Source organism: Chiloscyllium punctatum, chromosome 2, assembly GCF_047496795.1.
Source record: "Chiloscyllium punctatum isolate Juve2018m chromosome 2, sChiPun1.3, whole genome shotgun sequence".
NCBI lineage: Eukaryota > Metazoa > Chordata > Chondrichthyes > Orectolobiformes > Hemiscylliidae > Chiloscyllium > Chiloscyllium punctatum.
The window spans coordinates 129,116,784-129,256,939 of NC_092740.1; the positions used below are offsets into that span (position 1 = coordinate 129,116,784).

At 40.6% G+C, this 140,156-nt stretch overlaps 2 protein-coding genes and 1 long non-coding RNA gene across 6 annotated transcripts; 2 read left to right on the forward strand and 1 right to left on the reverse strand.

Moving 5' to 3' along the window:
• The first annotated feature begins 49,010 nt into the window (after positions 1 to 49,010).
• On the forward strand, positions 49,011 to 74,511 carry fktn (fukutin). 3 transcript variants are annotated; one of them, XM_072588797.1, is made up of 11 exons: positions 49,011 to 49,459; positions 51,120 to 51,253; positions 54,267 to 54,326; positions 56,513 to 56,707; positions 60,863 to 61,140; positions 63,098 to 63,230; positions 65,851 to 65,980; positions 67,426 to 67,559; positions 68,401 to 68,525; positions 69,217 to 69,371; positions 71,714 to 71,898. In XM_072588797.1, the coding sequence occupies exons 2-11, from the start codon at positions 51,149 to 51,151 to the stop codon at positions 71,761 to 71,763; spliced, it is 1,365 nt and encodes a 454-aa protein (XP_072444898.1). In that variant the 5' UTR covers positions 49,011 to 49,459; positions 51,120 to 51,148; the 3' UTR covers positions 71,764 to 71,898. The 3 variants fall into 3 exon arrangements, with proteins under 3 accessions (XP_072444898.1, XP_072444888.1, XP_072444907.1); XM_072588787.1 differs by lacking the exon at positions 69,217 to 69,371 and having other exon boundaries at positions 49,027 to 49,459; positions 71,714 to 74,511; XM_072588806.1 differs by lacking the exons at positions 51,120 to 51,253; positions 69,217 to 69,371 and having other exon boundaries at positions 49,031 to 49,459; positions 71,714 to 74,511.
• Positions 74,512 to 75,026: 515 nt separating this feature from the next.
• Positions 75,027 to 112,066, reverse strand: LOC140489357 (uncharacterized). The gene is made up of 3 exons (XR_011963124.1): positions 111,982 to 112,066; positions 79,864 to 79,901; positions 75,027 to 75,404 (listed from the first exon to the last, which is right to left on the reverse strand). It is a non-coding gene; the product is annotated as an uncharacterized lncRNA (long non-coding RNA).
• Positions 112,067 to 112,167: 101 nt separating this feature from the next.
• tal2 (T-cell acute lymphocytic leukemia 2) lies at positions 112,168 to 117,425 on the forward strand. 2 transcript variants are annotated; one of them, XM_072588819.1, is made up of 2 exons: positions 112,168 to 112,358; positions 115,612 to 117,425. In XM_072588819.1, exon 2 carries the CDS (start codon positions 115,626 to 115,628, stop codon positions 116,067 to 116,069), a length of 444 nt encoding a protein of 147 aa, XP_072444920.1. In that variant the 5' UTR covers positions 112,168 to 112,358; positions 115,612 to 115,625; the 3' UTR covers positions 116,070 to 117,425. The 2 variants fall into 2 exon arrangements, with proteins under 2 accessions (XP_072444920.1, XP_072444930.1); XM_072588829.1 differs by lacking the exon at positions 112,168 to 112,358 and adding an exon at positions 115,215 to 115,281.
• Positions 117,426 to 140,156: the final 22,731 nt, after the last annotated feature.

Sequence of the window (140,156 nt, forward strand, 5' to 3'; positions counted from 1 at the left end):
CAGCTGCAGCCAAATACCTGTCCTTTAATTACATGTTTAATTAACTTAGAATGATTCCCATGTACTGTGCAATTTATTGTGCTTATTAAATGATGAAACCACCTACAACTAAAGTAATACTATTATTGATGAGAAAGATAGGTAAAGATAGAGTCATCATAGTCATACTGCCTCATTACAGGGTAGTCACTGGTGGGAGTTTAGCCTGGGGTTCCCTACACTTCAGGCTAGGGGCAAAATCAAGACACTTATGGTGACTTTAGCTGGTAAGATAATTAAGCTTACAATGTTGGCATCACTCAGCATTATAAACCAGCCACCTAAGTAACTGAGCTAACTGGCCCTAATTACATAGCTTTGTTTTTTAACATATGCTCTCTCACAATGACCATGAGGTTGCTGTCTCCATATAACCTCTCATGACTTTTATGAATGTATTGGTTCATCTCTGTTACTTGCAATGTTAATGAAGCTGTTGACCCCATTTTCCCTCCCTATTGCTAGGTTTATGAAGCTGCTGTCCACACTCTCTGTTGTAATACTTAGGAAGCTACTGTAGTCATTCTTTGCCGATATTTGTAAAGCAGCTATCCCTGCTTTCTCAGGTGCTATTTATGATAGAGAACCCAAATGGTAGATGGTTGAAGCAATACCATCTGAATGATGTGGTAAATGTAGTCTGTTGTCTTGAATTTAAGATTAAGGGTACTTGCTAGAACCTACTGTTGGCATCCAGTTTTGTGAACAATTTAATTGCTGCCAATTTTGCCAAATGACCATTGACAGACGAAATAGAATGGACTTTCCTTCTTTGTCCCTTATTTAAATGGTGAGGACGCACACACAATCGTGGTTCTTCATTTGCTTTGGAACAGTTAGTAGCCCTCACAATTGATGCCGTTTTTCTGATCTTGGTGATAAGACCTCAATTTTGAACCGTGCCCTCTAACCAAGATTTTACTCTACCCATTGGAAAGTGAGGAATTTTCTTGTGAGTACACAAGCAGATTGGTTTTGTATTACTTGCACCATAAACATTGGCATCCTTGCTTCAATTTTTCTAAAACTTTGAACAACATTTTGGAATATTCCTTCAAATTCTCTCCCAACTCTGACTGGCTGACTAAATGCATTTGTCTTCAGCAAAAAGGCATTCTGATTCCTTTGCATATAAAGTGTTTCACCAACATTTAGCTCTTTGGAACTAAGTTTCATAATAATATGCTCATGTACTTGACAATCCATGCCTCCTGGACCTGGGAGTCCTTTTTTTAATTAGCTGGTGAGACTTTCACAGACTTCAACCATGGAAATCTGACTGACTATATAGAACCAGCTATTCCTGTGTGGACCTTAACGTCTGTTTTAAAATTGATCTAACTTCAGATCAATTATCGAGAATCTGTTCTGACTCTCTGACCTCCCCCAGGAAAGCTACCTTCAATTTGTATAATATATCTTTAATTTCTTGAACCTTTTCCTCTTTGCATGATTTCCATTTGTCTTGAAATGTTCCTTTTGGGGGACTTCCTCTTTGTTTTTGAGGTGATAAAGGTGCTGATAACTTACAGTATTTTTTAAAGTGCCCAGCTTATGGTGCTCAGCTCCCCGGCTAGACATTCATTGCATTTGTGATTCTCTTTGGAGTCACATCTTGTACAATCTAATACTGTCAATGATGTTGATTTTCACTCTTTTGAGAATTTGCTGGACTTTCTGGAGGGTGATGATGCCATCTTAGGATCTACACATCCTATGTTTCAATGCAATCCTGCATGATAGTACAAGATTCTTGGTGTGATGCCTTCATACAAACTCCAGGCAGATTGTGTTTGGAGTATAGGGCTGCCATCAATCCTCATACATATACTTGTCTAAGAGGCTGGTCTGTTGTCTGAGAATGAGCCGTGAATAAATCTCAATAAAAGAAGCTGTTGACTTAGATAACAGGTTACTCCATAACCGTAGTTATATACAGATTACTTTTATCTCTGAGGCTAACTAGCAATTATTAACAAGAGGTAGGGAAGACACAGATATACCTCCTATGCCTCCATCAGGAGGATCTGCCAGACTCCAAAAGATTCTCTAACTAGAGACTGTGTGACATCATCAGACTGGGTAGATCTTGGACTAGCTCAAATGTTAACCCTTTCAGAACCATTACCTTGGACAACAACACCCCAAGCTTCTTTTTTTTCATTAGTTAACCTATTATGAAAGTGTGTATGCAACCATGTTGTATTTATCCCTTCTCTCCCCCACAACTCCCCCATCCCCAGGTCTCTGGATTCACTTTGCAAGCTTTCTGGAGGATTAACAATTCTTTTCCAGAGTATTTTCATTTTGAATTTGGAAGATTGGTAAGTATTTGACTTTAGGATTGTTAACCTTGATGCTGATCTTTGCCATTTCTTTCCTGGAGGATCCTTTATCTCATGGATGAATTTTGCAGGGGACATCATTCTTTGTAAACATTAATGTTGTTACATTAAGTTATCTAGAGAACATAGCTAGGCACTGCTGTTGACTGTGATACTTTTTTGTTCTACAATGCTGACACTGTCTCTTAGTAAGTGATGTTTTGCCTCCACTTTGTGACTTGACGTGTGTCTTTTTTGAGTTTTTGCACCTTATGAAGTTGATAGATTCTGTTATTCTTCCATAATAAGGGCATTCCTCTTCTGTTGTTCTTATTCTAATCTGTGATTTTCCTGGCTTCTGCTTCCAACACAATTGGAATAGCTTTCTCTGAAGTTAAATCTTCTTTGGAGTGTAATAGATCTGACAAAGACTGACCAAACATTTGTACAGCAATTCTGTTAGCAAGAGTTTATATTCCCAGGTTTCAAGTAATATGTCATTAATTAAAGTGTCAGCACATTCTGCCAGACGTTCAACTCTTCTATTAAATCTTGCCCGTTCAAAAATTATCTTTAATCATAAGTTGCAGTAAATATCAAAGGCTTTTATAAATTCAAAGGTGTCTGCATTTTTAAAAAAATTAATTATGATTTATAGGATCACTAGCTTTTGGACCTATTCAATATGGCAGTGTCTTAACTTGTTCCACTTCTGACTTGATATTTATCTTTGAAGACATTTTGTATATTAGACACAGTTGTCTTTGCAAAGTCTCAACTTGTGGTCTGTTAGGACCATCACAGAGCTTGAATCTGTTAGGAAAGATATGTCTTTTTCCATTTTTTCTTAATGTGATGAAAAATCATAAGACTTTACAAGATATTTTAAATCTGTATCATTTAATTGTTTTGACGCTGATGTTCTATGAAATTGTCTTCTTGTATTTAGCAATTCAGCTTTAATTTTAATTTACTGTAAAGTTTGTTGATATCTTTGCAGCCTTTTCTTTATTTAATGGTCAGTGCTAATCAGATTCTGAGAGGTTTAAATTGTATTTCCTGGTTGTTCTGTGGTGATTTACTGCATTTTGCTTTTAAACTTTTGTGTCTGTAAAAGCTGTTGTTTTTAAAGTTGGTTAGAGTCTTGATACTCTGCATTGTGCCCATTTCTCTGACAAAATGACATATTCATGCTCTCGCCATCTTTTGAGTTTTTACTAATGTTTTGTCTTGCCTCTGAAATTCTCCACTGGTCTTAATCTTCTTCTGTAGTGGATTTAAATTCATTCCAATATTCCAAACTTCGACATAAATTAGCATTTGGTCCCATGTTTGTAGCTGTAACTAATGGTACCTCATTTGTGACTGCAACAATGTTGTTCTAATGATAAGTATTCTTTTTTCAGCATCCCCAGTCTCTGTGTTACACGAGTTGATCAGTTTCAAGCTCTTCATTTTGGGGGTCCAACTTCTAATTGAGCTCTGTCCACAAAATGTTTTCTTCTTCTTCAAGTTTTTCTGGATTTATACTCTTCATGGTGTGTATGGCTGCAAGCAGATGATGTATACGACAATGTACATCGTGAAGTACTGTATATCATGAAGTACTCCGGGCATTATGTTTGGATACCAACATATGGTGGCTTGTGGTTGGGGTACAGTTCTGTAACCAATCCTCTTTCCTATGGCAGTCTGATTGACTGTTCTATAACCTGCAGTTGAGAGTGGACAATGAGAAAGTCTCAGATGAGGCTCTTGTCTTATTAAACAAGGTGTAGTTTATTACATCTCAGATGAGATGAACACTTAGTCATTTTAACAATTAATATGAAGAGGTAGGGAAGACACGTATTTTCTTCAGGAGGCTATGGTACAGTCCAACTGATTTTCCTGCAAAAAGCTTTGTAACTTCATCAGACTAGGTTGGGCTTGTTACCACTGTGCCTCATTCCATTCCCTGTTCATCTCCAAGCTCGCCAAGAGAGAGACAGTAGAAAATTCTGCCTCCAAATATTAACCATAAAGGTTTTTGAACTTTTCACAGTGGACAGATGTGATTTTCTAAAGAGCAATGTTGCACTTACGTTCATAATTTTCAAAAGATTGATTATCCAGTAACACAGTAAACGATACTAGCTGGAAAAGAAGCTCTGCAATGAAGGAGCTATTTTGCCTGACTCTCCTCCTGACAGCTAGCCTCACTAGATGACAGAACATTTCACTGTATTGACTTTTTGTTTCAGACCTAGCTGTGAATCACGTTCTCATGGAGCGGTGCCTTGCAAAAGTAGCTCCTCTCCAGTAGCATTTGCAACTTTAGAGGTTTGAATACACTCCAGTGAAAAACAATGAATATAACATTGTAATGCTTTAAGTGGTCTTACAAATTGAATGAAGGTTTTTTAATGATAAAACAATGCACTTTATGTGTTTAAGTGGCTTTATATCAGACTGCTTTTTGTGGTCAGCATCATTGGTCATTCTAACAAGTATCCATCCTCCTTATAAATTTGAGAGTATGGTGCTGGAAAAGCACAGCACGTCAGGCAGCATCCGAGGAGGAGGAATGAGGCTGTGAGCTGAGGGGGTGGAGAGATAAATGGGAGGGGCTTGGGGCTGGGGGAAGGTAGCTGGGAGTGCGATTGGTAGATAGGGTTGAGGGTAATGGTGATACATTGGAGGGGAGGGTGGAGTGGATGGGTGGGAAGGAAGATGGACAGGTAGGACAGGTCATGAGGGTGCTGCTGAGTTTGAACTGGGATGGGGAAGGTGGGGGAAGGGGAAATGAGGAAACTGGTGAAATCCACATTGATGCCATGGGGTTGGAGGGTCCCAAGGCAGGGAAGATGAGGCATTCTTCTTCCAGGCGTCGGGTGGTTAGGGAATGGTGATGGAGGAGGCCTAGGACCTGTATGTCCTCGGCAGAGTGGGAGGGGGAGTCAAAGTGTTCGGCCAGGGGGTGGTGGGTTGATTGGTGTGGGTGTCCCAAAGATGTTCTCTGAAGCGCTCTGTGAGTAGGCATCCTGTCTCCCCAATGTAGAGGAGATCGCATCATAACGGATACATTAAATGACGTGTAGAAGTGCAGGTGAAACTTTGGTGGATGTGGAAGCCTCCTTTAGGGCATTGTAAAGGGTGAAGTGTGGGCACAGGTTTTGCAACTCCTATGGTGGCAGGGCAAATTGTCGGAAGTGGAGGGTGGGTTGGTGGGTAGCATGGTCCTGATGAGGGAGTCGCGGAAGTAATGGTCTTTATAGAAAGTGCATAGGGGTGGGGAGGGAAATATATCTGGTGGTGGGGTCTGTTTGTAGGTGGTGGAAATGGCGGAGGATGATTCATTGTTTTGGAGGTTGGTGGGGTGGAAGATGAGGACCAGGAAGTTCTGTCTTTGTTGCAGTTGGAGGGGTGGGGTTTGAGGGTGGAGGTGCGGGACGTGGATGAGATACATTGGAGGGCATCATCAACCACGTGAGAGGAAATTGCAGTCTTTAAAAAAGGAGACCATCTGGTGTGTTCTGTGGAGGAACTGATCCTCTTGAGAGCAGATGGAATTTATACACACCCTTCCCTCCCAGCACCTTCCCATGCCACCACAGGAATTGCAAAACTAGAGCCCACGCACAACCCCTCCCCGCCTCCCCCCACCTCACCTTCGTCCAAGGCCCCAAAGGAGCCTTCCACATCCATCAAAGTTTTACCTGCACTTTCACACATGTCATTTACTGTATCCGTTGCTGCTGCTGTGGTCTCCTCTACACTGGGGAGACAGGACACCTACTCGCAGAGAGCTTCAGAGAACATCTCTGGGACACCCGCACCAACCAATCTCACTGCCTCATGGCCGAACACTTCGACTCCCCCTCTCTCTCTGCCTAGGACATGCTAGTCCTGGGCTTCGTCCATCGCCACTCCCTTACCACCAACACCTGGAAGAGGAACACTGCATCTTCCACCTCGGGACCCTCCAACCCCACAGCATCAATGTGGATTTCACCAGTTTCCTCATTTCCCCTTCCCCCACCTTATGCCAGTCCCAACTTTTCAACTCGGCACCACCCTCATGACCATTTCCTACCTGTCCATCTTCCTTCCCACCTATCCACTCCATCCTCCTCTCCGACCTATCACCATTATCCCCACCTCCTTCTACCTATCGCACTCTCAGCTAACAATCCCACCCCCAGCCCCAAGCCCCTCCCATTTATTTCTCCATCCCTTGGCTCACAGCCTCATTCCTGATGAAGGGCTTTTACCCGAAATGTCAATTTTCCTGCTCCTCAGATGCTGCCTGACCTGCTGTGCTTTTCCAGCACCACATACTCGACTCTGATCTGAGCATCTGCAGTCCTCACTTTCGCCTGTCCTTATTATAAACTAGAGTGGGCTTCGTATTCAGGATCTGGATGAATGTAACATGTCAAAAGGTCTGAACCAGTACAATCCAGCTTGCAAAACTACACATGCCCTGTTTAGTAGACAGACGATTGTCCACCTTTATTTGATATTATTAAACAGAAAATGAAAAGTATTTTCAGGAGCAGAATATTTTCAATAGTCCCCCTCTCTAATCTCCTGCCCAACAATGCAAAGGTATCTGCACTCCTCTCATTTTAGCCTTGAGTGCATCACTAATGTTATTTGCTTCATGAATGCTAGCAATACTTTCGGTACCTTCAGCCCTAAGCTCTAGCGTATCCTTTCACCTATCCAACTCTCCATTCTGCCTTTTAAGACACTCTATTGGGCATTTCTCTTTGACTAAGCATTTGGTCATCTCTCCATAATATTTCCTCATGTTGCCCTGTGTCATATGTTTTATTATATATACAACTATGCAAATATAAACTTTGTTACTCTCCTCAATTTTAGAGCACCAGAAGCTTCTGTTCTAATGCTCAACAGAGAATTACATCTTAAAACATAACAGTTGTTTCTTTTTCTTAAAGGAAAATGTACAGTGGCAAATTCACCCATCAGTGCTGTACCTTCAAATTCTCTCTTCCAAATGATATTTTCAAATTACCTTTTAAAACTAAATGAAATCAAAAATTAGGATTTCCTACAAGTATGTTTGGGTTGCCACTTGAAGATTTCAAAACAGCCTATACTTGACTGCTGTCAAGTAAACATGTTATAAATGGCCTTGCAGAGTGTTTGTAATTGAATAAAATAGATTAACACTCCTCTGAGAAACTTATTCTTCTGCTCCACTTTGATCAACTTATGATTTCATTAAGGTCATATTTATCCAGTCAGTCATGAAGGATACTGTTCTGGACATCATATGGAGTAACAGGAAATGGAATGTATACTTTAATCCTTGGGCCTGCTCATGAATATCAGTCAACTGTCCACAGCTGGGCTGGGAAGTTCTTGCAATGTGCAAAAATAGGCAAGGCCATGGGACGATTTGAAAAGAAGGATGAGAATTTTAAAGCTAAAGACTGAGAACCAATGTAGGTAAATGGGTAAATGGAACCTGAAGTAAGTCTTATGTTGAGTGAGACACATGGCCAGATGTCCATGGCTCAGGACACCTTTTCTCATGGGAAGCTTCTGCTCCTCACCTCATTAATTATTTGTGCTAAGAATGACTCACCTTCCGGAGATTTTTCCCCTAATTTCTGTAAACTTTAGTTTTGCTTGGCATCCTTGATGTCACATGCTGTCAAATGTGGCCTGGATTACACTCTCACATCACCTCTGGAAGTCAGCTTTATCGATATTTGAACCAAGGTTATAATAAGGTCAGGAGCTGAGTGGCCTTGGTGGAACCCATATTGGGCATCAGTGAGCTGGTAACTACTGAGCAGGGCGCTGTTTGATATCACCATTGATGACACCTTCCATCACTTTACTGATGATTGAGAATGGACAGATGGGGCAGTAATTGGCCAAGCTCAATTTGGCCTGTTATTTGAATACAGACTATAGCCAGGCCTCAAAGAAGGTGCAGTACCTGAAATATCAGATATGTCAGTCCTGTATCAAATTTTAAAATATTTTCCTTGTCTTTAACTATAATATCAAATAGAGTGTGGCAAAAGTCAGGTGAGCCAAAAGCCTTGGCCTGTTATATCCTACAAGAGGAATTCACTTCACTATTCGGGGTGCTCTGATGGCTGGACAGTTGCAAATTGTTCTTAAGTGATTTGTTTTTAATTTTCTTTGTTGTTGATGCAGCTCTGAAATTTGCTCCTGAGGCACTCATGACCTTCTGTGATACTGACTGGGCCTTACTCCCACAAAGAGAGGTGATCCTTTTTGGTGCCAACTGTGTCATTTCTCTTTATGCTCTTAAACATTCTGAATGACCTCTAATTACCCATTCTTGCAGTCTTCTGGTGCACTGTAATGTTTCACTCACTGTGGTTGGTTGATTTGCTTCTTGTTTGCCAAGTTATCTGCTGTGGACTTTTCCTTTGCTTTGTCAGCTTCGCTTGAGCTTTCTCTCTCTCTAGCCCAGTGCCTACGGGATCCCTGAAGTTCATGACCCCCTGCTTCCTGTTGCTGCTCGGCTTCTTTTCAAGCTTCTCCACAACATCTGGAGATTGAATGCTGGGTTGGCCTTAAACTTCACCCACAGCATTTTACTTTGGCTGGGCTTCACTTCATGTGCTCGTTGCTGCTTGCCTCCAGTTGTGTGGGCCTGATCACTGCTGCCACCATGTAGTAAAATCAGCCTGTACTCAGCTGACTGAACAGTAATAGCCTTTATTAAACATCAATATATAAAAGGATTGTAAGAGAGCACATCGTCTGGAATCCCACTGCTCTAGTTCGATTTAACTTGTTATCATCATGACTTACCTCCTTGTACACATGTTCGGTAGTTATTCTCAGAGTAAAAACTACAATTAACCCTATATTTCATGCTTCCCTACCCAAGATCACTGTCCACAAGACATTGGCCTACAAACTGCCTTCAAATACCTGATTGATGTCTGCAGCTCATCATATGCTGGTGACTCCTGAGAATTAAATTTCAGGTGAGCTTCCATCTCGTGAGATTCCACAGAACAGGAATTCAGGGTACAAGGAAGGATCAAAAAGAATTTTCATGCCTAACCACTTCCTTGCCATTGTATCGTTTTATGTGGTTAGTACTGAGTATTTTTGTGATGCTTTGAATACATTAGACACACATGTTTGAGCAGGATTATCCATTACTCATACTTGAGGAAATTGAACAGTATTCATGAAGGGTACTTTACTTGTTTCAGTCATTCAAATTTACTCAAACGTTGACAAAAAATACTGGAGAGAACAAAAATTTGGGGGTGACTGGTTGGTGAATAGCAGAATGTTCTTTATGTCGAAAGAAAAACAGTCATAGGCAACACAGGACAAGTGGGGTGCAACAGCAGGAGTGCAAACTGTGCAAAGGATCTTGAAACTTATTGCACCTTCTTTCTGACTGCCTAACATTTGATGAACATCATCCCTTCTGTATAAGAAATTCATAGTTTGGATTCAAATTAGCAAAGTGTCATCTTGTACGTGCATGATATACCACAATGGCTTGGTTTCATTTTCAAAAAAGCTGTGACAAGCTCTCCATGTGCAGTTTATTTTGTAAATTTCTTAATGGTTAATTACTAGGAATAAATGAAAAGCATTCCAAATATAACACTGTAAACATGTTCAAAAATATAAATGTCAATGTACTGTTTAAGTTCATGAAAACAAAATTGCTCAGAATTTATTTAATTGATTAGAGATGTTATGCAGTTGCCTGAATACATGGATGAATAAGATAAAATTAAAAGAGCAACAAAGAAGAGCACAGCACAGAAACAGACCCTTCGGCCCATCATGTCTGTGTTGAACATGGCGCCATTCTAAACTAATCTCATCTTTCTGTGAAATAATTCCATGGAGGCTGACGTCCTGTCACCAAGACAAACTTTATATACATGTGGAAAGTCTTTGATACTGATCCAGTTCACTCAGAGCCAGCTGTCAGTGTGACATGATGTCTGACACTCCTGTTTATTTTTTCTTTCTTTAACCAGAAAAAAATCACAATAAACAAAAACAAAAAAATCAAAGCAAAGTCTATCTGAAACAAGGGGGAGAGAAAAAAAGGAAAATCTCCTCCTCAGTGGGAAACACCAACAGCAGTAATAGGACACACTGTGGTTCAGGCAGTTCAGCGGTCAGTCTCCATCTCCTTAACATAAAATGGAGAGTTCTTCACATACTGATACAGCTCCCTCAGAGCCAGCTCATCTGTTTTTTTTTCTTTTATCTTCTTTTTTTCTCTTTCCCCACACTACCGCCTAACAGTGGTAGTGTTTACTTCTCCCCAGCACCCATGTTGTGTGTGTGCAGGTGTTAGACACATTGAAGAACAAGAAGTGTGGAAATCTTTATTTATATTCCAGCATCACGAGGAAAGGAAAAACGCGAGTGGCCAGTGACAAGCAGTGCCCTTCATATCAAAGGGCGATGCTGTGTGATCAAACAGTGAAGAGGAGGGCAGGGATTAAATCAAAATAGAGTTGGAGGGGGAAATAATGCACTCCACTCCCTGCAGCGCCCACTTCTCCCTGGACAAGTCCAGGGTGTCAATGGACACCGCGTGCTCCTTTTCCAGAGACACCCGGGCTCTAACGTTTATTTTTTTTTAACAGAACGTCTGACACTCCTGTTTATTTTGGTAGTGCTTATTTTTACTCCAACACCCATGTTACACTCCTGTTTATATCTGTCAGCCAGGGCTCCCTGATTGGACCATATTAACAGCCCCAATCAGGGAACTCATACTCAAAGAGGTCCACCTGGCTGATCTTGTTACAATCACTTCAGCCTGCACATGGCCTGTATCTCTGTATTTCCTGCCTGTTCACATGTCTGTCTAAATGCTTCTTATATGTTGTTATCATATTTGCTTCTGCCACCTCTCCTGGCAATGCGATCCAGGAATTTTGCCTAAAAAACCTGATACAGGGGAACCTTGATTATCTAAATGCCTCAGTGGGGGGTATTTTGTTCAGATAGTCGACTGTTCAGATAATCGATATTCAGATAATCGAACGCCAGATAACACAGTTTAGCTAAGCACCAGAATCTTGGGATCTTGTCTGGATAATCTGAAATTCGGAAAATTGAATGCTGAATAACCGAGGTTCCTTTAAATATTTCCCCTCTCACCTTAAACCGATATCCCTCTTGTATTTTACATTTCCACTCTGGGAAAAAAAGACTCATCCATCCTTCCATTCCATGCTTCCCAATTTTGTATATTTCGTTCATGTCACCCCTCAGTCTATGACATTCTAGCGAAAACAATCCATATTTGTCTGCCCTCTCCTTATAGCTAATATATTCCAATCCAGGTAACATCCTGGCCAACCTCTTTTGCATCCTTTCCAAAACCTCCACATCCTTCTTATAGTGTGGTGACCCAAAAACCCCACACAATATTCCAAATGTGGCCAAACTAAATTTTTATGCAGTTGCAACATGACTTACCAATATACTCAATTTATACTCAATGCCCTGAACCGACATTTTCTTTACCATCTTATCCAATTGTGTTGTCACTTTCAGGGAGATATGGACTCAAACCCCTCTCTGTATATCAATGCTCCCAAGGATCCTGCTGTTTATCATTTAATTTCCTCTTGCATTTGACCATTCCAAATGCATTTGATTTATATCCTGCTGCATCTCTGACATCCTTCCTCAATATCCACAACTTAATCACTTTTTGTATCATCCACAAACTTACTAATCAGACCACCTATATTTTCATCCACATTATCTATATATATTACAAACAACAGAGGTCCCACCACTGCACCTTGCTGATCACCACTGGTCACAGAACTACAGTCAGAAAAGCAACGCTCCCCAACTACCCTCTGTCTTCTACGAACAAGCCTAATTTATATCAAACTTACTAACTCACTTATGGATCCCAGAGGACTTAATCTTCTGGGCCAGCCTACCATGACAGACCTTGTCAAATGCTTTAGTAAAGTTCATGTAGACAACATTCACTGCCCTGCTCTCAATCATCTTCATCGCTTCCTCAAAAAAAACTCAATCAAATTTGTTAGACAAGACTTCCCCTATGCAAAGCCATGTTGACTATCCCTAATAAGTCCATTATTTTGCAAATGTGACTAAATTCTCTTCCTATGAGTCTTCTCCAATAACTTCCCATTGATGTAAGGCTCAACAACTTGTAATTTCCCATATTATTCCTGTTGCCCTTTTTAAACAAGGCTATTCTTCAGTCCTCCAGGACCTTAACTGTGGCTAAAATGGATACAAAGATCTCTGTCAAGGACCCAGCAATTTGCTCTCTTGCTTCCCTCAGTATCTTGGGTACATCCTATCAGACCCTGGGGAGTTATCTACCTCAATGTGCCTCTGCCTCCATACATAAGTTACCTTCTTAGTCTTTGAGTGGACCAACCCTTTCCCTAGCTACCCTCTTGTTCCTAATATATTTTATTCAATGCCTTGAAATGGGATGGAATTATCACAAAAAACTTGATCACATCAGCATCTGTTTTGGTTAAACATCTAGCTATATAAAGAAATGAGTGGTAGGGCTCTTGTGATACAGTGGTAGTGTCCCTACCCCTGGACTGAGAGATCTGAGTGCTCCAGAGCTATATAATTATATGTCTGAACATGTTAATTAGAAACAGGTGAATAATAAATAAATGGGTTATAGGGCTGTTACGGTGTAGTAATCGTACTGAAAAGTGTGGTGCTGGAAAAGCACAGCAGGTCAGGCAGCATCCGAGGAACAGGAGCGTTGACGTTCCGGGCATAAGCCTTTCATCAGGAATGTGGAGGGATGAAGGGCTTGAAAGATAAATAGGGGGTGAGGGTGTGGCTGGGGGGAAGGTAGCTGGGAAGGCAATAGGCGGATACAGGTGGGGGTAATAATCATAGGTCAGTGGGAAAGGTGGAGCAGATAGGTGGGAAGGAAGATGCGAGGTAAGACAAGTCAAAAGGGCAGTCCTGAGTTGGAGGGTTGGATCTGGGATGAGGTGGGGGGAGGGGAGATTTGGAAACTGGTGAAGTCGATGTTGATGCCATGTGGTTGAAGGGTTCCAAGGTGGAAGATGAGCTGTTCTTCTTCCAGTTGGCAGGTGGTTTTGATTTCACGATGAAGGAGGCCTAGGACTGTACTGATGACTGTATCAGTGCCACCTCATGCTCCCACGAGGTGGTTGAACAGCTCACCAACTTCAGAAACACTTCCACTCTGATCTTAAGTTCACATGTACCATCTCTGACACCTCCCTCCCCTTCCTGGACCTCTCTGTCTCCATCTCCGGCAACTGATTCAACATGGACATCTATTTCAAACCCACCAACTCCCACAGGTACCTTGACTACAAGAACCCCCCTCATCCCTGTAAACACGTAATTCCTTACTGCCAAATCCTCCATCTCCCATGTATCTACTCCCAGGAGTAGCAATTCCACTCTTCGACCTTCCAGACAGCCTCCTATTTCAAGAACAGCAATTTCCCCTCCCACGTGATTAACCATGCCCTCCAGCGCACCTCCTCAACTTCCCGCACCTCTGTCCTTGAACCCCACCCTTCCAACTGCAACAAGGATAGAACGCCCACCCACCAACCCACCTCCGGTCCTCACCTTCCACCCCACTAATCTCCAGGTACAGTGCATTATCCTCTGCCATTTCTGCCACCTACAAACAGATCGCACCACCAAAAATACATTTCCCTCCCCATCTCTATCTGCGTTCCAATAAGACATTTCTTCCGTGACTCCCTTGATAGGTCCACGCGCCCCCCCCCCCCCCCAACCCCACCAACCCACTCTCCACTCACGACACTTTCCCTTGTCGCAGCAAGGGGTGTAAAACCTATGCCTACACCTTCCCCCTCACATCCATCCAAGGCCCCAGAGGATCTTTTCACATCTGGCAGATTTTCCTGTACATCTATCCACCTCATCTACTGTGTGCATTGCTCTTGATGTGGTCTTCAACATTGTCTCCACATCAGGGAGAGACAGTGTCAACTCGAAGAGCATTTTAGGAAACATCTCTGAGACCCATGCAATAAACAACTCCACTACCTTGGACATGCAAGTCCTGGCCCACATCCATGCCAAATCCAAGCCACCCGATGACTGGAGGAAGAATGCTTCATCTTCTGCCTTGGGACCCTTTAACCACACGGCATCAACATTGACTTCACTAGTTTCCCTATCACCCCGCATCCCCCACCTCCATCCCTCCAATTTTCCACAACCTCCTTGACCTGTCCTACCTGTCCATCTTCCTTCCCACCTACCTGCTCCACCTTCACCATCACTATTACCCCTACCTGCATCCATCTATCGCCTTCCCAGCTACTTTCCACCCAGCCCCACCCCCTACATATCTCTCAGCCCCCTCCCCTCCAGATTTCTGATGAAGGGCTTATACCCAAGATGTCGACTCTCCTGCTCTTCGCATGCTGCCTGACATACTGTGCTTTTCCAGCACCACACATTTCAACTCTGACACTCCTGCATCTGCAGTCCTCACTTTCTCCCTGTAGTGGTAGGGTCCCTACCTTTGAGGCAGAAGGATGGGTTTGAACCTCACCTGTTCCAGACGGGTGTAATAATACCTCTAAACAGGTTGATTGAAAAAGAGGATAAATAAATGGGTTAAATAAATAAACAGATGAACCAAAGTTGGTCTTATGTTGATGTTGCTGAACATTGAAGCAGGTTTAGTGTTTATTAGTCTTAGCACAAATATAAGTACATCTGGATACTCTTTGCTCAGAAATTACTATTACATTATGATACAGCTAAGACTCTGAAGCACAGTATTGGGGTGAGAGTTTGTGTTGGTCTATTGCACTAATCATGAAGATTTTTATAGAGAAGAATAAAATGAGCTAAAATCGCTTTCCTTCTCTATATGTATTTTTATTTTGTGCTCATTGTGGCATATACTATAATTTGTCTTTCAACTGGGATTTATGTCTCCCACTAAGGTACTTGTCTGATTTGGTCTCTCCACAAGGGTGGCCTCGTCCCCAGTAGTGGGTGATTGAGTTTCTAGTGTCTGACCTGTTGTCTCATTGGTGGCTTTGTTACTTTCAGGAGCCAAAGTTAATTGCCTCAATCTTATCTGTAGTGCATGGACTGCTCCTACTTACGTTTGAATCATTAAGTGAATTGGCAGCTTCAAGTATCTTTTGATCCCCGCGACTGGTTTACACAGAGAATGTCCTAATGTCTTTTCTCAGTGGCTTAAATACAAAGCTGTCTGCTGATGTTACTTTTTCTATTTTTCTGATGATTTCTTGCAAGGTAGCTACCATTACTTTGGTCTTTGATCAGCAGTCTGATGAGCTAATCTGGAGCTAATAGTTTGTGCGACAATGTGTGATCTTCTTAGTGATAGATATTTATTTTCTAAATTGCTGGCTAAATGGATATGACTATCAAAGAAAGCTCATCCTTTCGTGTTCAGTTAAATTTTGAACAATTTAGAAGAACTTGTATCAATCTATAGAACATTTGATAATGACTTTTGAGATCTTAGTAATCAAAAAACAAGCTATATGTTAATCACAAACAAAAATGCTTGAAATGAATCTGAGCTGGACCACTTATTTTCAATTATTCCCCCTTTTTCTGATATTTTCTGCTGAGTGACCAGAGTTTTGATCACTGCCAAAAGAAATAGAGAATGGGATGAGAAATTTTTTTACACAAATTATCTGATAGCTGTCACATTGTTACATTCAGGATTTTGCTATATGTAAACAAATTGCTGTGTTTCCAGCACATAAGAACTTTAAAAATCATGGGTAGTATAAAGCACTCTGTGGTATCCAAATAGAAATTACCAAAGATGAAAAATTAAATGCTTTCCTACTCAGAGCATCAAAATGCAATCATTTCTATGTTGTTATGATATAATTAGTGCATCCAAACCTTTTGCACTTCCACCTTTCTATCTCCATGACTGAATTGAGACGACAGTGTTCAATCAGTTCATAGATTTTCTTTTACACGAGGGGAGAGATTTTCAGACAAGCCTTCAACTAAGTGCCGTAAACAAGAGCAAGGGAAATAATCCCTAACTTTTGATTTCTCACAATCTAAATACTGGAGGATTTGTTTGGATGTTGCAGTAAGCAGATTAATTAACACTCATGGATGTAATTTGTAGTTTTTTAAAAGTATTACATAAAAGATAATATGCACAAATGAATTCAAACTGGATACTGAAAACTCCTGTAACATTAACACCATGTCACCCAGGCTTAGTTATTATAGTGTATTCTGCAAGGTTATTTCAAACAGATATTTTCTCCCGATTTAATGGTTCATAGTAGAGTCAGGGATAATGAGACCTCAATATTAATGCTCTGCTTATGTTATGAAGATGTGGGTGAACTATACCTATTAAGAGAATTAAAAGCTAGCCTTGACAGCACCAAGTGTTCTCAATAAGACACAATGTAACATATGCTCCAGCTACTGGAGTAGCTGGTTGCCTGGAAATGACAAAAAACGGATTCAAATTATATCCCGAAAATGCCAATTTCCAATCAAGTCTGATTTGAGTATATTGACAATCATAAAAGCCAATGACACAATACCATGCTCTGGAGTATGAGACCATCATATATTTCATATGGAATGAGCTGCCAGAGGAAGTGGTGGAGGTTAGTACAATTGCAACATTTAAAAGGCATGTGGATGGGTATATGAATAGGAAGGTTTTGCAGGGATATGGGCTGGGTGCTGGCAGGTTGGACTAGATTGGGCTGGGATATCTGGTCGGCATGGATAAGTTGGACCGAAGGGTCTGTTTCCATGCTCTATGACTCTATGAGACCAGGAAAATTCAACAGTTGGAGGAGAACTGACTAGCCCCAGCATGTAAACAGACTGCCTGAAAAATAGCTGTTTGAAAAGGTATCTTTTTTGATCAGTAATCTGTGAAGCAGAAATCCCGAAGAAGAAAAGACACAGGAAAATCCAAATAGAAGAACTGAAAACTGCCTGGTTTTGACATAAGAAGTGTTGTTTTGTAAATCTTAATTAGAGTTTTATCGGACTAGTATTATGGAAGGGAAGGTAAAAGATAAATTAGAGTAAGGACTTGTGAATAATTGTTAGTTAATTATTCTCTGTTATACTTTAAGAAATAAAGTTGTTAATTTTTACTTTTTTACAGATTACTGCACAGGATAAATCTTTTTTTGTGTTGCTGGTTTTAAGTTAAACAGGAAGGTTTACCCCGTGTCGTAGGGGCTCGTGTCCGTGATTTGAACTGGTTTAGACAGATTTGAATAGATTTGGGGGTACAAAAAATCCCAGCAGATTTAACCACTCGCAGGTTAGTGTCCTAGATCTTTAAATAAAATGTAGGTGAGACAATTTGTTTAATTTCGGTGACTTGGGGTTGGTTAAATTAAAAGTGAGAGAAATGGCTCTTAAAGTGGCTAAAGAGGTTCTGGGATTTGAAGATGATTCTCAAATTTGCCAAGAAAGTTTAGAAGGAAAGAAAAAGGCCATACTTTTAGAATTAGCAAATAAGTTTGATTTGGGTTTAACCAAGGACAAAGATAAAGCTGAAATTGTAAGGGAATTACTCAAACACTTAGGTGTATCCGAGAAACAGACAAGTGCAGTAGAGGTAGAAAAACTTAAATTACAATTAAGGAAAATGGAGTTAGAAGATAAACAAAGAGAGAGACAGGAAAAAGGGAGAAAATGGAGTTAGAAGATAAACAAAGACAGAGACAGGAAAAAGGGAGAGAGAGAGGGAGACAGAAGGCTGAGCGAAGAGAAAAAGAGAGAGAAAGAGAGAGAGAACTTGAACTTGAGAAGTTGCAACTTAGTCAGCAAAGTCAAGTTAATAGGATGAAAATTAAAAGAGAAGGCAATGATATATATAAATATGTCAAAACTTGGCCACACTTTGATGAGAAAGATGGTGAAGCCTTCTTTATTTCATTTGAAAAATTGGCGAGGCAGATGGAGTAGTCTGAGGATTTATGGATAAATCTAATTCAGACTAAACTAATAGGCAGAGCTAGTGAGGTATTTGATGCACTATCAAATGAGGGGTCAAAAGATTATGAAGAGGTTAAACAGGCTATTCTGAGTGCTTATGAATTTGTACCAGAAGCAAACAGGCAGCAATTCAGAAGCACAAAGAAGGAACCAGGTCAGACTTATGTTGAGTTCAAAAGAATTAAACATAGTCATTTTGATCAATGGGTGCATGCTTTGAAAATAGATAGGACATTTGAGGCTCTAAGAGAGATTATTCTGCTGGAGGAGTTTAAAAACTCACTTCCGGAGATGGTAAGAATTCACGTGGAGAAACAGAAAGTTCAGGAACTGAGAAGGGCAGCAGAATTAGCAGATGAATACATGATGGTGCATAAAACAAGCTTCTAGCCAGACTTTTGGCCTGTGAGGGATAGAAGTTGGGAGAAGGGGAGATCCTACACTACTAAACCAAGAGTAGACAGCCCTGGTAGAATTTACCACAGATTAAAAAAGCCCAAGAAAGTGGACAGGACGTGAAAGGCCTCAGGTGTTTCCACTGTGGTAAAATGGGACACATTAAGTCACAGTGCTGGTCGTTAAAGAAAGGCACTGTGGGAAAAGATGTGATAAAAGAAGCTAAGCCAGTGGCATTAGTGAAGGTAGTAAAGGAGACTCCAAGAAGAGCTGAGGAGCTGCAGGAGTGCACAGCCCAGGCAGGGGCTGGGTATGGAGTTAGTACCTGATCTTTACAAAGAATTTGCCTCTGTGGGTAAAGTTTATTCAGAAAGAACAGGGTAAGAAGGACAAGAAGTTATAATTTTGACAGATACAGAATCTAACCAGTTGCTGATAGTAAGGGATGAGCGAATATGCACAATTTTTGATCTGTTACCCGAGAGTGGTAATTTGTAGGATAGATGGACACAAATTTAGCGTTCCTCTATGTCAGGTCAGGGTGGAATGCCAACTCAAGACTGGGGAAGTTACAGTGGGAGTGATTGACAGAGTGTCAGTTCCAGGAATTCAGTTTGTTCTTGGGAATGATTTGGCAGGATCCAAAGTGGAAGTGACACCCCTTGTTCTGGAGAAGCTCAAGGAAGACTAAGAAACTGAGGAGTTAAAACAGAAATATCCTGGTATTTTCCTACTCTGTGTGGGAACCAGGTCCCACTATCATAAGTCACAGCACGAAACAAAAACCAAAGAGAAAGGTGAAGGAGTTGAGGTTTAGTTAGTGGATACCCTATTTGACGTAATGGTGCAGGACAAACCTGAACAGACCTGAGCGTCATACTTAAGTGTTTAGTCCTAAAAAGCTAAGAGACTTGCAACGGCAATATATGTGGATGCGTACTCTGAAAAGGAGGGTTATTATGATTAGATTATATTAGATTCCCTACAGTGTAGAAACAAGCCCTTCAGCCCAACCAGTCCACACTGACCCTCTGAAGAGTAGCCCACCCAGATCCATTTCCCTCTGACTAATGCACCTAACACTATGGACAATTTAGCATGGCCAATTCACCTGACCTGCACATCTTTGTGACTTGTGGGAGGAAACCGGATCACCTGGAGAGAACCCATGCAGACACGGAGAGAATGTGCAAACTTCACACAGACAGTCGCCCGAGGCTGGAATTGAACCTGGGACCCTGGTGCTGTGAGGCAGCAGTGCTAACCACTGAGCCACTGTGCCACCCCTATCTTTCTATCTGTAAGATAGAATCCTCAGGCAGAAATGGAGACCATGGCAGGTTGATGCAGTGGAGAAATGGGCCAAAGTGCACCAGATTGTGTTGCTAGTTGCATACAGACAGGAAATGTTACAGGTAGCACATGTACAGGAGGTCAGCTAGGGATACGAAAGACTCAGGCTAAGGTACAAAAACATTTTTCTTGGCCTGGAATGCACAAGGATGTGGTTAACATTTGCCATACATGTCATACATGCCAAGTGGTAGGTAAGCCACAGGCGGTAATAAAACCAGCACCTTTGTCGCCAATTCGCACATTTGAAGAACTTTTCACGCGGGTTATAATTGATTGTGTAGGTCCACTCCCGAGAACTAAAAGTGAGAACCAGTACTTGTTAACCATGATGGATGTGTCTACCAGATTTCCGGAGGCAATTCCATTACAGAGTATCAAGGCAAAAATGGTAGTAGAGGATTTAGTATCTTTCTTCACACGGTATGAGCTACGCAGAGAGATTCAGTCGGACCAAGGGTCAAATTTTACTGCTAGGCTGTTTAAGGACATTATGGATAGCTTAGGTATACAGCACTTTAAATCCAGTGTGTATCATCCTGAATCTCAGGGAGCTTTGGAAAGGTGGCATCAGACCTTGAAGACCATGTTGAGAGCAAACTGTCAGGATTACTCGAATGATTGGGATAAAGGTATCCCATTTGTATTGTTTGCCATTAGAGAGGCCCCAAATGAATCTACTCAGTTTACTCTCTTTGAATTAATATTCGATCATGAAGTGAGGGGCCCTTTGAAATTAATTAACGAAAAATTGACAGGACCAAAGTCAGAGATCTCACACTTAGATTATGTATCGGAGGTGAGGGAGAGATTAAACTGAGTAGGTGAGTTAGCTAAACAGCATCTAAAGAGGGCACAGTATAGAATGAAGCAAGTGGCAGATAAAAGCTCTGAGACTCGGACATTTTCCCGAGGGATAACATGTTAGTACTGTTACCAGTGATAGGAGATCCCTTCAAAGCCAGGTTTAGTGCTCTCTATCAAATTGAGAAAAAGTTGAGGCAGGTGAACTATTTAGTAAAGACGCCAGATAGAAAGAAATGTTATAGAGTATGTCACGTGAACATTTTGAAACCGTATTACACTAGACAGAAAGAACTGGAGAAACAGGTGTTAGTTACTGCCCTGCAGAGTGAGGAATCAAATCCAGACAATATGGATTTTGAGGAGCCTCAAAATAGATCAAAGAATGAAGAAGTCCTTGAGGAGTGGGATAGATTAGTAAGCTATCTGTCTCAGGAGCATAGAATGCAGTTTAAAGATTTGTTACTGCAGTACAAGGACAGATGTAAGAATCAGATGGGAGGACTAATGCTATTGTACATGAAGTAGACGTAGGGAATACTGCTCCGATAAAACAACACCCCTATCGGCTTAATCGCTTCAAAGTCAGACAAGTCCAGAAGGAGGTGGAAGCCATGCTCGACGAGGACATCATCGAAACAAGCCAGAGCGAGTGGAGCTCGCCGATTGTCTTAGTTCCCAAACTGTATGGGATTCAATGATTCTGCGTGGATTACTGGAAGGTCAATGCCATTACAAAATTGGACTCATACCCAATTCCTAGATTGGAGGACTGTATCGAGAAAGTCGGATAAGCCAGATACATCACCAACAGAGATAGAGAACAAAATTTCTGTGTTTGTAACCCCAAATATCAGTTTAAAATGATGCCCTTTGAAATGAAGAACGCACCCACCACATTCCAAAGACTCATGAACAGAGTTGTGGCTGGGTTAACAAACTGTGAAGTCTATTTGGTCAATATAGTGACCTTTAGGTAAGTCCTGGAAAGATCACATGGTATAGTTTGCAGAGTTCTTTGAAAGACTACGAGAAGCAAAACTGGTGATAAACTTAAATAAGATGGAATTTGCAAAAGCAGAAGTGATGTTCTTGGGACATAACATCGGTCATGGAAGGGTGACCCCACGGAACGTAAAGATGAAGGCCATTGAGGAATTTCCATAACCAACCTTGAAGAAAGAGGTGCTGTGATTCTTAGGACTCACTCGATTCTTATTAACCACCAAACCAGTTTTAGCTACACCAAACTTTTTAAAACGTTTTAAAGTCGCCATCAATGCTAGTGACATTGGAGTTGGAGCTATACTCCTACAGGAAGATGAGGATGGGATTGAACAGCCAGTTGGTTACTTTTCAAAGAAGATCAACATCCACCAGAGGAAATACTCCACAATCGAAAAGGAACTACTGTGTTTGGTACTGGCCTTACAACATTTTAATATGTATGTCTCGAACAATGTGTCAGAGATGGTTGTGTACACTGACCACAATCCACTCACATTCTTAGAAAGTTTTAAAGATAAGAATATGAGACTATTTAATTGGAGCCTTAGGTTACAGACTTTTAATTTAAAAATCATACATGTTGTGAGTCAGAAGAATGTAATTGCAGATGCATTATTGAAGATTTAACTGACAGGGTTTAGATGAGATTTATCTTTATTTAGTGTTATATACACAGGTATATGGGAAGAAGTTAAGGTGAACTTATATTAAAGTTATCTGTATGTTAGGGTAATGTATTTAAAAAGTATAGAAAAACTGGAGTAGCTGGTTGCCTGGAAATGACAAAAAACAGATTCGAATTAGGCAATCAGTTTAAATTATACCCCAAAAATGCTAAATTCCAATCAAGTCTGAATTGAATATATTGACAATCATAAAAGCCAATGACACAATCCGATGCTCTGGAGTATGAGGCCAGGGAAAAATGCAACACTTGGAGGAGAACTGCCTAGCCCCAGCATGTAAACAGACGACCTGAAAAATAGCTCTCTTAAAAGTACCTTTTCGGATCAGTAACCTGTGAAGCAGAAATCCCTAAGAAGAAGAAAAGAAGACACAAGAAGATCCAAATAGAAGAACTGAAAGCTGCCTGGTTTTGAGATAAAGGTTTTGTTTGTAAATCTTAATTGGGAGTTTTATCGGACTAGTATTATAGAAGGGAAGGTAAAAGATAGGTTAGAGTAAGGACTTGTGAATAGTTGTTAGTTAATTATTCTCTGTTATACTTTAAGAAATAAAGTTGTTAATTTTTATTTTAAAAAGTTCTTGGCCACTTGAATTTTTTACAGATTACTGCATGGGATAAATCTTTTCTGTGTTGCTGGTTTTAAATTAAGCAGGAAGGTTTACCCTGTGTCATAACACTTCTGAACCAAACACGAATCAAATGGATCCATTTGATTCAACATGCCATTTCATGTGTGGGTGACGCACTGTAGAATAGACATGCTTCATGGACAGGAAGCCAGGGACAATATCTTGCAAGAACACCTGTTGAGTGTAATTTGGACTTTTGCTCAAAATGGGTGTACAATTCAATTCATTTGTATTGTGTGGTTTGGAACACTGATCAAACTTACTTCATATTGAAAAGTAGACCACCCACTGTGAGAATGAAAAATGTACAGTACTGACATTGCCATTTCATTGAAAATTGTCTTTTCTTCCAATTCACCATTATCTCTAGATCCACCAAGAATATTATTCTCAATATTATAGGTACCTTTATGAATCATTATAGTTAGAGTCAGAGAAAATGTAAGAAATAACGTGCACTTTGATTCTGAGGAATTGCATCCACAAGTCAGTGGGAAGAAATTTCCAAGCTACTATTACTCAGGTGAAAAGTCATTGTGCAATATTGTTCTGAGGTAACATTCTATATTATATGTGTGAACCATAATGACAAAAGCAAAGAAAACAAAACAAGAGATTTATATTTCTTTAGTGCCTTTCAGAGCCTCAGGGCATCTAAAAAATTTATTGGCAGCCAATAAATAGTTTGGAGTGTAAGTGCTGTTGTATTGTGGGAAACATGGAAGCCAAGTTGCAGACAGGTGAAGGAAATTCAGGTTAGAACATAAATGCTGGTCTGGTCAGCCCTGCTTAGATTCCAAAACAAAAATAACAATAAAAATGCTGGAAGGAGAGGATGAGATGGTAGTTGAAAACTAGATCACTGAATACAAAATTTGTATGGCAAAGAAAGGGACCATCTGGCCCTTCATGCCTACATTAGCTCTTCGGATGAGCATCATTACTGAGTGTAAATCTGCTGCTGCTTCGCTCATAGCTTTGCACACCAATTCTATCCAAATAATCAATACCTTCTTAAATACCTCAATTGTGCCTGTCTCCACCACTTTCTAGCAATGCACTCTCTACCCCATTACTTGCTGGAGTGAAAAACTTTTTTCTCACATCACCCTTGCTTGTTTGGTACATCACTTTAAATCCATGCCCTCTTGTTCAGTTTACAATCAGGAATAGTTTCTCCTCATTCATTCTGACCAATCAACTCTCAATTTTACAAACCTCCTTTAAATCTCCTCTTAAGCACCTTCTCTCCAACGAGAACAGTCCCAACTTTTTCAATCTATCCTCATCATTGACTGAACTTTCTCATTCCTGGAATGATTCTTGTAAATAGTTTTTGCATTCTTTCCAATATGTTCATATCTTTTCTACAATGTGACACCCACAACTGTGCACAATACTGCAACTGAGGTCTAATAAGTACCTTGTACAATTTCAACATCGTTTGTTTATACTTGTATTCTACACCTCTATTAATAAAGCCAAAAACACTGTGTGCTTTATTAACTCCTCTTTCCACAGGTCCTGCCATTTTTGATTTTTTTTTATAATTGGCTGAGAGAACACGGATGTCACTCGCTGGCCAGCATTTATTGCGTGTTCCTGGTGACCCTTAGAAAGGTGGTGGTGAACTACCTTCTTGAACCACTGTAGCCCATGTGCTGTTCATAGACCCACAGTAACACAAGAGAGGAAATTCCAGAATTTTGATCAGCAATAGTGAAGGAATGGTAATAAATTCCCAATCCACTTGAAATAAGAACCAACATTTCATCAGCCTTAATGATTATCTGCTGCGCTGGTGTGCTAGCTTTTTGTGTTTCATGCACAAGTATTCCCAAGTCCTTTTGTGCTGCAATTTGTCCCCATTTAATAATACTGTTCTTTTGTTCTCCTTTCCAAAATTAACTTCACATTTTCCCACATAATACCCTCCTTGCCTTTCCACCTACTTTTGTGTCATCTCCAAATTTGGCTACAGTACATTCACTTCCTTCTTCCAAGTTATTAACATTTACTGGAAACAATTACGGTCCCAGCACTGATCCGTATGGAACCCCAATAGTTACAGTCACCAATCTGAGAAAAAACTCCTTATCCACATTCATTGTTTAGCTGCTTATTAGCCAGTTTCTACCCAAGCCAGTATACTACCTCCAACGCCATGGATTCTGATGACTTAACCTTTTATGAGATACATTTTTGAACACTTTCTGGAAACCTAAACACAACACACCTACTGGTTCTCTTCTATCCATTCTGTTTGAAACTTGCTTGATTTTCCTTTCATGAAGGCATGATGACTCTGCTTAATTAGATTATGATTTTCTAGATTCCTTAATAACTGATTCCAACATTCTGCCAACAATAGACATTAGGCTAATCAGCCTTTAGTTACCCACATTTTGCCTTCCTCCCTTTTTTAATGGGATTGTCGCATTAGCAATTTTCCAACCTTCCAGTACTTTTCCAGTATCCAAGGACTTTTAGCAACCAATACATCCATTATCTCTATAGCTACTTCTTTCTGGAATCTAAGCTTCAAGCTATCAGGGCCAGGTATCTTATCTGCTAATAGCCCAGTTTTTAATACTACTTCTCTAATGATGGTGATGGTCCTTAATTCCTCCCCTATATTCTTTAGTATTAATGGCATGGTTCAGAGTATCTTCCATTGTAAAGACTGATGCAAAATGTCTGTTTAACTCCTCTGCCATTTCCTTGTTCCCCAAAACTGTTGCCCCATATTTATTTTCTAAGGGGCTTATGTTCACCTTGTCACTTTTCTTTCTTATATATTGAGACTCATTGATAGACTCATGCAGCAAATAAACACACCTTTCAGCCCAACACATCCATGCCAACCAGGTTTCCTAAACTGAACTCGGCCCAATTGCCTGCATTTGGCCCATATCCCTCAAAACCTTTCCTATCCACTTACCTGCCTGAATACTTCAAGAAGCAACACTTGTATCCTCACTAGTTTGTACTTGTAGTTTATTTTCTCTCTCTTTATTATTCTTCTAGTCCTCATTTGTGGGATTCTGAATCTCTCCCTGTCTTCGGGGTATCACTGACATTTACATACTCATATACTTTCTTTTTCAACTTAACACTCTCTTAACTTCCTTGATGAGCCATGATTGATTTATGCCTCACTTAAAATTTTTCCTTCTCACAGACATATTTTTGTTGAGAGTCATGAATGACTCTTTAACTGTCTGCCTTTGCTCATTTACTGTCTTTCCTGCTAATCTCTCCACATTAGAAAACTTTAACCTTCATTTCATTGTAATTCCCTTTATTTAAGTTTTCAGATTTAAATTAAACACAGTTTCTGATAAGTTTCTCGCTGTCAAATTGAATTTAAAATTCTACCATGTTATGATCATTACTTCTTGGGAGATCTTTTACCCTGAAGTCACTTACTAAAACAGTCTGATTATCAAATCCAAGAAATCCTGATTGGCTCCATGACATACTGCTCTAGGATATCTTCCCTCATCTACTCAATTTATTTTGCCTAGTTACCCTTTCCAAATTGATTAACCCAATCAATATTAAGATTAAATTCACCCATTATAATTACTTTATTCTTTCTCACATTCCTATTATTTGTTGATTTATGTCATTTTCTACAATGGCTACGGGTTAAGGTCCAATACACTACTCTTACCAAGGTCTTTTTCTCTTGCTATTTTTAACCTCAACCCAAATGGACACTACATTATCTCAGTCTAAATTATCTGTCACAACTGTCCTAGATCTTCTATTAACAGTTCTACGCACCATCCTTTCCTTCCCTCCTGTCTTTCCAAAAGGTCAAATATCCCTGAATATTAAGTTCTCAGTTTTATTTTTGTTGTAACCATTTCTCCATAATGGCAATGGGCTCATATAATTCACCTCAATCTTTGGTTCCTATCACTCAGCCAATTTTGTATCCACATTGCTACTGTTCCTTTTTTAACTTTATAACTTTCCTTAAATCTGATGTATGTGTCAAATGCCTTCTGGAAATCCATAAATACCACATTATTTGTGTCACCCTCATACAGCCTATTACCTCTTAAAAATCCAATTAGCTAGTCAATCACAATTTCCTCTTTAGAAATCACGTGGACTTCTCCTAATCAACTTTATCCATGTGGCTACTATTCTATCCAGAATAATTGTTTCCAGACAATTTCTCACCATCAATGGTAAACTGACTGGTCTGTAATTCCTGGGATTATCCATACAACCTTTCTTGAACAAGGCTGTAATATCTGCAATTCTCCAGTCTTCTGGTACCTCCCTGAGTGCAGGCAAGATTGAAAGATTATGTCCACTGCCCCCACAATTTTTATATTTCCTTCCTTCAAAATCCTTGGAGGCATCTTATCTAATCCTGGTACCTTGTCAACTTTGAGTATCACTTGTCTATGCAAGACATCTTCCTAATTAATTTTGAACCCTTCCAATGACGGAGTTTTCTCTTCAGTTACCATGGCCTGGGCAGCATCCTCCTCTTTTGCAAAAACAGATGCGAAGTAGTCATCTAAAACCTCAACCATGCTGCTGCCTCAAGTGTAATTCTCCTTTTTGGTCTTGCTTGAGCCCTAATTTTCCTTCAATCCCTTTTTTTTTACTGTTTTTAGAAAGACGACAGCCTTTGGGATTTTCCTTCAACTGCTGCCCTTTTCTCATGGTTCCCCTTTGCTTCACTAAATTGTTTTTCACCTCACCTTTGAACCTTCGGTATTCCTCTTGGTTCTCAACTGAATTTTCTGCCTCAAGCCTGTCAGAGCACACTTTTTCTTTCTAAGGCTAACTTCTATATCCTTTATCATTCGGGGAACTCTAGTTTGTCCTACCATTACCCTTTGAGGGATTATACCTTGAGTGTGCCAAAAACATCTGCTCTTTGAAGGTAGTTCAGTTACTGTTTTTCCTGCCAACCTCTTGTTCCTTTTATTCCTACCCAGGCCTGTGCTTGCCCCATTGAAGTTAGCTCTCTGCCAATTGATTTTTCTTATCCAGGATTGCTGTGTGTCATTCTCCACCCTCATACTGTGCTTTATGATAAAATGGTCACTGTCTCCTAATCGTTCCCCCACTGACACTGGATGCACTTGGCCTGCCTCATTTCCAAGGACCTGGTGCAGCAATGCGTCCCTTCTTGCTGGTTTGGATACCCTCCTGAACACCATGCAGAAACACTTGCCCCTTGCTGCCCTTTGCTACCCCTTACTCTATAAGTATCCCAGTTTATACTTGGGTAAGTCAAATCCCTCATTATAATTACATTATCCTGTTGGCATTTTTAAAATAATTTCTCTGCAAATTTGCTCCTTTACATTCTTTCCACTAGTTGCTTATCGATAAATTACACTGAGCAATGTTGTTGTATCTTTGTTAATTCCTTAGTTCTGGCCAAATTGATTCTGTCCTTGAACCATCTGAGGCATTCTTTTTCTCCAGCACTGCAATGCCCTCCTTGAACAATAGTGTCATCACGACTCCTTTCCTATCTTTCCTAAACAACTTATATTCACATTTAACATTAATTTAATATTTAATCCCCAGTCCTGTCCCTTTTGAGCCAGGTTTTATTATCTCTACAACATTATATTTCCACTTAGCAAAGTGTATACGTAACTCCCCAAAACGCATTTACCATACTTGGTGCAATTACATACATGCATGTTAACTCTGTTTCAGACATGATTTCTTTATCCCCCACTCAGACTCTACCTATTAACCTGCTACTCTCTATGCTAGTGCCAACTGTACCCCCAAGTATTTTGCAAACTCTGCTATTCTCTCTTGATTCCCACAAAGCTGCCAAGTTAGTTTAAACCCCCCCCCCCCCCAAGAACACTACCAAGTTATCCTGCCAAAAGCTCTCCATAAGAAGATATTTGGCAGAAGTTCTGACTCGGTTGGTGTGGCTGTAGGACATTGGAGTTCATAATAAGAGGATTATGGTTTTAACAGGAAGAATTATGTGCTGATGGCTCATGATTCATTACCTGCAGCTAGAGACTATTTCTTTGTGAAAAAAAACAATTTTTGTTAAACACAGAAACCCAAGCTGTAGGTCCAGATTCCTCATCTACCACTGTAGGACATGCCCCAGAGCCATGACAGACCCTTGATGTGGTAAGAAGTTAGTGCCAATAGAGGGGGATAATATCACTAGGCTATCAACTCCCCCCAAAGTTAGTGGATTAAGTTCAAATATGGGAACCAGAATAACTAGAATTTAGGTAAACAATTATGAACCATTGGCATATAATTCCACCAGTTAACACCCACACAGGCAGGAAAAATACATGGGTATTACAAATGAAAGGAAAACTGAAAAGAAGTTTAGTCGTCTCTGTTCATGGTTGGGGTGGGGGCAGGGGGAAGCAGAATCTGCTGAGATAAGTCTTGAGATGATCACAATGCAGCTTGATGGTGCTTCTTCTCTGGTTGTTTTCATTGATTTGCAGGAAGTATACACCGAGGTTCATACTTTCTATAGAATCCCCACATTTTGGCAATAGGCCATTTAGCCCAACAAGTCCACACTGACTCATCCGAAGGACATCCCAACCAGTCTCACCCCCTAACCTATCCCTGTAACCCTGCATTTCCCATGGCTAATCAGTTAGCCTACAAATCCCTGGACATGATGGGCAATTTAGCATGGCCAATCCACTTAATCTGCACATTTTCGGATTGTGGGAGGAAACCAAAGCACCCGGAAGAAACGCACGCAGGCATGGGGAGAATGTACAAACTCTGCACGGACAGTCACCTGAGGCTGGAATTGAACCTGGGTCTCTAGCACTATGAGGCCTTTCATAATTATTATTAATCAGAAGTCAACAACGGCTGAAATCATGTAAACTGGTTTTCTTCAGGTTTTTACTGTAGAGAACAGACTCAAAACAAGACTGAAAATGTTAACTCCAGAAGTGACACAGATCTACTGGGTTTTGTGGTATTCTCAGTATTTCTTTATGTTAGGGAGATCTCCTGGTGTGGAAGAGATCTGAAAGATTCTGCCAATCCAGTTCACAGTCCCATGTTGTTCAGCTATCTGAAAATTAATCACATACTTACTAGAAGACAAAAAGCCTTTGTAATCAATAGTCAACAAACCAATAGCTCCATTTATACATAGCCCTTTGGGTTCAGCTCATCTGCAATTTACACTTCAACGATGGCTGTAATGAGCAGCTGTGTAAACTTTGCTTACAATGAGTGCCAAGTTACTTGCTTTCAAAATAAGAAGCAATTTTCCACTAATCCTTAATTTTAAAACTCTTATTTCAGTCCAAATTTAAAATACAGAAAAATAAAAAGATATAGTCTTTATAATTGTTTATCTTTTGAGGGAGGCCAAAGAAATTTTGTGTGGGCTGATAAAGGCACATTATAAATCAGAATTATCAAGAATATGTCTGTGGGGATAGTTGAGGCAATGAACTTGACAGAAGTGTCATGTATGATATAGATACATATAATAAAAAGAAACACCACAACATGCCATTCAGCCAACTAATTAATGCTGGCATTTATATTATATGCAAGCCTTCTCCCACCCATCCTCCTATAACCTGATCACCATAACATTAAATTCACTTCACCTTCATATGCTCGTCTAGACTCACCTTAAGTGCATTTAATTATTTGTCTCTCTTCTGCTTCCACTTTAGTAGTGAGTTCCACATTCTTGCTCCTCACTGGAAAACAAAGTCTTCAGAATTCCCTATTAGATCTCTTGATACCTATCTCATTGATGCTCTGTACTTTTGCTCTTCTTCACAACAGAAAACATGGTGCGGCAGTGGTTAGCACTGCTGCCTCACAGCAGCAGGGATCCAGGTTTGATTCCAACCAAGGGCGACCACCTGTGTGGAGTTTGCACATTCTCTCTGTGCCGGTGTGTGGTTTCTCTGTGTGCTCTGGTTTCCTCCCACTGTCCAAAGAAAAAGATTTCATAGGGCTGCCTAGATTCATGGAGAAATTGAAGAAAACAGCATCATTTGAGATCAGCTTTGTGGAAGATGAAGCTTGTTGCATGCCATCAGACATCAAGCCATATTAAGGATTTAACAAAATACAACAGGATCAGAAGACGGACCAAGAACGTCTTATCATTCATAGTTATTCTGTTGAAGTTTGGCCAGACCAAAGGCCCAGAGAGTTGTGTATGGCATCAAATTTTGAGCAAGGACAGCAGTACACAATTGGGTGGGTGGATGACAGTGTGTTGGTGAGGAGGAGGGGGAGATAATGTCGTACCGACTAAATGGGAGAGCAGTTTAGGGCCAATGAGAAGTGACACTGATTATCCAGGTCCTCCTTATAATGTCTGTAACAATACCTGTCAGATCAGTGTAACTTGTACTGATCAGTAATATGCAATAAATTACTTTCTGTTTCAAACAATAATGCCTTCTTGTTAGACTAACAAGTGGTTTTCCTCAATCACACCAGACCAGTGGACCTTGTCAATCACTATCCTAAAGAATTTGTGTTACAAACATTTCATCCCCTGTCTAGGTGACATCCTCAGTGCTTGGGAGCCTCCTGTGAAGCGCTTCTGTGATCTTTCCTCCGGCATTTGTAGTGGTTTGAATCTGCCGCTTCCGGTTGTCAGTTCCAGCTGTCCGCTGCAGTGGTCGGTATATTGGGTCCAGGTCGATGTACTTGTTGATTGAATCAGTGGATGAGTGCCATGCCTCTAGGAATTCCCTGGCTGTTCTGTGTTTGGCTTGTCCTATAGTAATAGTGTTGTCCCAGTCAAACTCATGTTGTTTGTCATGTGCGTGTGTGGCTACGAAGGATAGCTGGTCATGTCGTTTCGTGGCTAGTTGGTGTTCAAGTAGCTGTCTTCCTGTTTGTCCTATGTAGTGTTTTGTGCAGACCTTGCATTGGATTTTGTATACTACGTTGGTTTTGCTCATGCTGGGTATCGGGTCCTTTGCCCAGGTGAGTTGTTGTCTGAGAGTGGCTGTTGGTTTGTGTGCTGTTATGAGTCCTAGTGGTCGTAGTAGTCTGGCTGTCAGTTCAGAAATGTTCTTGATGTATGGGAAAGTGGCTAGTCTTTCGGGTTGTGGCATGTCCTCATTCCATTGTCTTTCCCTTAGGTATCTGTTGATGAAATCTGTTTTTGGCGAATACATTGTAGAAATGTTCTTCTTCCTCTGTTTGCAGTTCTGTGCTGCAGTGTGTTGTGGCCCTTTTGAACAGTGTCTTGATGCAACTTCCAAGCACTGAGGATGTCACCTAGACAGGGGACAAAACATCTGCAACACAAATTCCCAGCTCGGCGAACAGAACCACAACAACGAGCACCCGAGTTACAAATCTTCACACAAACTTTGAACTATCCAAAAGAGGATGGTGACGGAAAATCTACCCCATGGTGAGCAAAAGTGCAGAAAGCCTCACACAATATATAGATCAGTAATAAAAACTTCGTACAAGAATAGTCTGGCAGGATCCACCTTGTAATTGATGCCTGAAACTGTTTCATTGAAGTGTGTGTAGGGTATCCACTGACAAGCAAAGTAGATGGTACACTACCTATGTCAAAGTTTCTAAATAAGGAATTAATTTAAAAGAGGAAGTCACATGTATATGAACAAAAAAAGAATCAGTGGATATATCTTAGTTAGATTTCTAGAAGGCATTTGAGACTGGCCACATCAAATTATTTGCAGAAAAGATAATCTCATGCTATACGAAGTAGCATATTGGCATAAGTAGAAGATTGCATCTTATTAACTAGCCAGTTGTTTGCCAAGGGATCATGAGTAATATGTCATAGGGATCAGCGCTGCACCTTAACTTTTTATCATTCATATAATGGCTTGGATGATTGGACCAAAGATATGATTGCTAAATTTGATAATGACACAAGTATAGGTAGGAAACTAAGTTTTGAAAAGAACATAGGAGACTATAAAATACATGGGTCAGGTGAGTGAGCAATGATCTGACAGATGGGGTATAATGTGGGAAAATGTGAAAATGTCCAACTTGACAGGAGGCATAAAAAGAAGCATATTATCTAAATTTAACTTACTTGCATCATTGCAGGTGTATCTAAAGCACATGCACTGCAGCGGTTCAAGATACCTCACCAACATCTTCTCAAGGGCAACTACAGATTAGCATTAAATGTGGGCCCAACCAGCAACACCCACATCACATGAATTAATAAAATAGTCCAATTGGTGAAGGGTTGCAGAACCCTGAGATGCAGACATCTGGGTTCCCGAGTGTAATATTCACTGAAGATCAGTGTGCAGATACAGCAAGTATTTAGAAAAGCTAATAGAATCCTATTGTTTCTTGTAAGCAGAATTGAATATGAAAGCAATGTGATTATGCATCATTAGATTTTGGTATTGGTTAGATCGGATGTGTCCCTTAATTCAAGAAAGGATGTATATTGATTGGAAGCCATTCAGAGAAGTATATGAAACTAATACAGATACACAATCCTTTTTCTGAAATCTGAAAAGCTCCGAAATCCGAAGTGAAGTTTTCTCGTGAAGTTTTTTTCTGCATAACAGGGTTATTTGGCATGTGAACAGGTGACCCAACTCCACACCCACTCGACCCACATCACTCAGATGTGACTTGGCAGGCGTCAATGTTTCTTATTTCACTGTGAAATGTCATTTATTCTGAAATCTGAAAAATTCCGAAATCCAAAAAACACCCAGCCCCAAGGATTTTGGATAAAGGATTGTGTACCTCTATCTGCAATGGGTGGATTGTCTTATGAGAAAAGGTTGTACTGATCAGCTTTGTATCCACTGGAGCTTAGGAGAATAAAAAGTGACTTAATAGAAGACTCTGAGGGGTCTTGACAAAATGCCTGTGAGAGAATCTAGAATGAGGGGGTCACAATCTGAAAATAAGGGCTTGTCCAGAGATCAGGAAAAAGATTTTTTTTCCTCATAGAGGTTTGTGAATCTTTGGAACTCTCTTCCTCAAAAGACAATATGAGAAGATTCCATGAATGCTTTTATGTCAGAGGTAGATAAATTCTTTATTAGCAAGGAGGTTTTCTCAAGAATAAGCAGGAATGTGGTGTAATCAGATATGCCAAGATCTTATTGTACAGCGAGGCAGGCTTGACAAGCTGAGTGGCCAACTGTTCAAATCTGAATGTTTATTTTTCACCCTCAGGCCAGAATTGATGTTTTAAAGCATGTGCTGGAATATTCTATCTATTTACAAGTGAGTACTTGTATTTACTTTTGTTTAAATTTAGTAGAATACTTAGCCATCTTTTACTGAGAAAATGTATGTTGTAATGATAAAATTCACTAGTACAGGATTCCAACAAATGGTGATTGGGTGATGCCAAGGTTGGAAATTGAAAGTGAGACAAAGAATACAAGTCCAACATTTTTCATACCTGTAACTGTTAGAATCATAATTTCAACAATCAGAATATAAAGAGGAGAATCAGTATATAGAATGGCATATTTGTAGTTTGAGAGGAAATAGAATAGGAAGTTCAGAAAAATTCTGAACATGGTAACAACCTAACATAGTAAATTAATTGCAATAGTGAGAAGTGAACATGTGATGGGGATAAACTATCAGGCATAAAATTCTTGCTTTCTTTTTAGGTAACTACAAGATCTTGCTTTGAAGTTCAGAATTTTTTCTCTACCTTTTTCCCCTAGTAGTCTAATTAAGTATGGAAAGGAGCAACAGTTCTATCTGAAATGAGCAGATTGGGCCTAAACTCTGAGTTTTGAGGAGCAAGAGGTGATAGTATTGAAACATATAAAACTATTAAGAGGTTTGACATGGTAGATGCTGAGATGTGTCCCTTTGTGGAGAAGTGAGAACACATGGTCAGACTGCTAGAATAAAGGGTTGGGCATTTAGAACTGAGATGAAGAGAAATTTCTTGACTCAAGTAGTTAAAGTCTTTGTAAACCTCTACTCCAGAGATCTCTGTGAATGCTCAAGTATCAAATGTACTTAAGACAATAGTTATAGATTTTTGGGTACCAAGAAAATGAAGGGATTTGAGATAATGCAGGAAAGTGAAGTTAAGATTGGAGATCAGCCACAGTCTTGTTGAATGAAGATGCAGGACTCAATCTCCTTCCAGAGTTTTTTTTTTGTTGTTCTTTGTTTGAACTTCTAAACTCACCAATGCAGCAGTGTAAATGGCAGGGATCAACCCATCATAAACTCTGGCCCAGAAAATTAAATATAGCTGGTGGAAGAAGGGCTATATCCCACTAGTGAGAAGCTACACACATCAAATGAGTCTGGAAGTAGTGGTGGGGTAAGGTTGGATTTCAGAAGGGAGTGGATTAAGAGTGCAACTCCCATATTTGCATCAAATGTGCAATGCTGTGCACACCACTTCCCAAACTTTTGTTTTGAGAATTTAAAATGGAGATGGACCACAAACTATGTTTCCATTATGCTTAACCTGGGGAAATTTAATACTGGCAGAGATCAAACCTTAAGAGGAGTTCTATTGCTGAGGAGAAACTGGACACCTTCTTACCAGAAGGACAAAAATGGTCTACAATGCCAACATGTCTCATCCATAAAGGGTTCAGTAGACAACTATCTGAATTCTATGGTTTTTAACAACATTAAATTATTTTGCTTCTGGCATGTTTTTTCAATAAGACTAATATATGAAAAACGATGTATTATACAGGTGTACATTAACCATTTCAAAGCAATGTTTACCTTGAGGAAAATTACAAATTTTCATTAAGCTTTAGTTAAAAACTTTAAATTCTTCAATTCTTAAATACATTTTCTTGAATACTTTGCATGCATGTGCATATACATATAATACATGCCTTCTCCTTCCCAGTAGTTAATTGCATCCTTGAGTAGTAGAATCTCTCCTGTCATTTTGCTGTTTAAAAAAAATTTAAAAGTTAGTCAACTTCGCTGCCAACATTTCACAGTGGTGATGACAAATGTCAGTTGTAAATTGATTATACACCCACTGTCATTGACACAGCTTGTAATAACAAGAGGTCCATGGGCAGTGAGTAAAAGTCAACAAAATAAACAAAAATACAAAGAATATTTTGCTGTCACAGTGTAAAACTATATAATTGGAAAAGAATGGCTTGCTTGTTAAAAGGCATGCAAAACACAAACACTGGGGTGTTGAATCACATGAAAGATTCAAAACAAGCATTTCATGATTTTATCTTCCCTCAATGGTCTACAGAAAGGAGAGTCTGCCAGTCACACAGTCGCATAGACTGGAAGGTTCCATTTGATTCTCTATCTGTATCTATAGAACTAAATAACTAAAATTAAGGCTGTGACCACTGGCCACTTTGTTTTGAAAGTAGAAGGAATTAAATCTTGAATAAAGCAAAATATTGCAGATGCTGGAAGTCTGAAACAAACATGGGGAACGCTGAAGTAACTCAGAAGGTCCGGCAGCATCTGTGGAGATAGAAACAGAGTTAACATTTTTAAGTAAGTTATGACTCTTCTTCAGCAGAGAATAGAATCTTACAAGGAGTTTTGCTACCTATTGCATGTAGACTTATGCAGAGAAATGTGCACACACTTTGAATATTAACTGGATTGGGGTTTGCTGAAATACTCTTCCTGGGCAAATGGTCTTTTTCTATTCACCCTTTAAGCTCAGAGCCTATTGCTAAATGGACAAAGTACCAGGCAAATACTAACAGGAGTCTACACATGCAGAATTGGCAAATAACTTTTTTAAAATCAAATCTTGAGACATCAACAGTCCCTGACTTAAATCACGTGCTTTGAAAGGCGATTATGAAGATGTTCCAAATAAATTATCATCTATCTGACTAAAATCCAGAAAACGAAAATGAGAAGCCCCATATAGTTCAGTTCCATTGTATGAGCAACAAAGCCCTGGGTGAAATATATATACACACATATAATTCTAACATTCCTTGCCTTTTCAAAATCAAGTTGGAGCTTTCAGCACTCTTCATGTGCTCTAAATTATCCATCTTTCAGTCTGTATTACAAATGATAATTGAGGATGATAAATGAAGCAGGTCAGAAATGTTCACATTTACAGATGGCAATTGAAGGAAAAATCTAATGGACATGCAGCAAATGCATTTTAATTCACCGTTCTATTATTCAGAGCTGAATGACTCACAACATACCTCACATCAGATCTAAAGTTTAAGCAGCTATGACAAATAGACTACAAATTAGCAAATGTGTTTTTACTTGTCTTCACCACACAACTATTGGGTGCACTCGCCATGCTGAAAAATCAGATTTGATTTATTTTCATTTTAAAAGATTTGCAACCAAAAATATTGTGCACTGTAGGTGCATTTTCAGTGGGCAATCTGGTGTAATACACACAATCTGAGAAGTACTCAGCACTTGAAGTATTATATGCAAACCTGATTACAGGTACATAGAAATGATCAGAACACAACACTATATAGTTTGATCAAGGTATAGTCTAACTGACAGTCAAGTGTTTTCATGAGTATTTATTCTTCAACCAATATCACAAGAAGTTTGTCTGGTCATTACTGATTGTTGTTTGAGGGAGCTTGCTGTGTGGAAATTAGCTACCTCATTCCCTACAACAATGACTACAAAATTGCTAGTAAACCACATTGCACATCCTATGGTTATGAATAACACTATATAGATGAAGGTCTAATTCAACATTCGATAGGTTTATTGATTGTTTGGACACATCTACTAAATCTTGCAGCAAAAAGAGAAAATGCTGTAAACACTCTGCATGGGAGCAGCATCTGTGGACAATTTTTCTTCACATTTTAGGTGAATGACCTTTCATCTGAACTAGCAAAAGTTAGGAATGTTGCCAGAGTTGGAGGGAGAGGCTAAATAGGCAGGGGCTATTTTACCTGGAGCATCAGAGGCTAAGGGGTGACCTCAGAGAGATTTATAAAATCATGAGGGGCATGGATAGGGTGAATAGCCAAGGTCTTTTTCCCAGGGTAGGGGAGTCCACAACTGGCATAGGTTTAAGGTGAGAGGGGAGAGATTTAAAAGAGACCTAAGGGGCAAATTTTTGCAAGCAGAGGGTGATGCGAGTATGGAATGAGCTGCCAGAGGAAGTGGTGGAGGCTGGTACAATTACAACATTTAAAAGGCATCTGGATGTGTACATGAATAGGAAGAATTTAGAAGGATATGGATCAATATTGGCAAATGGGACTAGATTAATTTAGGATATCTGGTCTGAACACAAACCTCAATCCAGACGATGGGTTTATGCCTGAAACGTCGATTCTCCTGCTCCTCGGATGCTGTCTGACCTGCTGTGCTTTTTCAGCACCACAATTTTGAATTGGACTGAATTTTCTGCTTCCATGCTGTACACCTCCATGATTCTATGTCTTCGAAAAGACACAATAGATTTTAAGTAAGTGCAGAGACAGGAAGAGATAGGTAGATGGACAAGAGGAAATGTTTATAATAGGATGGAAGCAGGGACCAACTCTTGGATATATAGATGGAGAATTATTACCAGTACAAAGACCAGGATTTAATCTTGGGCACTGGAAAGATTTGCCCACTGGTTGGCGAACTGTTGGAATCCCCACCTTACATGTGTGGAGCAGGCTCAACCAAGTTAAACACCTATCAGGCATTTACTGGGCTTCGCTGGGAGATTGGCTGTTGTTAATATTGCTCAAAGGAGGGATCATTGTGGGATCCCTGGACACAGGTAAGTGGGGTGGGACCAGGCACAGAAAGAGGGTCAGAGTATTGAAGGTGAGAGCAAGAGTGGCCATTTCCCTTTGCGATGCCAGTTCTCTCGATTGGGCAAAAGCGCCAGTGAATGAGGGAACACTCTCCTCCTTCCTCCACAAGGCCACAGGAAAACCACAGCAACCCTTGTGCTGGAGCTGAATTGACATCTTTCTACACGATAGAGAATTGCATGCATTGGCCTCTTAATGCCTTTGGCTTAATTGTTGGAGGTTACTCTGCCACTGGTACAATGACACATGGCCTCCCACATAATTTAGTGTGTCTGGCCAATCTCCATGTTCCTGCCAAGACAGGCTGTGCTAATTTTGGATGAAATCTAAAACTAAAAGGTTTAATCTCCCTGGTAAGGTCGATGGAAATGATCTGACAGCACCATGTTAAAGAAGAGTAAGGGAATTAAATCTAGCAATTTACCTAATTGATTTCTCTATTAATATCACTAAACAGATTACCCATCCATTATCACACTATTGTTTGTGGGAGTTTATTGTGTGTAAATTGGTTGCCATATTATATACATTGTAGCAATGACTACACTTCAAAAAGTACTTAATTGGCTGTAAAGTGCTTTGAGATGCTCGGTGGTCATGAAAAGCACTACACAAAAACAAATCTGTATTTGTTTCTTTCTTGAACAAAAGGTTCATGCATTGGAATGTGCGAGCGCCTGAGTTTCTGATGAACATTTCTAGCACGTGAAGCTCTTTGCATGGAGCACTGTTGTGTAAAATCTATCCTGTGTGCGCACAATAATTAATTAGGCAGTCTCTAATGTGATCCAATGTGCCCCCTTGTGGTGAATTTTAGCTTGTATAGGTAAGTCTGAAGTATGATTAGCCAGTTTTTATTTTTGCTATGCCACATTAACAAGATATGTGTGATCTCTGCTGATTTTGTACAATATCCATTTACATTTGGGAACAATGGTTATGTCTAAGGGATACTGTTTTTATTTGTGTTACTTGCAGTAGGGAAAGGGCAATGAAGAACTTAAAACTCATCAGACTGCATCATAGGAGTACTGACTCTAAAAAAAGTGCTGAACCTCTGTTTAACGAGCCATTTCACTAAATCCCTCTAAGTGCAAATATTGATAGTGCAAAATTTTCCTGAACTTTTCAGAGAAGCAACGTGTAGAGATACAAGCTGAAAATGTTGGAAATGTTCAGAAAGTTACATAACACCAGTAGACAGAAAATGAGAGGGGTGAATTTTACAGGAGCTAAAATTTTACATAAGCTAAAAGTCAGTTGGCACCTTGTTGATGGGAGTTCTGGCTGACCAGTAATGCTGTGAAGACAAGCTTAATTGGATCATCGAGGAACTTCTGACCCTCAGGATCAAGAGATCCAGCCCTAAGACAGTTGCCAGAGTCGAAGAGTGTGGTGCTGGAAACGCATAGCAGGTCAGGCAGCATCCGAGGAGCAGAAGAATCAACGTTTCGGACATAAGCCCTTCATCAGGAATGACTTCATTCCTGAAGGTCTTATGCTTGAAACGTCGATTCTCCTGCTCCTTGGATGCTGCCTGAACTGCTGTGCTTTTCCAGCACTACATTCTCGACTCTGATCTCTAGCATCTGCAGTCCTCACTTTCTCCTAAGACAGTTGCCACCTGATTGATCAGTAATTCTATAGTCTTAACACAGCTAGGAGAGAGTTGTGATCACTTCTGAGACTACAAGCAGTCTCAAGGAAGGAGTGAAGATGTCTCCTGAACTTCAGATAAATCCAAAGAGTTTGGACTCAGAGATCCCAGGCAGGGCTGAGGTATTCAATCTAAGAAGCAACTTATACGTTCACTCTCTCCACCACTAACGTACAGTGGCACAGTGTGTACCATGTACAAGATGCTATGTAGCAATCCATCAAGGCTCCGACAAGAACACCTTGCAAAACTGCAAAGTCTACCACCCAGAAGGACAACAGACAGCTGATGCATGGGAGTACCTTCAGCATTACCAGATTCTCCTCTGATTCATACACCAACCTGACTTGTAACTATATTTCCATATGTTCACTGTCACTTGGTCAAAATTGTGGACCTCCCTTTCAGACATTGTTGTGTCTGTCCCTAGAATGTTAAGGACTGAAGCAGTTTACAAGAATGGCACTCTTTGGAATTGAATTAGGAATGGGCAATAATCACATGCTCAGCCAGCTAACCCACATTAGAGTCACAAAGTAATCGAGATGTACAGCATGGAAACAGATCATTCAGTCCAACTCGTCCATTCAAACCAGACATCCTAAATTAATCTAGTCCTATTTGCCAGCATTTGGGCCTTATCCCTCTAAATGCTTCCTATTCATATACCCATCCAGATGCCTTTTAGATGTTGTAATTGTATTGGCCTCTATCACTTCCTCTGGCAGCTCATTCCATACACGCACCACCCTCTGCTGGAAAAGGTTGCCCCTTTGGTCTCTTTTATATCTTTTCCTTCTCACCCTAAACCTATAACCTCTAGTTTTGGACTCCCCTACCCTGGGGAAAAGACCTTGACTATTCACCCTATCTATGCCCCTCATGATTTTAAAAGCTTCTATAATGTCACCCCTTAGCCTCCAACGCTCCAGGGATAATAGCTTCAGCCTATACAGCTTCTCCATATAATCCAAAGCCCCAACCCTGGCAACATCCTTGTAAGTCTTTTCTGAACCCTTTCAAGTTTAACAACATCTTTCCTATAACAGGGAGACTAGAACTCAAAACAGCATTCAAAAAGTGGCCTAACCAATGTCCTGTATAGCACCAACATGGCCTCTCAGCTCCTTTGCTTAATGTTCTGATCAATAAAGGCAAATGTATCAAACGCCTTCTTCATTTCGATGAAGGGGAGGACTGCAGATACTAGAGAGTAGAGTCAAGATTAGTGTGGTGCTGGAAATGCACAGCAGGTCAGGCAGCATCCGAGGAGCAGGAAAGTCGATGTTTCAGGCAGGAGCCCTTCATCAGGAATGAAATTCACCACAGCCTAATCCACTTGTTCATAATGCTCTGCAGTAGCTATGTACATCTGTCAAACACTGCTACAATAAGAATTATGCAAAGAACATTCTTAAAGGAAACCATTAAAAAGATTCAACATTTATCCTAGCTAAGGTATTGTGTATGACCATTGGTTGTTATGTGTTCCATAATTTCTCCATGCAATAAATGATGGTTAAGCACATTTAACTGGAAACCTCTTGGAATTAAAATCAGCATTCTAAATCAGTGAATACTTAAATAATTGAGAAAAAATATAAATAATTGGTAACTCAAGTAAGCAACAAATCTGAAGTGGAACAGTGTACATTTAAACATAGGCAGAATTCCAAATTTAACGTAAACATCAAAAACAAAAACAAGAAAATAAACATAATCTAAATCAGTGCAGAGATCAATATGAAAATAAAGAAGAAATAAAACACAAACAAATTAAACAACAGAAAAATTCCTCACGATAAAAAGCAGTGTGGACTGAGGACAGGGAAATAGTATTCCTTCTGCACCTCACCCATCCCCATGATGGGATCACTTGTATGCCTGAGACATGTTCTGTAGCAGATGTCTCTGAACTGGACTGCTGTTGGCCAGAACACGCAGGTGCGACAATTTGAGCCAGAATCTGACAAAGAACCTAATTGTTTATTTACAGGCTCAGACTATGGACCTCATTCTACTGTCAAAGAAAGAACCTGCTGATACTGGTTATGAATTCATTATGTTAGCTTAGGATCTCAATGTTTCTTTGCACATTTTGGCTAACATCTATCACTAATTCAATCAAAGTTTGCCAAAGCAAGTTACAAGTGATCTGGTAATTCTTAAGACTTTATACCAGCTCCTGATATACGCACTCAAGGAGCATTGCATCATCTTCATTAACATTAGCATGAGTCTCATGTTGCCCATGTACTCGTGAAGAATGTAGGGTATCTACTCCAAAGGCAAAGGCAGAGGATCCTCATCTCCCAAAGGTTCTGAACACCGTATCTCCACAGTAGCAGCCATGGCGTCATAGGTCTCATCCTTCCCAATAATTGTAACCACTGAATGGTCACCAACATTACACTCAAACTCAGAAATTTCACCCTCCTGGCACTCTTCTCCTTCCTTTGCAGTGGCTGCTATGTCACATTGTGGTGATGTACTCACTCCATTCCTTCCAGATCACTCCTTCAGGAATCAGGCACGTTTGAGCCAATTCAACTCCAATGTAAATGGTCACGTCCATGACTTGCAACATTTCACGCTTACTTTTCCACATACACTAACCCTCCTCCTGGGGAATAAAGCACTCAGCTGTTGATATGTTCTTTATCCCCATCTCTGATACATCATTAGTTACTACAGGTGTAGGGTCGCAAAAGCTAAGTAGCTGCCACATTCCACCAGATCTTTAACGTGTGGCACCCTCCCCCACCCCATTCTTGCAAAGTTTACAAACATCTAATTCGATTTCTGTCTTGTTCTCCTAAATTTTAATTGATGTCATAGAGTCAAAGAATTACAGATGGAAAGGGGCCCTTTGGCTCAATGTGTCCACTCTGTTCATCGACCAGTTATCTCCTCTAATCCCATTTCACAGCAGTTGGTCTATAGACATGCATCCAATGGCATTTCAAGTATTAATCTAAATACTTCTCAAATGTTATAATGGCTCCAACTTCTACCTCACTTTCAAACAGTGATTTCCAGATATTCACAATCATCTGGGTGAAAATATTTCTCCTGAAATGCTCTCTAAGCCTCCTCCCCTTTACCTTAAACCTGTGCTTGCCCCCCCCCCACCCCCCGCCGCCCCCACCCCCACCAAGGATCCTACCTATGCCCACTTAAACTTGAAGACCTCAATTAGGTTTCAATCAGCCTTCTCTGTTCTGAGGAAAATAACCCCAATTTATGTAGCTTCCCTTCATCACTTAAAAATACTCCACGTCCTGGTGAATCTCCTCTCTAAATTGCTCCACACTTTTCAGATTAAATCTATTCTGCTCATCTGACAGTATATTTATATGTTCCTGTTGCTTAAAGTTTCAGCGACAAGTTAATAAGCAATGAATATTGCCCCGATGACAACTTCATACTCTGCAGTTTGTTCTTCTAACAACTGGCACACACACATTCGTAGAGTCATAGTCATAGAGATGTACAGCACGGAAACAGACCCTTCGGTCCAACCCGTCCATGCTGACCAGATATCTCAACCCAATCTAGTCCCACCTGCCAGCACGTGGCCCATATCCCGCCAAACCCTTCCTATTCATATACCTATCCAAATGCCTCTTAAATGTTGCAATTGTACCAGCCTCCACCACATCCTCTAGAAGCTCACTCCATATTTGTACCACCCTCTGCGTGAAAACGTTGGCCCTTAGGTCTCTTTTATAACTTTCTCCTCTCACCCTAAACCTATGCCCTCTAGTTCTGGACTCCCCGACCCCAGGGAAAAAGACTTCGCCTATTTATCCTATCCATGCCCCTCATAATTTTGTAAACCTCTATAAGGTCACCCCTCAGTCTCTGACGCTCCAGGAAAAACAGACCCAGCCTGTTCAGCCTCCCCCTGTAGCTTAGATCCTCCAACTCTGACAACATCCTTGTAAATCTTTTCTGAACCCTTTCAAGTTTTACAACATCTTCATAGTTATACCAATCAAAACACACTGTAATATTAAGGTCCAAACATCTTTTGGCCACAAGCTGACCAACTACCTTCTCAAATTAGATTCCCTACAGTGTGGAAACAGGCCACTCGGCCCAAAAGTCCACACCAACCCTCTGAAGAGTAACCCACTCAGACTCATTTCCCTACATTTATTCCTGACAAATGCACCTAATACTATGGGCAACTTAGCATGGCCAATTCACCTGATCTGCATATCTTTTGGAATGTGGGAGGAAACCAGACCACCCAGAGGAAACCCACACAGACACAGGGAGAATGTGCAAACTCCACACAGTCATCTGAGGCAGGAATCAAACCCAGGTCGCTGGCAATGTGAGGTAGCAGTGCTAACCAATGAGCCACCATGCCACCCTGCAGCATAGTGATTGCAGATAAAATATATAGGTTTCAACCATAATCTTAGTCAATTTAGGCACGAAGCACAGATTCTTAGTTAAATCAAATTGCTCATATGAATCAGAATCATCCTCGGAGGCATTTCTTTCTGCTTTATTATGAGGTTTGCTTCAGCCAGTTCATATTTTCCACATTCCATAACTCTTTGAAGTTCAAGTTTTTATTAATTCCATTTCCCTTTGCTTTTCTTTTTCCTCTTTTCCATTTAAGTTTTCTTAACTCTATGTGTCTTTTCATTATTACATTTATTTTTTCTCCATCATCTGCTTTCCTTTAACCTCAATTTCTATTATTCCGTTTTCCTTCTAATTCAATTTTTTTCATTACTAGGTGTAACCTTCAATTTAGCTGCGAGCTCACTCAATTCAGGTTTCACCAAAGATTTGAGATAATCCAAATATTATTTCTTCCTCTTCCAGAAAACTTTTAGCTTCCTTCAAATTCAATGCAATAAATCTCACTACAATTTTAATATCCAGAACCACCACATACTCATTATGTCAAACATAAAGACACAGATCCTTTTAAGATTCAGTTCTAACATTCACACTGACACCACCCCATCATTAACAGTCACACTGACACTGCTTTTCGAATTTCGAATTTCAAAAATATACTTTATTCATAAAATATTTTGATGATCTGTACAATTGGTCATGCCATACATACGTATACATTCTATTTCTTTACATACAGAGAATGGAATTAATCATTCGTATATATAGATCTGTACATTTACCATCCATATATTTAGCTGAGGCTTCAGCGAAGCCCACTTACTGAATGGGCCCCCTGTTCTTCTTTGGCAAGCAGACGTTACACGGTGGTCTTTCCCCACCGCGCCTTGGCGGCAGTTGCCCCAAGCTTCAGCGCATCCCTCAACACGTAGTCCTGGACCTTGGAATGTGCCAGTCCTCAACACTCAGTCGGGGATAGCTCCTTCAGCTGGAAGATCAACAGGTTTCAGACAGACCAAAGCGCATCTTTGACCGAGTTGATGATCCTCCAGGCACAGTTGATGTCCGTCTTGGTGTGTGTCCCGGGGAACAGACCGTAGAGCATGGAATCCTGCATCATGGAGCTGCTTGGGATGAACCTCGACAAACACCACCGCATTCTTCTCCAGACTTCCTTAGCGTAGGCACATTCCAGAAGGAGGTGTGTGACAGTCCTGTCCCCTCAACAGCCGCTTCGAGGGCAGCGTGGCTTCGAGGGCAGCGTGCGGTGCGGCAGAGAGTCCAGGCGTGCATAAAGGATCTCACAGGCAGAGCCCTTCTCACCACCAGCCAAGCCATGTCTTGGTTCTTGTTGCAAAGTTCTGGCGATGAGGCATTCTACCAAATGACTTTGACAGTAGGCCCAGGGAACTGCTCGACAGGATCTGCCCTCCCCTTTTCCCGAAGGATCTCAAGGACACTACGTGCTGACCACTTTCTGATGGACTTCTGGTCAAAGGTGTTTTTCTTCATAAATTTCTCCATGAAGGACAGGTGATACAGAATGGTCCAACTACTTGGAGCGTTCCGCTGCAGCGAGACCAGGCCCATCCTTCACAACATCGGGTGAAGGTGTTTACGTACTGGGGATCCACGCACAGATTGATGCAGCCACACACAAAGGTGGCCATCGGGTGAGGGTGGCATTGGGTGTGTTTTTCCCCCAATTGCCCAGATCTTTATACCCTTCGGACCCTGGCCATCTTTGATCTCCATATAAAATGGAAGAAGGCCCGGGTAACTGCGACAGCACAGGTTCTAGGAATAGGCCAGACCTGTGCCACATATAACAACAGACAGTGCTTCACACCTGATGACCAGGTTTTTTTCCCACGATGGAGAGGGACCGTAGCTTCCATCTACCCAGTTTCTGCCTCACTTGATATGCTCCTCCCAACACTTGCCGCATGGCCCAGCCCCTCCGAACCAAATACCCAGCATGTTCAGGTGGTCAGTCCTGATAGTGAAGGGGATGGAGGATTGGTCGGCCCAGTTCCTGAAGAGCATGGCCTCGCTCTTGCCTCATTTGACCTTGGCCCCCGAGGCCTGTTCGAACTGGTCACATATGCACATGAGTCTGTGCACAGACAGTGCATCCGAGCAGAAAACAGCGATGTCATCCATGTACAGGGAGGCCTTAACTTGTAGGCCCCCGCTGCCAGGAATAGTTATCCCTCTCAGGCTCGCATCCTTCCTGATGGACTCGGCAAATGGCTCTATGCAGCACACAAACAAGGAAGGAGAGAGCGGGCAGCTCTGCCTGACTCCAGATCTAACTGGGAAGCTATCTGATTCCCACCCATTGATTGAGACTGCACTGACAATGTTGGTGTAGAGCAGTCTGATCTAATTGCAGATTCCCTTCCCAAAGCCCATTTTGGAGAGAACATCTCTCATATACGTATGTGATATCCTGTCAAAGGCTTTCTCCTGGTCCAGGCCGATGAGGCAGGTGTCCAACCCCCTGTCCTGCATGTAGGGGATCATATCTCTGAGGAGTGGGAGACTCTCAGCAATCTTCCTGCCCGGTACAACACAGGTTTGGTCAGGATGGATCACCGATCCCAGAGCAGACCTGACCCAGTTGGCGATGACCTTTGACAAGATTTTATAATCTGCATTCAATAGTGAGATTGGTCTCCAATTTTTGATTTCCTCCCTCTCCCCCTTTTGTTTGTAGTTGAGGATGATGATGCCTTTCGTCATGGATTCACTCATGGTACCTGCCAGAAGCATACTGACATACACCTCCAGCAGGTCTTGGCCAATCAAGTTCCACAGAGCAGAATAGGGCTCGATCGGTAAGCCGTTGCTTCCGGGATTTTTATTCTTTTCGAAGGACTAGAGGGCCTTGGTCAGCTCATCCAAAGATAGCAGCTGATCTAGCCTCTCCCATGTTCTAAGACCTCCATGATAGAAGACAGGAACGAACTGGGAGGCCGCGCTGTTAGTTGGCTTCGAGTCATACAGACTGGCATAGAAGGATTTGCTGATCATCACGACGTCAGCCTGAGATGACGTTACCGAGCCATCTTCTTCCTTCAGGCTGCTGAGCATAGAGATCTCTTTGTGCACCTTTTGGAAGAAGAAACGGGAGCACGTCTCGTCCTGCTCCACGGAGCGGACCCTGGACCGGAAAATTATCTTGGAGGCAAAGAGCGAGGCTGGCTGGCCCTTCACCTCCTGGAGGTCCTCCGTGACATGGACCCCCCCCATCATCTGCAGCAGGAGCAGGTTCTGCATACTTTCCTGGAGTTGGACAGTTTTCTCCGCCTCCATCTCACCTCCTGAACACCTTTGAGGATGAAAAATCTCTTGACATTGTTTCCCACCAGTCCGCTGGAGACTTCTCACACTGACACCACTCCATCATTGACAGTCAGACTGAACACAGCCCTCACTGAAAGTCCATGTCCCTCTCACTGGAGTCACCTTGATACTACTCCCAATCTGGGTCATACCGACCTGGTACTCTCCCTCCCTGACAGTTACATTGACCCTTGACCCCAGATGCTGGAAACAACAACGGGCCAGGCAAGCCTCCATAGAGACATATCATGCTAATATTTCAAGTCCAGATCACTCTGTCCCCGCCCAGTTCCCTCCGTCACAAAGCCTTCAGCTTCCTCCTTATCGACCCACCCACTCCATGTCAGTCTTGCCCCGCCCAACCCGTTATTCCACTCAGACACGCGCACGCTCCCAAATACACCTTTGTCCCCGCCCAATTAAAGTCAGCCACTCTGACACCGCCCCCTTCCCGTCAGCCACTCTGACTGCGCCGTACCCGAACGGACACTCCGATCCCACCCAGTCGCCTGAACGCCACTCTGACCCGCCCCCTTCCCGTCAGCCACTCTTACTCCGCCGTAACCTAACGGACACTCCGATCCCACCCAATCGCCTGAACCCCGTCCCGACCCGCCCCCTTCCCGTCAGCCACTCTTACTCCGCCGTAACCTAACGGACTCTCCGATCCCACCAACTCGCTAGCATGCCATTATGACCCCGCCCCCTTCCCTGGCCCCTCCCAAAAGACGCTCTGATTCCGCCCGCTCCAAGACTGCCCACTTCTGACCCCGCTCTCAGTCACTCTGACTCCACCCACACGCAGTCGGTGTCCCCCGGGCCCACCCGTCCCTGCCAGTTATACTGACCACGCCCCTCCTTGCCCCGCCCTCTGACTCCACCCCTCCCAGTCAGTCACATGGATCACGCCCCCTCCCTGTCCGTCCCTCTGTCTCCTCCCCCTCCCTGTCAATCATATTGACCCCACCCCGCCGCCACGATATTTGCGATGTGGGCGGGTTTTGGTCGCCATGAGTTGGATATGAATCTTGGAGAAGGAAGTGAGTAATGTTGGTAATGTCTGTTTTGTTTGCCTGGGGGGGGTTATGGATTTGTAACTCCAGCAATAGGATCTGAGGCCTAGCAGCGCCCGCCCGCCCTCGCCCTTACCCATCGCACACTCCCCTTGCTGATCCTCCACTGTGCAGTCTCTGTTTGTTGCCCCGCCTCCAACACAATTCTTAATATTGGACAAATGACCCCAGTTACCTGACTAGTGATTTATAAAAATGTAGTAACGTTTTGCGTGTGTACTGTAGTACCCCAATGCATAAAGTCAAGGGTCTCATGTTTTTTTCATGTAATTATTAACTTCTGCTTTCAGATTTGTGTACAAATGCCACTGCCCCTTTCCATTCAGTCTTTTTTAAAATTAGTACGGTTTAGGTTGCCTTTCTATCCATCCTTCCCTGCACAATGCCACATTTGCGTTTCTTTGCAATTAATTTCGTCCGTCATTAAACTGCTGTATGTTACCCTGAAGCACACTTGTCTTCCTCACTCATTTACAACATTGATTTAGGTTATATTTTAGTTTGTCCCGTGTGGTAATTGAAAACATGGATGTTGGCAGTTTGATGTCACGTGTACTGAGATGAATTTCTGATCACACATCAACTATTTCCACTTGCAAATATTGCCTGGTTCCATCTGGTATCAACTGATTTGATGCTCGTCCATCCCTTTGTTTACCCCTAGACTCAAACTATTTCAATGCACATCCAGCTAGCTTCTCACATTTTACCTTGGAGATAGTGAGGAATACAGATACTGGAAAGTCAGAGTCAATAAAATTTGAAGCTGGATAAAAAGCAGCAATCCTTTATCAGGACTCCTGAGTTGTGGCGAAGGGTCCTGCCTGAAACATCGACTGTCCTGCACCTCTGATACTGCTTGACCTGCTGTGCTTTTTCTGGTTTCACGTTTTATCAACTCCCACATTCTATCCTCAAACAATGGAAATCATACAAAAAGCTCTGCTGCCTGTAGCCTAAATCACATCTGATTCACCCACATCACAGTAGTCACTGACCAATATTTGGGTGGCATTTGAGCAGTAGCTTAATTCTCATGCTTTATTTTGAAACTTCTTGATACTTTTGCCAATTTTTATCTCATCAACCTCCTCTAGCCCCACAACCCCTCAAGTATCTGTGCTCCTCTAATTATGGCCTCTTGAGCATCCCATATTTTAATTGTTTAACCGTTAGTGGTTGTCCCTTTGCTGTCTAGGTCCTAAACGTGGGAATTCCCTCCTTAGATGTCTGTCTGTCTCTCCTTTGATGTCAGATTTGTTTTATTATGTCCTTGTGAAGCATATTTCATTATGTTAGGTAAAGGCAAAGTTGCCATAGTCCTACTGGACCATGAGAGAGAGAACTGTTGGTAGTTTAATTTGAGATTACGACACCTCAGGCGAAGGGAGGTCCTTTATGGTAACCTCAGCCAGTACGGGAATTGAACTTGTGCTGTTAATGTTACTCTGCATCGCAAACCAGTTGTCCAACCAACTGAGCTACCCAGCCCACATTTTATCATGTTAAAGGTGATGTATTTTAGTTGGTGTAAAAGGCTGTTATATGTCTAGTATAGCAGTGGTGGACTGGTCTGATTCAATTCAAGTGGCTTGTATCACTTCTGAAGAGTTTCATTCTTTTCCAGTTATTGGAAGACAGGACAATTGATGACCAATGCCTCGAATCAATAAGACCATCATTTTGACCCTGCTAACTGTGATAAGTTTCATATTTCTGTTGTTTCAGCTGTATTATTATAAAGAGTACTTTTCATCAAAGGTAAGTATTGCATTGAGCATTTTAGTTATTATGGTGACAATGATTAAAATAATAGGAAAATTGCAAACACCAGATTTTTTTACACAGGAATTTTGTGAAATTTATTACTTCTAGCATAACTTACCCTGCCAAGGTTTAAAATGATTGCCTTTCTCCTGTTGCTCTTCAAAAGGCAATGGTGAGTTGCCTCCTTGAAACATTGATTGTAATGTGGTGTTAGGGAGGTAGTTCCAGAATTTTGACCGAATAGCAATATATTTTCAAGTCAATCTAGTGTGAGACTTGGAGGGGAATCTGGAGGTAGTAACATTCTAATGTGTATGTTGCCCTAGTTCTTCTAGGTGTTAGAAGTTTGTATGACAATATTGAAGTAAATAGGCAGGAATCTCAGAGCAAGTGCAGCATTCATTTCCCAGAATGTTTGTTTTAAATTTAGATTTTTTTTAAACTTTGTAATGCTATTTTTAATCTGAAGTTTTGATTCACTAAACCTTCATTCGATAGTGTACTGTGGTCTCAGCCAGCATCTACAGATTTAAACAGGTATCCTTAAGATACTGGACCAATCATAGCAACCCCCTGCTGCTCAACTGAGTTTAACTGATTAGACATGGATTAGGGATTGACCTGGAATATTTCTGGTATGAAGTGGTCAAACTATACCACAGTTTTAACAATTTAAGCTAGGTTTTAAAAATAACATTTATATTTCTAAATTTAAATTCAATGTCTTCCCAAGGATAAAAATTAATATTTTTAATCCTTCAATGCAATGGCAGATGGAGTCGAATAGTTTGCTGCCAACCCCAACGTAAAATAAATATTTTGTACCTGTTTACCAAGAAGTTAAAAATCTCTCAACACCAAGTTATAGTCCAACAAGTTAATTTGGAATCATTAGCTTTCGAAGTGCTGCTTCTTCATCAGGTGGTTTTAACTTTGTCACCCCCGTCCCAACAGTGGCACCTCCAAATCATGTCTATCAAGAAAGTAGTTGCTACTCAGACCATTATGTCAGAGGAGGAAGCTCTGTAACACAAAGGGTTCAAAATTGATGAAGAAATGTTGGATAGGCTACTATGAATGCTTAAAATTTACAATTTATCAGGACTAGATGAGATTTAAAGAAGATGGAGTGGAAATTACAGGTGCACTGGTCATAATCTTCCCATCTTGCCCAGACTCGAGAGCAGGAGAATTGCAAACATTGTGCCCACGTTCAATGCATATTGTGCCAATATGAGAAGCAGCATGCAGAAGTCTAAAAAGATACAGACGTTGGTGGACTGGATGGAAAATGAAGTTCAATGTGGAGAAGTGATATGTATTTTGATAAGAACATTGACCACCCATATCAAATAGAAGGTACAATAGTTAAATGAATTCAGGAGTAGAAGAACGTAGGTGTATATCTGCATAAATCATCAAAGGTGGTAGGATAGTTAGAGCAGTTAATAAAGCGCATTGTATCCTGGGCTTTATTAACAGAGGCATAAATAAAAAGAGCAAAGAAGTTATGCTGAACTTATATGAGATATGTGTTATACCTCAGCTGGAGTATAGTGTGTCATTCTGGCCATCACTCTACAGGAAGGATGTAAATACAACAGAGACATTTGTGTAAATCTCTTCTGCACTGTCTCCAGTGATGAGAAGTTTCAGTTAAGAGAACAGATTGGAGAGGTTGGGACTGGCTTCCATGGAGAGAAGAAGGCTAAATAGAAATTTGACAGAAGTTTTCAAAATCATAAGCAGTGAGGAAAGAGTAGACAGGAAGAAACTGTTCTTGCTCATAAAACAATTGAAAGCAAGAGGGCACAGATTTAAAGTGATTTGCAAGAGTAGCAAATATGATGTGGAAAAATATTCTCTCATGCAAGGAGTCATTCAAGTCAGGATTGCACTGATTGGATGTATAGTGGAGACAGGCTCAGTTGATGCATTCAAGAGGACATTAGATTATTATACAAATTGAAAATGTGCAAGGGTTTGTGGAAAAAGGCAGTAGAATGGCACAAAGTCTTAATTCTGATTGGATAGCTCATGCAGATACAATATGCTGAATGACCTCTGTGCTGTAACATTTCTGTGGTTCTGTCAAAGTTCATTGTTTGACAATTGGGCATGAAATACAGATGGGCTGACTACAAGTTGGCACACAGGATATGGTAATTGGGCAGTCCTGTTTTACATCTTTTCTTAAAATAAATATTGCATTTCTTAATTTGAATAATGGAATAATTCACTAATGCATACAGTGTTTCTTTAAATGCTTACTTTATGAATTAAAAAAAATCTTGTGCATTTGATGGCATATTGATTTCAGCGTATTTCTTTCTAACTGCTTGGTAATGCTAGGTTCTTTTGCACAATTATCATCTTGCCTTGGCATGAAGGGCAATCACCAAGAAGGTTACCCATGCTGGTCTGTCACCGTTGCTTTCAGATACCTGCCTTTTTGAATTGCAAGAGTACTTCAAGAATGGCTGATTTAAGCAATATGCATTTTGTGATTTATGTTCTGTCCAATATATAGGTGTCTAAAATGATAAACTTTAATTTTTGTTGTTAGTTTGTGTGCAACATACATGATCTTTTAAGTTCTGATTATTTATCAGATTCTGCTGACCATGTTAAGCAGTATGCCTGCTATGGTAGTCCTAAACCGTTCCGAGAGAAATTAAAATTTTTGCCTGACCCGCAGTGCTGGAAGCGAAATCAGTGCTCTTCTGCAAAGTCTGATAAATAGGTAAAATAAGTTGCTGCAGCTCTTTCTCTCACTAGGGGCTGCTTTTACATTAATGTGATTTCACAAGGAAAGTCAAATATTATACAATCCTTAAAAGTCCCTTTTTACATTTCAGAACCTGTGTACACAGAGCTCCAGATAAGTAAAAGTGTCAAAGGTTTTCTCAGTCCTATGTTTTTATAGGTTGTATTTCAGTGTGCTGTGCATAGATTAGCATTTACAAGGATTCTTTAAAACAAATTTTGTTGTCTTGGTTTGTTTTAGAATGGGTCATATGTTTCTGATTCCAAAGAAAGTTATTCCATGGAAGATAGTGTGCATTGGGTATGTATATTATTCACACTTCGTTACTCTTCTGTTTTGACGAGAAATTTGAGAAGAACTTGCAACTGTATCTGTGTCCATCGCATCTCTGATGTTTCATGTCCAATGAATGGTGTTAAGGTGTAGCTACTGTTATGTATAAAGAATTAGCATTTTGCATATAGCATGATCTAATAAACAGTAACTAAATTAATGACCAGTTTGTTTGATGAGGTAAGAATATTGGCTGGGACATGGAGAGCAACAATCTGATTATCTTCAGACAATGTCAAACTCTTTTCAAATTCACCTGATTTAACAACTTGTCTTCGCAGTAATGCCTCTGTATAGCACTGATGCATCAGTGCTGTGTTTTATATAGGCTGTTTGACGAAGAGGAAATGCAATGTAAATTGGTGAGAAGGATGTTGGAGAATGTGGTTCATGGTGATCGAGGAAAAGGAACATGCTGGTTGCAATACCACATGGATATTCTCTAGGAATTCAGCCCTCATGAGCACTGCTTATGAAATGTAGCTTATATCTGAGCATGATCACTAATGGAATTGTGAGGCATTCGTTTGGGGAATTGCAGAGAGGGTTTCTGAGATGTTTGTTTGCTGAGAATCATTTCACCATCTGCAAGTTCCCCTCCAAGTTGCAAACCATTTTGAATTAGAATTATTTTTCCAGTCCTCCACTGTTGCTGGACCAAAATCTAGGAACTACTTCATTGCAGCACAGTAACTGTCCCAACATCCCAAGCATTGCACTGGTTCACTGAGGCAGGTCACCACCATCACCTCAAGCAGTTAGGGATGAGCAATAAACTCTGGCCTAGCAAGTGACACTCGCATCCCTTGAACATATAATAATTTTAAAAATACTCCAGCTCAAGGACACAAAGGCACTTAAGCTAGCGCAGCCAGCATCAGTTCATTCAACTGAGGTAGGCATTCTAACCTGCGACTTCTACTTCTCAGTGTGGTTCAGTGAGTACACTTTGCACTGCTTTTCTTAATGTCATCTCTCTAAAGTGATACATTCCACTTTTGATCACACATCAATTCCTAGCTCCTGACTTGTGAGTTTGCCTATGAGAAGAGCGAGGCCAATTTTACTCAATGTGCCCTAATGAATAAAAGAATGAGCGATGATCACGTTGAAATATAAAATTCTGGAAGTTGCTGAAAGGCAGTTTCCCACAGCCAGAAAGTTGTGACAGCTGAGAGGAGGAGAACTGTCATTGTCCAAATGGAGCATTTCTAGGATTCTCTACCCTAGAGGACTGTGAACATTAAGTTGTGGACTTTACTCAAAATTGAAGCTGATAGAGTTTTGGATATTACAAAAAGCAAAGAATATGGTGTTGGGGTGAAAAACTGGAATTGATGCAAAGGGTCAACTATGATTTTCTTAATAGTGGAGCAGGTTAGAGGGGGTATATGTTCCTGGTCCTCGTTCTTAAATTCTACCAAAGAAATGGCAGAAAATTCCATTATTCAGTTATTCTTAAGTATAAAGGTGATGTATCTTTTGAATTTTTTTTGTCTTCCTCTTCTCCCCCTCTCCTATGTCAGCAAACCTTCGCACCACAAAAATACTTCTCTGACAAGTTGCTGTAGTGAGTTCGGATCCAGCCGAAACTTGCAAAGCAATATTTGTTTTCTGAATCGGCATAGAGTGGTGGTCAAGTATTCTGCAATTGTTTGGGGATTTCAGTGAAATTTGCTAGATGTTTCCAATATTCTTTTTTTTAGTAGGTTTATTGCCACAGTGAAATGGAAATAAATGATCTCTGAATGACCCGAGAGAACAGATCGGATTGTGCTGCGTTTGTTCTATGTCGTTTCATTTTCCATATCTGCAACCTAATTTAAGTGATTTATTGTTCCACTGTGTGAACAGAGGTGGCAAAGTTTCCTAATATGCAAATGTTTATAATTTAGTTTATGCTTTCACCACCCTTGAGCTCAATGCCCATCTACCAACAAACCTGGCACCAACATATACAATCTTCTGTAGTTCACTTGCAGTTTTTGATTCAATCTAAACACTTTTTTGACTACTCACTGTCCAGTCTGTAAAACACCTTGTGCTCATTCATTTGACTGAAACAATAATAATTGTATAAAGGATTGCGTATTCTTAGTAACTGGTTGGTGATTTGTTGTAATTTTGTTAATGCTGCTTGTATTTTTTCCTAGAAAGTGGTCAAAAAGTTTCTTGATTTGGCATCGATCCACAACATTCCTTTATATCTTATTGATCCACTGGTTTTGGGACGGATGAATGAGAATATTCAGAATGAAAATCCCGACAGTAGGTTGAATTGCAAGTATTTGTGTATTCCCAGAGGGTTCACCACGTTTGCATTATTGGACAAATTTTGGAAAAATGATGTAAGTGCCAACTTAATGTTATGGATGATGTAATGCTAAATGGAAGAGGCTAAAGTAGTTTGCTTTGTCCATTGTTTATTATCTGACTGTACATATGATAGACATTTTACATGTTTAAGTACAATGTTAACGTGACAGAGCTCTGAAGGATACAAAGGTAGTAGGAAAGAACTCAAACAAGGAATTAGAAAGGCTAAAAGGGGGGATGAGATGTCTTTTTGGTAAACAAGAGTAAGGAAAATGCTAATACATGTAGAAGGAGTATGTGGGTAGTGAGGAAAAGGGTGGTGCACTCGAGGACACAGGAGGGAATTTGAGTGAAGCTGGGAGAAGTGGGTGAGATCCTTAACAAATACTTTGTGTTGGCGTTCACAAACAAGAAGGACATGATGGATGGTGAGTCTTGCAAGTTCGGCTGAGTCAGAACTCACTACAGTAACTTGTCAGAGAAGTATTTTTGTGGTGCGAAGGTTTGCTGACATAGGAGAGGGAGAGAAGTGGAAGACAAAAAAATTCAAAAGATACATCATCTTTTATACTTGAGAATAACTGAATAATGAATTTTCTGCCATTTCTTTGGTAGAATTTAAGAACGAGGACCAGGAACATATACCCCCTCTAACCTGCTCCACTATCAAGAAAATCATGATTGACCCTTTGCATCAATTCCAGTTTTTCACCCCAACACCACATCCTTTACTTTTTGTAATATCCAAAACTCTATCAACTTCAGTTTTGAGTAATATTGATATGCTGGGGCATGTCAATATAGAAAAAAAGAGGAGGAAGTGTTGGATGTTTTAAAAAGCATTAAGCTGTACAATTTCCCAGGACATGATGGCTTCTATCTCAGAATGCTGAGGGAGCCAAGTAAGAAAATTGCTGAAGCTTTGTATGAAATGTTTGCATCCTCTTTAGCCACAGGAAAGATCCTCGAGGACTGGAGAATAGCTAATGTTGCTCCTTTTTTAAAAAAAATGGCTAAGTGCCTAATCTGGGAAATTACAGACCAGTGACTCTTATGTCAATCGTAGCAAAATTGAGTGAAGATTCTTAGGGATAGGATTTGGAAAAAATTTGGACTTGTTAGCCATAGATAACATAACTTTGTATGGGGGCGGTTATATCTAACAAACTTGATTGAGTTTTTTAAGGAAGTGGCAAAGGTGTTTGAGGGCAGGATGGTAGATATTGTCTGTATGGACTCTAGTAAGGTCTTAATGGCAAAAGCTGAAGTCACCTGGGATCCATGGTGAGCTGGTAAGATGGACACCGAACTGGCTTCATCATATAGGACAGTGATGTGGTGGAAGGGTGTTTATTTGACTGGACTTCTGTGACCAGTGGTGTTCAGTAGAGGTCAGTGTTGGGAGCCCAGTTGTTTGTAATATATACAAATGATTTAATGGCGAATGTAGGTGGCCTGGTTAATAAGCTTGTGGATGATGTAAAGATTGGGAGAATGGTGGGTAGTGAGGAGAATTGCCAGAGGATACAATAGGATTCAGATAGATTGGGGACTTGGCAGAGAAGTGACATATGGAGTTTAGTACAGACAAATGCAAAGTGATGTACTTTGGGAGATCTAACGCAGGGGATGGTCATTAGTAAATGACAGAACCGTAGTACCATTAATACTGTATACACAGGGATCTAAGCATACAGGTACACGGTTCTTTGAAATTCACAGCACAAGTGGATAAGATGGTCAAGAAGGCATATGGCGTGTTTGCCTTCATTAGTCAGGGCATAGAATTTAAAACTTGGCAGGTCATTTTGTGGCTGTCTAGAACTTTAGTGAGGCCACTTCTGTAATATTGTGTACATTTTCTAGTTGCCACATTACCAGAGGAGGTGGAGGCTTTGGAGGGGACACTAAAGTGGTTCATTACAATGCTGCCTGGTTTGGAGGGTATTCACTGTGAAGAGAGATTGGATGAATTTGGTTTGATTTCACTTGAATGTCAAAGGGTGAGTGGGTGACTTGATAGGATTTCAAAAAAATGATTACAGAACTGGCCAAATTGACAAGTCAGTGTCTTTCTCCCAGGATAGAAATATCAATTGCTAGGGTCCATAGGTTTGAGGCAAAAGCAGGTAAGTTTAAAGGACTTGTGACAGGCAGGTTTTTAACACAGCAAGTGGAAAGTGCCTAGAAGGTGATGGAGGTGAATACAATAGCAATATTTAAGAGGCATCTTGGCAGATACATGAATAGGCAGGGATTAGAGGGATATGGACTGCATAGAAACAAAAGGTTTTTATTTTGGAAAGGCATCATGTATCTGCTCAGTCTTGGTGGACCAAAGGGTCTGTCCTGGGCCACACTGTTCTTTGTCCTGTATGACCGGTGCCTTTTGGATTTTTAAAACTGACTTTGCTTAATTATTGCCATTAGGATTTTTTTTGTTGTTGAATGGAATTAAATTAAATGTGAAGTGCTGCATATTAGAAAGGCAAATCAGGGCAGGACTTATACACTTAATGGTAAGGTCCTGGGGAATGTTGCTGAACAAAGAGACCTTGGAGTGTAGGTTCATAATTCCTTGAAAGTAGTCACAGGTAGACAGGATAGTGAAGAAGGCATTTGGTATGCTTTCCTTTATTGGTCAGTGTATTGAGTACAGGAGTTGGGAGTTCATGTTGTGGCCGTACAGGACATTGATTAGACCACTTTTGGAATACTCCATTCAATTCTGATCTCGCTGCTATAGGACACATATTGTGAAACTTGAAAGTATTTGGAAAAGATTTACAACGATGTTGCTAGGGTTGGAGGGTTTGAACTAGAGGGAGAGGCTGAATGGGCTGGGGCATTTTTCCCTGGAGTATTGGAGACTGAAGAGTGACTGTATATTGGGGGGGGCATAGATAGGGTGAATAGCCAAGATCTTTTCCCCAGGGTGGGAGCATAGGTTTAAGGTGAGAGGGGAAAGATTTAAAAGCAACCTAAGGGGCAACTTTTTCATGCAGAAGATGGTTCATATATGGAATGAGCTGCCAGAGGAAGTAGTGGAGGCTGATACAATTACAACATTTTAAAAGGCATCTGGATGGGTATATGAATAGGAAGAGTTTAGAGGGATATGGGCCAACTGCTGACAAACGGGACTAGATTAATCTAGGATATCTGGTTGGCATGGACAAATTGGACCAAGGGGTCTGTTTCCATGCTGTATACCTCTGACTGTGTAGGACTTCTATTTTGAAACCCAAATAATTCTTCGAATGAAAACAAATCAAATCAGCATGTCCTTTATTGTAGAACTGGGCAATAATTCTTAATTAGCGTTATAGAATTCAACATCTGTTTACACTTCAGATTCTAACTGAGAATAGATTTAAATTTCAAAATTTAAAAAATTTTAATTTCTAATTTATCATTTTGAACATTTATGAAATAAGTTTGAGGGAAATATCTGTTTGTTCTGAACTGAGCTAGTTATCTGGTCTACATACAGCTGTTTGGCATCTCAAAATTTTCAGTTCATTTTGAAATGCTGCACTTTGGGATTCTGAAATGTGTTTTCTACATCTTAGCAATGTGCTGAAATGATTTCACTGGTTAATTTCAGAGGAAAAGAAAAGTTGAACTAGTTACATGTGTTCGTTATGGTCTGTTTTATATCTTGTACATGCTTCTGTTTAACCTTTGATTTGGAGATGCCAGTGTTGGATTGGGGTGCACGAAATTAAAAATCACACAACACCAGGTTATAGTCCCAACAGGTTTAATTGGAAGCACACTAGCTTTCGGAGCGACGCTCCTTCATCAGGTGATTATGTAGAAACTTGATGTCTGTGTCGATATGTGCAATCCTCTTGGAGATCCTCTCCACAATCACCTGATGAAGGAGCGTCGCTCCGAAAGCTAGTGTGCTTCCAATTAAACCTGTTGGACTATAACCTGGTGTTGTGTGATTTTTAACTCTGTTTAATCTTGTTCATTAAAAGTCAGGTTTACGTCAGCTACAAAGCCATTTGGTTAACACTAATCCTAATGCATGATGCCAGTTGTTTCAAAGGATGAAGAGAAATCTCTTGCACCAGTTTTGACCATATCAAACCAAATGATGTTTAAATATTGAGAAGAGGCTAACTTCAGATTTTATATGCTTTCATTTTCCCAAAAATATTTTTTTCAATTCACCAAAGGTGTTTCTGAAGAAAGAAGCTGAAGAGGAGGGTTTTCAATGGATGGAGTTGAGTGGTAAAGATCCACGACTAGCTGGAATGGGTGATCTCTCTGGTACAGAAATTCCATTGCACTGCATCTTTAAGCTACAGAATCATGCCATCCACTTGGTGGTATTTTATGAAAGGAGTGGCCATTTCCTATGGCATGGGCAACTGCGGCTCAAGCAAAATATGGATAAAAATTTTGTCCATTTCCGCAAGCTACATTTTGGACGTTACCCTGGAGCCTATAGCAAGTAAGTGCAAACGAGCTGGTCTGAGATCTGATATAGGTGTGCTGCTGGTTGAAGTCAAGATCTGCTGATAACAACATTTCAGCTTGATGTCTGGAGTTACTTCTTTTCTTCTTTATTCCAAGAGAAAGGACTTCTACTTGGACAGTGAATTTCAGAACCTCAGGATATCCCAAAGTGTTTCGCTGCCAACGAACTACTTTCTGAAATGTCAGTTGAGAGTCTCACTTGAAAGCATTTTTGGATATGTTTAATTAAGTCCCAAAGTTAGTAATTTGGTTAATTATGCAAAAAGTTGTGGACAAAAGATAGTGGCAAACGCATGTGGACATAGTTTTGGAACTCAGCTTCTATGAGATGAGATAGAAAAGTGACTCCAAGTAACCTAATGTGTTGTTCCATCTTTATTTGGACTGTACATTCGAGTCCTAGAGAGGTACAGCACAGAAACAGACCCTTTGGTCCAACCTGTCCATACCGACCAGATATCCCAACCCAATCTAGTCCGACCTGCCAGCACCTGGCCCATATCCCTCCAAACCCTTCCTATCCATATACTCGTCCAAATGCTTTTTAAATGTTGCAATTGTACCAGCCTCCATCACTTCCTCTGGCAGCTCATTCTGCACACATACCACCCTCTGCGTGAAAAATTGACCCCTTAGATCTCTTTTTACATCTTTCCCCTCTCACCCTAAACCTACACCCTCTAGTTCTGGACTCCCTGACCACAGGGAAAATACTTTGTTTATTTATCCTATCCACACCCCTCATGATTTTGTTAACCTCTACAAAGTCACCCCTCTGCCGCCTCCGCACCACGGAAAATAGCCCCAGCCTATTCAGCCTCTCTCTATAGCTCAAGAAATCCAACCCTGGCAACATTCTTTGTAAATCTTTTCTGAACCCTTTCAAGTTTCACAAATCTTTCTGATAGAAAGGAGACCAGAATTGCACGCAATAAGACAACAGAGGCCTAACTCAATATTCTGACCAATAAATGAAAGCATACCAAATAACTTCTTCACTATCCTATCTACCTGCGACTCCACTTTCAAGGAGCTGTCACTCTCTCTGTTTCTCTTTCTCTCTCTTTCTTTTGTCTCTCTCTTTTGTGTCTCTCTCTCTCTTTTCTCTCTCTCTCTCTCTCTCTCTCTGAGAAATTTCTACACTCACCTTGTGAATCTTGCAGAGATGTCCTGAAGTATATTAGAGGTGAGATCAGTAGATATTTGAACTGTCGAGGAAACAAAATATATGTGGACCGGTCAAGGAAAGTGGAATTTAATTTGAGGATTAGCTTTGATTTTATTACGTTGAAAAGCAGAGTTATGGAGCTGCTCTCATTTCTTCTGTTCGTCATTAAATGTACTCCAAACTGATTGGACTTGGACTTTAACTTTAACTTTCTCAATTTAAAAAAAAAATGTATTAGATTGGAAACTGTAGCATTTACGTATTTTTGGAATGAATTACATTTTGGGATCAACAAATGTGTAATGACTAACTTTGATTTGTCAGCAGCAGGGTACTATTAAAGCTATTTCACTGCCGTGTTATATATAATTTTAAGCAGTTCTGAACAGTTAGAAAGATGGTACTTCTTTGCTAATTACCATCAGTTCTTTCCCTGTCTTGGAGAGTCCATAGTGAAACTGCACATTACCACAAAAATACTTTGCAAATATGTATTTGTAGAGGTCCTTTAATAAATTCACATAGAATTAGTGATGCAGGACACTATTAGCCAAGGAAGTCCCACAATTAAGCATGTTTGTAGCTTGTCATTGCCCAAAGATGTAATTGTGTAATGTATTCTCAGTTGATAAAGTGACTATTATTAGATACTGTCTCTTGCCTTATTTAATGCTGTAATGCAATACTCAAACAGCTGTGAACAGGGGAAAGAGAAGGGTCAATTTATGAATTTAATTTGCAAACTTTTTTTGTGCTATTACAGACCTAATCTACACCTGGCTTCAATTGATGGACTACAAATCCAAGTTCCTAAGCAAATAGCCAACTTTCTAGAAGAGGTTTCACAATCTAGGTTTGTTGAATGCAGATACAAGGAAGCAAGAATGTTTTATCAGGTTAGTTTGTGTGCCAATTCATTCTCAATAGTTTGGCCAAGTCTTGTTGTCACAAAAAGCCATAGCATGTATTATATTGTAAACCTTTTACATTGAGTAACTTTCTGTTGTAGGTCAAAATATTCCCTAGTTTTGATGATTTGGATGCACAGTTTTAAGATGTAGGTGATAAAAGGTGGGGCTAGGAAAAGGAATGGATTTTAACCTAATGCACCTTGCTAATTTTTGGATAGGATTTTTCACAGTTGAGTTAAATATGTAGCAAAGTCAAAGGGACGAGGAGAAAAAAGTAATTTGTGTACACTGAAATGGAAAATAAAATCTAAACGTCAACTGACATAAATTGAAGAAGAAAAATCATTGCTGAATACTATCTGGACTACAGCGACTTAAAATAAGGATTTATAGGTATTTTTCAGTATTGCTGAAAAAAACATTGTGTTAAAGCTTTTAGTATTGCACTTATCAAGACATTTGCTAGACTACCAGTGTAAAAAGGAACAGTATTTTGTACTGAGAAGAGAGTGCTGATTAATTGGCGAGTGGACTTTGTTGAGGACGTTGACATTAAGAATGCACCAGTTAGATGTTGACAGACAGTTAACTGCTAAGCTTTGTTTAAATAAAACCAGACATGTTGACTCTAATTGGTCAAGGTATCATAGAGTCAGAGAGATGTACAGCATGGAAACAGACCCTTTGGTCCAACCCGTCCACGCCGACCTGCCAGCACCTGGCCCATATCCCTTCAAACCCTTCCTATTCATATAACAATCTAAATGCCTCTTAAATATGCAATTGTACCAGCCTCCACCACATCCTTTTGGCAGCTCATTCCATACACGTACCACCCTCTGCGTGAAAAAGTTGCCCCTTGGGTCTCTTTTATATCTTTCCCCTCTCATCCTAAACCTATGCCCTCTAGTTCTGGACTCCCCAACCCCAGGGAAAAACCTTTGTCTATTTATCCTATCCATGCCCCTCATAATTTTTTAAACCTCTACAAGGTCACCCCTCAGCCTCTGATGCTCCAGGAATACAGCCCCAGCATTCTGTAGCTCAGATCCTCCAACCTTGGCAACATCCTTGTAAATCATTTCTGAACCCTTTCAAGTTTCACAACATCTTTCCGATAGGAAGGAGACCAGGATTGCACGCAATATTCCAACAGCCGCAACATGACCTCCTCGCTCCTGTCATCAATACTCTGACCAATAAATGAAAGCATACCAAACGCCGCCTTTACTATCCTACCTACCTGCAACTCCACTTTCAAGGAGCTATGAACCTGCACTCCAAGGTCTCTTTGTTCAGCAACACTCCCTAGGACCTTACCATTAAGTGTATAAGTCCTGCCAAGATTTGCTTTCCCAAAATGCAGCACCTCGCATTTATCTGAATTAAACTCCATCTGCCACTTCTCAGCCCATTGGCCCATCTGGTCCAGATCCTGTTGTAATCTGAGGTAACCCTCTTCGCTGTCCACTACACCTCCAGTTTTGGTATCATCTTGGGGAATTAATCAGTGAATGGTTATTGTCAATTTTATTAAATTGGAACAGGTAGGGTGTGTTTAAATGTTCTTTCTGTTTGCAACTTAAGACCAATTTGACATTTAACAGGCTCAGTTTGGCGCACTTGTGCGTAATGCAAGCTATATATGAATATACAGAATATGCGCACAATCTGTTTCATATTAACAGAATAGGTGACAGTCATTCTCTGGTTCATTTCTCAGGTCAATCATAGTTAACTTTCCTTGTTTAAAGTTTGAGAGAGATTGACAGTTTATTGTCAGTCATCACCTAACTGCATGTTGGATGCATCCACCGACGAGCACTACTGCCCTTATGGTATAAAATGTTATTCCCCTTTATGTTGGTATTCCTGCATATCTCCTGGTGATTGCAAGACAGAAGGCTTCAATAAAATGTGTCTTTGCACAATGCTTCACTTCTTCTATTAGGCTGCTATATTTTCTGTTCAATGTATTCAGAGTTTGGAATGGTAAATCAAATTTACTTTTGTGATGTATTTAATTGAGGTCTTTATAAGATTTATTGTGAACGTTTGAGGGAAAGCAATTAGTATTTTGAGATTAAATAACTTTGAAGCACAAAAGCTGTTCGTAATTTGGAAAGAAGGGTCAAAGAGTCAAAGGTACAATTTACCCAAATTAATACAGAAAAACCCATAAAAATGGCTTGATGGAAATCCTGTCCAACAGTTCTTACAAACCGAACACATTTACAGTCACTTCCTAATTGTATACTTGATTTGTATGTTTTTGTACAACTACACACAGTGTATAGCTAATGTTTCTGTGGGCAGTATGTCTTGTCCAAGTACATATAGCTTCAGATTTATTCTGTAATAGCTCGCTTTCAGCTTTATTTGTATGCTGCCAGTTTGCACATCATGTAATTTTGTCCCATCTCAGGTTGCTATGTCTTGTTTGGATTGGAAGGATTTCAGCTAATATTAACATACTGTATCAAGGTGGTTTTTAAATCTGTCTACGTTAGCAAGGGTGTATCTATTTTTAAAAGTGGGTGCTTTGTGTTCTCTGTTTTATATCCCATGTAAGACTGTTTGGTTGTTTTTGTTTGTTTTGTTATAGGTGTACCCTGAGGACACATCACAAGATGCTATGGAATTTAAAAAAAAGGCAAAGGATTTGCTTCACCTGGCTGCCAAGACTTTGAATGGAGAGGAAGTGCCATTCTGGCTCAGCAGTGGAACATGCCTAGGTAAAGTACCATGCCTACATAGCTTTTTGAAAAGGTACTAAGATTTGTTTTGGGAAGCATTCTGTAACAAATAGTATAACTGATGAAATAAGGTGAAAAAGAGGTGTGGGAGTATTAAAGTTTCCCCCATATCCCTGAACATAAGCAATCCCTTGCCATTTATGGAACGGGAGGACTAAATTGATGTACAGCAATTAAATAGATATAATACTTTGGGTGGAAATTGCCACTGTAAGGGAGATTAAAGAAGTTGGAAAGAATCTGGAGTTAGTAGAATGACTCCGGAATGACCAATAATCTGAGCTGGATAGAAATGCGTTCAGTTAGAAAGTTTGTGTACATCAGTAATTAATTGTATTAAGGATTAATTAAAAGCCTTTGATTTCTTGGAGTTCAAAACAAGAACCACATTTGGAAAAGGAATGATGGGAAAGAGACGCTGTAAAGTTGCAAGATATGTGATGTGAATACAACTAGAATATTTGATTTGAAATTACAGGGTCAAACCAAGGATGCAGATTTAAAAGCAACCAGCAATAATTAAGACTCTTCCAACATTTAAAAGAATCCCCAACAGACATGCATCCCCTGTCACTTCCCTTCCTTTGCTGAGCACTGACTATAAAGGGTAGACCCTCTATAAGAATGGTTATGGTCAAGTTGATATTGACTTATTTTTGAAAGAGTTGAAACCAGGCCAGAAATAAGGCTGGTAGTTCCAGAGCATTGCTTCTTTTTGCAGTTGGGGAAGTAAGCAAAGTTGAAGGTATGTGAGAGAATGGATAAATATTTAGTTTTATCTGAGCTTTGAGGATTTATGCTTATTTATGCAAGGATCAAATGGTTGAGTCAGTATAGTTTATTGAAAGAGTGAGCATTGATGAGTCAAATGCTTCTAATTTTGTAATTCTTTTCAAATAGAAAATTTGCATGTTATAGAGCCTTTTATGACCTCAGGATATCTCTAAGCACTTCACAGCCAATTATGTAATTTCTGAAGTTTGTCACTGTTTTAATGTAGGGATTTGAGCAAGTGAAATATTTGTGATAGGATAGAAAATTGGTTGGACTACTGATAAGCAGCAGACTAAAAGACTCTGTAGAAAAGGACAGTTTAGAAGAATGGAAGGAGGTTGGGAAAGACGACAACATGGTACTGAATTGCAGGCTGTATTTTGAGTGGAACTAGAGGTGTTTTTTTTCACCATTGGTGTGATAAGAGAAATGTTGAGTTAGTTCTATTTTTCCACTTTCAAAAGCAAACTGACAAATTTTCAGCCAGACGAACTTTGTAAAGTGATGGTGAGAATAGAAACAGTTGCAGCTGAACTGTTGACATGTCTGAATACATGGCTTTTTGCCTTTGTTGCAAGTATTTTGGAGTTTAGTGGAGTAAGCTTTCTAAAATCAATGTTGCCCTAAATTCTCACTTTTGATTTTTCTAGGATGGTTCAGACAATGCAATATCATTCCATACAGTAAAGATGTGGACTTGGGAATATTCATAAAGGATTATAAAGTTGATATTATCACAGCATTCCAGAGGGCAGGACTGCCACTGAAACATAAGTTTGGTAAAGTGAGTCAACTGCATAATTTTCTGTTAGCATTAATCATTACATTTCTTAGATAATTGAACCCTCTGTGTAATAATTAAATGCTCTATATTTTTGGAATCAATTTCTTTCACAATTAAGAACTTGAAGATTAAAAACTACATAATTGTTTCAAGTCTCAAGTAAAATTAGTTCTTAAAAATAGTCTCAAAGCTTGTGAATGATGGCAATTAGCTCAATTCCACCAATTGTTATAAACTATGATAAAGCAATTTCGTTACTTATAAAACATCAATTCAACAAATGTCAGCTACTATATAATGAAGCAGTTCTTCAGCTGCACGTGTTGTTTCCTCATACACCAGCAAATGTTATTTTTCTGGTATTTTAAATATTAATAACAAGATAATTTGGAGGAAAAAGTGAATTTACCTGTTGAAGTGCTTACAAGACGTTTCTGCAGTGCGTACCTGATTTTGTGAATCCTAATGCTTGAGTTCTGCTGTGAACCCAACGATCAAATTATTTTACTTGGCTCTTACACATTTTGTTTCTATTTGCATGCTGTATGTTTGAGTGAGATGAATCATGAGAGTTTTAAAATTTCATCCCTTTTCTGGATATATGTTGCTCCAACCCTAAAAGCCCAATAATAATTGCGCAGCAGAATCAGCAACAAAAAATATATTTTAACAATGTTAATAGTTAGAATTATTGATGGCATGTTTTTAAAGATGTTTGAGACAAAACTTTAATTTTATGCCAATGTAATAATGCTCCTGCTTTTAATCCCAATTTTATCAAACCATTGAGGTGTACATTAACTCAGTCTGACCTTTTTTTTTTATTTCCTTTTTTTTCCAGGAAGATGACAGCCTGGAGCTTTCTTTTCAGGCAGCAGATGTGAAATTAGATATATTCTTTTTCTATGAAGAGGATGATTACGTGTGGAACGGAGGAACCCAGGCGAAAACCGGCAAAAAATTCAAGTATGTTGATTAACAGCATTTATTTTCTTCAACTTGTGGTCAACATTCATCCCCTTTTTTATTTTCCATCAATGTGTGGATTGAATTTTCATTCAGTGCACCAATAGCAAAGTGATTTGCAGGTATTGGAGCAGGCTCGAGGGACCAAACAGCCTACTGCCTACTCCTCCTCATTTGTGTGTCCAATGTTAGTGAAAACAAAAATCTGCACATAATACTTTAAAGAAATCACCATAAGTATGGAAGAAGAATAAATACCAACCCCTGTTCACGAATTACTCTGCCGACTTACTGAGTTAAATTTTAAATCCACCATGAAGGCATTTGGTTGCATTAACTCATACACTCCAATGATGTTGCTGACTCTTAATTCTTTAAACTTAGCTCCATCTTGCTACCTCGCCCAGCCCTCCTATTTACCGCTTACTTCACTCTTTCCCCTGCCCCGATACGTTGTGAAATAATGTCGGTTCATCATTGTTCCTGATTTCACAGTTCACCAAAAGGAAGGACAGAAAAGCACAGATTTCATATGTAATGGCAGCATGTATGTTGCACATTGTTGTACATGTGTGTTGCACTGATTCTCTGCATGCACAACTCATCCTGATTTCTATAGTATGTATAATTTTTGATTTTTGTTTCCAAAGGGGATCAGGGTAATTTTTTTACTGTTTTCTTTACTATGCAGTGCTTATGGGTCTCTTCTGATTTGGGTGTGGATCAAGAACAACAGTACCCTAATCATTTCTGAGTCAGAGTGCTGGAGAAACTCAGCAGGTCTGGCAGCATCTGTTGAGAAAGTGTTAAAGTTTGTGTCCAGTATGATCATTCTTCAGAACTGGAGTGAGTTTCTCTAGCACGTTGTTTGTGTTTCAGATTTCCAACATCTGCAGTATCTAGCTTTTACAGACTGGCTGACTGAGGTCATGTGGGAGGGCATCCTTAAAAGTAACATCAGAACTGTTCGATGTGCATCATGTTTAATAGTTTTCTTTCATCCAACATTAATGGGGCAGTTAGTGGTTGTCCCACCATAATAAACATCAGTTCATCAATTATTTTCAGTTTTTAAAAAATCCAAAGATTAAGCAGTAATCTGTTGGTGTGCCTCATAAATAGTGTCATGATTACAAATTACTTTTTTTTAGTTTCATAATAAACTTTTTAAAACCCAACTTCCAAGTGAATAATTGTTTTCTAATTTACTCCCCTTTTTTGTTTTATACTAGAAACCTTAAACAATATCTTTTAGTCAAAACTGACTTCAAGAATCATTAATATTACAGGAGTAACTATTTCTTATCCTCATTTTGTGTATGGCTTGTTTGTGAAAACGGTCTCCAGATCATATCCACTTTGATATCCACCCTATTGTGCATCTATTGAATAGGAAGAAAAAGTGTCTGCAGATGCTGCCTTTTAGTTGCATATTTATGGAACTGTAGCAGTTTGTGCCCTTGTGAAATAATACATAAGCTGACTGAAAAATAAATTGTTTTACTGCTTTATGTAAATTAAAATTGCTTTCAACTTAAAATTGATCACATTTTGAATTATTCCTACGAACTGCAGATTTTTTTAATGATGTTTTGCAAAAAGCCACACATTTGGTTTTTTTTTCTCAAATGTTGATTTCCATTAATACTCTTCTACATTTTGTTATTTTACTTTTCAAGTTTCAAACACTTGAAATGTTTATCTTAATGTGTAAAGCACAAGTACCATTCACCTGGCTAAATATTCAGTCCTTGCCATGCCAGTTTGCATAAACTCAGCATGAGCAACAATTCTGTCCAGTTTTCCTGTGGTTGAGACCAGCTTCACTGCGGTTGAACTATTTCTGTTGGAGCAAATTACTGCAGACACTGGAATCTGTCCTGAAACCAAAACGTGCTAGAAATCTCAGCAGGTAGGCAGCATCTGTGGAGAGAGAGCAAGCTAATGCTTTGAGTCTAGATGACTCTTTTTCAGAATTTACCCTGAAACTGAGAGAAAATATGGCCAAGTGTTCCATTCAAAGCATATAGTTTACATCAGTAACAAGACATCTCTTTAGCACCTTAATGGTTGACCAAAACTTTTTGTTTTGCTTCACAGGAGGCTTATCAGACACATTTTGACACTAAGATGCATAAGTAGAAATTAGGACAGGTGACCATAAACATTCAAAGTTCTTAGGAGTATCTCAAAGACAGATGAAGCAGTTAATGAAAGGAATTCCAGTGCTGAGAGCCCAAGCATTTGAAGGCTAGCCTGCCAAAAGTGAAACAAAAGAAATGGAGGGACACAGGAGACATGAATTGAAAGAACACTGGCTTCTCCGAGAGGGTTGAGTGTAAGAAATAGCTGGAGTAGGCAGTTATACCCTTTCAATTTGTATGAGTGGAAGGAGATTGCAAAATAAATGGTTAGTATGCAGGTCTGTCAAAATGATTGATTCACAGAAACTAGAGTCTTGTATTTTCTTATTAATGAGAAAGTTGCTTTTAAGAAGTTAATGTAACTAAATGGTGATTTTTATCATAGCTTTGGCAGTATCCAACCGCATATGAAGCACAAAATGCTGGAAATACTTACGTTCTGATAGCATCTGTTGATGGAGAATCTGATCTAATTTTCAGAGCTACGACCTTTCATTAGACCTGTGAAAAGTTAGTGATTATAATGGGCTTTGAGAAAGTGAAAGGACAAGGATAGGAAAAAGAACAAAAGAGATTTGGTGAATTGAATTGAAAAGGAATGGCAATAGGACAAAAACAAAACAAAAGATGTGGCCACAGGTGGTGTAAATATTAGGATCCTGAATCGCTGCAGTCCAAAAGCAAAATAAAAGAATTAACAGGGCAAATCAAACCAAAAAACATGAAACAAAGTAGGAACTGAGATTGTGGCTAAACTTCTTGAACTCAATATTAAGTCCAGAAAGTGTTAAAAGTGCATGGTCCAAAGAGTTGCTGTTCCTCAAGGTTCATTAGAGTGCTGCAGAAGGCCAGAAACAAGCATAGTGAAACTATGTGGAGAATTCAAGTGTCAGGCAGCTCAATGTTTGAGATTGCTCTTGTGTACTGAATGATGGTATTCCACAAAGCATCAACCAGTTTGTATATTTGTTAATTTTTATGGTTTTGCATTAACATCCTACTGGTATTGTCTGTTTATTCTTATTATCAAATTGTTTTTTGCAGATACATATTTCCTAAATTTACCTTGTGCTGGACTGAATTTCTGGAGCTGAAAGTGCAAGTCCCCTGTAAAACACTCCTATATGTGGAGGCAAACTATGGCAAGAACTGGGCAATCCCTATAAGCAATTGGGATTGGAAAAGTTCACCAGCTAATGTGCAAGAAAATGGAATTTGGCCTATCCAGGACTGGGATGAAGTCATCCAAATACATTGAGCATGGCTTATAAATGAATGGATTGATGATCGGAGGCTTGATGTTATACAAACTTAACTGTACGGAAAAAGGCAGTCCAATTATAATCCCTTCTCCTAAAACAATTGCTGAATGCTTGTCACAGTACCTGAAACTGAGCAGGTCAATGACGTCAACTGCTGTTATTGGTGTTTAAAGATTTTCCTTTGATTTGTAAAATGAGTTCTTCTTCATAGAAAGACTATTTGGAAACCAGAACTGAACAGACATTTTAAAGATTACATTAACTGAGCCTTAAGTTTCACAACTGGAATAACATTCTAACCGTAAAAGTAGTAGTTTAGAATAATTTTGTTAATATTGTGCTAAAGAATGCTATTTTATTCAGATCAAAATGTTAACTTATTCATATTTTAAATTATGTACTTCATGCATGGAATTCTACATTTAACGTAATGTTTTGGAAAGAACCCAGGCAGCTGCTGGGCACAGATGCTCTGTAAAAGGTTGCTGGAAAGCCTTATGCAAAAATACGTGGTGCTGTAGTGTGTACTATTCCAGGAAAGAGCTGATCCAGCCAGGAAAGTTTGTTTTCAAAACAAATGCACCTTTTCCCTTTTTCATTAATATGATCCTTTTACTCCACTTCCTGATTTATGCATTGTCTTGGTTACTGAGCAAATGTCTCCATGGAGATGTCATTCTAATGTAAATTAGTATGTAAATATAAATGTAGCAAAGTACAAGCTGTGATTTGGACTCTGAGGGAATTACTTTCTTATGGGTTTGAAATTAATCTATCTGCTATATATATATAAAAAACTTGGCTGGGACATTGATGCAAGCTTGTGAGACACCTCTCTTATAATGGAGTCCCATTTTATCAACCCAAACAAATCCCAAGGTGTTTCCCTAATGACTCGGAGCGCTCCCAACCAAATACAAGTTCCACCTGCACACAGTTAAAGTGAAAACCCCAACATGATGATTTTTCTGAACCAGTGCTGAGTGACATTGGATAGTGATGCTACAATAAACGTTAAAAATCAGTCACACCACCCATTTGTCTTTAATGCATTAGCACCAAAATGGTGAATGTTTATTTCTTAAACTGTGCTGTGACAGGTTGATTTTAGCTCTGCTGAGTTAACTGTCCACGGCCTGCAAAGCAGGAGAAAGTAGATGCAATTCGTTTGTGTATCCAGGTGAGGTGGTCTGTCAGGTCAGCTTACAAAATCTTTTTCATTTCCGTGACCATTTGTAAGGGACAGTATGAGTTAAGTAACTGAGACATCAGTTTGTCTTTAAGATGCTATCCCATTTTTAGAGGAACAAACGATATTAAATATGTTGAAGTGTCAGTGAAACAGAATCATGTTTGTTTTGCAGTGAAGGCTGCAAATCATTCTGACCCTTGAAAGTTCTTGCTGTGAAATTTGTACTTTGTTTACATGTTGAAGATGTATTTTGCTACTTTTACTGAATTTTTGGAATAATAATACTTTATAGTTTCACCAAACAATAATGTCCTGTATTTGGAATAATTGTTGTTTGAATGCAAGATGAATAACAAAAGTTTAGAAAAACAATGATGTGCCAAAATTTGATACAGATTGTGAGTGACAAGTGTGAGGTTTCTGATTTAAACAAAAATTGCCAAACTGTAAGGGTTATTATTTTAAAAGTCAAACATTTAAGATTTGGATGAGAAAGAAAACAGGGAAACGGCCGCCCATCACGTTAAAGGGCCTTTACTCCACCAGCACAACCTTGCACTTTTTCTTATCTCTCTCTCTCTCTCTCTCTCTCTCTCTCTCTCTCTCTCTCTCTCTCTCTCTCTCTCGTGTGCGTTGAATGTTGCAATGTAAGTTCACATGAAACTAACTAGTTTAATAATTTAAGCTTAACTGGAAGTTTTTGCAATGGCATTGAATTGGCATGCTTTTGCATCTTATTGTTACCTTCATGGACTGAATGTGAAATGAATGATGTTGCTGCCTGTCAGTAGTTTGTGATCTATTTTACACTACAGTTATTTTGGTTTGGATAGATTTGAAATATTTATCCAGTCAACTGGAGACTTCCCTTATCATTTAAAGTAAGGTACAGAAAACAAGATTGTACTGAATATAATGTATCCAGATCATGTTTTTTGAATGGGTGTGCACTCAGAACCTGCAAGTGTTAAACTCCCCGCTGTTTTCAGTACAGGATCACCTGGGTATGTATTCTGGATTAAGTCTCTTATCATTGTAGCTTGTAAATAGCCCACTTTATCAAACAATGCTTTCTCTTTCAGCACGCTAGAACAATGGCAACTTCTGGTGATGCCCTATTTGTGAAGCAGCATTTTGCTGATAGTGCAAAATTCTACATAACTCTATTGATATGTAGCACCAATGTCTGCATATATTTCTTAGGAAATTATATTTTAAAAGCAACTTTTTTAGTGCTTGTGGCATTGCATTTATTGTGCTCTGTTGAGAACCTATGATAAAAATTGTACTGGACTCATGAAATCTCAACTTTTAGCATGTTTAGTAAGTTTGTCTAACATTTTGCATATTTCAAAATGTATGTTTCAAGAATAAATTGTAACTTGTTACCTTTGTCACTTTTATTAACCAAGCATTGGGAATAGTCTGTGTGGGTAACTAAATAATGTAATATATTGCTTTCTCTGTCCACCTTGGTTTTGATCTAGTGGTGAAGTGGGAGCGAGTATTTTTAGTCATGAAACAGTCCTCAAATGAAGTGACGTGTACATTGCTGCCCTATCAGGGTGAATTAAGCTTGCTTGCCAAGGTATCTAAAACAGCAAACATGGAGATCATTGTATACAATATTCTCTGTTTTGCAGTTTGCTTATCACAATATATAGAACTTTAATTTTACCTTTTGCATGAGAAGGATGAATACATTTATCTTAAACAGACACTTTATGATCAGCTGTGTGATACCTTCTATTTTGCTGTGCTTCAGTGCACGTGCACCTTAGAACATTGGGTATACAATAGTTTATAACATGGTCATCAAGATCCAACAAATAAAACTGTTATAACTGAACCATAGATAGGAAGTTGGAGTTGATGGGACATCACCGCGGGGGTGGGAGGGGGTCGGGGTCAGGCCCAGGTCAGAGAAAGGTATCTGGACCCATGAAATCTCCATCAGTAAGCAAATTTTATGGTTTACAAGTCTGTGTTAAATCAGCCTTCCACTGTACAACAGTACAAAAAAAAATGACCATAAGTTGATTCATTAAATAATTTTAAGGGATGTTGGACAAGCACTCAAATGAGAAATTTACAGGATTACAGACCAAAAGTGGAGATATTGGATTCAAATAGTCTTTCAAGAAAGTCTGCACAGATATTTTTCTGATTCCATAAACTTTGCTCTGGCAGTACTTTTTGGTTAGACAAGCCTCCCGCTTCTTAGCAGTCAATTGCATTGAATCCTTTACAATCTACGATTCTAGGATTAACATAACAGAAGCTGTAGAAAAGGAAACAGTAAAAAGAAATGTAAGACTCAAGTTTTTCCTCGTCTTTCCTATAAACAAAAATTGGAGAGAAGTGATTTAACCTGCCTTACTTACTTGGTGTTGCTTTGTTTGAAGTAGTTATGTTTTGTACAGCTGTTTGTAGAAAATTATTCTTGTTCCAAGATAAGCAAATTGTTTTGCAATTTTTTTTAAAAAAAGACTCAAATTTGCAGTGAAGAAGGTAGCTACTCAGCTCATTTTGCCAAACTCTTGGTGTGCAATAGTGCCTTAATTTCAGTCAGACAATGTGACATCTACAGTATGTGAATACTTATTAATGTATCTTAATCTTAAGAATAAGAGGCGTTTTCTGAAAGTAGTGAGATACTCAAATCTGTAACTCCCCTTCGTGGAAATCTACCTTGACTCACTTAATTAAAATTTAAAGTAATTATTTAAAGGTATATGAAAAACACTGTTGAAGAACTGAGTTGTTTTAGATCAGAAATATGCAAGGGCTGATCTAAATTCAAAATTAGAGTCAAGTCAATAGTGATCTTGTAAAAACTTATGTTTTGTTAATATCAATTTCTTCATCCAATCTAATTGCTGTACAGTTATTATGTAGCAATGGTTAGTCTATTCCAAAATCCCTCTTTAATTCCATTGTCTTCGAACTACTGAAGACGTCACTTCAGTTACAAGTTTTGTGCAATAAATATTCATGTCCTCACAATTATCGTTGTACAGTACAGACCATCCATTTATGACGAGTGTATTCCTGAAGTTCTTTACTATCTTGATTCAAGCATGTTTCTAAGACTTACGAGTGGTCTAAGGACATAAATCTCTAGGGCCTACTGGTTTGTTACTGCAGATAAACCATTTAGGATAGTTATGCCAGGTGCCACAGTAATGCTTATCCAAAGTACTTTATAGCCAAATAAATACATTTTGGGTGCAGTCACTTTCTAATGCAAGAAATAGCAGCCAATTTACATATAATAGACTCCAACAAACCGCACTGTGGTATTAGATTAATCAGTTTTAAATGTTAAAAATCACACAACCCCAGGTTATAGTGCAACCTGTTTGACTAATACCTGGAGTTATGTGATTTCTAACTTTGCTCTCCCCAGACCAACACCAGCTCCTCTGCATCTGACATAAGAACTAGGAGCAGGAGTAGGCCATCCCGCCTTTCGAGCCTGCTCTGCCACTCAATAAGATCATGGCTAATCTTTTTGTGGACTCCGCTCCACCTACCCTCATTTTCACCATATCCCTTAATTCCTTTTATTTTTCAAAAATGTACCTACCTTAGCTTTAAAAGCAAGTACTGAAGTAGCGCCGACTACTTCCTTGGGCAAGGAATTCCATAGATTTAATAACCCTCTAGGTGAAGAAGTTCCTTCTCAGTTCAGTTGTAAACCTACTTCCTCTAATGTTGAGGCCGTGCCCCCTTGTGCTAGTTACACCTACCGTGGAAACATCCTATCTATTTCTATTTTATTGACTGCCTTCGTAATTTTATATGTTTCTATAAGATCTCCTCTCATTCCTTTTGGGATTATATTCATTGGAATTCAAGCTACTCCGCCTCGCCTCATAAGGCAACCCCCTCAACTCAGAAATCAACCTAGTGAACCTCCTCTGTATCCCCTCCAGTGCCAGTAATACTTTAAGGAGACCAAATCTGCACACATTACTCCAGGTGTGGCCTCACCAGCACCTTGTACAACTATAACAATACCCCTCTGCTTTTAAACTCAACCCCTTTAGCAATTAATGACAAAAATTTTATTTGTCTTCCTAACTACTTTTCAATAATGTTAATTGAGGGAGAAGTGTTAGCCAGGACTGCAAGGGCATCTCACCTTTCTGTTGATCTTCTATATCCACCTGATGACAAATATCATCCAAAAGAGAGCAATTCTGAAAGTGAAGTCCATCCTCAGTAATGCATTAGGTTGACAGCCTTGAATGTTGTATTCAAATCTCTAGGGTGGGATAGAACTCACATGGAGAGTGGGCTTTTGGATTGGAGGACAGTAATCAGTGGTATGTCGCAAGGATCAGTGCTGAGTCCACTTTTTTTGTCGTTTATATACATGATTTGAATGTGAATTTAGGAGGTATGGTTAGTAAGTTTGTACATGACACCAAAAATGATAGGGCCGTGGACAGTGAAGAATGTTATCTCCGAGTGCAACGAGACCTTGATCAGATGGGCCAGTGGGCCGAGGAGTGGTGGGTGGCATTTAATCTGGATAAATGAGGTACAACATTTTGGCAGAGCAAATCAGGGCAGCACACGTACACTTAATGGTAAGGTCCTGGGGAGTGTTGCTGAGACCTTGGAGTGCAGGTTCATAGTTCCTTGAAAGTGGAGTCACAGAGAGGATAGTGAAGAAGGCATTTGGTTTGCTTTCCTTTATTGGTCAGTGCAATAAGTTTAGGAGTTGGCAGGTCATATTGTCATCGTATAGGACATTGGTTAGGCAACTTTTTGAATACTGTGTTCAATTCTGCCACACACACTGCTATATAGTAAAGATGTTGTGAAACTTGAAACTTGAAAGGGTTCAGAAAAGATCTACAAAGATGTTGCCAGAGTTGGAGGGTTGAGGGGATGGGAGATCCTGAATATGCTGGGGCTATTTTCACTGGAGTATCGGAGGTTAAGGGGTGACTTTATAGAGACTTATAAAGTCATGAGGGGCATGGATAAAGTGAATAATTAAGATGTTTTCTCCAGGGTGGGGGAGTCAAAATTGGTGGGCACAGATTTAAAGTGAGGGTAAAAATTTAAAAGGGTTCTAAGGGGCAACATTTTAATGCAGAGTTTGGTGCATGTAAGGAATGAACATTTAAAAAGATATCTGGATGGATTTATGAATAGGAAGGGTTTAGAGAGATATGGGCCAAATGCTGGCAAGTGGGACGAGATTAATTTTGGATATCTGTTTGAATAGATAAGTTGGAAGAAAGGATCTATTTCCATGCTGTACGATGGCTCTCACTATAAATTTCTGATTAGAACTGAGAATGCAATCAAATGAGCCATGGTTAAAACTACCAATCCACGATTTCTTAGAAAATATGTTTTCCTTTGTCAATACAGGTAACCTATTCATCTCCAATTATCTCCTATCTCTACATCAGTGTGAGATTGCAGTTATTAGAGCATGGACTTAGTTGAAATTAGTTGATGGAGGGTCAGCATGGGGACCAACCAAGACAATATTGGAATAATTAGTCTAGAAACACAATTAATAGTTTTTGTAGCCTGGGGAAGACAATATTTCGTGTGTTAAATGTTTCTGTTTGCATCCCCTTTTTTAGCTTTTTGAAGGAGATGCACCTTAAAGTTTGATTGCACTTCAGTTCCACACTCCTGATCTATAGACATCCCCAATTCAGAGAGGGGCAGATAAGTCAGGGCTGCCTTGTGGGTCTGCTCTTGGGTCTGGCGCAAAGGTTGCAGGCTTTGGAGTGGCTTGTTGTTCCTGATAGACCACTCTTCTTTTGCAGCTATGACCGTGCTCAGGTGTTCCTGGAGAGGGACTGCACAGTGCTCACTAGTATGGTAGAAGCCTTTTAGGGGCCGATGAACACTGCAGGAACTGGGGTGCATCATCACTCCAGGCAAAGTTATTTTAATTTAGTAAGTTTCTGTTTTGTTCTGATAAGTTTCCATTTAACTTTTAATTTGTGGTTGATTGGGATTCAGCGCCCCAGCAAGGGCTGTTTCATTTTTGACTCTGTGTTCATAAAAGAGCAGAGAAGGTTATTGACTGTTGGACCCTGTGCTGTCCCTGTCCTGGAAGTATTGATGGGGAGCTTTACACTCAGTTTACCTTTTTGGTTTTAAGACAGGACAAACACAACTAAAAATGTGGACAAGAGTTTTCAGCAAATCAGCTGAGGCAGATGGGAATTGGGTGACATTAGATTGTAGATATTGGGTAGATAGAAATTTGGATTGGATATATGTAAGAGGAAAGTGAGGACTGCAGATGCTGGAGATTAGAATCAAAAGTGTGATGCTGGATTCCTGATGAAGGGCTTACGCCGGAAACATCGATTCTCCTGCTCCTTGGATGCTGCCTGTCCTGCTGTGCTTTTCCAGCACCACACTCTTGACTTGGACATATGTAAGGCTGGAAGTGTTTTTTTCAAGCAGTTACAATTATATTGAAAATGGATAATCAATTAATCAGTATTCAACTTCCATCATTGATTTCAATAGCTAAGACATTCATGAACTAAAAATAATTATTAAAAGTGGTACTACTCATCTGAAATGGTTGCTATGATTGCTCAACAAGCCCAGACAACCCACATAGAATATATATAGGCAGTGTTTGCTGACACCCACAACTTATTAAGCTAATGTCAGCAAATGCAGGCACAAATAAAAATCAAGAAATAAATTACAACTGCAGTTTCCAACTTTAAAGCACTAACCTGAGTCATCATGGTTGTGAATTTTCTAATCTCTACTTCTGTAGGAATGGGAAAAAAAAAGAGACATTTAGATTTTTTTCTGTTTTCAGTAGCAAAATTAATTATTAACTTTTTTTTAAGAAAAAAGACTGAGCAAATCAGAGTCGTGACCCTGCTAACAGAGCTAGGAACAGGGTGTTACAATTTGTATTACATCCTGGATCTTACTGAGGAACAGGGAACATTGAGAGGAGGGATCTTAAAGACTAAGAGACATATCTTGAAACCGGTTATTATGCTATATGTTCAACATCAGAGCTCGGGGGACAGGGAGACTATTGATCAGTATGTGAAAGCACTGATAAAACTCAAATCTGTAAATTTGGACAATGGAAAGATGGCCTTAACAGTGCTAAGATTGTTTTAGGTATAATACGTCCTACTATGACAGCATGTCAGCTAAGAGGACAGAAACTTATTCTCAATAAAGTATCAACATGTTCAGATCATCAATTATTGACCTAAACATATTAGTGGGAGGATAAGTAAAGCTTTGCATTATGCTGAAAGACATTCTAGTCCAAATATGACCAACACATTGGAAGAAAGGAAGGAAGAAAGAAATGCTTGCCGAAAAGCCAACTGGAAGATTAAGGCGAAAGGACAGGATATAAATATTGTAGTGCACATCTCATTAAAGAAAGTTGTTCATTTTGGAAGGGAGAACAAAAAAACTGAATATTATTTTAATGGAGGAAAGTTGCCACAAAAAAGGGGGTACCTTGTACATAAAACTTGTACGTGTACAGGACGTTAGCACACAGGTGCAGCAGGGTTGTCAGACAGGCTAATGAAATAGAGTCATAGAGATGTACAAGGAGAAAGTGAGGACTGCAGATGCTGGAGATCAGAGCTGAAAATGTGTTGCTGGAAAAGTGCAGCAGGTCAGGCAGCATCCAAGGAACAGGAGAATCGACGTTTCGGGCATCCTGTTCCTTAGATGCTGCCTGACCTACTGCGCTTTTCCAGCAACACATTTTCAGCTCATAGAGATGTACAGCATGGAAACAGACCCTTCGGTCCAACCCGTCCACGCCGACCAGATATCCAACCCAATCTAGTCCCACCTGCCAGCACCTAGCCCATATCCCTCCAAACTCTTTCTATTCATATACCAATCCAAATGCCTCTTAAATGTTGCAATTGTACCAGTCTCCACCACATCCTCTGGCAGCTCATTCCATACACGTACCACCCTCTGCGTGAAAACGTTGCCCCTTAGGTCTCTTTTATACCTTTCCCCTCTCACCCTAAACCTATGCCCTCGTGTTCTGGACACCCCGACCCCAGGGAAAAGACTTTGCCTATTTATCCTATCCATGCCCCTCATAATTTTGTAAACCTCTATAAGGTCACCCCTCAGCCTCCGACGCTGCAAGGAAAACAGCCCCAGCCTGTTCAGCCTCTCCCTGTAGCTCAGATCCTCCAACCCTGGCAACATCCTTGTAAATGTTTTCTGAATCCTTTCAAGTTTCACAACATCTTTCCGATAGGAAGGAGATCAGAATTGCACACAATATTCCAACAGTGGCTGAACCAATGGCCTGTACAGCTACAACATGACCTCCCAACTCCTGTACTCAATACTCTGACCAATAAAGGAAAGCATACCAAATGCTGCCTTCACTATCCTATCTATCTGCGACTCCACTTTCAAGGAGCTATGAACATGCACTCCAAGGTCTCTTTGTTCAGCAGCACTCCCTAGGACCTTACCATTAAGTGTATAAGTCCTGCTAAGATTTGCTTTCCCAAAATGCAGCACCTCGCATTTATCTGAATTAAACTCCATCTGCCACTTCTCAGCCCATTGGCCCATCTGGTCAAGATCGTGTTGTACTCTGAGGTAACCCTTTTCGTTGTCCACTACACCTCCAATTTTGGTGTCATCTGCAAACTTACTAACTGTACCTCTTATGCTCGCATCCAAATCATTTATGTAAATGACAAAAAGTATATGTTGACCCTTATTTCCAGGGGGTTAGCATAGTTGAGAAGTCTTACTGCATCTTTACAAGGTGCTGGTGAGACCTCAACTGGTGTACTGTGAGCAGTTTTGGTCCCCTTTTTGTAAGAAAAGATATAATTTCATTGAATGCAGTTCAGAGAAGGTTCACTAGAATGATCCCTGATATGAAGGACTTTGTTATGAGGAAAGATGAAATAGCTTGGGATTCACTGGAGTTTAGAAGAATGAGAAATGATCTCATTGAAATGTACAGGATTCTTAAGGGAGTTGACAAGGTAGATGCTGAGAGGATGTTTCCCCTCATAGCAGAGTTTAGGACCAGAGGATATAGTCTCAGAATAAAGAGTCACCTTTAATACTGAGATGAGGAGGAATTTCTTCTCTAAGAGACTTGAGAATCTTCAGAACTTCTTGCCATAGAGAGCTGTGGGGAGCAGAGTCCTTGTGTATATTTAAGGCTGAGATAGGGAGACCTTTGATCAGTGGGGGAAACCTGGATTACTGAGAAAGAGCAGGAAAGTGCACATGAAGAATGTTGGATCAGCCATGATTCTATTGATGGCAGAACAGGCTCAAGGGGCTGATGGCCTATTTCTTAGATTTTTTTAAAGACCCTTAGACCACATGTGATGTGGGTAAAGCACTGATTGCAAGAAGCTGAATCACTTTGCATGCAAGTTTTTAACTAAAAAGAAGCACAGCAAGCTTTTAAGGATGCTGCTGGAATGATGTCAGCTGATCATTCTGACAAATCGCTCCACTTCATAAAACTGGTTTACATTGTCAGATCTAAAGGGTTTGTGACACATATGACTGCACAAGGAGAGCATCATTAAATGTGAATTGCTAGAAAGATGTTGGTGCTCCTTACAAAATCATAAGCTTCATAAACTTGTGCCTCAGAATGGTGACAGAAAAATTAAAATCTCAAAGCTGAGGTTGAGACTATATTATGGAATGATGTTCATCCCAAGAGGAGAAATTAAGCTGAGAGACCAACACAATGAGAAGAATGAAGATATTGTGTTCCAAATAGTAGATGTTAAGGACAATCCACAAATCATGGCTGAAGCAAGTTTAAGACTTGCAGGAGGCTGGAACAACACAGCAGGTCAGGCAGCATCACAAGGTGGAAAAGTCAATGTTTTGGGAGTTACCCTTCTTCAGGACTCGGGAGGGGGGTAAGGAGAGCTGCAGATAAAGAGGGTGGCAGTGTAGCATGGTGAAGTGGGGATAGGTGGAGACAGGTCGAGGGTATGACCTGATTGGTCAATGGGAGGAATGAATCCGGTAGGTGGCTGGGAGGAGTGGAAGGAAGGGGGAGGGACTGGGAAGGGAGTTAGGGAAAGGCGCATGTGAGTAAAGACTTGCAGTTTATCATAGGATACTAAGCCATTGACTACTGAACAGATCCTAAAAGATTACAAAGATTTTGTTTTTTCAAAAGTCTTGGATATTTTCCTGGTGAGCATCATCTCGATGTAGACTTGGCATCTGATGCAGAAAATTCCAGCTGTGCTAGCCTGAAAGACCAGAAATACAGAGTTGGAAAAGCAGAAGTAATCAAAGAATTAATAACTCTTACATACTGGAATAGCAGCATGGTAGTAGTGAAAAAAACTGGAAATCTGAGAATATTCATAGATCCAAATGATTTGAAAAAAGCTATGAAGAGATCTCACTGCCCCTGCTAATTATTGAGAGAGAAAAAATCCCTCATCTCTGTCAGCATAAAATCTGCAATCTTTTATTTTTAATCTATGTCCCACTGTGCTTGTCACTCCACAAGAGGAAACAAACTTTCAGCATTCACCCTGTCAAGTCCCCTCAGAATCCGATAGCAATAAATAATACCACCACTTATTCTCCTAAACTCCAATGAATACAATCTCAACCCTTCCCCAACCTCTCATCATGATATTCCCACGTTCCAGAAATTAGTTGAGTGAACCATCTTCAAACAGCTTCAAACACATATATATCTTTTCTTTAGTAAGAAGACCAAAACTGAACACAGTATTTCATCTCTCCATCAGCACTGCCTCATGCTATTGCAGAGCTATCCTGCCCCATAGCTCCACCTCATTCTCTGGCTCTTCTCTTCCACAGTATTCCAATTGTGGAATGAACAACAGCATTCAGTTTGCCTTCATAATCACTTGTTTTATCTGTACACTAGCCTTTTATGATCCATGTATTGGGATGTCCACATCCCTTTGGACCTCAAAAGTTCCGCATCTCTCTCCATTTAAATAATTCTGGGTAATCCAAGATGGAGGATGGGAAAAATTTCTCACTGTAAGAGCTGCTCCTTTTTTTGAGGTATTTTAGGTGTTGGAGGTGATTTCCTCAAATTCCAGGAGCAGCAATTACTGTTTTATATGCTGTTGCATTGTTTTGGAATTTTGGGAAAAAAAAAGTCAAAACAACAGCAGTTTAAAAGAGAGAAGAGCAGACAAAGGAAGCACATGGTGAGGACAGAGCAGGAGAGAGAGAGAGAGAGAGAGAGAGAACCTGCACAGTTACTGCCTTTGCTGTTTTTGAATTCATGTGTCGCTGGACATCGGAGTGCATCTGGGAAAATGAACAAACAGTGAATTTCACAACTAATCTTGGAGGAATCGGTTTGGGCGAAGTTCACAACACAGAATCAGATAATTGTTGTTTTAAGTCTGTCCAAGAGAAAGGCTGCAGTAGTGAGTATAGTGGATTCTTTCTTGATTATATGTTTTTGGAGATAAGTCTTTTGATTAAACTTAAAATATAAGCCATAGCTATTAATTTAGCCTGGGGCATTGTTTGTAGAGGAATAAGGCAGTGTTATTTTTCTGGGTCTGTAGATTGTGAAGGAACAAAAATGGCCTTTGCAGTGATATGTACTTCTTGTCAGATGTGGGAGTTTAAAGAGAGTTTAAGGGTTACTGCGAATTATATCTGCCACAAATGCTGTTGGATGCGAATCTTATCAGATCGAGTGGATCGGTTGGAGAGACAGATAGAAGCGATGAGGAATTTGCAACAGCAACAGTATGTGATGGATGGCAGTTCTAGGAAGGGGGAAAGTCTCAGACACAGTCACATAGATGGGTTAACTCCAGGAAGGTTAAGAGAGGTAGGCAGCTAGTGCAGGAGTCTTTTGTGGATAAACCCATTTCAAACAGGTATGCTGTTTTGGAAAATATAGGGGATGATGGATTCTCAGGGGAACGTAGCACGAACAGCCAAGTTTCTGGCTCTAATGCAACGAGGGTTATGTCGGCCTCCAAGAGATCAATTGTATTAGGGGATTCTGTAGTCAGAGGTACAGACAGATGTTTCTATGGCCAGCAGAGAAAAAGCAGAATGGTGTGTTGTTTCCCTGGTGCCAGGATCAAGGATGTCTCAGAGAGGGTGCAGAATGTTCTCACGGGGGAGAGGGGCCAGCAGGAGATCATTGTATGCCATTGGAACCAACGACATTGGAAGGGAAAAGGTTGAGATTCTGAAGGGAGATTACAGAGAGTTAGGCAGAAATTTTAAAAGGAGGTCCTCAAGGGTAGTAACATCTGGATTACTTCCAATGTGAAGAGCTAGTGAGGGCAGGAATAGGAGGATAGAGCAGATGAATGTATAGCTGAGGAGCTGGTATATGGGAGAAGGATTCACATTTTTGGATCATTGGAATCTCTTTTGGAGTAGAAGTGACCTGTAAAAGAAGGACGGATTGCACCTAAATTGGAAGGGGACTAATATACTGGCAGGTAAATTTGCTAAAATTGCTTGGGAGGATTTAAACTAGTAAGGTGGGGGTGGCAGGGTGGGGAGGTGGGACCCAGGGAGATAGTGAGGAAAGAGATCGATCTGAGATGGGTACAGCTGAGAACAGAAGTGAGTCAAACAATCAGGACAGGCAGGGACAAGGTAGGAATAATAAATTAAACTGCATTTGTTTCAATGCAAGGGGCCTAACAGGGAAGGCAAATGAACTCGGGGCATGGTTAGGAACATGGGACTGGGATATCATAGCAATTATGGAATCATGGCTCAGGGATGGGCAGGTGGGCAGCTTAATATTCCAGGATACAAATGCTACAGGAAGGATAGAAAGGGAGGCAAGAGAGGAGGGGGAGTGGCATTTTTGATAAGGGATAGCATTACATCTGTGCTGAGGGAGGATATTCCTGGAAATACATCCAGGGAAGTTATTTGGGTGGAACTGAGAAATAAGAAAGGGAAGATCACCTTACTGGGATTGTATTATAGACCTCCTAATAGTCAGAGGGAAATTGAGAAACAAACTTGTAAGGAGATCGCAGCTATCTGTAAGAATAATAGGGTAGTTAGGGTAGGGGATTTTAACTTTCCAAACATCGACTGGGACTGCCATAGTGTTAAAGGTTTAGTCTCTATGACTTTATAATATGCTGCTTTTCTATGCTTCCTGCCAAAGCCAACAAGTTCAATGTTTCTACTCCATCTGTCAAATTTTGCCCACACACTTAACCTTTTCTATATTCCTTTGCAGTCCTCTGATGTCCTATTCAAAGCTTACTTTTGTACCTATCATTGTGTCATCAGCAAATTTAGCAACCGCCCATTTGGTCCCTTCACACAGATAGTTTAGATAAATTGAGACACCTTTCCACTTTACATATCTTGTCAAACTGAAAATGACCAATTTTTGCCGCCAACTCTGTTTCTTGCTTGCCAATCCTCTATCAATCCTATATGTTACATCCAACACTGTGAGCTCTTACTTTACCTTAGCAACTCTTAGTAATCTTTGAAGCACCTTGTTAAATTCCTTTGTAAATTCTAAGCAGAGCAAACACATAGGTTTCCCTTTATGTAGTTTACATGTTACTATTTCAATGAATTCTGGTGAATTAGTCAACTTGACTTCTGTTTGATAATACCAGGTTGATTCTGCCTGGTTGTATTGAGATTTAATAAGATTCCTGCTAAAACCTCCTTAATAACAAATTCCAACAGTTGCCCTGTGGCAGATGCTAAGTTAACCGGCATGTTGTTTCCTGCTTTCTGTAAGGTCCTAGGGAGTGTTGCTGAACAAACAGACCTTGGAGTGCTGGTTCATAGCTCCTTGAAAGTGGAGTTGCAGATAGATAGGATAGTGAAGAAGACATTTGGTATGCTTTCCTTTATTGGTCAGAGTATTGAGTACAGGAGTTGGGAGGTCATGTTGCGGCTGTACAGGACATTGGTTAGGCCACAGTTGGAATATTGCATGCAATTCTAGTCTCCTTCCTGTTGGAAGGATGTTGTGAAACATGAAAGGGTTCAGAAATGATTTACAAGGATGTTGCAGTGTTGGAGGATTTGAGCTTTAGGGAGAGGCTGATTAGGTTACTGTTGTTTTCCCTGGAGCATCGGAGGTTGATGGGTGACCTTATAGAGGTTTATAAAATCATGAGGGGCATGGATAGGATAAATAGGCAAAGTCTTTTCCCTGGGGTGGGGGCGTCCAGAAGTAGAGGGCATAGGTTTAGGGTGAGAGGAGAAAGATTTAAAAGAGACACAGAGGGTGGTATGTGTATGGAATGAGCTGCCAGAGGAAGTGATGGAGGCTGGTAGAATTGCAACATTTAAAAGCTATCTGGATGGGTATATGAATAGGAAGGTTTGGAGGGATTTGGGCCAGGTGCTGGCAGGAGGAACTAGATTGGGTTGGGATATCTGGTCGGCATGGACAGGTTGGAACGAAGGGTCTGTTTCCGTGCTGTATATCTCTATGACTCTATGACTCCATGACCTTTCTCGGATAGAGGTTTTGCATTCACTATTTTCCAATCTGATTAAGCCTTTTCAGAATCTAGGGAACTTTGAAAAATTAAAAACAATGCATTTGCCAACTCAGCAGCAACTTCTTTTAAGACCCTAGAATAAAAACATTCCGGACCCAAAAATCAGTCATCTTTGAGTTCTAATATTTTTTTCAGTACCCTTTCCCTCGTAATTGTAATTGTTTTAAGATCCTCCCTCCCTTTCACAAATCACAAGATTTACAAATACTTCTGTTGAGCCTAACACACCAGCGCAAAAAGTAAGGGTGAAGCTTCGGCATGAGTCTTCAGCCAGAAGTGCAGGTTAGATGATCTGTCTCGGCCTCCTCTAATGGTGTCCAGCATCACAGATGCCAGTCTTGAGCCAATTCAATTCATTCCACGTTGTATCAAGAAACGCTTGGAGGTACTGGATACTGCAAAGACCATGGGCCCTGACAAAAATCCAGCACTAGTACTGAAAACATGTTCACAACTAGCTGCATCCCTAGCCAAGCTCTTCCAGTGCAGCTACAACACTGGCAGCTACCAGATGATGTGGAAAATTTCCCAAGTATGTCCTGTGCACAAATCCAAATCCAACTGTGCCGATTACAGCCCCATCAGTCTACTCTCAATTGTAAAGTGATGGAAGGTATCATCAACAGTGCTATCAAGGAGCACCTGCTCACCAAGTCTGCTCAGTTAGCACCAGTCTGGGTTCTGTCAGGACCACTCAGCTCCTGACCTCATTATACCCTTGCTTCAAACATGGACAAAAGAGCTGAACTCCAGTGGTGAAATGACTGCCCTTAACATCAAGGCTGTTTTTGACCAAGTGTGGCATCAAGGAGCCCAAGCAAAACTGGAACCTATAGGTATTGGGGACCAAACTCTCTGGTGATTGGAGTCATAGATGGCACATGGGAAGACAGTTGTGATTGTTGGAGGTCAGTCTCTCAGCTCCAGGGCATTTCTACAGGAGTACCTCAGGATAGTGTCCTAAGTCAACCAACTGCTTCACCAATAACCTTTCCTCCATCATAAGGTCAGAAGTGGGGTTGTTTGCAATGACTACACAATATTCAGTGCCATTCGCAACTCCTCAGAGAGTTAAGCAGTCCATGTTCAAATGCAGCAAGATCTGGACTTGGGCTGACAAGTGGCAAGTAACAGTCTCACCACACAAATACCAGGAATGACCATCTCCAATAATCGATAATCTAACCACCACCCCTTGATATTCACTGGTGTTACCATCACTGAATCCCCCAACATCAATGTCCTGGCGGTTACCATTAACTAGACACTCAATAGAACTCACCATATAAGCACAGTGGCTAGAGATGAGGAATACTGTGGCAAGTAACTCACTTCCTGACTCCACAAAGCCTGTCCACCATCCATTAGGCACAAGTCAGGAGTGTGATGGGGGCCTGAATGGGTGCAGCTCCAATGACACTCAAGTTGCTTGATACCATCCAGGACAAAGCAGCCCACTTGATTGGTACCATATCCACACCCTCCATCACTGACTGTCAGTACCTGCAGTGTGAATTATCTGAATTGAATTAAATTTATTGTCACGTGTACCAAGGCACAGTGAAAAGCTTTGTCTTGCGAGCAATACAGGCAGATCACATAGTTAAGTAGCATAGATAAGTAAATTATAGGTAAACAGCAGCAAAAACAAAAACACAGGTACAGGCGAATGTTAAGAGTTTGTATTCAGTATTCTAACAACAGTAGGGTAGAAACTGTTTCAAAACCGGCTGGTGCATGTGTTCAGGCTTCTGTACCTTCTCCCCGGTGGTAGAGGTTGTAGGAAAACATTACCAGGGTGGGATGGATCTTTGAGAATGCTGGCGGCCTTTCCTTGACAGCGGGGCTGGTAGATGGATTCTATAGGTGGGAGGTTGGCCTTGTGATTGTCTAGACCAAATTCACAACTTTCTGTAACCATCTCTAATCTTGAATGGTACAGCTGCCATACCAGGTAGTGATTCATCCAGACAGAATACTTTCAATGGTGCACCTAGGAAAGTTGGCAAAGGTATTCACTGTCATGCCAAATTTTCTCAGCTGCCTGACGGAGAAGCGACGTTGTTGGGCCTTTGTAACCAGTGCGCCCACATAAAGAATCCAAGAAAGCTTGTTGTGGATGACCACTCCCAGGAGCTTGACACTCTACACTCATTCCATCTCTGTGCTGTTAATGTGTCGGGGGGCATGAGTGACATCCCGTCAAAAGTCACTAATGAGTTCCTTGGTTTTGCCAGCATTGAGAGCTACTTCGTTCTCAGTGCACTATTTTTCCAGGTCTTCCATCTCCCATCTGTAGTCTATTTCGTCACCATCTGAGATTCAACTGACTGGTCGTGTCGTCAGTGAACTTGTAAATGGCATTGGTCTGGTATTTGGTGACGCAGTCATGGGTAGACAGTAGTAGAGTAGGGAGCTGAGTATGCACCCCTGGGGGAGCTCCAGTATTGAGTGTTAGTGAGGATGAAATATTGTTCCCAGTCTTCACTGACTGTGGCCTGTGTGTCAGGAAAATGAGGATCCAGTTGCAGAGAGTGGGGCTTAGTCCGAGATCACTAAGTTTAGTAATCAGTCTCGGGGGGATAATAGTGTTGAAGGCTGAACTGTAATCAATGACTAGGATTCTTACATAGCTGTTCTTGGTGTCAAGATGTTCTGGGGAGGAGTGAAGGGCAAGTGATATGGCATCTGACATGGATCTGTTGGTCCGATAGGCAAATTGGAGTGGGTCAAGAGTAGTGGGGAGGCTGGAGTTGATTAATGCCATGACCAGCCTTTCAAAGCACTTCATGACCACTGAAGTTAAGGCCATTGGGTGGTAGTCATTGAGATATGCTGCATGAGCCTTCTTAGGCACAGGGATGATGTTGGCCCTCTTGAAACAGGCAGAGACAGTAACCTGCTGCAGGGAGAGGTTGAAGATGTCCAAGAAGACCTCTGCAAATTGATCTGCACATGCTCTGAGTGCACGGTCTGGTTCTCCATCCTGTCCCATCACTTTCCTTGGATACACACAAATGAAAACTGATCTGATCTCTGATGCAGTGATTGTTGGGATAGGTTCGTCAGGACTGGTCAGAAAAGGTGTTACGTCTTCTCCAAACTTCTGCTCAAATCGAGCATAGAAGGCATTGAGATGATCTAAGAGGGATCTGCTTTCTTGGACTGTCTCTTTTTGGAACCTGTGATGTAATTCAGTCCTTGCCATAATGTTTGTTTGGGACTCTAATTTGGATCGGTATTGGTCCTTGGCTGTCTTAATGGATCTGCAAAGGTCATAGTTGGATTTCTTATATTTGAGTGTGTCTCCTGATCTGAAGGCCTCACGTTCTGTTTTTAGCAGGTTTTGTAGGTCCTGATTCATCCAGGGTTTCCTTTTGGGAACACCTGGATTGACTTCCTTGGTATGCAGTCCTCCACACACTTGCTGGTAAAGTCTGTGATGGTGTGGCGTCTCCATCCAAGGTACCTGCAGACTGTTTGAACATGGCCCAATCAGCCAATTCCAGACAGCACCGGAGTTGATCCTCTGCCTCCTCCAACCATCGCTGGACCTGTATCCCCAAGGGTGTCTCCTGGTTAAGCTTTTGTATGTAAGCCAGGAGATGAAACACGGTACTGTGGTCAGAGTTTCTGAAATCAGGGCAGGGGATGGAGCGGGAGGCATCTTTCACAATTGTGTTGGGGTGGTCTAAAATGTTCGGGCCCCTAGTGGGGCAGGCAATGTTCTGGTGGTACTTGGGCAACATCTTCCTTAGATTGGCTTGATTGAAGTCACCAGTCACAATAAACAGGGCCTTGGGGTGTACCATCCCCCAGGGTGTTAGTGGTAGAGTACAGTACATCCATAACTTCCTCAACCTTTGTTTGTGGCGGTATGTACACAGCAGTTAATATAGCAGCGGTAAATTCCCATGGGAGATAGAAGGGGTGGCATTTGATGGTGTGGAATTCAATGTTTGGGGAGCAATGGCTGTCCAGGGTTGCAATGTCCATGCGTCTATAAGATGCACTGCAGAAATTCGCCAAAGATCCTGAAACAACACCTTCCAAACCCACAATGGCAAAGATATATGGGGGTACCACCACACACAACACCTTCCTTAGATTGGCTTGATTGAAGTCGCCAGTCACAATAAACAGGGTCTCGGGTGTACCATCTCCCTGGGTATTAGTGGTAGAGTACAGTACATCTATACCTTCCTCAACCTTTGTTTGTGGCGATATGTACACAGCAGTTAATATAGCAGCAGTAAATTCCCATGGGAGATAGAAAGGGTGGCATTTGATGGTGTGGAATTCAATGTTTGGGGAGCAATGGCTGTCCAGGGTTGCAATGTCCATGTGCCACAGGTGCATCTATAAAATGCACTGCAGAAATTCGCCAAAGATCCTTAAACAACACCTTCCAAACCCACAATGGCAAAGATATATGGAGGTACCACCACACGCATGTTCCTCTCCAACCCATTTAAGGTCTTGACTTATATTGCCATTTCTTCACTGTCCCTGGGTCAAAATCCTGGAATTCCCTGGCATTGTGGGTCAACCTATAGCATGTAGGCTGCAGTGGCTCAAGAAGGCAGCTCCCCAGCTCCTTTTGAAGGGCAGCTAGGGATGGGAAATAAATACTGGCCAACCAAACTATAAGACCATAAGACATAAGACCAGAATTAGGTCATTCAAGCCATTGAGTCTACTCCATAATTTGAATATGGCTGATGGTTCTCAACCCATTTTCCTGCCTTCTTCCAGTAATCCTGGATCCCCTTTCTAATCAAGAAACTGTCCATCTCTGTCATAGATACACTCAATGACTTGGTCTCCACAGTCATCAGTGACAATGAGTTCCACCGATTCACCATCATTTGCTGAAGAAATTCCTCCTCACCTCAATTCTAAAAGGTCGTCCTTTCAGTCTAAGGCTGTGCTCTTGGCTCCTAGACTCTCATATTAATGGAGGCATTTTCCCCACATCCACTGTATCTAGGCCTCTCAGTAAGCTTTAATGAGATCTCCCTTCGCCCTTCTCAACTCCACTGAGTGCAGACTTAGAGTCCCCAACCCCTCCTTACATGACAAATCAGCAATGCCCACATTCCAAGAGTAAAATAAAAATTGTTCAATTCATTCATCATTTCCTAATTTGTTATTATTAACTTGCTATTCTCAGTCTGTAAAGAACCAATGCTCACATTGTTTACTTTTTTCCTTTTTACATAAATGCGAGGTGCTGCATTTTGGGAAAGCAAATCTTAGCAGGACTTATACACTTAATGGTAAGGTCCTAGGGATTGTTGCTGAACAAAGAGACCTTGGAGTGCAAGTTCATAGCTCCTTGAAAGTGGAGTTGCAGGGAGATAGGATAGTGAAGAAGGCTTTTGGTATGCTTTCTTTTATTGGTCAGAGTATTGAGTACAGGAGTGAGGAGGTCATGTTGCGGCTGTACAGAACATTGGTTAGGCTAATGTTGGAATATTATGTGTAATTCTGGTCTCCTTCCTATTGGAAAGATGTTGTGAAACTTGAAAGGGTTCAGAAAAGATTTACAAGGATGTTGCCAGGGTTGGAGGATTTGAGCTGTAGGGAGAGACTTGGACTGTTTTCCCTGGTGCATCGGAGGCTGAGGGGTGACCTTATAGAGGTTTATAAAATCGTGAGGGGCATGGAAAGGATAAATAGACAAAGTCTTTTCCCTGGGGTGGGGGAGTCCAAAACTAGAGGGCATAGGTTTATGGTGAGAGGGGAAAGATAAAAGAGACCTAAGGGGCAACGTTTTCACGTGTCTGGAATGAGCTGCCAGAGGAAGTGTTGGAGGCTAGTACAATTGCAATAGTTAAATGGGTATATGAATAGGAAGGGTTTGAAGGGATATGGGCCATGTGCTGTCAGGTGAGATTAGATTGTGTTGGGATATCTGGACAGCATGAATGAGTTGGACAGGAGGGTCTGTTTCCATGCTGTACATCTCTAATACTGTATGACTCTATATCTTTAAACATTCTATCTGCTCTTATATTTCTAGCTGGCTTTCTCTCACACTCCATCTTTCCCTCTTTATTCATATTTTAATCACTTTTTTACTGTGCTTTATATCCTATCCAAACTTCTGAGCTGCCACATTCCTATGTGAAATTATACACCTGTTCTTCAATTTGATACAATTTTAACATTTTGTTTTAGCTATGGATAGTGTATATTCCACTTGGAGTCTTTCTTTGTCACTGGAATTTATCTTTTCTGCGTACTCCAAAGTATCTCCTAGTCAGAATGGGACCATCTATGCAAGGTCACTGTTAAGGAGGCACAGCCACACTGGGACAGATAACAAGAAGCAACTTTCACTCAAAGCAAAAATCTAGCAACATACTCTGCAATTCATCAATCCAACAAGAGACATTGAATCTGAAAGACATGCACCTTGGTCTGATCAAATTCACACAACACTCCCCAAGAAAAGAATAACACCCCAGGAACGATGCAGTGAGTTTGACTTGTGAATTCTGTTCATGCAAAGGAAGGCAGGTTTATTACAAGCTTAACTAACACAAAGGATTGTGAATAGATATCAGTACATGTTTCACATGAAGAATGATCAACACTTTCGATCCAGTTCTAAATGCAAATGTTTACTATCTTCTAACTGAAATAATTGGAGATGTGTTTGTGCTGTAATTTAGTAGACAATAAGCTGACAAAATGGAAATTTCTTTATTGTGAAAAAGCAACAAGTAGGAGTAGGCCAATCAGCCCTTTGAACCTCGTCCACCAGTCAGTAAGATTATGGTTGATCTGATTGTAACCTCAAATTCACATGAATTGCCCACTACCTTTCATCTCTTGCTTAACAAGAATATATTCTTCTCTGAATTAAAAATATTCAAGCACTGTGCTTCCACCGCTTTTTCCCAAAGATTCATAACCCTCTGAGTAAAATAATTTGACCTCATCTTTGTTTCAAATGGATAGCTTTTGATGTTAAACATGGACCTTTTGGTTCTCCCATAAGTGGAAATATTCTCTCCACATCCACCCTGTCAAGACCCCTCAGAATCTTATATGCTTTTCTAAAGTCATCTCATACAATTCTAAATTCCAGCAGATATAACCCTCATCTGTTCAAACATTCCACATACCCATTCCAGGTACTAGACTGGCAAACCTTCTGTCAGCTGCCACCAATGCTTCCTTATATAAGTGACCCAACATTGTGCATCAGTACTCCAGATGTGTTCTCACAAGTGCCCTGTATGACTGAAGCAGGTTTTCAGTCAGTTTAATTTCCTCATCTAAATTTATTTCAAGTCTACTCTTGGTACTTGTTAAGGGTTTCTTCAACCAACTCGGCTTAACTATTAAGAAGCTGTGTATTTGACTCACAGCTGCCCTCATCTGATCAATGAATATATAGCAGCTTTATAAAGGTCAAGTCTTCAATTCTTGCAGATAGATGTGATGTCAGTACAATGACAACTTTGCCAAAGACCTTAAAAACTTTGAATGCCTAAACCTACTTCACAGGTGAAATTTAATTCTTCTTTTCTCAGATTTGGGGAGTAAAACAGAAAAGGACCATTGTAGCTGTGCTGCCTGTTTGTCAGTACTATCGAATTAGTCTCAATGAGGATGATTGAAGTTAGGGTGGTCATTTGCAAGGACAGAACAGAGAAACCTAAGTAGGTTCACAAGATGCCTGCCACATGCAGTTTTTATGGTCTGGAGGAAACAGTCTTTTCACGTTTATTTTGAATGTTTTACTTGCAGCACCTGTTTGGTTATTTAAGACAGAACCCACCTGGTCCTCACTTCCTCCCCACCAACCTCTGCATACATTGCATCATCTTCTGCCATTTCTGCCACCTACAAATGGACCCCACCACCAGAGATATATTTCCCTCCCCACCCCTATCCGCATTCCATCCTAAAATACCTGGTCAGGTCCATGCCCCCTAACAACCCACCCTCTCCTCCTGGCACCTTCCCCTGCCACTGCACGAATTGCAAATCCTGCGCCAACACCTCCCCCCTCACCTCAGTCCAAGGCCCGAAAGGAGCCTTCCACATTCATCAGAGTTTCACCTGCACTTCCACACATGTCATTTACTGTATCCATTGCTCCAATTGCAGTCTCCTCTACATAGGGGAGAATGGACGCCTATTTGCACAGCGCTTCAGAGAACATCTCCAGGACACTCGCACCAATCAACCCCATCTGCTCCGTGGCCGAACACGTCAACTCCCCCTCCCACTCAGCTGAGGAAATGCAGGTCCTGGGCCACCTCCATCACCACTCCCTTACCACCCGACGTCTGGAGGAAGAACGCTTCATCTTCCACCTCAAGACCCTTCAACCCCAGGGGATCAATGTGGACTTCACCAGTTTCCTCATTTCCCCTCCCCCCACCTTATCCCAGTTTCAATCTTCCAGCTCAGCACTATCTTCATGACCTGTCCCATCTATCAGTTTTCCTTTTCACTTATCTGCTCCTCCCTCCTCTCCGACCTATCACCTTTACCCCAACCTCGTCCATCTATTGCACTCTCAGCTACCCTAGAACACAGAACATAGAACAATACAGCCACAGAACAGGCCCTTCGGCCCACGATATTGTGCCGAACATTTGTCCTAGCTTAAGCACCTATCCGTGTACCTATCCAATTGCCGCTTAAAGGTCACCAATGATTCTGACTCTGCCACTCCCACAGGCAGCGCATTCCATGCCCCCACCACTCTCTGGGTAAAGAACCTACCCCTGACATCCCCCCTATACCTTCCACCCTTCACCTTAAATTTATAACCTTGTAACGCTCTGTTGTACCCGGGGAAAAAGTCTCTGACTGTCTACTCTATCTATTCCCTTGATCATCTTATAAACCTCTATCAAGTCACCCCTCATCCTTCTCCGTTCCAATGAGAATAGGCCGAGCACTCTCAACCTATCCTCGTACGACCTATTCTCCATTCCAGGCAACATCCTGGTAAATCTCCTCTGTACCCTCTCCAAAGCTTCCACATCTTTCCTAAAATGAGGCGACCAGAACTGCACACACAGTACTCCAAATGTGGCCTTACCAAGGTCCTGTACAGCTGCAACATCACCTCACGACTCTTGAATTCAATCCCTCTGCTAATGAACGCTAATACACCATAGGCCTTCTTACAAGCTCTGCCCACCTGAGTGGCAACTTTCAAAGTGAAGACGAGAAGATCATTGCCAACGGTACTGCAATTTCCTCTCTTGCTTCCCACATAATCCTGGATATATCCCCTCAGGGACGGGGGACTTGTCTATCCTCAAGTTTTTCAAAATGCCCAACACATCTTCCTTCCTAACAAGTACCTCCTCTAGCTTAACAGTCTGTTTCATACTCTCCTCTTCAACAATACGGTCCCTCTCATTTGTAAATACTGAAGAAAAGTACTCATTCAAGACCTCTCCTATCTCTTCCGACTCAATACACAATCTCCCACGACTGTCCTTGATCGGACCTACCCTCGTTCTCTTCATTCTCATGTTTCTCACATACGCATAAAAGGCCTTGGGGTTATCCTTGATCCTACCCGCCAAAGATTTTTCATGCCCTCTCTTAGCTCTCCTAATCCCTTTCTTCAGCTCCCTCCTGGCTATCCTGTATCCCTCCAATGCTCTGTCTGAACCTTGTTTCCTCAACCTTATGTAAGTCTCCTTCTTTCTCTTTACAAGACATTCAACCTCCCTCATCAACCAAGGTTCCCTCAAACAACAATCTCTTTCCTGCCTGACAGGTACATACATATCAAGGACACGTCGTATCTGTTCCTTGAAAAAGTTCCACATTTCAACAACATCCTTCCCTGACAGCCTATGCTCCCAACTTACGCTCCTCAGATCTTGTCTTGCAGCATTGTATTTACCCTTCCCCCAATTGTAAAACCTACCCTGTTGCACGCACCTATCTCTCTCCATAACCAAGGTGAAAGTCACAGAATTGTGGTCACCATCAGCAAAATGCTCACCCACTAACAAGCCCATCACTTGTCCCAGTTCGTTACCAAGTACCAAATCCAATATGGCCTCCCCTCTGGTCGGATAATCTACATACTGAGTTAGAAAAGCTTCCTGGACACACTGCACAAACACCACCCCGTCCAATCTACTTGATCTAAAGAGCTTCCAATCAATATTTGGGAAGTTGAAATTGCCCATGACTACTACCCTGTGGCTTCTGCACCTTTCCAAAATCTGTTTCCCAATCTGTTTCTCCACATCTCTGTTGCTATTGGGGGGCCTAGAGTAAACACTCAACAAGGTGACTGCTCCTTTCCTATTTCTGACCAGCCCATACTACCTCCAAAGGCAGATTCCCCTCAAACTGCCTTTCTGCTGCCGTTATACCATTTCTAGTTAGCAACGCCACACCCCCCCTCCTTTTTTACCACCCTCCCTAATCTTACTGAAACATCTGTAACTAGGAAACACCAACAACCATTCCTGTCCCTCTTCTATCCACATTTCCGTGATGGCCACAACATCGTAGTCCCAAGTACTGATCCACGCCTTAAGTTCACCACCTTATTTCTGATACACCTTGCGTTGAAGTATACACACTTGAACCCATCTCTGTGTCCGCAAATATTCCCTGTCAGTGCTACCTTCTCCACAGCCTCCCTACATTCTTGGACATCCTGAAAAACAGCTAACCTACTTGCTGGACTACAAGTCCAGATCCCATCCCCCTGCCAAATTAGGTTAAACCCCCCCGAAGAGTGCTAGCAAACCTACCTCCCAGGATAGCGGTGCCCTTCTGGTTCAGGTGCAACCCGTCCTGCTTGTACAGGTCCCACCTTCCCCAGAATGCAGTCCAATTGTCCAAATACCTGAAGCCCTCCCTCCTACACCATCCTTGCAGCCACATGTTCAACTGTACTCTCTCCCTATTCCTTGCCTCACTGTCATGTGGCACCGGCAACAACCCAGAGATGACGACTCTGTCTGTCTTAGCTTTTAGCTTCCAGCCTAATTCCCTGAGCTCCTGAATGACCTCCCTACCCCTTTTCCTACCTATGTCGTTGGTGCCAATGTGCACCAACGTACCAATGTACCTTCTCCCCAGCCCACCTCCCTCCCATTTATCTTTTCACCCCCGAGGCTCCCAGCCTCATTCCTGATGAAGGCTTTTGCCTGAAATGTCAATTTTCCTGCTTCTCGGATGCTGCCTGACTTGTGCTTTTCCAGCACCACTCTAATCTTGAGTCTGATCTCCAGCATCTGCAGTACTCACTTTCACCTGGTCATTTAAGGGGCCTACTTTTGAAATTTTGTTTGCTCGTCAGTCACACACCACTGATCAATGGGCACCCAGTAGTGGTAGTACATTGGATAGCCTCTCATCGATCTGTGTCTGGGCTCGGCCATAGTGGCCATCAACAAGTCCAGGCAGTGGGCTATGAAGGGGGTCAAAACTGTCCTTCTTTCATGGCTACATCCACATTCGAATGTCTGTGGAGAGGGAGCAGGCTGAGTCTGCTGGCATTGTAAAGGTTTCTGTGAGGCTGGGGTGTATCATCAGCAACTAACAACAATGTTTTAGTTTAATCTTGACATGTCTCCATTATTTTTTGTAAGTTTCCATTAATACTTTTGTTTTTTCTCTTGGGTTTTGATTTGTACCAGAGCATTAGTCTAGAACAGTTTAACTTAGGGACAAGGGAAGGGCATGAAAGGTGGGATTAGGGAATTGCTTAGCACATTGACAATTGCAAAAATAGCATAGGAAATGATGACTCAAATATTTTGGGTTAAAAATAAACAAAGTACTGTGAATGCTGAAGATCTGAAATAAAAACAAAGAATGCTGGAGAAACTCAGCAGGTTTGGCAATATCTTTGAAGAGAGAAACAGAGTTAACAACTTGAGACCAACATTTGACTCTTCTTTGGAAGATTGTGTGGATGGGAGTTTGAATGTGTAGGTAGAAGTGATCGGTTTAGAGGTGGAATGAGAATTAAGGATGGTAAGCATGAATAGAAGGATAAACATGCTGAGGAAGAGAAAAGACTTGACAGTGATGTTCTTGTCTCTGGTAAATGCCAGGTGGGTAAAAAGGCTAGGGTTACAGCAAGATCAAATGCATGCCTATGAATATGAGCTTACAAAGGGGAGGAGATATTGGGAAATCAGGAGGGAATAGAATTCAGAAGTGTAAAAGGGAAAGCGAAAAGGGAAATCAAGGATTGAATTCATTAGCTGAAGGAGGGTCTCTCAAATTCAAGAATAAGAAAATGGTGGATGATAGTAAGATAGGATGAAATGAGCTATAGTCCTTGATGGATACAAGGTAAGAGATAAGTAAGGAAGAGAGAAAGATCTGACTCAATGATAAAAGGGTGACCTTTTAGAGGTTTATAAAATCATGAGGGGCATGGATAAGATAAATAGAAAAAGTCTCTTCCCTGGGGTGGGGGAGTCCAGAACTAGAGGGCATAGGTTTAGATGAGAGGGGAAAGATATAAAAGAGACCTAAGGGGCAATGTTTTCAAGTAGAGGGTGGTATGTGTATGGAATGAGCTGCCAGAGGAAATGGTGGAGGCTAGTACGATTGCAACATCTGGATGGCTATATAAATAGGAAGGGTTTGGAGGGATATGGGCCAGCCTTCCTTCAGCCTTCCAAGCCTGTGCTGACACATTTGTCCTTCCATACTAAAATGGTCTTCACTTACAGGATCCATTATCCGTCTATTCCCTTCTTATTGAGGTATTTGTCCAGGTGCTTCTTGAATGCTGCTATTGTGTCTGCTTCCACCACCTCCTCTAGCAACGTGTTCCAGGCACTCACCACCATTTGTGTGAAAAGCTTGCCTCGCACATCTCTTTTAAACTTCCCCCTCTGCACCTTGAACCTGCGTCCCCTGGTCATTGACCCCTCCACCCTGGGGAAAAAAACTCATCCTTTCCACATCCTTTCCATGCCATTCACAATCTTGTAAACTTCTGTCAGGTTGCCCCTCAACCTCCCGAGTTCCATTGAAAACAAACCCATCCTTTCTTCGTAGCTAAAATCCCCCAAACCAGACAACATCCTGGTAAACCCTCCCCATTCATGCACATCTTTCTGACAGTGTGGTGACCAGAAGTATACGCAATATTCCAAGTATGACCGAACTCAAGTTTGACAAAGAAGAGTCAAGCGGAGAGATTACTGGCCTTCCTGCAGTGGAAATCATTTATTTTCCTTACTTAGGCTTTTGGAATCTTTCATAATTTCCTGCTACCTCAATTGTCCTCACTATCTACATTTTAAGGGAAGTCTGTGATGAAGCTCCAAAATGTGCTTCTGAATTTGTGCTGCACTGATCTTGCAGGACTGCAGACGCTGGAAAGTCAGAGTTGATAAAATGTGGAGCGGAGAAAAGCAAAGCGGGTCAAGCAACATCTGAAGAGCAGGGAGAGTTAACCTTTCGGGCTGGACCCTTCATCAGGGCGCATAGCAGTTTTTAAAAGTTTTATTTTGTTTTGTAAATGAATTGGTTGAATAATGACTAATTTCAGAGCATCAGCCAATTCATCCAGTGCATGGATAGGACCTTCCTTGATAGGATATCCCTGTCAGGCAGGGAGAAAGTGATAAGGTAAGAGAACTGTGGTTTGCTAAAGAGATTGTATCTCTTGTTAAGCAGAAGAGGGAGGCTTATGTGACATTGAAATTAGATGGTTCAGATGAGGCAATGGAGAGTCACAGATTAGCTAGGAAAGATTTAAAGGGAGAGTTAAGAAGAGCAAGGAGGAGACATAGGCAGTCTTTAGCAGGTAGAATAAAGGAGAACCCTAAAGCTTTCTATAGGTATGTGAGGAATAAAAGGATGACAAGGGTAGGAATAGGACCAGTCAAAGACAGAAGTGGGAAGTTATGTGTGGACCCTGTGGAGATCAGAGACGTGCCAAACGAATATTCCTCATCTGTTTTCATTCAGGAAAAGGAGAATATTGTACAGGTGAAGACTAGAAAGGATTGAGATTAGTAAGGAAGAGATGTGAAAGTAGATAAGTCCCCTGGGCTGAATGGGATTTATCCGAGGATTCTCTGGGAAGCTAGGGAGGAAATGGTGAGGCCTTTGGCCTTGGTCTTTGAGTTGTCATTGTTAACAGGTTTAGTACCAGAGGACTGGAGGATTGCAAATGTGCCCTTGTTCAAGAAGGTCAGTAGAGATAACCCAGGTAATTATAGGTAAGTGAGCCTTATATCTATTGTAGGAAAAATTTTGGAAAGGATTATAACAGATAGGATTTATAATAGTCTGGCAAGCAATAATTTGATTGGAGATAATCGACATGGCTTCGTCAAGGGCAGGTTGTGTCTCACAAACATCATTGAGAGAAGGTGACCAAGCGCCTTGAGGGTAGGGTAGTTGATGTGGTGCACATGGACTTCAGTGAAACCTCTGATAAGGTTCCACATGGTATGCTTTTGGAGAAAATGCAGAGGCATGGGATTGAGGGTGATTTAGCAGTTTGAATTAGAAACTGGCTTTCTGTAAGAAGGCAGCGAGTGGTGATTGATGGAAAATATTCAGCCTGGACTCTGGTTACTAGTGGTGTGCCACAAAGATCTATTTTGGGTCCACTGCTGTTTGTCATTTTTATACTTGACTTGGACGCAGGCATAAGTGGATGTGTTTGTAAGTTTGCAGGTGACACTAAAGTTGGTGGAGTAGTGGACAGTGTGGAAGAATGTTGCAGGTTGCAGGTTGGATAAACTGCAGAATTGGGGTGAGAGGTGGCAAAATGGAGTTCAGTGCAGATAAATGTGAGGTGATTCACTTTGGGAAGAATAACAGGAAGGCAGAATACTGGATCAATGGAAAGATTCTTGGTAATGTGGATGTGCAGAGGGATCTTGGTGTCCATGCTAATAGATCCCTGAAAACTGCCACCCAGGTTGATAGTGCTGTCAAGAAGGCATACAGTGTGTTGGATTTTATTGGTAGAAGGATTGAGTTCTGGAGCCGTGATGCAATTTTACAAAATGCTAGTGCAGCCTCAATTGGAATATTGTGTACAGTTCTGGTCACCCCATTACAGGAAGGATGTGGAAGCATTGGAAAAAGTGGAGAAGAGATTTACCAGGATGTTGCGTGGTCTGGAGGGAAGGTCTTATGAGGAAAGGCTGAGGGACTTGGGTCTGTTTTCATTGAAGAGAAGAAGGTTAGGAGGGGATTTATTGGAGATATACAAGATGATTAGAGAATTAGATAACATGGCCAGTGAGAGTCTTTTTCCTAGGATGATGATGTCAGCTTGTACAAGGGGGCATAGCTGCAAATTGAGGGGTGATAGATTTAAGACAGATGTCAGAGGCAGGTTCTTTACTCAGAAAGTGGTAAAGGTGTGGAATGCCCTGCCTACCAATGTAGTTAACTCAGCCACATTAGGGCATTTAAACAGTCCTTGGATAAGCATATAGATGATAATGGGATAGTGTAGGGGGATGGGCTTAGATTAGTTCACAGGTTGGTGCAACATCGAGAGCCGAAGGGCTTGTTCTGCACTGTATTGTTCTATGTTCAATGCAGAAACAAGACACATATTTGAAATTTTCCTTCTATTTAAACTGGCAAGTACAAAAGCACATAGTAAGAATCAGTACGGCTAGAGAGGGATTGATTCAGGAAGTGACAGGCCCAAAAATATTCATCTGAAAATACACCTTTAAATCCAGAGATCTGAACAATGAACAGGATTAGTACGCCTTCTCTACGACATGCTGTATACATAGAAAGGCAGGTGCTGTAACCCGTCCTTTCAAAACAACTTAAAATACCAATAGTGGAATGATTTGCATAAGTTTACACATCATTATCATGCTCTTTGACACAATTTAGTGATGACAGGTTGAAAATCAAACATTGTGTAAGACCAAGATTACATTGGTTAGCTCACAGTATTAGACAAACAACTTTTTAACAATCCATTTAAAAATGGTGATTTGAAGAAGCTGCTTTGAATGATCAAGTGTAGTTTTACTGCAAATTCCATAAAGGCTGTCCTGTGATGCCTTGGTAGACCCCCTACTCTTAGACTAGGAAGCCCCAAGTTCAAATCCCACATGCTCCAGAGATATGTAATAATATCTCTGTGGGGGCAGCTGCTGCCAAGGTATGGTGGGGAAAGACCACCATGTATGGTCCCTCTGCTGAAGAATAAAGGGTGCTCATTCAGTAATTGGGCCCTACTGTTTCCTCAGCTATCGGCCAAGAGGTTGTTTGTAAATATAGAGTATGGTGGACATCAAACACTTAATTTGTTGTCTGTAAGTAAAAAGAGTACAGATCTGAGCAGATTCATTAACTGTCCATGTACCAAAGATTTATTTTCTGTGAATAAAGTACATTTTTGAAATAAAAAGTCTCTGTACAGGTGAATTAGCGAAATCGATTACTGCAAATCTTTTTAAATTGCTACATCTTCCTTTACCCAAAAGATATTTTCCATTTGCATTTTAAATTTGTATTCTTCTATGAAGTTATAAAACCTCATATTTACAGAGCACCTTTTAATGCCACAGCGCATTTCATAGTACTTTACTGGTGAAGTATTGTTTGATGTGCAGTCATTACTGCAACATATGAAAATACCATTGCCAATTTACAAAAACAAATTATCCCTCAAGTAAAGTTTTGACAATGACATGATAATATATATTTGTGATTGAGGGATAATTATCGGATATGACTCTGGGGAGTATTTCCCTGCTGTTCTTCAAAATAATATCACGCAATAGTTTGACTTCACTGAGGAGGGAGTCAATGTCTTAGTTTCATATCTCATCCTAGAGATGACAGTGCATTATAGTGCTCTTTCAGAAGTACAGTGGAGTGTCAGCCTAGACTTTTGCATTGAAGTATCTGGAGTGAGACTTGAAACCACAATTTAGTGAGTCTGGGAGGAATATCTGCAACGTCTACTCCAGCACCATGTCATTGTGCATCTCTGCATCTTTCAACACTGGATTTTAATCACTCTACTACAGACAGGTATGCCTTCACCTACATGGGCCTGAAGCTGTGGAATTCCCTCCATACACCTCTACCCATCTACCTTCCTTTAGAATTCAGTTGAAAACCCATCAAGCTTTTGGCTACTTGACCCTAATATCTGATTTGCCATCTTGGTTTCAAATTTTGATTAGTACCATTCCTGTGAAGTGCCTAGGGATGTTTTAAAAAATTAAAAGGTGCAATGCAAATGCAAGTTGATGTTGTATTTATACCAATGTTACTGCAACTAGAAGAAAGGCTGAGATTGTTGGACTTTCTAACAATGCTGAATTAGATGGCAAAAGAGAAGAAAAGGCTCATCACAAAGAATCTTTTAAAATATAGAACACGTTAAATCTTTCTCTCATTTTTAGAGTCTAACACTCTTAGATTGTGAACTACTTTTGCAACAAATATCAGAGAGGATTTTCAAAGCTTAAAGGAAAATCATTGAACCTATTCATAGGGTTATTGAGAATATAGCTTTTAGCAATGTTGTGAACTGTATGTCAGCACATCATATGTCTTCTATGATGTGACAAATGTATTGTCATTATTTACCTGTAAGGCCTTATGTTAACTTGTCATGGTGTATCTTACCATATGTTGATGTTTGTTTTGAGAATTTCTCACTAACTCATGTTAAAAGGGTACTTATAATTAAGATTGATTTTAACTAGGTAAATAAATGGTAAACATAGCATCACACAGTACAGAAGATCAAGTCTGTGTCAGCTTTTTGAAAGAACTGTCCAGTTAGTCCCATTCCCTGATCTTTCCTTTGATTTTTTTTTCTGAGTATTTGTCCAATTCCAACTTGAAAGTAATAATGGAATCTGCTTCCATCTTCCATTCAAGCAGCACTTCACAACAACTCACTGTATAAATGCACTTCTTCCCGATCATCCCACTAGTTCAATTTCTAGAATGCAGAATGAACAGAACAACAGCATTACCCTACCCAAGCAAAGCAGCACCCTGTTCAGAGCAGAGTGAATTAATTTGTAACATAGGGTACCTTCTTATTTCTTGCAATTTCTATTTAATTTATGGAATTTTATGCTGGAAATCTGCAGAAAATTATTCTGATCGATGATGCAAATTAGAAAATCTCGACATTTTAAAAGTTGGTGCTCATTTATGGGTTGTGTGCAATCTAAAATGTGTCTTGCATGATTGCCTCGAAAGGATTGAAATGTGATCATTTACTTCCATTTTTCATTCTTAAGCTGACTATCATTAGCAACAATGGCTTGCATTTTATAGCACCTTTAATATGGTATAATATCCCAAGGTAATCTACAGGAGCATAGTCAACAAAAATTGACAGAGTTGCATCAGGAGATTTAGATCACATGACCAAAGCTTGGTGAAAATGACTGGTTTCGAGGAGTATATTAAACAAGGAATGAGAGCAGGAAAGTTGGAAAGAAGTATGAAAAGGACTCCAGAGCTTAGGGACTTGGTGCTTTTGAGTTCAGTGTGACTCTCCTTCAGAAATGAAAGGACCTTTCAGTTGGAAACCTTCAAAGGGCACCTAAGGTTGCACAGATGAGACTGCATTGAAAATAAAATCTCACCAATAAATATATGAATTGTTTGATTTGAATTGTTATTGTCACATGTAGCTGAGATACAGATAAAAGTATTGTTTTGCATGCTATCCAGGCAGATTATACCTTACATGAGTACATCAGGATAATAGAACAGAATGCAGAACATAGTGTTACAGTCACAGAGAAGGTGCAGAGAAAGATCAATTTTAATATACAATAGGTACATTCAAAAGTCTGACAACAACGGGAAAGAAGCTGTCCTTGAATATGTTGATGTTATTTTTCAAATTTTTGTACCTTCTGCCCAATGGAAGATGGTGGATGAGAGTATAACCAGGGTGGGAAGGGGTCTTTCCTAAGGCAGTGGGAAGCGTAGATGGAGTCAATGGAAGGAAGGCTGTTTTTTGTGATGGACTGGACTGCATTCACAAATCTCTGTCATTTCTTACTGTAATGGGCAGAGCAGTTGCCATACCAAGCTGTAATGAATCCAGTTAGGATGCTTTCTATGGTCTTGGTTTAATGAAGCAGATTGCAGCTACAGTACAGATTATTTAAACCAGTCCTACAGCTGGAATGACAGTCAAACAGACAAGTGAAGATTGATAATTCTGCTTTAACTTCATTTACAGGTTTGCTAATGACACGACCATGGTGGGTTGGATCTTAAACAATGACAGAGTACAAGAAAGAGATAGACAGCTTGGTGGCATGGTGTGAAGACAACAATCTCTCCCTCAATAAAAATTGGTAAGAGTCACAGAGGACATGCCAAATTTCCTTGGCCTTCTGAGGATGTGAGGCATTGGTGTGCTTTCTTAACCATAGTGTTGACATGGATGGACCAGGGCAGATTGTTGTTGATCCTTACTCCAAGGAACTTGAAGCTCTCGAGCATCTCAGCACCACTGACACAGATAGGGGCGTGTCCTACACTCTGCTTCCTGAAGTCAATGACAAACTTCTCCATTTTACTGACATTAGGGAGAGATTGTTGGCTTTACACATGCCACTTAACTCTCTATCTCTTTCCTGTACGCCAACAGATCTTCACTTGTCTGTTGGACTGTGATAGAATAGCGAAGAAGGCATTTGGTAGGCTTGCTTTATTGGTCAGTGCATTGAGTATGGGAGTTGGCAGGTCATGTTGCAGCTGTACAGGACATTGGTTCAGCCATTTCTGGCATATTGCATGTAATTTTGGTCTATCTTCTATAAGAAAGGATTGAAAGTTGAGGGGTTCAGAAAAGATTTGCAAAGACCTCAAGAAAGTGGTAACAATAATGACAGACGAGTTGGACTTGTTTGAGCAGAATCCTTTTTTGTTAATTAATTCGGCATTATGAAAATGTAGTATTCTCAACATGAAATGCATACAATTGATAGTATCCTGGACCTTACAAATCCCATTGCACAGGCTATATCATGGGGACAAGACATTAATTGATGTGATCTTGCACAAACTGTATTTGTACAATCCTCGAATCATTTGTGGGTTGATGATTGGGAGATTCCACACAGGGCCCCAGTGAATGTCTGATGGCTATTGGAACAGGATAGCCCTTGGAGCACGAGTCCCACTCAAGCTGATATCGCAGTTCTGTTACTGTGTCCCAAGGTATTCTCAGTCTGCGCCTGCACTGAGAATCAATCATCCAGAAGAAATGACAGTTTGGGTTGATGTACTCTTGGCCTTCTCAGTCTCCTCTGCTATCCTGCAAAGGGGATCTTCTGCTGTTGATTCTTTATGTGGAGGATGTTTGGCATTCTGGAGACTACTCTTGTTATTCCTGGGCTTGCTGATATCTTTCATTTTCTTCAATGTGTCAACATTATCTTCATCTAACTATAAAAGTGATGATAACACCAGCCTTGTTTGATCCACTCAGTAAGCGTGCAATTAACTAATGTGGGGAATATCAAAACTGTAATACCTTAACATAATACCTGATTGATACAACAGGACATGGAGGCTCCTACAGGAGGAGGGAATTAAATTGATTCTATGTGGACCTGTAAGATATTATACCTAGTGTAGCACAATCTTGTCATTGTGGAGTTTGCACATTCTCCCTGTGTCTGCGTGGGTTTACCGTGGGTACTCCGGTTTCCTCCCATTGTCCAATGATGTGCAGGTTAGGTGGATTCACAAGCTAAATTGCCCACAATTTCCAGGAATGTACAGACTAGGTGGATTAGCCATGGGAAATATAGGGATAGGGTATGGATGTGGGTCTGGGTTGGATGCTCTTCAGAAGGTCAATGTGGATTCAATGGGTCAAATGGCCTGCTTCCAGACTGTAGGGATCCTATGATGCTGCTTTACGAAGCAAGGTGGATTAATTTGACATAATCAATTACATTGCCATATATGAAACCAAGGTTTGTAATATGTATAGTTGGTCAAGGCACAATTTCTCATGTAGAGTAATTTGATGCCAGCTGTGTATCATCATTAAATCTTCATACCTGATTAATTACCTGCTGCAGATGAACCACAATTGCACCCTGCCCCAACAGACACAATAAACTTACTCTACCAACTGTGAGTATGCTGTGTCCTTTTGTATCACTGTTCCTGTAAACCTTGATTTGGAGGGCTTGGTGTTGGACTAGGGTGTAGAACGTTAAAAATCACACAACACCAGGTTATAGTCCAACAGATGATGGTGCAGTGCTCCAAAAGCTAGTACTTCCAAATAAACCCATTGGACTACAACCTGGTGTTGTGTGATTTTTAACCCTGCAAACCTTGCTAGATTTGAAGCTTCAAATGTTTTACTTAATTATCAATATTGGCCATTTTTCCCCTCAGTCCTTTGCCTATGCATAGACATGTCATTACCACAACACTCTGTTTCGCCTCCCCCCCAACCCCCTTGGTGGTGCTGACTTGTGAAAATAAACCTCCTGCAATTCCTCACGTTTTTCTTGCTATATCAGATCCCAGTATTATATTTGGAGTTACCCCCTACTTAATATTTTCCCCCTTCAACTAGCATAATGGTTCCAGTTCCCATAGTTGAGTTTCCTATTTTCCCCTACAGGTGCCTGATACGCCTCTTTGATGAATACTGCACAGACCCTGAGGACTGACTGTCTCCCACAATTCAGGATGTCCCAAATGCGGACAGTCCTGACTGAGACAAGCTGAACAAGCCTCTATGGCTCGCTGTACCTGTAAACCCCCCGTTATCGAAGGGGATAGGAGATCAGATCTCTTGCGAGTAACAAAAAACATAAATACAATACATTTCAGCTGCCTGGCTTTGTCTGCATGAGAAAGCATGACAAAGCAGAGATGATCTGAGTCATCCAAATAGGTGCAAAATGAGTTAGCTCTAAGAAAGCAATTAAAGAGCCCTGAGCTGTATCCTGTGCAGATGCATGAGATGGGTATATGTCACTCTGTGCAAAGTGATCTGGTAGGAGAACGGAAATATGAGGTGCTTAGCTCCAAAGTACAGTGGCGAAATGCTGATGTGATGAGACTGGTGTTTTGATAACGTCAACTTCTGTGGACGGAGGCTAGAGGCAGTCATTTTAGTCCATGCATCATGCCCTGAGATGTTGGGGAATGCTGGCTAAGGTGGAGGCCCAAGTAAGACTCCAGCCAGCAGTAGGCCCAGCTACTGCTCTGACTCTCATGTCTGGAATTGTCATAATCTAGTTTCTCACTGGCCCCTTGGATAATAGCAACCTGCATATAAATAAGGCAAGGTTAGGTTATAATGAGATGCTAATATATGGAAATAGGACTCTAGCCTCACACTAGTTAGATTCTCAGATAGTTGAAATTTTGAGGAAAATCAGATTTTGTTTTTGCTCAACATGGGAGAATCTCATATTTTGTTGTTTTTCTGGCCATATTCTTCCAAATTTCTTGTCATAGCCCATGCCACTCAGGGCTAGTAGAGTCCCAACCAAAAATCCTTTAATGCAGTGACCTTTGAGGAATGCCAAATTTGATCAAAAGTGTACGTTAACACTGAAGACCTGAGCTGAGACAGTCACAAGCATGAAGCCAAATGAAATTAACGTAAGATGTCAAACCTCCCTCCATCTCCAGTTCTCCCTTTCAGGATTCTCTCTCTTCAAATTGACAACGCCGAGTTTCTCCCGGGGAAAGGCAGCTAATCTTGGGTCTATGAAGCTATGAGTCTAAGAGCACTAAACCAATATAGCATCTGTCGTAGAAAGCAAAACGCTGCAAAACGCAGTCGAGGAGTTAAACCCATCCACTGTATCTATTTACTGACTGTATGACAATTAATGCCTGATTAATAATTACAGCCTCCTTATCACGTCCTCCCAGAGGCTGTAAAATTCTTATCTGCAATAGGCAGCTTGACTGGATTGAGCCCCCCCCCAGTCCACGCTGAATGGCAAATCAAAAGCCCAGGCCCACAATAGCTGCAAACAGCAAAGTATTGACACGAACTGCACGCCCACACCGCTCACCTTCACCACTTTCACTATTTCATTTCAAAGACTTACATACCCTATAAAAAAAATTTAAAACTCACCGCCCCCCGCCCCGCTCCCCCGACCCCCAATTCACTGCAGTGAACAGCCAAATCTTTCGTTTATTTTCCAAAGATTATTACCAAAAGGAGGGACAACCTTCAGCCAAAGTAAACATTTGTGTAAGCTCGTTTGTCCTTTCCCGACTTGGCGGAGTGACTAATTGGAGTTTCGGCAGCGGGCCCTGAGGAGGCTGCTTTAAACGAGATTTATTGTGGGAATTGAGCTGCTGTCTGACTGAAGTCACTTTCCTTTGGACCTGAAAAAGTAAACTAGTGTAGTGTTTACTGTCACTGCCGCCGTGACTACTGCCTGAAGACCGGGACAATGCAAATCATCAGAACGGGGAAGTACTGAGGCACGATGCAAGTTGGACCTTTTTTAAAGAAACCGATGACCCTTTTCGATAAGACTAAGCATCCAAACGCTCATTTTCAGTTTCAAGACTAATCCAGATGGATCAATTAAAGGCGATGCATACATGAAGCAGTTCTGTTTTGTCAAATGTAGATCCTACTAGAGTGTCCTGAAAGAGTGCCGGTTAGAATTGCAGGTGCAGTACTTTTGTGGGCAGTGGAAAGCGCAATGAATAGTAAGGATTTTTTTAAAACTCAAACCCACTGGGGCAGTTTTGCAACCACATGATAATCCCTGTAATCGGATTATGTAAATTCCTACTCCACAAAGTAAAGTCCCATAGCAGTCTGTCACTTTGAAACAAAGCACTTGAGGGAAAAAAAATTAATAACTGCATAAATTAAAAACAATAAAAGGCCACAGCAAATGATGAGAATGCTGATTTACTATATATACTGACAAAATTCAATTGTATTAAGGCGTTGTCCCAGCAGCAGTCTGTTGGTTAACAACCGTTGAAGGATATGTTAACAGTAACCATTTACCTCCTCCCAAAGTGTTTCATGCCAAATATTGCATTTCCATTTTTCAAAAAAAAATTGCTGTGGGTGCTGTGCTATTTCTGATTCCATTACCGAATATAAATGTGTGGCAGAATCACAACCTGTCAAAGGGCGATCACTCAGCATCACACAAGATGTGTCCAATTATTTGGAAAGGTGATAAAGGTTTTAAATTCCAACACCACGATATGTTCTCCAAGCGGTTGACTGAAACATAAGTTTCCTATCTCTATTTTTGTTCTGCGGCGGGCTTAAACAGCCTTGGGTCTTTCTAACGTAATAAAATGTCTTACCCGTTCGAATATTGTCCAAAGCATCATTCACCTTTTCAGAGCAAACGACACTCTTGGATCGAAAATGGAAGGTTTTTTTTTAAATGGAACAAAAACGGGAAGGGTGCCTGACGCATTGTGCTGCCAGTCTCCAAGGAGATAAATATATTCACTTGTAGCACATAGTGGGGACACATGTCAAACAAAGGGACAGCCACAATATAAGTGGCAGCAGCTCCCTCGGTTCTCCACCCCACCCCGCCCCCAAACAAAATCCACAGCACGGGGCCGCACGGAGTGTGAGGATCACTGTTACTGCTGCACACCGCACTGTGCAGGTCGTATCTGAGCTCCTTCAGCCTGGTGTCATCAGCAGCAGCCAATACTTCTTGAAGCAGGTAAGGGATAATTCTAGGATTTACTTGACACAGGAGTAGGACAAGACTTCAGATAGATGCATCATAGTAAGAATGTGGACCCTGTGTGTTTTCAACAATGTAACTGTAAATAGCGGTCATACCTTTCTGCGACTAATTGTTTCCTGAATCTCTACATCTTGTGTTAAAAATAGCAGTCACTTTCCTCCAAATGTGCTTCTGTTTGTATTATTTATTATCCACGAATCAGATTTAGGTTGCAATAACTGATTTGGCAACTTGTATCCTGTTTCATTAATTGGTAGTTAGATTCTGCAAATTTGATGAAGGCAATCTAAGCCTATTTAATCACAATATATTGATAATGAGGTATGATATATTGCATTCTGATCAAGCTACAGTTTTGTTGGCTTTTTTCTGTTACTTTTTCTTCAATATTGTGCCTTGAACATCATAATTCCATTCTGCTGCAGTGTAATATGTTAACTGTCATTAGGAATGGTTTGTTTAATAAATAAGAATCCCAATTTTAAACCAGCCAGATTTTAAAAGATGGAATCTGGATATCATGGGGTCGAGAAATATTTTTCATCATCATGCAAGACAGTAGAGGCCACGGAAGAGAATCAAAGATGTGTTTAGGATCCTTTTCTGATTTTGTTTGAGGATGTATGGCAAATAGAATCCAACTTTAATACCCAAATTAATATATCACACATCACACATTAATTATGCTTTTTCTATGCAGCCCATGACTGAGAAATTGATGATTACAAAATAGCATCCCAACTAGTGAAGGTTGGACTCTCAATTAAATGTATCAAGCTTTTTTCAGGATATTTTTGCCAAGACTTGTCACTAATAAATGAGGGAACAATTTATGTACATTTCTGAATGTATTGATGAGAATGAAGCAGAATTTTACAACAATGGTTTCAGGGATGAGATATTTTAATAATGATAGAAGATTGGAGAACATTAGGATTGTTTTTCTTGTAGAGGAGCAGATTGCGAGAGATATGAAAGAGGTTTTCACAATCATGGGGTACTGGGACAGATGAGATGGGTAAAGACCGTTCCGATTCATAAAAAGCATTGAGAGGTCATAAATTTAAAATAACATTAATAAAATGCAAAATGAGAAAAAACAGTTTCACACAGTAGGTACCTAAGGTTTGGAATGCGATGCCCGGTAGCATGTTGGAGGAGGTATTTGAGGTATTCAAGAGGGCATTTGATGATAATGAAGAGAAACAATGTGCAGGATTATAGGGAAAGGGCAGAAGAATTGCACTTAGTCATAATTCTCATCCAGAAAGCTAGTGCAATTACAATGAGCCAAAAAAGCTGTCTACTGCTCCATAACAATTCTGTGAATTATATGAAAATATACGAGGAAGCATTGAAGAGGCCATTCTAGCCTTTATGCCTTTTCTAGCATACAATCTGTTTATATCTAATCTGTATCTTAATTCTTTTCATTTGCCTTGATTCTGTAACTCTAATTAACATACTTACTGAACTTTTTTTTAACCAGTATCAGTTTTGATATCCACAACTATAAGAGCATGACCTCAATGACAACATAATTTATTTTGTGATTTTGGTGAAGGAATAAATGTTGGCCTGGCCACTGATATTCATTCAGAGCTAATCGTAAACTGGATTTTATTATTATTTGGTAACAGGGCACTTGTTAAATCCCAACCCATCCCCCAGCCACAACAATTTTTTGGGAGAGAGAGGTTCTGATTTTTAAGAGACTTTGTGCGGAGAAGTGAATCAGCACTGAATGACTTGGTTTAAATTTAGAGGCTATCCACTTAATCTGTGATATTCTTATAATTTAGCCCCTTTAGCCTTTGTATTTTACTCATGAGTTGACACTGCACTGCTTCCATGATCAATATGACCTTCTCAAAGTGTAGTGCCACAATTGAGCAGGGGATTGCAGCTGGGGTTTGGCCTAATGTATGGGATATAGAGATTGTTGTACTTAACTAGTGGTATTCATCCTTAAGACTAGACAGTTGCCCATTCTAGCAGCAGCACCATATATAGTATTTGAGCAGAAAGGCTGTATTGAGGTGGGACAGAGGGCAGAGATTATGAAAACAGAAATATGGACATCACAAAATGAATATGATTATAATGATCCATCTGTGGTGTTTTAGATTACATAAGTATTGAAGTTACAATAAAACACCCATGTCTGACTACTATAACCACTATAAATTTTGACTTTAAATGTTGCCTTTGTTTAAGATCCAACTCAACTGACTTGAAACCGCTTGCTTAACATAGAATCATGATGAAACAGGAATGGGAAACAGTGTCAATTTGAACATTGAAAATTACTGATGAATAATAATATTAAAATCTTTAACAGGAAAATTAATAATGAAAAATGTTAAAATCTTTAACAGGAAAGGGTCTATACTGTACAGTATATTATTGTCCATTACCCAGCCAAACCACCGATTTTAACAAATGCTCTGCTACTTAGCAATAATAAAACTGAATTTACATTTAGATCCCAAATGAATGAATCCCAGTGACAGGGCCAACACTTATTGCTCAATCAACATCTCAAAACAAATTACTGTATCTGGTCATTATCACATCGTTGTTTGTGGGAGGATGCTTTGCCAATTTTGACCACTGCGCAGCGTTCCTGCTAATTATTTTTTCTTTTGCTTAGACCCCAAGGTCCTTGTGCAGCAGAAGAATTGAATGTAAATGCTGCAAACTGTGTCACCATGCTGGTCGCAGTGCACAACCCCTCAGAGCAGCTGCATGCATACAGGCACGCAGCTCAGGGGGTGCATTGCTGCTGTGTCTTCTACATTACAATCACTTTGAGATGTCCCGGTTGTTGTGAGAAGTGTTTTATGAAGTGAGAAGTGTTTTTTTGGGTTTGGAATTTGGTGCAGAAAGAGATTTGGTGAGTTGCTGTAGATGTTACATTCTAATGCCAATCTGCAGATTGGTGAAGCGAGTGAATACTTAACTTGGTATATGTGGTGCCAATTAAGTGGGCTACTGTGTCCTGGATGGCGTCCAACTTTTTGAGTGTTTTTGGAACTGCACCCAACCAGGCAAGTGGTGAATATTTCATCACACTCCTGACTTGTGCCTTGGAGATGATGGACACACTTTAGGGAGTCAGGAGATGTGTTAATTGCCTGCAACATTCCAAGTGTAACCACCATATTTAGACTGAATATTATTCTTGACTTATTTGTAAAATATTACAGTTGCACTTCTATTGCAGAGCTGCCGAAAAGGATGACTAAAAAGGTTTTCACCAACACAAGGGAGAGATGGAGGCAGCAAAACGTAAACAGCGCCTTTGCAGAGTTGCGTAAACTGGTCCCGACTCACCCTCCAGATAAGAAACTGAGCAAAAACGAAATTTTGCGCCTGGCGATGAAATACATCGATTTCCTGGTGAAGCTGCTTAAAGATCAAGGAATAGATCAAGAAAGTGGGAAGTTTAGCAACTCAGCATCCTTTCCGGAGGTTACCCACGGATGGTCCCCAGGACAGAGAGTACCGGAGGATGGGAGCAGCACCCCTTCACCAGTGTCAGGTAGCAGCAGCGGGAATGAGAGATCAGTGAGTCCCAGCAGCTTACCCGAGGACCAGCCCTGCGCAGCCGACAGCGCCGTAGCACCGTCCACTGCCATTCTGTATCAGTTTGCTCTGTTAAAAAAGTTAAATGTTTTGTAGCTCCTAGAAAGCGTCATGTTCCCTAAATGTGTGCTTGTCCATATTTAATTCTTCCCTGACCTCCGCGAAACGCTGGTCACAAAATCCTTTATATCTGTTCACAACAACAACAAAAAATAATAACTGGAAACAAAATAAATTCCGGCATCATTGCCGTGACATTCATACACAAGCCAAAGGTGTTGAGGACCACACTGGTAAATGATTACACCTCGGGTAGTGAATTCCGCTATGAAGCACGAATCGTTTTATTTCTAAACTCCACCCGTTGGATTATTAACATGCTGCCCTTTTCTAAACTTAGACTGACCGGGCCGGGGGGAACGGAATCTTCCTGAGGGTAATGATTTTGAATTCAATGGGAAACCGGCCGGATGCAGTATTGAAAATCTACCGGCGTAGGGGAGGATACATTTCCACTTCATTTGCAGATGCTAGGTTTTGTGGTGGGTAGCGCTGCCGATACCAATTTGTGTGCAATAATGTACTACAGGAATTTCACTCACCTGCGACAAACCGTGCAGCCAAGTCTCTTTAACAATTTGGTGCATGTCTGAGCTGACCTTCCTCCGTGGAAACTGGTTAACCTCAACTGGAGCTCAGTCCTCGGACGAGAATCAGTGATATGAGCACATTTCACTGACTGATGCATTCTGTTACTTTAGTTCCAATAATTATATTGGTTTTATTTTATTCTTTCTGGTGGATGGAATTTGTAAAATAAGATTTCACAAAGGCATAAACATAATTTTTTTCTCTCTCGTGAGATTACAAATGTAAGTTTGTGAGCCGTTGTACAGAGGGGAAGAGTGGGATCGTGTCAGTGTCCAAAGGCTTCACTGAGATTTAACTGCTGTCCACTGCATGCCTATCGAGTCTGTAAATCTAATCCATAATCAAGTACACTTCTAAACGCCTTACGGGAAATATGTGTATATTGCTCTCTGAATGTTTGAACAATTCCTTGATATTTTTACTGTTTTGTTTCTGTCCTAGCTAAATTGGTATTACTTTAACTTAATTAACTAAAAGTATATTAATATATTGGGAAAAGGAAAAAAATGTTTTGTTGAGCTAGCCAAAGAGTCTGCAAATTTATAAAATGCCTGTGGTTGTCTTTACTAACGATCAGCAAAGAGGATGATAGAATATAGTGCTGTACAGGCATTTCAAACTGACTCAGTTCTGAGTTTAATGTATTTATTACTAAATGTTTTTAAACCAATCACATTGTAGCCTCATGATCACTGGTACTTTCAAATAAATATATGTATTCTGTGTAACTTGCTAGAATATACTTTGTTGTCTGTAAGCCTTTAATCATAAAAGTGGCAAAGGCAAGGGAAAATAAAGAAAAGTGAGTCAAACATGTCTGTCTCTTTCAATTGTTGCTGTTGTTCTTCATCAGGGCCTCCCATCTTACAAGCCATTTCTTAACTGAATAGACAGGTAATGCTACTACTGGATAAAGAGATTAATGCACATTTACCAACTGGCAATATCCTTTTCCTTTCAAAGGAAACATGCATTTTCAAAAAATTACCACCTCCCAGAGTTTAGTTTAGAAGATGGTCTGATCACTGTTTCTCAACAATCTTTCAATCTTTGAATCATTCTCAACCAACATTTCTCAAATGTTTCCAATATATTTTTTCTTCATGTATTTTAGAACTCTTTCCTGGTAGCTCAGCGGGCTACCCATTGACTGGTGGAGCCAAAGGGACCCAAATTTTGGTGCTTAGATTATGATAAGTTTGTTATTGTTATCTAGGGTTGCAATAGAATTGCTATAAAAGCTCTGGATTGAAGACATCTCAATTCAAGTCAGATATGTTTTTGAGTAAGAACAGGAGCAGATTCTCCCCAAGATCCACTTTCACTTTCCTAAGAATGCTGGATAACTGTTAGCCCATTAGATTGAAACTAAATTAAAATCATGGGACTCACTATATACAATCAGCAACAAGTCTCCCACAATAACAATCTGAAATACCACAATACATCATTATGGCACATATTTCGAAAGCATTTATCACTATTGTAATATCCAACAATAAAACAATAAAGGCTCCTGTTCATTAGAATATGTTTCAACTGGGATGATACCAGTTTCCAACAAAATGAGTTTGCTTTTATATATTGCAGCCATTTTCTAAGATTTTAATATTACGTAACCATGGACAAGCATAATTGCAGCAACTATGTTTCATGCTCCAGCATAAATACAACATCATAACTGGGCATGCTGTTGACAGCATCATTTGAGTTCGAGTGAAGTTGCAGTGGAAGCAAAATATTTCTGTTTAGTGAAGGAGAGCCAATTCCATGTTGAAATCAAGACTTACATTTCTACAGCACTTTTCACAACCACAAGATGTTCTAAAGTGTTTAATAGTCAATTAAGTACTTGTAATGTGCAGTCACTGTTGCAATGTAGGAAACCATGATGGCAGCCATCCTATTTAATTTATGACCTTACAAACTTTGTCATCTGAAGCAGTTTAGTTGATTGATATAAGACTATTAAACATGAGAATATCAGGTGTCTCAGTCACTTGTGTACAGGCTAGAGATATTAGCTAGTAGTCCTGCTCCCAATATTGGATGAAGCGAGACACCAGAATACTGAGACTGATTACCTCACACATATACAAAAGGAATTGCACATATGCTTGCTATGGAGGACATTAGTCAAAAATAAGTAATGAGCTATCACTGATGAATCTGTATATGTGGGCATGGTGAGTGAGTAAGAAGGGGACTTAAGCCATTTAAGGTTCAATTACTGGATGAAAGGAGTGCTTGGCTTACTTGCAATCCCTTTAGATTGGAAAACTGGAATCAAAGAATACCTCAGATAACTAGTGTAAAAGCAAAACACTGAAAATCTGAAATGAATACACACAATTATGGAAAATACTTAGCATCTCCACTGGCATCTGTGGAGAAGGAAACAGCTAATTTTACAATTTGAATATAACTGCTCTTCATTCAGATTGTTCTGAAGAAGGATCGTATTCCGCTTGAAATATTTACTTTTTTTTTCTGTTTTTCTTTCACTACGATTTTTCCAGAACTGCTAAGCATTTCCAACATATCTATTTCTATTTCAAAATGAATAGCGTTTGACACTGGAACTAATACTAACTATGGATAATCAATAAGCCAGATCCCCTGCAATTGGCAATCAGTTGTTGGATCTTGCAAATAGTGATCACTGCCTTGTTGATATAAATGGAATTAAAGTGTTACAAAGGTGGATAAAGTGAGGAGTCATAGGACCAGAATTAAGGCAGATTTGCAAATTCACATAATTCAGTCAAAACTACATTTAAAACTTTCCAGAAAAGAGGAGCAAAGCTTTGCATCTCTTCATACCTTCCTTTCTCCGGGCTTCAATTGAAAACAGCTAGCCATTTTCAGCTGAAAGAAAATAACATAATATCATATGAAATGATAATAAATCAATTGGACCAACAATATAATTCATCAAACAAATTAATTTATTATTTTAATAGATTCGCTCATAAATATAAGAAATCATTTGCACTACACCAGATTGAACACTGTGTGAAGTTTCTCCTATAGGAACATACTAAAAGAAGTGGTAAGACGGACTGCTTAACTCATGACCTGCCCAGCAAAGGTCAGTTGAGAATGAGCCTTTTATTACTCATGGTAATCCTCGCTGAACTTAGTTTACTGTGTACATAAAAGAGGCAGGTGCTGTGGAACCATTTCAAAACATCACTGAAGATATGAGGTAGTCCTATATTAGATCTAAGCTATAAGAGATATGATTATAGCACATTGACAGTGAAGGAGGTTTGTACTGTGCAACCTAGCAAAATAATGCTTGGCTTCAAAATATTCAAACTATAAGGTTGAATCCTTTATATGGTACAAACAAGAGGAGGCCATACAACCCCTTAAGCCTATTCTGCTGTCATTCAATTAGTTCACAGCTCATTTGTACTTTCCATTATTTTTAAGGTCTAAGACCAATAACTACAAAATGGATTCAACTCATAGTTCTCTTTTTTTGTTTGATGTATCCCTGAATTGAATTCACACTGCAGCAAGCTCTGGATGTATACTGAATTTTAAATATTTTGTTGGAAATTGAGATATTTCTGCAAATATTAAATATAGCAGTAAAGATGCTTTGTATTCCCCCAGAGTTCAGGAGAACCTTCTGAATGGACTAAGCTCCCTAGTTATGGGGGATTTATAATCTTCTCCTTGCCTTTCAGAAACTGGGCATGGAAGAGACAGTTAAAAATCGAATAAGCAGCTGAACTGCTGATATCTGAACCTAGTTCTACTTATGGTAATTTTAAGTTCCAGGCACCAATATAGAGTTGCCGACTCTTCAGATTTTCTTGGAGTTTCCAGGGTTTAATAAATAGCACCAAGACAATACTGGAAGGACAAAACAGCAGGAAAAAAACAGAAGCATTAATACCATTATTTCTGATGAGTGCTTTTATAGAAAAAAAAATTGGAGATAAGAAATAAAGGCAACTTAACCTGATGGACTCACTGAGCTGAATTTTGTTCAGTGAATTTCAGTTAAGTGTCAGCTTTGGGGAGGTGTATGGAAAGTTTCTCTAAGTGAGCCCTAGCAAGACTCCTCATGCGATTCTTCAAACCTTAATTGCTATACACCCTGTTGCTATGATGCCCTGCTCATTCTATCTTCCACTTTGTTAGAGATGGAAATATTTGTTGTTGCTGATACCTCGAGACTTCTGGTGCAGGTAACATGCTTCAAATACAGTTGAGAACCAAGTCAAGCACTGTCAGCCTGCAGACCACAACACTAAACCTAGCCAGCCTGGTCCAAGGTGTCCTGTTGGTTCAGTGCACTATCCACAATCTAGAGGACAACTGGCAATGCAGGAAGAAGGTCAACTACCCTCTGCATGCTGTGACAATAAGTGCCATTATGTTCTTTCTGCTGTCTGACACTCTATCTCTGCCATTCAATGATCAAGGATCATGCTTTACCACTTTCACTATTGCATGCAACATCTTTCCTCACTTGTTCTCAATCTCCCAACCCCCACACTACAAATTCCTTATGGTTTCTGTCTTGCCTGCTTGCTCACTTGGGACAGCTCATCACCAGTGCTCCTGTTAATTCTTTTTGTCTTTTGTGCAGACCTTCGAGGTCCGTGCATGGCAGTGACTTCTGCAATTGGAAGTTAATCCTGCAAATGGTGTCAACATGTCAAACACAATGTCTGGACACTTGGAATGCAGCATATGGGGAACATTGTACACCACCATTACCCATCTGTTATTGCACTAAGCATTCTACCAACCACTTACATCCCACTCAATCTTTCCTTTTGCCTCATTCCAGGAAGAAAAAAGACACAATAGGACAGATAGAGCAGAAATGTCTGACATTCACCATCTTATCTCCTACAAGGGGCGGACCCTTGTATTTGTTGGTGAGGACCATGATTGTTCCTGTGATAATGTCAAAACCTCCACGTCCTGTTTACTAAATAAGATTCATTACTCATTGCTGTGCTGCTCTCTCATTACTGCCACTGGGAGTATACTCTCACAGACTTCCACTTCTTTCTCACAGTGCCTTCTCCTTTATTTTCTCTCTGCAGGCAGCAGTGGAATCTACACAGTTGCCACTGTCAAGAAGGCAGCCCTTCAAAACATTTATTCCTTCATCTCTGGAGGAGGAAGCCACAGATTGCTCAGAAGATCTAACAACAAAACTGCCTCCTGCATTGCCCATCAGTTCAGATAGGGACACCTTGGCGGGTACATTAGCTGGATTAGAGTTGGCAGCAAATGCACACCACTGCTAAAACATTCTGCAGCTGATTGAGGAAGAAGCCACCCAGCTTGCTGGCACTGAGAGGACTGTCAGGGGTCAGGGATCTGCTCATTGTCAGGCAGGAGGTGAACCCATGTTGGCAGCAGTTAATAATTTCCTATAAGTATACAGGCAGACATGAAAGCAACAGGCAAATTTGTCAAAGGCATTGGATAAATTGGCTGGAAGATTGGAAGACCCACCAGTGTTGCTTGTACTGTGCTGCCTCTAACGTGAAGATCAAGCTGCGTCCATAGTCAAGTTGCCTGCACGCTCAGTCTCTGCCAGATGTACACACAGACCTACATGCCATTACTCGAGCCATTGGTGCTGAGCAATGAAAGTGGAAATCCTTCTTTCACAGAATAAAACATATTTTCTTCCTGTCCACTCTGGGTGTGGTGGCAGCCATTTTCAGCTTCATTTCACATTTGCTGTTTGGATGAAGATGGAATGGAAGAGGGTTTGTACTTCACAGAGTCAATCATAGTCTCAGCCTCTCAGTCTAGGTGACCTCTGAATATTCAAAATCCATTTTTGGTTCCTCTCCCCATTGACTTCGATATTTCCTATACTTCCACCAAATGCTTTTACTTAACTGTTCCTCTCTATATTCCCTGAACTCCAGGGATACTGCATCTTAGTATTGCTCTGCCCCCCATCAAAACTAGGATGGTGCTAATTGTCAATAATTCTCATGTCCCTCATTACCCTTTGACTTTACCCCATGTGCCCTTCCTCACAAGCCGACAGGGAAGAAACCAAATTCAGCACTCAGCCCCCAGGAACTCTCCTTGGAGATCAGTCCAAAGGTGCCTGGGTCTTCTTCTTCCACTCTGCCTGCAACTCTCAGCCCAGGAGGACATGTGCACCTGCCTCTGGCCAGACACATTCAGCACATCTGGGCCTTCTAGGCACAAATGACCCAAAATCTAAGGCCAATAGGCTCGTCTGTAGAATAGGCTCCCTTTCACTTCAGTTGTGGAACCCAAGTCTGTACCAAAATGTATTGGGAGGAAAAGAACAAAGACTTGAGGACATACAGGTGGCCCAATTGAAACTCCATTATAAATGCATTCCCACATGTAAATCTATGATCAGTGTTCACCATCAGCAGGTGGATGAGTGTCATTGTAGCGGTAACTACAAGATTGAAAATACAAGGGCTAACTAACTATCTGTAGCACTGTACAATGTCTGATGATCAGTGTAAAGTGAGCAACTCCTGCAATTTTCTAGTCTGCTTCACTGCAATGATGGCTACCCACCACTTCTGACTTTGGCAGGATAGACCATGGCCCACTCTCTTGACCAACATGGATGGGCAACCTGGACTGGTGAATTAGCAGACCCCTGCCTGAACTGTATGCAACTCCCTAACTGACTTACTGAAAATCCCATGACTGGTTGCACTGGACTTAAGATGGCTGCTCATGGACAATAGAGACATAGAACCCATCTCTCTGACTACTCAAAGCAACCAACTGACCATGACCAAAATCCTAGACTGATAACATTTGGTATCCTTTACTTACTGTGCAGGGACCCTTGACTGAAGCTGTCTTCCTTGATTTGACTGAGAACTACTCCTTTAGACTTTGAGACATTGCCGTTTGTGGGAAGCACATGCAAATTGTTTGCCATGTTAGCTGACAGCACACAGTGCAGGTTTGAGATTGACATAGCAATGTGCCATACAGCAACATTTCCACCTCCTCGGCTGATGATTGTTGACAACCATGACAATTTGTTTAGCTTTGCTTCTGCATTAAACCATAAGGCATGAGAAAAGAACTGTGGCTCTTTAAACTCTGGTCGATGGGGCAAAGCGAGGTAAGGATGCCATGAGCATTCAACTAGGTGCAAAGCAAGTGAGCGTTAAAAGAGCAAGAAAGAAGTCCTGAAAGGTATCCTAGTTGAATCCATTAGATGGGTCCTTTTCCTTGTGCACAATGTCCTGGCAATAGCATGCCAATGAAAGGTGCTAGTGTACTCCAATGTTCATAACTTAAATGCAGAACTATACTGTGAGGGGTTCAGAAATGTGCCACGAGGGTGGACAGACATTGCTACATGGCCAACAGCATCAATGAACTGGGGTGTAGGTGTGAGGTCACCCATCAAGGATGCCATGAAACATCTGTGTCAAGTGTCTAAGATGTAGGTCCAGAGGTGCAACCAGTGAGTTGGTATCACCAGATACCCTTTCTGACTTTTATTCTTGAATTGTCACCATCTAGTTTCTATATGGCAGATGGGAGAATGATAAACAGAATATCAATGAGTTGAGGTTCGGTAATAATGACAATTTAATATATGCAAACACTTGCATATAGGCTTCTCATCGCTCTCTAGCAAGATTTTCTCTCACTGTTTAAATCTTGGCTGGAGAAATTGACTTTTTGCTCTTGACATTGAAACTCTCATATCTGCTATACTCACCTTATTTGTCCAAATAATCACCAATGCCCATGCCATTCAGGGCTGGGAAGATTTCACCCAATGCTTTAGGATTTGAAGTGTCCAGAGATATGTTCAATCATATATGCCAACCCTGATGCCATATTCAATGGGAAGAATTCAAGTTTAAATATGTGGATTGAGACCCAATACTCATGAAGAGACCAGAGCAGGGCAGCAGCGGTGATGGTTTTATTGGCAGATTACACCTATCAGGAAGTGGACTCAGGGCCTGTAAATAAAAACTGCCCCAATGTCTTTTTAAAATTTTTCTCCTCTCACTTTAAAACTATGCCTCCTTGTCTTGAAATCTCCCACTCTAGGGAAAAGACACTTGCCATTCACCTTATCTATACCCCTTAGGATATTATAAACCTCTATAATGTCACCACTCAATCCCCTAGGCTCCAATCAAAAAAGTCTCAGTCTATCTAGCCTCTCCTTGTAACTCAAACCTTCAATTCCTGGCAACACCTTTTCTGAACCCCCTTCAGCTTAATAATATCCTTCCTACAACAGGGCAACCAGAAGTGGACACAATACTTCAGAACAGCCTTCACCAATGTCCTGTACAGTCTCAGTGTGATGTTCCAACTCCTGATCTCAATTGTCTGAACAATGAAAGCAAGCATGCCAAATGTCCTCCTAACCACCCTGTCTACATGTGACACAAACTCCAAAGAATCATGAATCTGAACCCCAGGTCCCTTTGTTCTACAACTCTACTCAAGGCCCAACTTTTAATTGCATAATAACACAAAGCTGGGTGGCAGGGTGAAATGTGAGGAGGATGTTAGGAGAACACAGGGTGACATGGACAGGCTAGGTGAGTGGACGGATGCATGGCAGATGCAGTTTAATGTGGATAAATGTGTGGTTATCCACTTTGGTGGCAAGGACAGAAAGGCAGATAACTATCTAAATGGAGTCAAGTTAGGTAAAGGGGCAGCACATGTTCTTGTACATCAGTCAATGAAAGCAAGCATGCAGGTACAGCAGGCAGTGAAGAAAGCTAATAGCATGCTGGCCTTCATAACAAGAGGAATTGAGTATAGAAACAAAGAGGTCCTTCTGCAGCTGTACAGGGCCCTGGTGAGACTGCACCTGGAATACTGTGCGCAGTTTTGGTCTCCAAATATGAGGAAAGACATTCTGGCTATTGAGAGAGTGCAGAGTAGGTTCACGAGGTTAATTCCCGGAATGGCAGGACTATCTTACACTGAAGGATTGGAGCGACTGGGCTTGTATACACTTGAGTTTAGAAGGCTGAGAGGGGATCTGATTGAGATGTATAAAATTATTAAAGGATTGGACAGGAAGCATGTTTCCGCTGATGGGTGAGTCCCGAACCAGAGGACACAGTTTAAAAATAAGGGGTAGGCCACTTAGAACAGAGTTGAGGAGAAACTTCTTCACCCAGAGAGTGGTGGATGTATGGAATGCTCTGCCTCAGGAGGATGTGGAGGCCAAGTCTCTGGATACTTTCAAGAAAGAGTTGGATAGAGCTCTTAAGGATAGTGGAATCAAGGGTTATGGGGATAAGGCAGGAACAGGATACTGATTGAGGATGATCAGCCATGATCATATTGAATAGTGGTGCTGGCTCGAGGGGCAGAATGGCCAACTTCTGCACCTATTGTCTATAAGTCCTGCCCTTGTTTGTTTTACCATAATGTCATACCTTGCATTTATTTGAATTAAACTCCATCTGCTACTCCTCAGTCTGTTGTCCCAACTGATTAAGATATTTTTGTAATCCTGGATTCCTCTATGTCTAGCCTCTATCTTTGGTGGCCTATGACTTCAGCTGCCAAGCCCCTAAGTTCTAGAATTCCCTGCCTAATTCTCTTCACTTCACTGTTCTCCCTTAAGATGTTTCTTAAAACCAACTCTTTGTTCAAACTTTGTCCTCTTAATACTTCATAACGTGGCTCAGTGTGGAATTGGAGAACTGATGTGAAAATGCTCATATGTGTCAGCTAGGGAAGTTTTACTAATTTAGTGGTAACATATAAATTCAAGGAATTGGTGTAACACATATTGAAGTCTGTGAAAACACATGCATAAAGCAAAAGAGCCCTTTTAAATAATTTATTTACTGATGAATGTGTTGCATTAAAGTAAGTTAAAAGCAATTAATATTTATTTATTTAAAGAAGTCCTGGTGACTAGTTGTATATAAATCCACAAATGAGGCTGGCATACAGGAAGAAAAATGATTGTCCTGTATAAAGGTTATGATCACTTTCTACGGGCAAAATATTATTTGGTAGTTATTTTTAAAACTCCTTTGGAGGGCTCAGTTAATTCTCCCAAAGACATAGAAAACAAAACTAGAAAATCCTGGAAGTTCAACCATTTGTACAATTTTTTGGGAAATTCACCTGTGGAGGAAATATTGTACACAACCTTTGTAATCGGGGGTCAAGGAGTAGTCTTAGTATCAGAAAAAGAAGAAGGTTATATTTATCATAGGTCCCTCTGTTTCAAAGAATTGAAGAACTCAAACATAAATGATCTTTAGTTGAGCAGTCTCCCCCCTTAACAGCAGTCACTTCAGCTGTGTGTACCATCCATCGTAATACAAAGAATGTTTGCATTCTCTGTTGCTGGATAAAGCAATTCAACTACGATTGTGGCCTCTTAGACTGCTGCATTAATTCTAGTGAGCTGGTCTCGGATGCGATAAATCCTCTCCCTGGTGCTTCACATGTTCTGAACAATATCCCCATTTTAGATATGTTAACAATAATTACCTTCACTTAATTATTATGTCTAATTTTCAACATCCGTTATTTGATAAATGTAAAGTCTTGTGTTCTGCTATAAATTTAAAAAGTATTGTAAATGCCAACGCATCATGGGTGCCTTCGAAGAAGCATACAACAATTGGGATGTGAGGTTATAAATATGTTTTGTCATTATTCATCTATTTTGAAAGCATTGAGTTTCTATTTAATTTATTTCCACAGAAATATACCATAATGTCATATTTCAATCATTTATACAAATAAAGAAATCTTATCAATATGCTTGCTTTTTCAGTTGTACCACATGATAAGCTTCCATATGAACAAACATTTGGAGGCCATTCAGGCCATCCAGTCTATAATACTACTCATCCATACTTCAGCAGCAGATACACACTATGAATCATGTTCAATGGTGTCTTTACCTTTTAAAAAAAATGTTAACTTCAGCTTTGAAGGTTCAATAACCTTTTCTAGATAGCTTTTTGGGTGTGAGTTTCAAATCTCCGCTGTGTTTTAAGTGAAAAACAATGACACCTATATTTGTATTTATCTTGTACATTTTAATGCAGTGAGATGTTCCAATGCACATAACAGTAGTATTATAAATTTTGACATCAGACCATGTAAGGTGCCATTAAGGTAGATGACCAAATGCTTGATCAAAGAGGTACGTTTTAATGAGTACCTTAAAGGAGGTAAGAGAGGTAGAGAGGTTTGGGAAAATAATTGCAAAACTTTAGCCTTGGTGTTTGAAGGCACCTAAGGTGGAGTAATTACAATATGGCATACACAAAGGCCACCTAAATTTGTTTTGAATAACTTAGCTCTAGTTCTAATCTTGCGTTGCTTTGATCTGGCTTTCCCAACCAAAGGAAATAGTTTCTCTTTATGATGATATCAACTCCCTTAATTAACTGAAGCACTTCAATTAGAGCTCTTTTTAAACTCTGCACTCAGGTGAACACAACATAAGTTTCTGTGAACTCTTCCTTTTTAACACTTTCAGCCTCTGCACTGCAAACCCCTCCAAAGGTCAATATATCCTATGTAAGGGGTTATGTCCAAGTACAATGAGAAAATTTCTTACATTTGTTTTTATAGTCACTGGGGGTAACTCTGCTGTTTGAAAGATCTGGATCACAATTTTCTGGTGCAACTGAACAGAATGCATGCTATATATTGCTTGCCTACTTGTAGCAGGCATCAAATAGCCTAACTAATGATCCTCAAACACAATTGGAGGCAACTGAATGAGTGGCAGAGAAAATAAGATGTATTATTTCTTACTTCCTTATAATTATGCCATGCTTCATTTGGAAATCTAAAGCCTATTTTCACTGCCTAAGTGAGTTGGAATGAAAGCCCCAAACTGGCTTAGACTTTTATCCCTTATTTTTGCTTAGCTTGGGAAATCTCATGCTCTTTGGGCAGGATGGGCAGTATAGGCAGTATGAATGATATCACAATTACGTGCAAAAGAATGAATGAAGGGGATGGATGCCTCTCTGTCCTTCATTGTTTACCCTCCAAATGTTGGCCTGTTGACAGATCAATTCAACAAAAGTGACCTTGGAAGAACCCAAAGACAATCTCTCTTGGTTTGTGGAGAATGATGGACTTGTTTGTGCTGCCAGTACTTTTGGTCATTTAAAAAAATTTTCTTTTTGTGTGCTAAGGTTCCTCTGCTTTTGAAGGGAGAGTTAGGAGTTTGGACACTGGTCATTCTGTTCGACAGAATCACCCTGATACGCAGATTTCACAGAAGAGGCTTTTAATTTGATGCATTAGCCTGAAATTGTAATGTGAGATTCAGGTTGTCAATCCTCCAGGGTTGTCAGAAAGTCTTCAGAACTGAAAAGTTAATCTCTAGCTTACTGCAGCCAGCAACTTGCGAGGAATAAAACGCAAGGACATTAAAATAAATTCTGTATTTTTTTTTCTTTTTTTTGGTACACTTTCATCTATTTGGGTTAAAAATATAGCAGTGATTGGGACAAAAGTGAAAATTTCCAAGAACATATGCAATCAGAGTTGTCAAACCAACGTAGAATAAAAATATGTCTATTGTTTATCAAAGAGGAGGTGGGACAGTGGGAGGACATCTCTGGAACTAAAGAAAGGTCGGAAACAATAGTAAAAGATGAGCAAAAGGAAAATAGAGATAACATTTCTACAAAGGAGATTTCCATTAGTGCTACAGGCTGGGGTTTCCTCCTGCTAATCTTTGAGAACAGTGAAGAAGATAAAATTTTCAAGTTAGTTCCTGAGACACTGGATGGTGCCTTGTGACTCGTGATAGAAAGGAATGATTGGAAGAAAATGACATAATTAATTAATTCATTTTTCATATTACAGACCGTGGTAAAATCAGATTAAAATAGATGAATTATGGAAGATAACAGAAATATCTAAGTTTTACTGGGGCTTAACATGTGAATTTAAATTAAGTTTATACAGTGTGTCCTGCTGCATTGATTGACAACCGTGGAAAACACTAATTTGCGCTTATTTTTCTGTTAATTCATTTTAACTTATATCAGGCCCAACCATGAAATTAATTTCTCAGGGTTAGCAAACTGATTTAATCAGTCAAATCCAAAAGTTATGAGTCTTTTTCTTGTGCATTGAATAGCAGCACATTATTTAACTTTCCAGCATTCAATGTAGCACAAATACATTTTTTCTCCTAGGTATTCTGGCAAAGTTCACAATGATAAATTAGCTGAAGTAATAACACACTATTTTCAAATATTATGTTTTATTTTACTATATGGCATACCTTCTACACTTTTAAACTCATGTCATAATAATTCCAGCAATGATGAGTACAGCACATCAACAATTACTTTTATTTATGTTACACCAGGTTATAGTCCAACAGGTTTATTTGGAAGCACTAGCTTTTGGAGTGCTGCTACTTCATCAGGTGGCTCCAAAATCTAATGCTTCCAAATAAACCTGTTGGACTATAACCTGGTGTTGTGAGATTTTAAACTTTGTACACCCCAGTCCAACGCCGGTGTCTCCAAATTATATTTATGTAGCATCTTTAACAGAATAAAATGGTCCAAGACACCTCAAATACATGTTATCAAATAAAATGCGTATCTGGTTGATGCAGCATACCAATTGTTTTAGCACAGTGGATGCTACACAGCAGTCAGCCTGATTGTCACCTCTTCATAGAATCCCTACAGTGTGTAAAGCTTTTGGCCCATTGAGTCCATGCCCACCCTCCGAAGAGGGTGTCCATGCCCACCACCCAGACTCAACCCCTATACCCGAAAACCCTGATTTACCATGGATAATGCACTTAGTCTGCACATCCTGGGACACTATTGGCAATTTAGCATGGCCAATCCACCTAACCTGCGCATCTTTGGACTGTGGAAGGAAACCGGAGCACCTGGAGGAAACCCACGTCGACACAGGGAGAATGTGCAAACTCCACATAAATAGTCACCTGAGTGTGAAATCGAAGCTGCGTTCCTGGTGCTGTGAGGCAGCAATGCTAACCACTGAGCCACTGCACAGCTCTTGGTTATAGCTCCCACTGCTGCCCAGCAGTTCAACTACTGAAAATCGAAGATGCAATTGCTTCTCTCCATTGATTGATTGATTGATTGAATTATTGTTGTCATACGCACCAAAATACAATGAAAAGTGTTGTTTTGTGTACTGTTTTGCATCCAGTATTTAATCAGCAAGTCCTATGTACCGCTTCCTTGCAGCAACATAGTAAACTGTGCACCTTGGTTAAACTGTAGGGAACTCTGAGATAGTCTGGTCACCAGATGGATGACATACAGGTCCATTACCTTCTGGTTATGCCCTGATGCCCATGAACCAGACACTCAGCTATGGGTAAGTAGGTTCACTGTCTTGTGGGTGTTCCAGGAAAGATGAAGGCTAAGGGAGTAAATGCTGATGGAAAATCCAGAGTGAAGTCTTTTGACAGTAATTTGTCATCTGTCAGGCAGCTTCTTGGAACTCATACAGCAGAGCTGATACCACACAGTAGTGGTTTCGTCCTTTCCTGTCATTAACACCAGCAATGCCAGGAGAGAGGGCCCAAAATTTGGGCCATACAGGTTCCCTATACTATTTTGTCAGACTTGCACCCTATAGAGGGCTCTCCAGCTTCATGGTTTACATTGGCACAACACACCAAGAAAGTGTTACCGGTTATAAGATAGCGCTTGAATGATGTAGAGCACTAATGCTGCAGGTTAGTTCTGAAGGTGGGAGCGATCATAATATGATGTTAGATTGCTTTCACCCACCTCAATCTGGGGAGCCCCTAATCAGTTAGGTGTCACCCTGCCCAACCTGCTTGTTTTAATGGATACCTGGAGTTTATAATGTCATCTTGATTGACATGTCACTAATTTTTGCACCAGGCAGGATAAACTCACCAAAAAAAGTAATCTTATACATTGCAAGTTGAACTGAAAGACCATATTTCATGGCCATAAAGATGATCTTTTTCTAGTTGATAACAAGTGCAAGACTTCTGTAATCGACAAAGAACTTTCAAGGCTCAATGTGGACATTGTTGCACTACAAGAAATTAGATTCACTCAAAAGGGATTCTTTAAACAAAACACTGCGTGTTTCTCTGGCTGGGGAAACCGTAACAGGGAATACATCACCATGGAGTGGCATTTACAGCAAGAAACACTGTACTCATGATGGCTGAACTACTCCCACTGTCCCCTGCACCCTCCCAAACACACCCCACTCCCAGCAGAAGACTTAGAGAGAGTTCTCGCTCTTCAATATACAAACAGAAAATCTGGAGAAACTCAGCAGGTCTGCCAGCATCTTTGCAGAGGCAAGCAGAGTTAATATTTTGAGTCTGGGGTATGACTTTTCTCACTCCTTGCCTGTTAATAGCTTGGCCAACATGAATAGGGCATTGGACAATTGGAAGATAATTTAAAAATGGGCAGTTTATTGGAGTGATGTTGTTAACATGGATTGTGTGCAACAAATAGCTACTTCTAAATCAATATATGCCACAAGGTACCCCAGAGACATCATGCCACAGGCACCAACGAGATCTTATCATCAGCAGATATACCACCCTAAATATATCCTCATCACTCAATGTGATTGTAATGTTGGCTGCAACACTGACCACTCTGTGTTATGTATCAAGGTCAGGCTACAGTCAAGGATACTACAACATTCCAAGAAGAAAGACCATCCATGGATCAATACTTATTGTAACACTGATTCAGAAAGGAATCAGGAATTCCTCAGCATCCTCAATAAGGCTCTTTCTGACAATACTATCCAGACCACTGTGTGGTGTTAAAGTGAGAATATCTGTCCAACACCATCTATAATTCTCACTGTATATGAGAAAAGAGATCAGAGAAATCAAGTTTGGTTTAAGCTTTTTGAAAATGGAGTCAATTTTTGCAGCCAAAAAGGCAACCCTTAAAAAGGATAAACAAATTCCTGGAAAACAAAATATGAACACTCTCAGCACTGCCACAATCAAGCCTCAACAAACTACTTGGCACTATACTAATAAATTTGGTTAAAAGTCTGCATTAGCAAACAATATGCTGCTGAATCCGAGGATACTGAAGAGATTTATGGTGGAATCCAGAAAGCTCCAGGCCCAGCAACAACCAAATCAGCCTTCTTGAAGATAAAGGCAGGGATAATTATCATTAAACCTAACAACCAAACAAAAAGGTGAAGCACCATCTTGAAGTGTAACCAATGGAGAATGGTGTCACTGAAGAAGCCCTCAGCATCTCTTTAGAGTTTGCTGTTGAGCAAATGCACAGCTAGCCCACTGTATTAGAGCTCAAAGGGCCAGTTATCATCTTGCCAGGAGTAAAGCTCAAGAAAAGGATGGCATTCCACCTGAAATCATTAAAAGTAAAAAGCCAGCGCTGTAGCAGCATCTTCATGAACTTTTGTCTCCCTGCGGGAAGGAAAATCTGCATCTCAAGACATACAAGATGCAACAATAGTTACCTTGCCCAAGTAAAAAGAGGACTGCAGAAAAGGCAACAAAGACCAAGGTAGTTCCTTGTTAAGAATTATGGACCACTCCTTTGCTCACATTGCTGTGACCATTTTGTAGAGCGTAACATCAGACATCTACCTGGAATTTAAATATGACTTCAGAGCTGCTGGGGCAGATGGATACTATCAAACACTATCAGAGATATCATGACACGGAGTCCAAAGATCTGTAGGTTCGGTGGACTGGCCAGCTAAATTATTCTGTAGTGTCCAGGGTTGGGCATGCTCAGTGTGTTAGCTGTGGCAAATATGGGATTTTGGGAATAGGGTGGGGTTAGGGAAGCTCTTTGGAGGGTCGGTGCAGACTCGATGGGCTGAATGGCCTCAATCTGCACTATAGGGATTCTAAGTCTTCTACAATTCTACAATTCCACCTGTAAAAGAAAACACTGCTGTTTTCATAGCAAGAATTAGCCATACCAGGAAACTCCAGCACGTTTGATGATGTACACATAATGGGATTGGAAGAAAGCTGAATAGTAGTTCAGACCTTGACAAGCTCAATCTTCACTGTCAAAACCATCACTAGAATTAGCATTTGGAGCAGAATACAAGTTGGATGGATCATTTTTGGGAGGTCCTCAAACCGCCGAACCATAGCTCGGTGTTTGTATTTGATGGCAGCACCTCATGTCAGCAGCTGAACATCAAACTGGAAGAAGTTGCCAGAGCACTGAACCAAAGATCCACCAAATTCCTGAAGAACAACAAGATACCTCAGTTTGATGAGATACCAGCTGAGACATTGATACATGGCAAGAACATAATCTTAGAAGAGCTCGTAAACCTGTTCAACAATATCTGAACTGCTTAAGATGTTCCAGGTGACTTAGACAAAAATAAATCATCAATTTGCCAAAGAAAGCAAAACTCAATGACCGCAAAAATAGGGAAAGCATAATATTGCTGTCAGTGACTCTTCATCTGTGCCCACACCTTCATGAATTTTGGGCTAGACAGGATATTAAACTCTTCTTCTGTTGCCTTTGTGCCTATTACTTTGGACAGGAGTCCTCTTCCTATCCCACAGACACCCTCACTAGCCTCCAAAATCTCCCTCCACCTAGGCCCCACCTTCTAGCCTTTTGCCCGCATTCTGCATGTTCATTGAGTTCTGATGATGCCACCAGATGTAAAATGTTAACTCAATTTTCTTACCACAGATGCTGCCAGATCTGCAGAGTTTCACTAGCAATTTCTGTTTTTGTTTCATTAGCATCAGCATCATCATAGGAGGATGGCAAGGGTGCATAATCTCGCTATTCCTTTTCTTCTTGGTAATTGATTTTATAATGAAGAAAGCAATGATGAAGTCAGACTTTGTCATCCTGCAGACATATCACTTAGTAACGGACCTGGATAATACAGATAACATCACGTTGCTGGCCAAAGAATTACACATCCTCTGAGATATGAACATCTGCTTGAAAGGAGCAAAATCAAGGTTGATCAAGACCAAGACAATGGTGACTGAATAACAACAAAGCCCTCCCTTTACTACTGAGCAACAGAATATGAGGACATTGACGATATTCCCTACTCAGAAAGCAACATTTTCCAAGGGTATGATGTAGAGTTGAAGTCCACACAGCATTGACAAAACTGTGTCAGTTGTCCAAGGGGTACACCTGGTCTAGGCACCCAACACAATCAATGCAGTCATAAAGCTGCAATGCCACATGATTTGTTCTGAGTACATGTTCATGAAATATGGAAGAGAACAACAAAGGTGTCACATACATTTCATCAACATTGTCTACGTACAATCTTAATCATTACAAGGAGAGAAAATATCACCAATGAAGAAGTGGTACATAGGACTGGTTAGGTGTGCCTGCATGATATTGTGATGGAGAGATGACAGTGACTGATAGATCACATATTTTGTCTTTCAGACATATGACCCACCAGAGTGGCAGCAGAATGGACCGAACCAGATGGAGAAAGACCAGGCTGACGAAAGAACATCTGTGAAATACATTTAAGGAGCACCTTCAAGAGGGGATACCACGATGGATGGAGCGAAAGAAATACAATGCACATAGTTTCTCTTGTCCTGTGTGAGACAAAGTGTAATTGAATTTGTTCAATGCTGTGGAGAGATTGATTTGTGCAAATTGGCTGATTCTATGATGCAACTTATACTTTAATAAAAAGTATTTTAATTAGTTGTGAAGCAATTGGGGGAATCCCGAGGTCATGAAAGATGCTATTGAAAGTAAAGCTTTTCTTTCTTGATCAAAATCAGACCACTTCATGCCTACAGTATTGCTGCCTACTTATTAACAGTATTAGCACTGAATAAAATCTGCAGCCGTGATAATGCACAAATTTAAACTAGGTAAATCCGGAGGAAAAGGTGCTAATACAGGTGTGGAATAAAAGCTTGCAAATCTTGAAATCTTGAAATTAATTTCTTGGATTTTCAATGGAGTTCTATTTCAGAAGGTATTGGTGGAAACAGACTGATGCTTGAAGTAGAAGACAATACACAGAGCCAGAGAAGCATGTAGATTTTTTGTTGCAGCTGTGTAACATTTCTATTAGCAACCATCAGAATGTGATTAGCTGTAAAGTAAATAGCAGGGCTTCTATGGATACAGTCTTTCTTGTACTTAAGCCATACTAACTGGGCAACAAGCACCCCAATGTATGAGAGATGATCAGCAGCTGGAAGTGCTGGTTGCAGTATGTGTACACAGACCTGTGGGAATTACCAGGTGCTTCTGATAACCCACAAAAAAGACAAATCCTCCAGCAGAACTGGTTAACTAGGAGCTGGAAACAGATTTAAAGCAATCTACATTGTGACATGTTACAGTTTTGTTGACTATGTTACAGTTCACAAAATAATTTTGTATTTCTTAATGTGTTGTACTCTAACCTGTTAGCCCACTGAACAACTAGACACAATATACAAAAGGAACTTATTCTTTTCTCTGCTTACACATGTGACATTCATTGCATTATTTTTGGTGCAGAAAGTAACTTCAGCTGTGATCAATTTGGATTTTGATTTCTTATCAGACTTCTCCATTACTCTTGATGATGCTGACTCGGGCTGGGTTTATTGATCCAGGTTTGGTTGCTGAATTTAATTTGTTAGCCTGACCAATGATTGTCTGCAAATTATCAGACAGGGAGCTTTGCAGTCTTATCAAATTGTCTCCTCACTTAGATTCGCACTATCTGCCAGAGTTCATTGGATAGAAAACAAAAGAACTGCAGTTGCTGGAAATCAGAAGCAAAAACAGAAATTGCTCGAAAAACTCAGCCGGTCTGGCAGCATCGATGGAGAGAAGTCAGAGTTAACATCTGGGTAAGGGCTTGCTTAAGTAGGCCTTCTACTCATGTCACATGCTTTTCCCATGTATTACTAAATACTATTACATTACTTAAATAAAGTATATAGTTACAGACCTCAACTCTCACTTGATTCATAAGCCTTTGGGTCATTGTTTAACCAAAATAGTATAACTCAACCCTAGTAAAACCCATTTGGTGTGACAAAGTAGATATATCCTTAGCCCTTGATATTAATGACACCTGTTAATGCCCCTTCAATTTTAAAAAGGAATGAAGCACTGTCAATGGGTGGCGTGATGGTACCATGATTAACACTTTTGCCTCCCAGTGCCCAGGGCCCAGCTTTTGGTGACTGTCTGTGTGGAATTTGCAAGTTCACTGAACCAAGACGACTGGTAAACTCCAGATGCTTTAACTAGTTTAATCAAATGATTGCCCAGTCAATTGGCTTTAAAATAGCTCTTTCTTTCCATTTTAGTATATCTGTGTGGTTCCATTCCAAAATGCAAAGATTTGCAGGTTAGGAGGGTTGGCCATACTAAAATTGATCCATAGAGTCCAGGGATGTGCAGGTTAAGTCATGGTAAAAGCCCATGTGGGACTATTGGGATGGGGTGGTCTGAATGGGATCATCTTTGGATGTTCGGTGCAGACTTTTTCTGCACGACAGGACTTCTATGATTGTAACCCTGCCGATACAGTCTTTTAATTGTAGAATTGGGTACAAATCTGTTTTTGTGATTTTCTTCACCTTTCTGAGGGCAACATGGAATCGAACTAATTTATCTGGTTTAATAGCCAACACAACTGGTGAACTCCAGATGCTTCAACAAGGTTTAGATTAGATTTTTAGATTCCCTACAGTGTGGAAACAGACCCTTTGTCCCAACAAGTCCACACCGACCCTCCAAAGAATAACCCACCCAAACCCATTTCCCTCTGCCTAATACACCTAACACTATGGGTAATAGATTAGATTAGATTAATTATCTACAGTATGGAAACAGGCCTTTCGGCCCAACAAGTACACACCATGCCTCCGAAGAGTAACCCACCCAAACCCATTCCCCAGCCCTATATTTACCCCTAACATGGTGGGTAATTTAGCATGGCCAATTCACCTGACCTGCACATCTTTGGATTGTGGGAGGAAACCGGAGCACCTGGAGGAAACCCACACAGACACAGGGAGAATGTGCAAACTCCACACAGACAGGTGGGAATTGAACCCAGGTCCCTGGTGCTGTGAGGCAGCAGTGCTAACCACTGAGCCACCGTGCTGCCAGCATGACCAACCCACCTAACCTGCACACCTTTGGACTGTGGAAGGAAACCAGAGCACCCGAAAGAAACCCACACAGACCCAGGGAGAATTTGCAAACTCCACACAGACTATCACCTGAGGCTGGAATCGAACCTGGTCCCTGGCACTGTGAGGCAGCAATGCTAACCACTGAGCCACCGTGCCACCCTGAGCGGCACCCTTCAGCACCCTTTCAACATCAACTTTATTGCACCAAATGGGTTATACTACAGTTGAGTTATACCATTTTGGTTTAATCAAATGATAGTCCAGTTCTTTATATTTAAAATAGTTCTTTCTTTCCATTTTAGTTTACAATCAAAAGTACTGAAAATTAAAATGAAATGCTCTTTATGGGACTGACTGGAATCAAACCCAATCCAAAAGCAGAAAGTATGCAATCTCAGCTCTCAGGCCATCACCTAAGGAGTTTCACAGGATATATGACCTAGGCCTAACTATTTTTGGCTGTCTCAGGTCTTCACTTGTCCTCCATCCTAAGGTCAGATGTGGGAATGCTTGCTGATGATTGCTTAGTGGTCCCATCCATTCAAGACTGATCAGACAATGAAACACTATGTCCGTATGCAGCAAGACCACAACCACACTCCACTTTGGGCTAATAAGTGATAGGTAATGTTTGTGTCACACAGATGCCAAGATTATGATAATGAATCAGAGTCACAAAGTATCTATAGTTAGTTTTTGCTCTTAATTCCAAAATCTGTTTTTCTTTAATCACAGAAAAAGAAAAAGCTGTGGATGTAAATTCAGTGACTAACTGGCAAAGTACTGTGTGAATCCATTGGAATGCTACATTTGTAAAGAGTCTGAGATACTTCAAACAGAGAATAACAATAACAAGAAGAAATAAGAATGGTTGGCTATCTACTCCTTTTTATGTGAAAAGCATTCACAAACAAGTCTGTTCTACTCTCCAAGAATATACAAAAATTAGGTTAAAAGCTAATTGCAGCAATAGTCTGTCTGTGTTATTGGCCAGACATCTAAATGTGTGGACTAGAGTCCTGTGAGGGCCATACAATAGCCATTTTAACATCCATGCGCTGCAGGTAAAAGGGAATAATTCTGTTACTCTGAGTGTGGCCGGGCAGCTCAAAAGATATCAGAACAAAGGAATTTTAATCGAACTACAAAGTCAATATTTCAGGATTAACTGCTCAATTGCCAATATCAATGCTACCAATGCCATCCAATTAAAGTTACAAAATGTTCAGATTTGCTGTTCACAAACAACTCGGAGACTGCTTTTTTTGGACTCACTTGTTATTTCTAATCTGGAGTTGTGTGTGTTGCATTACAATTTATTGTTGGTTAATGTGGCTCCTTTTAAATCATTTGAAATAATTCATTTGCTAGAATTAACAAGAAGTTATCAATAAGGGATGGAATGCTTTACAAAGCTAAAAATCACACAACACCAGGTTATAGTCCAATAGGTTTAATTGGAAGCACTAGCTTTCGGAGCACCACTCCTTTCGGAGCACCACTCCATCAGCTGGTTGTGGAGTACACAATTGTAAGACACAGCAGTCTTACATACGTGCCAGCAGTGATCCTAATGAGCCAACTGACGAACTGGAACAGTCATCACAGGGATCCGTAGAGGAGCGACTAAAGGAGGAGTCAACTTGGACCCCACCGGAGGGCCGCTGCCCTGGGTTTGACATGTATGCTCAAACAGTCAGGAAATATATAAATGCCAGATTCATCAGCTGTACCCACAAGGTAGAGCAAAACATCAGCCATTCACAATGCAACACAATCCATGCTCTCAAAACCAATCACAACATTGTCATCAAATCAGCAGATAAAGGAGGAGCTATTGTCATTCAGAATAGAACAGATTACTGCAAGGAAGTGTACCGACAACTGAACAACCAGGAACACCACAGGCAACTATCGGCTGATCCAACCAAAGAACACACCTGTGAACTAAATACATTGATCAGGACTTTGAATCCAGTCCTTCAGAATTCCCTATGCCCCGTAATCCAACGTACTTCTTGCGTAGGTGACTTTACTGCCTTCCAAAGATACACAAAGCCAATACACCAGGATGTCCCATCATATCAGGCAACGGGACCCTGTGTGAGAATCTCTCCAGTTATGTTGAAGGCATCTTGAAACCCATTGTACCGGGGATCCCCAGTTTCTGTTGCGACACTGCAGATTTCTTACAGAAACTCAGCACCCATGGACCAGTTGAACAGGGAACATTCCTCATCACAATGGACATTTCAGCACTCTACACCAGCATCCCCCACAATGATGGCATCGCAGCAACAGCCTCAGTACTCAACACCAACAACTGCCACTCTCCGAACACCGTCCTACAACTCATCTGCTTT

Bases quoted from the DNA above. Each gene is read 5' to 3' on its own strand.
- fktn (XM_072588787.1), top strand. From the start codon at position 51,149: ATGCCTCGAATCAATAAGACCATCATTTTGACCCTGCTAACTGTGATA. The intron at 56,708-60,862 runs GTAAGTGCCAAC...AATTCACCAAAG, and splicing joins ACAAATTTTGGAAAAATGAT to GTGTTTCTGAAGAAAGAAGC. The intron at 61,141-63,097 runs GTAAGTGCAAAC...GTGCTATTACAG, and splicing joins TACCCTGGAGCCTATAGCAA to ACCTAATCTACACCTGGCTT.
- tal2 (XM_072588819.1), top strand. From the start codon at position 115,626: ATGACTAAAAAGGTTTTCACCAACACAAGGGAGAGATGGAGGCAGCAA.